The sequence below is a fragment of the Microtus oregoni genome, unplaced genomic scaffold (genome assembly GCF_018167655.1).
Source record: "Microtus oregoni isolate MIOR12 unplaced genomic scaffold, Mior012 000036F_ref0000092, whole genome shotgun sequence".
Classification (NCBI taxonomy): domain Eukaryota; kingdom Metazoa; phylum Chordata; class Mammalia; order Rodentia; family Cricetidae; genus Microtus; species Microtus oregoni.
This window is the reverse complement of record NW_024543095.1, coordinates 18,488,040-18,620,292: the sequence shown is the minus strand read 5'-3', so window position 1 is coordinate 18,620,292 and position 132,253 is coordinate 18,488,040. Positions and strand designations below refer to the sequence as shown.

The 132,253-nt window shown below is 44.8% G+C and overlaps 2 protein-coding genes and 1 non-coding gene across 4 annotated transcripts; all 3 read right to left on the bottom strand.

Annotated features, from left to right (window-relative positions):
* Window positions 1–25,299: 25,299 nt before the first annotated feature.
* Msh2 (mutS homolog 2) lies at window positions 25,300–82,224 on the bottom strand. The gene is made up of 16 exons (XM_041631085.1): window positions 81,947–82,224; window positions 77,313–77,467; window positions 74,570–74,848; window positions 72,251–72,397; window positions 66,935–67,084; window positions 65,827–65,960; window positions 61,538–61,737; window positions 51,992–52,101; window positions 40,389–40,512; window positions 39,224–39,374; window positions 37,956–38,053; window positions 34,006–34,251; window positions 32,686–32,890; window positions 31,027–31,274; window positions 29,570–29,745; window positions 25,300–25,692 (listed from the first exon to the last, which is right to left on the bottom strand). The coding sequence occupies exons 1-16, from the start codon at window positions 82,155–82,157 to the stop codon at window positions 25,525–25,527; spliced, it is 2,802 nt and encodes a 933-aa protein (XP_041487019.1). The 5' UTR covers window positions 82,158–82,224; the 3' UTR covers window positions 25,300–25,524.
* Window positions 48,139–48,245, bottom strand: LOC121433110. The gene has a single exon (XR_005972274.1). It is a non-coding gene; the product is annotated as a U6 spliceosomal RNA (small nuclear RNA).
* A 6,075-nt stretch (window positions 82,225–88,299) lies between the features above and the next one.
* On the bottom strand, window positions 88,300–103,942 carry Epcam (epithelial cell adhesion molecule). 2 transcript variants are annotated; one of them, XM_041631249.1, is made up of 9 exons: window positions 103,755–103,940; window positions 100,113–100,220; window positions 99,387–99,627; window positions 97,477–97,542; window positions 96,331–96,394; window positions 94,818–94,919; window positions 93,067–93,270; window positions 89,015–89,059; window positions 88,300–88,739 (listed from the first exon to the last, which is right to left on the bottom strand). In XM_041631249.1, exons 1-9 carry the CDS (start codon window positions 103,828–103,830, stop codon window positions 88,698–88,700), a joined length of 948 nt encoding a protein of 315 aa, XP_041487183.1. In that variant the 5' UTR covers window positions 103,831–103,940; the 3' UTR covers window positions 88,300–88,697. The 2 variants fall into 2 exon arrangements, with proteins under 2 accessions (XP_041487183.1, XP_041487184.1); XM_041631250.1 differs by lacking the exon at window positions 100,113–100,220 and having other exon boundaries at window positions 103,755–103,942.
* Between the last annotated feature and the right edge of the window lie 28,311 nt (window positions 103,943–132,253).

Below are 132,253 nucleotides of genomic sequence, written 5' to 3'. Positions count from 1 at the left end.
TGAGCTTTTCAATACTCTGCCTTCATTTCCCACTGTTGAATTCCTACACAGTCTTCAGTCAATGCTTTCTCTATTGGGTGTGCTCAGAATCCCCTGCAGAGGAAACTGATCTCTCTGTCTCTTTTATTTTCCCTTGCTCTCTCATTCTTGGCTCGTGTCACTACAGGCTGCAGTGTTGGAGCAGAAGGACAATTTTTTCTGCTGAATTTTGAGTTTTGCAACTTGTAAGCCATGTCTCACTTAATGCCATTTCCCCCAGAGTAGGTAAATGCACAGGGAAGTTTACTCAACGGTTGAAATAGGAAGAAATAGAAACTGTAACATCTAAAAGCTCTAACATTTGTCTGACTTACAGGACTGGCTTCAAGGTGAGGCAGTTCTTAGAAATTAGAATAACTTTGGGCTGGAGAGATGACTCAGAGGTTAAGAGCACTGGCAGTTCTTCCAGAGGACCCCAGTTCAGTTCCCAGCACCCATATGGCAGCTCACAGTTGCCTATAACTCCAGTTCTAGAGGATACAACACATTCACAAAGACACACATGCAGGCAAAACACCATTGCACATAAAAGAAAAAATTTAAAACGAAATTAGAATAACTTACCACAGAGATCATGGTCTTTTCTATATTACTCCACTAATTATTGTTTTACTGTTTTAAGTCAAAGGCTAAATTTTATAAAAGTCACAAAAAAAAGTTTAAAAATGAGAATCTGTATGCTTCCTACAACTAAACTCACAGAGTCTTTCAGATATAACCTGGGTTTTTCCATGTTGCCATTTTGCATGTTTGTTCAGCCAATACACATCTAGTACCTACATGATATGGTCCTAGCATTCAATATACTGGATATTAAAAGAAAGCAAAATTAGGACCAGATGAGATTATTAAGGACTTGTGAACAGAAACGATTCTTGGAAGAGGAATCTGCCAGTCACAGATGTATGAATAAGAGAAGAAAAGAAAGCTCTTTCCAAGATTGGATGTAATCAACTCACTGAGCAAGAATAAGCAAATAACTATAACGTAAGTTAGTGAAGAGCAGAAATGACAAAGTGGGCAACCTATGCAGAAGACACAGCCAGGAAGAAGAAAAAAAAAACATTGTAATAAGCTAATGACTATTTCTTCTCAGGGGAATCAGAAGAAAAGTGCTTAGACCACAGAAAATCCAAAACTGGAGGTGTGGGAACACAACATCCAGTCCCATAAAAGCCACTGAAATGCTTTATAGCCAGAGTTTGTACTGGCAGCACAGCTCCAGGAAGCCGTGTTTTAAAATGACTGCGGCTTTTTTTCTGCCACTATTGCTGAAACAGGAAATCTCTCTACAGCACGTCCTAGCAAACAGCAAAAAGCTATGTTAAACTCTGTTTTTGTGTGTTTAAAATTAAGCTCTCTCAGGTTTTACATGGATCCAGTTTACCATGTTGGAGCACCACTCTGTAGTTGGTAGCTGTGGGCTGCTTCCTGCCTCCCAGCTCCCAGGCACTGGCTAGCTTTACCCAAAATAATTACACAGAAACTGTATTCTTTTAAATACTGCCTGGCCCATTGTCTGTAGCTTCTTATTGGCTAATTCTCACATCTTGCTTTAACCCATATTTAGTAATCTGTGTAGCACCGCGCAGTGGTGGCTTACCAGGAAAGATATTAACCTGCGTCCATCTTGGAGAGGAGAGCTATAGCATCTGCCTCACTTCCCTTCTTCCCAGCATTCTGTTCTGTCTACTCCACCCACCTATGTTCTGACCTATCAGGCCAAGCAGTTTTCTTTATTAATTAACCAATGAAAGCAACAGATAGATAGAAGACCCACCTACATCACTTTCTACTATTGCACACCTCATTTTCTGACAATAAAAGATGGGAGAATCCAGTCCTTCTTGGTTTGTAAAAATGGGTCCTATTTACACATGTAAAATTTTAAGGGGGTATTTTAAATAGCTACAAAATATAGTGAGTAGAATGTAAATATGGGTGACAGCAGACCATCAATGTGAGTGACAGCAGTCCATCAATGTGAGTGACAGCAGGCCATCAATGTGAGTGACAGCAGACCATCAATGTGAGTGACAGCAGACCATCAATGTGAGTGACAGCAGGCCATCAATGTGAGTGACAGCAGTCCATCAATGTGAGTGACAGCAGACCATCAATGTGAGTGACAGCAGGCCATCAATGTGAGTGACAGCAGGCCATCAATGTGAGTGACAGCAGATTGGACATCAATGTGAGTGACAGCAGGTTGGACATCAATGTGAGTGACAGCAGGCCATCAATGTGAGTGACAGCAGACCATCAATGTGAGTGACAGCAGGCCATCAATGTGAGTGACAGCAGATCATCAATGTGAGTGACAGCAGGCCATCAATGTGAGTGAGAGTAGACCACCAATGTGAGTGACAGCAGGCTAAGATTGTGAGTGACAGCAGGCCATCAATGTGAGTGACAGCAGGCCATCAGTGTGAGTGACAGCAGGCTATCAATGTGAGTGACAGCAGGCCATCAATGTGAGTGACAGCAGATCTTTTCTTCAGTAACAGCAGAGAATAGTAGGGGGAAGAGATCAGTCTTGCTCCACAGACTTCAATTTTCTGTGTAGAACTAGAATATACCTTAGTTTTAATTATTAGTTTTTAATTATCAAGAATGCTTAATTAGTAGGCTACATTTTCACATAATGACATTTTTTTTAAATACTCTATTATCCTTAAAAATTTCAGACATCTATTTTTTATGTTATGAGTTCCTCCCAGATCTATCTCATCTTCCTATCCCCCTAAAATTGTGTCCTCTTTTTTACAAAAATGACCCATCATATTCAGTTTGTACTGTCCTGTAATAGGAGTGGCGGGCTGCATGCTGCCACCCAGCTAGCTTTACACCTGAAATAATTACATGGAAACTGTATTCTTTTAAACACTGCTTGGCCCATTAGATCTAGCCTCTTACTGGCTAACTCTCACATCTTGATTAACCCATTTCTATTAATGAGTGTAGCACCACGAGGTGGTGGCTTACCAGGAAGGATCTTAACCTACATCCATCTTGGAGAGGAGAGCTATGGCATCTGCCTGAATCTGCTTCTTTCTCCCAGCATTCTGTTCTGTCTACTCCGCCTACCTAATTTTCTGTCCTATCAAAGGGCCAAGGCAGTTTCTTTATTAACCAATGAGAGTAACACATAGACAGATGACCCTCCTCCATCATTTCCCCTTTTTCTGTTTAAACAAAAAAGAAAGGCTTTAACTTTAACATAGTAAAATTACATATAACAAAACAGTTATCAAGCAAGAATTACAGTTACAATATTTATATCTATTTTATCTTTAATCATAACTAAGGAAATATAACTATTAATTCTTTAATTCCATCAAAGACTCCAGAAGTATATAATATTACCTAAGTAAACAAGAAATAAGCAACTTCTAAACTCTAGAAATGACAGAGACATCTCACTGCCTGGACAGTCACCCAAAGTTCTTTTGTACCATTGGGGCATTCATCTTCAGCCTACAGGCCCATAGTATCCAGCAGACATTTCCATGAAGCAGGAAATTCCAAAGACAGTTCAGTCACTATCTGTTGTGTCCTGCAGAATGTCTCACAGACTCTTTCATGAATCAGGAACCCCAAAAGATCATCTCACCTTTAAGCAAGTTCAGCAGTCCTCTCTTTGCGGGTTCTCTCTGTCCAGTTTATGCAACAGTCCAGGCAAGAGCAGTTTCTTGCCCAAATGGCTATCCAACTCCATAAGCAGCCTCTTCGATGCCCATCTTCCTCATGAAGTAGATTAGTGCTGCCAGGAGCAGGCATGTCTCATTGTCATGAAAAGCCCTAAGTTGTTAAAACATTAAATGCCATATTCTATAGTCTTTGATGGATATGAAGAATGTCTATCTAACTGAAATATATCTCTACATATCTAGAAAATCTAACTAACATAACTACAAGATTGACTATTATCAATGATTATCCATTAGCAACCTATATTAATTATATATTACATCTTTAAAAGAACTACACAGTCACAATACCTTACTCAATATCAGAAATACATATACATATAACAAAATTGACCTTAAAATTCATACCAATGCAAATGATTCATACCTATATCATATCCCCCTTTAAATGTAAAAGAACATTTATAAACAATATTTGGGAATATGGACGCAGTTTTTTCTCTCCAAACTGCTTCGTGCTGAATGGGGGTGCTGTTAATCAGATCTTTCATGGTGTAACCTGTGTGCCAGGTTCATCTCAATTGGCAGTTGAGTGAAGTAATTTTTTGAGGGTGTTCACAGCAACCTTTCAGAAGGGCGTGGTCTATCATACCATATTGGGATAAAAGCAACCCACAGGGTCTCATCCTCTGTGAAAACAAAAGAAGAAACTCTTTTCCAAAGCATCATGTTCTTAGATCCAAATTCTGAAGTCATACCCTTATGATATCCATTCTGGTTTAGCTTGACAGCCCATATAATGAAATGTCTCTCTGTACTTACTCCTTTACAGTCAAAAACTTTAAAGAAAACACAATAATACACAGAATCCAGGCTATCTGAGAATTGTCCATTTTTACGTGGCTTATTTTTCTTTATTCTTTTAATCTATAACTAACTGTACTCTGTCTCTTTAAAGACTTTACCCCTTTTTAAAGGCATTAACTTTATTCTCTATATCCTTTTTCTTTTCTCTCCCAAGCCTACGTACATTCATCTAACACTGTGACCCATTTACAGGTCTTTTATGTCTGAATCTGTCCTATTGTGAATCTGTAATTTTTTACTGTCCAGGAACATTTCTTAAAATGCTAAGTAGTTCTTAAAAAGTTAAGTTGCACCATGTAGAGGTAATATGGTACTGCCTGTGTCCTGCCCAGTCTAAACCTTAACTGCACTGTTATTATGGTAATTATGTTAGATTCTGCCTGAAATCAGCACACTTCAGCATCGGAAGTGAGCAGCTCCTGCCTCAGAGCCATTTGGTGCCCCTGAGCCGCGCACAGTTCCAGGCACACAGCAGTTCACATTGTCATCAAGCAAGCCATAGCACTTTACTCCAAATTCTCCATTCAAAAGCTCTGTTTCCTGCAGGAGAAAGACAGAGATTGTCATGGCAGCATGGCCCAGGAAATGGCATTTTAAAACTGCAGCTTTTTTCCTGTTGCTGTTGCTGAGTCAGGGAAATTTCTCTACAGCACGCCCTAGCAAACAGCACAAAGCTGTGTTAAACTCTGGAGGGTTTTTTTTGTATTTAAAATTAAGCTATCTCAGGTTTTTAAGTGGATTTAATTGGCCACATTGGGCACCACTCTGTAGAAGGGAGCGGCAGGCTGCGTTCCACCTGGCTCCCACACAGCTACCTTTGCACCCGAAATAACAACACAAAAAGTGTATTCTTTTAAACACTGCTTGGCCCATTAGCTCTAGCCTCTTACTGGCTAACTCTCACATCTTGATTAACCCATTTCTATTAATGTGTGTAGTACTAGGAGGTGGTAGCTTACCGAGAAGATCTTAACCTGCATCCATCTCAGAGAGGGGAGGCATGGCAACTCACTCACTGCCTTGTTTCTCCCAGCATTCTGATCTGTCTACTCCACCCACCCATGTTCTGACCTATCAGGCGAAGCAGTTTCTTTATTAATTAACCAATGAAAGCAACACATAGAAAGAAGACTCACCTACATCATTTCACCAAAGGGAACTTACCTGGTTGTTCACTGGCTTATTTTTCAGTCCAGGCTTGCTCAGGAGCCTCTCAATCTGTAAATGGTTGAAGTTGGAGACGCCCAGGGCTTTCACAAGCCCCTGGTCCACCAGTTCCTCCATGACCTATTACAGGAAGGAATGCAGTTTAGATGGCTGCAGAAGGATACAGGGATGCTGGCTCAGCTTTACAATGATACAGGATGCTGATAAATTTGCAATGAATCCACCATTACAAGTTTAACTAAAGCACGAAAAGCAAATCTCAGTCCAGACCGTGGTGCCCTCTGGCTGTTTCAAGCCCCATTACCCAAGCTCAAATAATGTGAAATGAGAAATACGTGAAGGTTTTGCACTCTTTCTGCTCTCTATTCATCCAAACCTGGGTCATCCACCAAGGAGGCTCTAGTCTGTGGAATGGCATCACTTCTGCGGGATGTATTTTAATATTGGTTGTTTTCTGCTATTGAGGATTATTAAACCTAGGGCCTCTCGTATACGAAATAGACACTCTACCACTGAGCTTTATTATGGCCCATTTTTAAAACTTGTGATTGAAGGGACCCTGACCAGCTGGAGCGTCACCAGTGCTCTGGCAAGCCCTGCCTTTCCCCCCTTTATCTCTCTCTTGCTAAAAGTCATTAGATTACAATCCTGAAGCTAGCCATCAAGGTCTGTCTCCCTTATTTGGCCACTTCCTCCTCCTGAGGCTGACTACCAAGGTCCGGCTATCAAAGATTGAAGTCCAGCAATCAAAAGTACCCTTTGGCTAATTAGCATGCCCAATTAAAATTAAACACTTCATCCTAACATTGGGTTTCTCCTTGTGCCTTTATAAACTGCCATTTTCCTGTATGCCATATCTGTCTCCTCTCTATGCAGAGCAGTCCTTGTGTGTGCATGCACATCTGTCTCCTCTATGTGCAGAGCAGTCCTTGTGTGTGCACACACATCTGTCTCCTCTCTATGCAGAGGCAGTCCTTGTGTGTGCACGCACACATGTGCATCCTTCCTCCCTCTCCTAACAACATCCCTGCCCCTTTCTCTTATTCCCTTCCCCTTTTCCCTCAACCTCTAGTTCCTGTCTTTTTCTCTTATTTTCTACCCTTTGTCCCTCTGGAGAAAAATAAATCTCCTTTGTGCTGAGAATTTGGTCTGAGAACCTGGTTTTGGGGGTCCTGAGCCAACACTTCTCCTTTTAGGGATAATATCTCTACCCAAACTAGCCTTGACCTTTGGCTAACTCATTTTATGTCAACGTAACACAAGCTAGCGTTATTTGAGAAAATGAACTTAATTTAAAAATTACCTCCATAAGATTTGCTTATGGATAAGTCTTTGGGGCATTTTCTTAACTAGTAATTGATGTGGGAGGGCCCAACCTATTGTTGGTGTTGTGAGACCTGGGCAGGTAGTCCTAGGGCGCATAAGAAGGCAGGTTGAACAAGCCAGTAAGAGCGTGACTCCGTGGCCTGTGCTTCAGTTCCTGCCTCCAGGTTCCTGCCCTGACTTCCCTCCGCAGTAGAATACGAGATGTAAATGCTCATCATGCTTTCATCCTGACAACAGAAACCATAAGCTAACTTACTCTGCAGTCCAGCCAGGATTTGAACTTGTGGTCCTTCTGCCTCTGTTTCCAGCTTGGCTAGGGTTATAGTCCTGAATCATCAGGACCAGCTGTGATTCTAGGGTCTAAGATCTTTCTTCCTTTACAACCACAGGTTGGCATGTAGTGGGGAAGGCCATTCAGATATCCTGGCCCTGGTAGGAGAACCTGGCCTAGAACTGAAGTGGGCCTGAAATTGGTCCCATTGACTGCTTGTCCTGCAAACATCCTTCAACCTCAAAGACCTAGGGTTTATTTTATTTTTTATTTATTTATTTATTTATATTTTTTGCCTGTAAAGAGCTTGTAGCAACCACAAATCAAACACACATTTATATTTGTTTATTGTACATTTCTTTTGGGAGTTTCTGGAATGTAAAAAAAACGTAGAATATACTTTCTACTTGGGAGTCTTCTTTTTTTTCCCAGAAGCTTAGTATGTAGACCAGGTTGGCTTTGAATTTATAGAATTCTACCTCCTGAGTCCTGGGCTTAAAGGAGTGTGCCACCACACCCAGCCAGCTTGAGATTCTAGCAGTTTAACTAAAGTTCTAGGGGGCCCCTCAGTGAGCCAGCTGTGCCTTAGTGCTGAGGCTACCTCAGCTTCATTGACAGTTGACACAGCCTCAAGAATCAAAGATGAAAGGAAAGAATCCACTGGGTCCCAGAGGAGACATTAGAAGTAGAGTTCAAACTGGGCATAGAAAAATGCCATGAGGAAAGGCAGTAAACTCCTGAACAGATTGTGAAGAAGGAGGAGCAAGGGCTTAGAGGTAGGGAAGAGCAGGGTGTGTTCAGCTGACACTGTCTACTGTTTCTCAATCGTGGCTGCATCTCTGAAGGCTATAAAAAAACAGGTGTCTAGACTCCACTCCCAGGACTTCTTACTGACTTCCTTTGGAATGCAGCATGGATATAAGGATGTTCAAAATGCCCTCTGCCGATTTTAATGTACCAGGATGAGAAGCACTAGGGTGAGTAAGGAGTGAAGAAGACTTTACTTGGCAAGACAGTTTAACATTGATGAGATCTGAAGGTCCCAGCATCTTCCCAGTGGGGAGGAAACCAAGTGCTTCTCTGTGACCTGGGTCGGATTTGCTATGGGTGTATGATCTATCTGTCCTTCCTTACACTCGATTCTCTTCCCCTATTATAGATTGTGGCCGATGAACTTTCTATTGGATTAGTTGTGGATCCATAAAACTACCCCATCCAGACATATTCCATTCTGCCAAGATCAAATCAGAGCAGTATGATATCTTTTTATGTCTGTAAAGCTTTTATTTAGGAATCATTGTTGGATTTATTCATGAGACAGCAAATCAGCCCCAGTATGAGATACTGCAGCAGAATTGTCATCTTAATATGACATCATTTAAGAGCTATGGTGAAAATGTTATGGAACAAACTTCAGACACACTAGTGTTCACATCACATAGTAAAATATTATGAAGCCTCTAATTAGTACCCTCAACTCACTGCTAAACGAACAACGAAACCAGGCTGTCTGTGAGTCTTGGTACACACACTGCAGCATCGCTGATTCTGTGTACATAAGTCCTGTTGTTTGTGAAGCATCAATCAAGTGGGATCATACTATAGAGCCTCCTTATGGTTGTAGTTTTGGGGGTTAATATTTTTCCTTTCACATCTAATGCCAGAAGCCTCATCCAGTCTTAAAGACCCACGTTGTATCTGTTTCTGTTTGGTTAAACCAGGCCTCGCGCTTGCTCTACAAGTATTCTGCCAGAGCTAAATCTCCAACCTCCAGTTTCTCATCCTTCCAAATTCCTTGTAACAAATCTTCTGCTACTAGTGGGCAAATTTAATTATTCATTTGTCGAGGATAATTCCTTTAAATGCATTTCCAGGTTTCCTGGGGAAGATGAAATAAATGAACAAACATCTATTCACACCAGATGGAGTACCAACAGCAAGCAGACCAAAGAAGAATTCTACCCAAGTCTAGTTCTTGAAACAGTGAGTTTAACTGGGCTAACTTAGGAGTGACCATACCCACAAAGAAAGGACATGCCTCATCAGTGTGTGAGTGTCCTGTGAAGGTAATCACAGCCTCTGTTACTTCAAAACCAATAGCGGCAGGCCATGCCCCCAGGACAGCATTCTTCAGCACCAGGGTTTCCAAAGGCTGCCCTGCTTTTCTGCTTTCACCTTCATTTGTCACATGGGTTTTGTGCTCTCCATTTTCTTACCAAGACCAGCTAAAGCTCAAAGTGGCTTTGGGACAAACCATGGAAAAGTACCATCTCATCAATTCCATTCTCTCCAGAAAAGGCAAGTTTCCTAGAGGCGGAAACGCAGTGCCATTCGGGACAGCCTGACAAACAATACGCTAATTCTTGGAGTCTGTCTTTTCTAATCATTTATGACTTGTTCTGTCCCACCTTTTAGCATTTATTTGCAAGAGGATAGTGGTTGTGCCGGCTAGTTCTATGTCAACTTGGTACAAGCTACAGTCATCAAAGAGGAGGGAACCTCAGTTGAAAAAAGGCCTCCATAAGATCAGGCTGTAGGCAAACCTGTAGGGTATTTTCTTAATTAGTGATTGGTAGGGGAGGATCCATCCCACTGTGGGTGGTGCCATTCCTGGTGGTTCTGATCTCTATAAGAAAACAGACTGAGCAAGCCATGAGGAGTAAGCCAGTAAGCAGTATGTTTCCATGGCTTTTGTATCAGGTCCTGACTCCAGGTTCCTGCCCTGTTTGAGTTCTTGTCTTGACTTCTTTTGCTGATGAACAGTGATGTGGAAGTATAAAATGAATGCACCCCTTTCTTCCCCATATTAATGTTTCATTGCAGCAATAATAACCCTAACTCATACAGTGGTGAAAGTTATTAGAGACAAACAATCAAACTTTAATTCATTTTTGCATGATTATGCAAGTCAAGGCCTCAACTGGTCTAAAAATCATGACACTTGTGTTCTCTGGTGTCCATGTGTATTGCTGCCAAGCAGGACACTCAAAGCCTCGGTAGCTGCTGAGTCACACAGATCTGCATCAAGTCCAGACTGTGTCACGTGTTTTCTATGTGACCTGATGACTTACAAGTCTTCTAAGTGAGGATTTTATATTCCATACATGGAGAAGCTAATGACCAATGGGCTCGTTGGTTAAATTTCTATATTTTAGCTATTTTAATCCTTGCCACACCCTAACAATATGCATTATTATTATATATTGTGTTTTTTCAATGATGAGGACAGTGAGGCTTATGGGAGTTAATTTTTTACTCCAAGTTGCCCAATTATTATGAGGCCCCAGGGCATCCCTCTGTTTCCAGGATGGCGTGTTTATATAAAATTGTGATGCAATTTGTGTTTCCTGCCTCACTTAGATCTCAGTGTAAATAGGGTCAAAGGGAATCCTAATCCATCTGGTGGTGAGTAAGATGTACTGAGAGAATTGGAGAATTCAGTGATAAGATCCCATACCAGGCACATGGCCTGTATGCCAGGGTGGAGTCAATGGGTATCTGACAAACTTATCTCTTTGAGTACATTTTAAAGAAACCAGAACCTGCCTCCCAAGCATCCAAGAATGTGTATTTACTGGTGATAATATCGCCTTGTTTTCATCTGTGGGGAAAAACTCCTTCCTAGACTGTAATGCAAAACAACAGACCCATTGGAATCTGCTCAGAGGCAACCATTCCTGTGGAGAGAGGTCTCAGGATAGGGCAGTCAGAACACCCCACACCTGCACAGCATCTCTTCAAGCTATGGAGAACACACATCAAAAGAGCCTCGGGGCCATCTCTGCTTAGTCTACCACAATAGGTAGATCTTCTATTTCTGATACTGCTGGCTTGGCTTTACAATCTGCTGTTCGTATACTGCAGAAGCCATCATTATCACCGTGAAAATTAACCCAGCATACCAAGGCCCATATAAACTTGGAGGAAATGTTAACTTCAAGGCAATTAGGCAAACATCCAATAGGAAGGGCATAGCAGCGGCCAGCATCTATGGTCAAACCTGCCGAAATATTAGATTTGGAGTGGCACGTCACCATCACTGTAGCTGGTCTTGAGGAGAAAGGGCTAAGAATTCCATTTCCTCCAGGCTCTTGCGAGCAGGCAGGAGGAGGCCCCCAGCACTGGTTTTCCAGGGTAGGTTGACTGCCTCCCAGCATCAGCTGGTTGACAATGCATGAGCAAGCACTTGGGCAAGCAGGAATGTTGAGCCTGAATACTATTCCAGACTCTTCTATGAGGTTCCCTAGGAGAGGACTGCTGGACGTGGAGTCGATGGGAAGGTGACAGGCCCTGTCTGACGAGGATATGCCTGAAATTGGGGTTTGAGAAGCTTTATGGTGGAGCTAGGTGCCCAGGCACCGGAAGCTGGCCTGCTAGCCAGTCCAAGGCCCATCACTTGGGCCAGCATTTTTTCTGGCAACAATCACTCTACCAGGGCAGACCCATGCTTCAGTATTTCCGGCCAGAGAAGAGGAAAGTGAGAGCACTGGGGACAACTTTGTGCCTGTGACAGGAGGAAGGACATCTTTGTGTGGCCTGCCTCCTATGTTCTAAAATGTGGGTAGGACCAGAAGTGGTGGCACCTGCCTTAAATCCCAGAATTTGAAGGCAGAGGCAGCCAGATCCCTGCAGTTTCCAGGTCGGCCTGGTCTATCTACACAGTGAGTTCCAAGACAACAGAGTTATATAAGGAGTCCCTGCCTAAAACAGAAAAGGTCCAAGATGTGGAAGCGTTGGATGGACTTCCTGAAGTTGTCTTGTCCACGAGGTGACTTCCAAACGTGTAAGGGATGCATCGTGATCAAATCCATCCCCAGCTCCTCACTTCCACTCCCTGCAGGCACTTCCAGCCTGCCCCTCCCTACATCATGCCTTTTCTGTTTGTTTGCTTGTAACCCACTGAGTCCAACGGGTGCTGCCTGACTCTCTGGCTTGGTCTTGTGCCGATCACTATAACTGCTGTGCATTTTCGAGGCAGTGGCCATGTCGTGTCCAGGAAGCAGCATTTCACAGCCCTCTTCCTGTCCTCTAGTTCTTAAGTCTTTCTGCCCCCCTCATCCAGAATGTTTCCTGAGCCTTAGCAGAAGTTGGGGATATTGTGGAGGCCAAAGGACAACCTTTGGAAGTCCTACTTCTCCTTCTACCATGTGGGTGTCAGGAATAGAACTCGGGTTGTCGGGCTTGGCAATAAAAGCCTTTATCCACGGAGCCATCAGGTCTCTTGAATCCTTATTATGTCTGGGTTTGAAGATAGGCAGCTCAGTGGACGAGCACATATTTAGCACATGTAAAGCCCTTCCTTTGGACCTTAGCCTGTGTTGCATGCCTGTCTACATATGCACAAACACTCAAACAAGAAGCACTCACTTGCACTTATGCATGCACACATGCACACACACAAATAGCATGCTGGGGAAGCACACAGTGGAAAGCCCCTTCCCAATGCTGCCTCCTTCTTCATTGTCCCCGAGGGGGCCACTTCCAACCTTCTCCTCACAGCCCTCTAGCTTTTCATCTCTAGTTTTCAGTAGCGTGCATATGTGGCTGTTTTCCAATTTTAGACATTCTCTTACAAAGAGTAGCAGATTTGCATGCTCACACCCTTCCCCCAGTCCAGTGTAGTTGTTATCCTAACACTTGCTGATATTTACATTTGTGTGAGCAAATGAATAGAACTCACAGCAGACACGTGCGGAGTACGCTACCGTGGTCCAGGCTCACCACAAACCAGATGCCATTGTTATAAAGGAAACAATGGAGGCACAGAAAGAAAAAGTCTCCGGTGGCTTCACTCCCAGCCAACAATAGAGCTGGTTCACGGAAGTGGATGTGGTGACCAGCGGCTTGGAGGCGGGAGGGAGGAAAGAGCTGGGGGAGGTTGACAGAGTTGATAGGCCAGAGCTTACTGCGCCCCTCAACAGCACGGGGACTGGACGTAGCAATTGTGGGCCGCATCTCTCAGAAGCAATTGTATCTCAAAAAGCTGGAAGAAATGATTTTGAGTGGTTTCATCACAGAGAAAGGATAAGTACTTGGAATTTAGTTCGGAGGAGGAATGCTTTCCTGGGTCTGATGACCAGAAAAATTTTATGGGTACCCATGTTTAATATCATTTACAATAACCCACACATACATGCATGAAAAGATCACCTTCTGCTCTAACATATCCTTTATATGTTTTATTATTATTTAGGGTTCAGGTTTCCTTTTAGTGTGTGTATGTGTGTGTGTGTGTGTGTGTGTGTGTGTGTGAATGTGTGTGTGTGAATGTGTGTGTGTGTGTGAATGTGTGTGTGTGTGAATGTGTGTGTGTGTGTGTGTGTGTACACATACACACGAAAATGAGACGAATACTTGCTGGAGTCTGTTCTCTTTCACCATGTGGTTCTCAGGTATCAAACTAAGGACAGAAGGTCCATTTTCTTGGCTAATGGGCTTTTATTTTGTTTTATTTTATGAAGCTGGGGAATGAACTAAAAATCTCATGTAAGGCTGTATTCCAGAACCTATACTTCAACCCTAATGTATTAATCAGGCTGCTCTAGAATCACAGACCTTATGAAATGAATATGTATGTACATACATATGGAATTTATTGGAATGACTTACAAGCTGCAGTCCAACTAATCCAACAATAGCTAGCTGTGAACAGAAAGCCCAAGAACCTAGTAGTTGCTCAGTTCCATGAGGCTGGGTGTCTCAGCTGGTCTTCAGCAGATGCTGGAATCCCAAAGGAATGGGCTCTAATGCCAGTGAAGGGATGGGTGTGCTAGCAAGGCGAGGGCAGCAAGTAAGGAGCAACACTTTCCTCCATGTCCTTCCATAGGCTGCGAGCAGAAGGTGTGGCCAAGATTAAAGGTGTGTCTTCCCACCTCAAGATCCGAATCAGAGTTGTGTCTTGCTACTTCAAAGGTTCAGACTAGGAGTGGATTCATCCATCTCAAACCAGGCAGAATATCTCTCCCAGATGTGCCCTCCAATTCTGAATTGTAGTTTATTCTAGATGTAAGCAAGCTGACAACCAAGAACAGCCATCACACCTGGCTAGTGTTGTTTTACATTTCTGAACTGCTGTTAGGTTTGGGCACTTACTCACTCAGCCCTGAAAGAATGGCATTTGTGAACCCTAATCATCTAGTCTTAAGTTACAGAAGAGGGAAGAAAACCAAGGGGGTGGGGACAAGTTTAAAAGTCACCCAGACAAGCAGGGACTGCAGACCAAGGCAGTCTTCAGAACAGGTTCCACTACTGATCTCTTTAGTGCTGCTGTGCCCTGGCTCATGTGGCTCAGATATCAGTTGCACATATTCAAAGCAGAATAATTATAAGAAGGCCAGGGCAACTCCCTCCAGGCTGGTTGAAGCTTTCTTAAGCTTGAGGAAGATCATACATGGCCTCCCAAGATTTGAGGACACCCCTTGTCTCGCTCCAAACACTGCTAACATTTGTATTTTTGCTATAATGATCTGTCCTGTCCCTTTAAGAGACAAACCATGCCCACTTCCTTTCTCCCCCCCTTTACCAAGGCAAGCTGATCTTCAGCTTTCAGTCTGAGTCCCTTCCTTTCTCTCTCTCTCTCTCTCTCTCTCTCTCTCTCTCTCTCTCTCTCCTCTTCTCCCTTCTCTCCTTCCTGTCCATAACCCACTAAATAAATATCCAACTTCACTCTGCATGATGTGCCTATCTATCTCAGTCTCTCACCTGCCACATGGCTTCCTGCCTGGGACACAGCTGCCTTCATGGCCTGCCATGGTCTTGAGACCCACTGCCTGCCACCACTCAGGGACCTGCAACATTTTACTTAAACCATTACACTCTCTATCATTGTCCATGCTTCTGGCTTTGAGGTTTCAAATTGCTGCCAATTCCCAGTTAGTTCTTTCTGCCTCATGCATGTGTGGTGATACTTTGTTTATGCTATGCAAATAAAGCTTGCCTGAAGATTAGAGTGCAAAGCTAAGTCACTAGTTAGCCATAGAGGCCAAGCAGTGGTGTGGCGCACACCTTTAATCCCAGCACTTCAGAGACAAAAGCAGACAGATCTCTGTGAGTTCAAAGCCATCCTGGGCTATACAAGATTGAATCTGTCTAAAAGAGAAACAGAGCTCACGCAAAGGTAATTCCATCACTTGGGATCACATGCCTTTAATCCCAGCACTAGGGAGGCAGAGACAGGGTTGATATGGCTGGGCTGAGAGGAATATAAGGCAGAAGGAGACAGAGCTCAGGGCAGTCTAAAGATTCATAGAGACTAACACACTCTGCGGTTTCATAGAGAGATTTTGTCTGAGGATTTGTAGGGACAGGACTACCCCTATGGTCTGAGCACTGGTAGAGGTAAGAACTCTAGTAGCTGGCTGCTTTGCTTCTCTGATCCTTTATCTTTCACCCCCTAATAGCCGACTCTGAGTTTTTATTATTCAAATCAATTGGATTTTATTCTACAAGCATGTGGATTGAGATGTGAGCTCTCAATATCATGCCTGCCTGCTGCCATGGTGGTCACAAACTCTAACCCTCTGGGACCGAGATCCCCAAATTAAATATTTTCACATATAAGGTGTTTTGGTCATGATGTCTTGTCACAACAATGGAAAAGTAACTAAGACTGAAGTTGGTATCAGGAATTGGGCTATTGCTGTGATAGACCTGGCAGAGATATTTTTTTGGAGGGACGTGGACAACTTTGGGACTTAGGACTAGAGAAGCGATTGAGAGGAAGCGAAACCCAACAGGCCATTCTAATAGGAATTTGAAAGGCAGCAGTGCTGAGAACAGTCTGGACTATGGAGGCCTGGCTCAAGAGGTCTCAGAGGGAAACAATGTCTGGTCATGTGATGTTTTAGCAAAGAGTGTGGCTACTTTCTGCCCTTGTCCTAAGAATCTGCCTGAGGCTAAATTAAAAAGGTTTGGAATAATTTTGTTGGCGGAGGAGATTTCAAGACAGCCTAATAATCCGTGGTCACGCTTATGCGGGTCTATAATGGAAATGAGCAAGTGGGGCAAAAAGAAATAAAGTGTGCAGTTTGAGGAGCACCGGGAAATTTAATGTTGAGAGGCCTGCCATGAAATAGAATAATGGAAATGTTGCCCCAGGGCAAGACCCCACCCATAAGCATCAAAGTCCTAAAAAGAAAATGCCTAAGGAAATGATGGAAAACCTATGCAAATGTGACTCAAGGAGACGCCAGGCTCCATCCCAACCAGGCAGCCAAATTTGGCAACATGAGCCATGAGGTCCTAGCTTTAGAGTCATATAGGATGCACAAGTAAAGGGGGCTGTGGAATCGTCCTCTATGGCTAAGGGGAGTCACTAAGGCCAGGCATGTGGCAAGAGAGTCCCTACATGGAGGCTCTGAGAGATCATTTCGCTAAAGTAGCACAAATAATAAAAACCCAGAGACAGATATTGGGGTTCAGCATGAAGATCAGAGAAGCAAAGCAGCCAAGTCACTAGAGTTCTAACCTCTGTGAAATCTTCAGACTGAAAAGGAGCGAGTTCCTGATTCATCCCACCTTATATTCCTCCCTAGTGCTGGGATTAAAGATGTGCACCACCACCACCTCCTGGCTTCTATGGCTAACTGGTGTGGCTGCTGGAATTAAAGGTGTGTGTCACCACTGCCGGCGTGTATGGCTGACTAGTGTGGCTGCTTTGCATTCTGATCTTCAGGCAAACTTTATTTATTAAAATACAAATGAAATATCACTACACATGAATCTGTGAAAGTGAAGCCTGAGTTGCGCTGGACACCCCTGCTAGGTTTGGTGCTTGCTTCAGTCCAGTATTTCTTTACCATGCCTCTATTCCTCCTGCTTGGAATGGTAACATGTATTCTGTGCCACTGCATGTTAGAAGTATGTAACTTGCTTCTTGGATTTGACAGAGGGTTACAATTAAGAGATTGCCTTGGGTCTCAGAAGAGACTTTAGACTTCTTAAACTGTGTTAAGACTGTGGAAGACGAGGCTGGAGAGATGGCTCAGAGGTTAAGAGCATTGTCTGCTCTTCCAAAGGTTCTGAGTTCAATTCCTAGCAACCACATGGTGGCTCACAACCATCTGTAATGGGGTCTGGTGCCCTCTTCTGGCATGCAGGCATAAACACAGAATACTGCATGCATAATAAATAAATAAACATTTTTTAAAAAGACTGTGGAAGACTAGGGAGTTTTGAAATTGGACTAGATGTATATTGTATTATGATATAGCCACAAGCCTATGGGGACCAGGGGATTGAATGTGCTGGTTTGAATGAGAATGGCCCACATAGGCACAGAAGTGTTTGGGAAGGATTAGAAGGTGTGGCCTTGTTGGAGGAAGTGTGTCATTCAAAATTCCACACCATTCACACCTAGCTAGCTCTTTCTGCCTCATGCGTGTAGATCAAGATGTGAGCTCTCAGCTGAGTATGGTGGTGCAAACCTTTAATTCTAGCACTCAAGAGGCAGAGGCAGGTGGATCTCTGAGTATGAGGCCAGGCTAGTCTACATAGTTGAGTCCTAGAACTACATACTAAGACTCTGTCTAAAAAAAAAAAATGTACTCTCAGCTACTGCTCAGCACCATGCCCGCCTGCCTGCTGCCAAGCTTCCCATCATGATAGTCATGAACTCTGATCCTCAGGAACTGTGAGTCCCCAAATTAAGCATTTTATTTTATAAGTTGCCTTGGTCATGGTGTCTTGTCATGACAATAGTAACTAAGACTATTGCTTAAGGAGTCTTTAGAGGAACCCCCTATACAGCTAGAGTCCTTCTCAGACCCTCAGGAAGTATTTACTATGAACAGTTTCTACAAATTGTGAATCCATGTTATGACATTAAGGACTCAGCATGGAGAGTCATTTTCTTGATAAATATGACTGAGCTAGACAATGTTCTGCAATAAAACATCCCAGTATGCTTGATAATAAATATTAAAACCTAAACCTAACCATTATGTAAAAAATAGAGGCTGGCCGTATTGCTCAGTTGTAGAGTTCTTGCCCAGCACACATAAAATGTGCAGTCCCCAACACCACATAAGCTGGGCATGGTGGCATCACCCTATAACCCCATTGCTTGGAAGGTAGAGGCAGAAAAAAGTTCAAGGTCATCCTTGTTTAGGTGGAAGCCCTACTGACATTCATATATACCTAAAAGCTTTGGGATGTTTGGACCCTCCAGCTCAGAACCCCATACCAGACCCTGTAAGCAGAGACGGTGCCTTCATTTTCTGGCCACCCAGATCTGAATAATAACACAGAAACTATATTTCTACATAGATATCTCTTATATCTTAAGCCGGGCGGTGGTGGCGCACGCCTTTAATCCCAGCACTCGGGAGGCAGAGGCAGGCGGATCTCTGTGAGTTCGAGACCAGCCTGGTCTACAAGAGCTAGTTCCAGGACAGGCTCCAAAACCGCAGAGAAACCCTGTCTCGAAAAACCAAAAAAAAAAAAAATTAACCCATTTCTATTATTCTCTGTGCTTTACTGGTTCTGGGTCTTTCTCCTTCTGCAGCTACATGGTGTCTCTCTGGCTCCATTTTCTTTTCTCCTCTATCTCTGCTATATTCTGCCCTGCCATAGGCCAAAGGAGCTTCTTTATTAACCAATGGTAATAAAACATATTTACAGCATCCCACATCAAGACCCCACCCTCAGCACCCCAAGCAGCATCTCCCATGGAGCTGCCCTCCTCAAACTCTACCCCTGAGAAAACCTGCCAAAAGTCAGTCCCTCCTTGGGGCTACTCAAGACCACACCTAGAGGCTTTATAAGATGCCATATTTGCCATGTGATTCCTCCTGCACTCCTGAGGGTCACCGAGGAGTGCTTTGCTCTGTTCGTTAAGCCTGGGTGCATTAGTTTGGTTTAATCGGCTTGTTACATTAGTGGCAGTGGAAACAGGGAATTCAAAACCTATCAATCCTCAGTTACACACCAAGTTTGAGGCTAGCCTGAGCTACATGAAGCTCTAGGTCAATATTAATGAATGAATAAAAGGGTCCTGGCGGTATATTTTAAACCTGAAGGGCCGTGACTTAACTGAAAAGTTAAACTGTCTTAAATTTAATTATTCTCAGTTGGGCTATAGATACACCTCCATCCAAGATAATTTGTAAATTTTATTAGGGCTGCATTTACCAGTAGATTCTGGACAATCAAATCTGTTACTGTGATCCTCTTTAGAATCAGAACTATTTACAGATAGTTTTTTTTCCTTCTGAATTTAACCACTTAAGGGAATTTTTGTCTTTCTTTCTTTCTTTCTTTTCTTTCTTTCTTTGCATCATCAAGATGAATCAAGGACTAGAACATAGTGTCCTGGTAACCGAGTCTAGACAATGAGAGAGTTGGGTAGGGAAAGGCATGCTTCACACCTATAATCCCAGAACTAGGGAAACTGAAGCAGAAGGGGTCTCAAGTTAGAGGCCAGTCTGGGCTCAAGAAAATAAGTTAGGACCGTCCATATGAAGCTAGGCAACATTCCACCACCATCATAAGGCTCTCTCTCCCTCTCCTGACTGTCCCACATGGCTGTTTATGTGCAGAGGGGCACTTCAGGCTGGTCAAACCACATCCTAAAGTAAAACCGTGCTGACTGGAATCTGATCATGTTCTGAACATTGTCGTAAACCATAGGGATGAAAGGAAATGCTGTGGCCAGTGCAAGGCAGGGCTACTTCCCTCCTGAGCAAACAGGAAGATGGACTCGCCACAGTGGCTGTGTAAAAGGAACTACCACCTCTACATTCTTTATGGGCTGTGCATGATGAGAGGCTTTCGGAGGGTGTCTCTGTAGCTTTGGAGCCTGTCCTGAAACTCGCTCTGTAGACCAGGCTGGCCTTGAACCCACAGAGATCCGCCTGCCTCTGCCTTCCGAGTGGTGGGATTAAAAGCGTGTGCCAGCACCGCCCGGCTAGTTTTAGTCTTTTGAGACAGTCTCATCATGTAGCTCTGGCTGACCTCTGTGAGGGCCCACAGGTGTGTGAGTGAGCCTGTTCCATCTTGACTAGAGGAGAGTTTGGGCTTATTTTTGCTCTCTCAAAGTTGTTGACAGCAGGTGTGGCCACAAAGGAGAGGTTCTGACCTGGGGTGTGATTAATTGGTATTTTGGGTGTTAGAGACCGATCCATCCACCTGGACCAAAGGTCGGAGAATCCAAGTCTATTCCTTTCATCATGTTAACGAAGCATGTTGCCTCCCCGCCTCTTCCTCTTTTGGAGTGAAGTATGGAGCGTGTGGAAAATAAACAAGGCGGATTCAGTAGTCATTGTCCCTCTTGACGTTGTTCTGTGTTTCTGTCTCTTATTTCTCTTATATCTCTGTTCCTTTTGCTTAATAATTCTAATCCACATGCTCCTACCCTGGAGCACGTGAGTTTTGTCAAAGCTGGTCTTCAACAGGCCTCAAACTTCCTGTATAAGCACAGGTTGGCCTCAAACTTCCTATATAAACCCAGTCTGGCCTCAATCTTCCTATATAAACCAGGCTAGCCTAATCTTCCTATATAAATCCAGGCTGACCTCAATCTTCCTATATAATCCAGGCTAGCCTAATCTTCCTATATAAATTAAGGCTGGCCTCAATCTTCCTATATAATCCAGGCTAGCCTAATCTTCCTATACAAGTCCAGACTGGCCTCAAACTCAGGGTCCTTCTCAATACTGGGATCACAGGTGGTGACAGCCTAGGTATACGTTCTAAAGCGGAGCAATAGAAGCTCTGTCGGACACAGAGAAGGGGCATCGGGTAGGAGCTGCTCTTTCAGGCTGGGCTGCACGCCAGCTTCACGCTAAGGCTCTGCCATTCTGGGCATTTCCGTTCTCTTGCCTGACCACACACACCCCCTCCCTTAACCCAAACATACAGAATCTGTGTGAAAAGTCTCTTTACTCATTTGTTCTCCACAGCTAATTAACAATGTTTATTTCAGACCAGGGACAGGCTTTTCCTGACTATTCTGCACACCATTTTAATCAACAGAATGTAACTAACAAGCTTCCAGATCCATTCAATACTGAATCAGCAGCTCCTACCATATGCTAAGGGTAAAAACACACTTCCCCAAAAGAGCTAAATGCAGAAAGACCAAGGATAGAAGATGTATTTAATACTCAAGAAGTATCACAGGATGTGCTTAGTATGTGGAACACGGAGACTTGGAGGGGAACAAGTTATTCTTTAAATATACCTACCCTTGTCACCCCGCCAGCTAAGTTGGTACAGCTGGCAACTTAATGTATCTAAATACACACACACACACACACACACACACACACACCACCTTCCACAATCCATTTCATTATATTTAATCCCCCAAAAAAATTTTTTTGAGGAAAAGTATAATCAATTACAAAATTACATAAATTACATCTTAGATGGATTTGGTGGGGCATTTGAGACAGGGTTTCTCTGTGTAGCCGTGGTGGTCCTGGAACTCGCTTTGTAGACCAAGCTGGCCTCAAAGTCAGAGATCCACCTGCCTCTGCCTCCTAAACGCTGGGATTAAAGGAGTGTGCCACCACCACCCAGCTCTTAGGAAGGAATTTTACTGTGTTTTCTCTGAGACATGGTTATATGCTAACAGATTTCCAGCTAACTAACATTGGGTTTGTAATCTTAGACATTAATAAATTTGCTTTCTTCTGGTTAATATTTCAGCTGTGTGGGGGTAACTCACTAAATTACAGCTAAAGATGTATATGAATTACCTTTTTAAAATACAGATTTACTTTTATGATTCTTTTTAATTGTGCATGTGTGCGTTATCTGTGAGAGTATGCAGATATGAGTGCAGTACCCTAGGAGGCCAGAGGCCTGGGAACTCCTAGAACTGGAATTACTGGCAGTGGTGAGCCTCCATGTGGGTGCGGGGAGTCGAACTCAGATCCTCTGGAAGAGCAGCCAGCACTCTTAATCACTGAGCCATCTCTCCAGCGCAATGCAGTCTTTGACAGGTGAGAACTCGGGTTGTTTTAGGTCCCAAAAGGAAGGGACCTCTAAGCAAAGGCCAGGTTGTTTTGTTAGCATGTGTAGGAGTCCAGCCCCAGTCCCTGGCATCCTAATCATTTTTCAAAAATATCTTAAAACTAAAAACGAAGCTTCTTTTAGATAAATGGAAGGAGCCTGGCTGTTAGAGCTTGACAGACTAAATGTTTTCTTGGACTCAGTACCAGCTCCTCCGTCTCTTGTAGTCCTAACAACTAAAACCATCATAGCTGATTTCCATTTTCAACATGCTTCCGTACAGCAATCTAAAAACACCCTTTCGCAGCCATCCAAGGGATGAAAATATTTCAGCTCAGTTTAAAAATTGCTTTTCGAATTATGTAAAAATTTCTGGCTGAGCCAGGCATGGTGGCGCATGCCTTTAATCCCAGCATTCAAGAGGTGGATGGATCTCTATGAGTTCAAGGACAGCCAGGGTTACTGTAGTGAGACTGTTGTAAAAACCAAACAAAACAAGCCCTACATTTGGTCATGGCGTAATACTCGGGAGGTTGAGGCAGGGAGATCTAGAGTTCCAGGCCAGCCTGGAAGCTCCCGTCTCAAAATACAAGCCATACACGTATTTTGTCCAAGTTGGCCTTCTTCCCGAGCTTTTGGTATTCAAAAAAGGAAAAGCCAGTATCCGTCAACGATGAAGAAAAAGAGCACAGTAAACTATTTTAAAGGTTAGGCTTCATTTTCAATTTATCTTCACACTAAAGTTTACATGTCTGAAACAAAACTGCACGACTGAACAGTGATGAAAAAAGACCTGCGAAGTCACACTTGAGGGAACGCTCTCTCCAGACGCCCTGGGGAAAGGCCCACTCTGCCAGCGTGGCTCTCGGGGCTCACTTGACCGTTTGTTTCTTTCGTCGTACCCTGCAGTGGGCACCCTTCCGCACTTCCCTCAGGCATTCGACACTGGTCTAGAGAGGATGGTGCAATGGTTAGAAGCATTTGCTCTTCCAGAGGACCCAGTTCCCACCCACGCAGTGGTTCCTGTCTAGAGCTTGAGTCAGAGGCTCCAACACCCTTGTCAGGACTCCGTGAGCACCAGGCATGAAGTGATACAGACATCCATGCAGTACAAACACCACACACACAAAATAAACAAATGATAATGAATACATTGCATTTAAGTCAGGGCAAGTACTCTTTCCTGTTTCAAGGTCTGTGGTTGCTCCTTTGTGGGCTGTAGCTAATCACCCTCTTTCAGGTAGCACATTCTAATGTCTCCCGGGAACAGGACGTTTTAGAGAGAAAGCTGGGGCATGATTTGCATTTTACAAAGCTTATGCCCATCAACAGTGCCCCCTCATATCCTGACCAACAGTGGGCACTGCCACTTGGAACTAGTCATGTCTGGAGGAGGATGCAGGAGTTAACTTGGCATGGAATTGTGTCTGGTAATTATAACACTGAGGGAGGGAGTCTGATCTCGTAGCTCTGGCCTCACTATGTAGGACGGGCTGTGAACTCAGATCCACTTGCCTGTCCCCATGTGCCACCATGACCAGCTGAAAATCTTTCTATGTTTACAGCCATCTACTTACCTTGTCTTTTGGGCGAAGTGACCTTTATTCATAGTGCTCAGATACCATGATTACCCATTTCATGTCTACAACCCAGTGGTTCCAGTGTGTTCACAAGTGTGTACACCCAGGCCTAAACTTGCACCTCACAAATGCTGAGCCCAAACCTCAGCCCCAGACCACTGCTTATCAAGTTATTTCTGGCAGGTGACTCAATGAACAAACAGGCCAAGTGTGAACCCGTGACTGGCTTCGCACTCGGCATTTTTAGGACTCGCCCAATCTTATCCATGTATCACTGTTTCTCTTAACACAGAGTAACATCAAATAGCCAGACCACATTTTATTGACACACTCACCCACTGCCAGGACACTGGGACGGCTTCCACTTTTGGTTACAATGAGAAATGAAAATCTTGATGCTTCTGTGCCAATTTTTGTTGTGATGTTTTTCTTTCTCTTAGACACCCAGGACAGGAACCAGCTTTTTACTGCTTGGGGGACCTACCAGACTAGAGCTTTTCCACTCCCACAGGTGTACAAGAGTTCCGTCTCCCCATGCCCTTGCCAATACTCACCTGACTCTAACCATCCCAACTCATAGTCAAGTGGGTCATGTTTTTATTTTTCAATTAAGAATTTTTAATAATACAATCTTGTCTCATTTTATATAGCTATCCCCTTCCCACTCCCTCCCCTCCTCCCGCTTCCTCCACCTTCCCCCCTCCCCACCTACCTACCCATCCTACTCCTCAGAAAGGGTAAGGATTCCCATAGGAGTCAACGAAGTCTGACCCTTCACTTTGAGGCAGGACCAAGGCCCTCCTCCCATATCTAGGCTGAGCAAGGTGTCCCTTCAAAGAGATTGTGCTCCAAGACGCCAGTTCAAGGACTAGGGGATAAATCCTGGTCCCACTGCCAGTGGCCCCACAGACTGTCCAGACGATTTGGGTGGTTTTTACTCTATGTCTCAGCTCTGTCCCTTCTCACTGGCTTATCATCCATTATCATTTCTCGGGAAAGACAGTTATGCAGGTCTCTTGCCTATTTTGTTGTCAATCAGTTATATAGGGATTTTCTGAGGCAGGGTTTCATTATGCAGACCAGGCTAGCCTCCAATTCTAGAGAGCCTTCTGCCCCTCCCCCTCCCACATACTGGAATTAAAGGTGTGGCACCACCATGCTAGGCTTAAAATTATTATTATTATTTTTTTTCAAGACAAGGTTTCTCTGTGTAGCCCTGGCTGTCCTGGGACTCGCTGTGTAGACCAGGCTGGCTCAAACTCCCAGAGTGCTGGGATTAAAGGTGTGCACCACCACAGCCTGGCTTAATTTTTTTTTAATTATTATGTATGTGTGCAGATATTCGTGGCCTTTTTTTGAGATGTTTTTGTACAAAGCCTATAGGTAGTATCAGTGGAGTAAATGTATACAAGTCATATTGCAAAGAAACACAAGGCACCACCAATTCTACAAACTATATGACTTTATTTATAAAATTCGCCATATTGCTTAAAGTTGCCCATGCCCTTTAGACCCAGTTACAGATCTCAACTTGAGAATATTTTAAGACGTTTTCAGGTAAAGTATCATTAAAAACTTGGGTACACCGCTCTCCCAGTCCCGAGGGTGAGCACGGCAGAGCAACACACGGCGAGCTCATCCTTGCCCTCTCCATGCCACTGGCGCTTTCTCATGTGACCTTTATCCGTGAAATGATTTCATTCACGAAGCTATTATTCTTTGCAACCACCTCGGCTTTCAGCTGCTTCAGCTTCAGCATGATGCTCTCCTCCGACATGTCAGTAAAGGGCACTTGCTTCACCTTGGACAGGAACTCCACAATAATCTTCTCACCTTGCTGAAAAACACCCATGTCCCGCCATCATTAAAACGTCTGTTTAAAGTCGCTTTCAGGGGCTGGAGAGATGGCTCAGAGGTTAAGAGCACTGACTGCTCTTCCAGAGGTCCTGAGTTCAATTCCCAGCAACCACATGGTGGCTTACAGCCATCTATAATGAGACCTGGTGCCCCCTTCTGGCTTGCAGGCACACGTGGAAGGAATGCTATACACATAATATAATAAATAAATAAATAAATATTTAAAAATAAATAAATAGGGGCTGGAGAGATGGCTCAGAGGTTAAGAGCATTGCCTGCTCTTCCAAAGGTCCTGAGTTCAATTCCCAGCAACCACATGGTGGCTCACAACCATCTGTAATGGGGTCTGGTGCCCTCTTCTGGCCTGCAGGCATACACACAGACAGAATATTGTATACATAACAAATAAATAAATATTTAAAAATAAATAAATAAATAAATAAAGTCGCTTTCAGCAGCAATGAACTTTCTTCTTATTCATGTGTCTGTATGACATATGTCCATGAGTGCCCTTAGAGACCAGAAGATGGTGTTGGGTTATAGATCATGACCCATGTGAGTGCTGCGAACCGAACTGGGGCCTCTGGAAAAGCAGCCAGCCCTCTTCCTCCAGCCAGCCAGAACAATGAACTCTTTAACTTTGATCTAAATGAGCTACTCAATGTTTAGCAAACATTTTTATCATATTAAGTGGGCAAGCAATTCTTAGACTCACAAAACCCTTGGCTGCTATGAATGTCTCCAGAGCAAGTCATTAGTAAGACATTTCTACTTTTTGATTTTTGTTTTGTTTTTTGTTTTTCAAAACAGGGTTTCTCTGTGTAGCCCTGGAAGTCCTGGAACTTGCTGTGAAGACCAGGCTGGCCTTGACCTCGCAAAGATTCGCCCACCTCTGCCTCCTGAATGCTGGGATTAAAGGCCTAGTGATATTTATATTTTATTCTCAGATGATAAGGAATTGAGATTTAGTAGTTCTTCAAGTCCTCTGCTTTAACTGACATGGAATTTAATCTCAGGGAAAAAGAATTTAAGGATTCTAAGGCACACTTTAGTATAAACCTGAAATTCTCTCTTCCACGCACACGTGCACACATGTGTGTACACAGGATGTTTCCATTTCTATTTACTGCTTGGTGTTGGACAAAGGACGTGGTTGTTACTTAGAGGGCAAGCTCCTTGAGTCACACTCTCCATCTCTAAAACACGGCTATTACCAACTTCAGACATCTGCCCTGAGGAGCCACGTGACTGACAGCAGGTCTGAAGGCAGGCGAGGCACTGTGTCATTTACTGGGGTGGCACACAGTGGCCTTTATCAGACAGGCACCAGCAGGCATCGATAGGTAAGCGGCAGAGGTCTAACTAGTAAGAAAGAAACACTTTTCCACTAAAAATCACGTAGACAGAGCTGGCAAGATGACACAGAGGGCAAAGGCAAGCCTGGCCACCTGAGTTTTTAGATCTCTGGGACTTACGTGGTAGAAGCTGAGAGCCAACCCTGTCAGCTGTCCCCTGACCTGCACATGTGCACCAGGGCACACACAATCTCTCTCTGTCCTCCTACCACCGCCCACCCCCCGCCCCAGGGGAATTCAAACTCCTGCACGTACTTTCTAAAACACAAAGACAAACCCTATACTAACAGCAGTAAGAATGTTGTCTCCTTTAGCTTTAAAACTTTTCAAAGCATATCTTATTAACAGAGGTACATGGTTTCGGTTTTCTTGGAAACCAGGAATTACACGGAGCAGACTGCCTGGTTCCAACCACCAGAATCTCTGAGTTTGATACATCAAGGAGAAGGAGGATTCAAAACCACTCCATGCTCAGGGTGGCAGCTTTCCACATCTAAAATTATGAGCAAGTTATGGCTGTCCTTTTTGTTATAGCAACCATCTACCCCTAAAAAAATGCGCTGGGTAAAACTAAAGACACGCCAAGTCAGACATCTGCGGCAGCACTGCGTGAGCATCTGAATCTGACCACCAACTCAGAAGGCTCAACCAAGAGCCACTCTGGGAACAAACATTCTGCCCACAAACGGCTCCTCAATAAGTCGGAGACACAGCCACTTCTCTTACTTGCTTAAATATATTCTAAACGAAATGAAGGGCAGGAACGGTTTCTGTTGTTTTACTTATTCAGTTTAGCTGGACATCTATGGCTGTAAAACTTAATCTAGACTAACATATATTTAAATTCTTTATATTCCTTATTTCTACAATCAAATCTAGTACTTTAAATGATACTGGGGAGCGGGGTGACAGGGGCTGGGGGAGCAGTGTGTAGTGACAGGGGCTGGGGGAGCAGTGTGGGGTGACAGGGGCTGGGGGCAGTGTGGGGTGACAAGAGCTGGGGAGGCAGTGTGGGGTGACAGGGGCTGGGGGAGCAGTGTGGGGTGACAGGGGCTGGGGGAGCAGTATGGGGTGACAGGGGCTGGGGGAGCAGTGTGGGGTGACGGGCTGGGGGAGCAGTGTGGGGGGACAGGGGCTGGGAGCAGTGTGGGGTGACAAGAGCTGGGGAGGCAGTGTGGGGTGACAGGGGCTGGGGGAGCAGTGTGGGGTGACAGGGGCTGGGGGAGCAGTGTGGGGTGACAGGGGCTGGGGGAGCAGTGTGGGGTGACGGGCTGGGGGAGCAGTGTGGGGTGACAGGGGCTGGGGGAGCAGTGTGGGGTGACGGGCTGGGGGAGCAGTGTGGGGGGACAGGGGCTGGGACAGTGTGGGGTGACGGGGGCTGGGGGCAGCGTGGGGTGACAGGAGCTGGGGGAGCAGTGTGCGGTGACAGGGGCTGGGGGCAGTGTGGGGTGACGGGCTGGGGGAGCAGTGTGGGGTGACGGGCTGGGGGAGCAGTGTGGGGTGATGGGCTGGGGGCAGTGTGCGGTGACAGGGGCTGGGGGAGCAGTGTGGGGTGACGGGCTGGGGGAGCAGTGTGGGGTGATGGGCTGGGGGCAGTGTGCGGTGACAGGGGCTGGGGCCAGTGTGGGGTGATAGGGGTTGGGGGAGCAGTGTGTGGTGACAGGGGCTGGGGGAGCAGTGTGGGATGACAGGGGCTGGGACAATGTGCGGTGACAGGGGCTGGGGGCAGCGTGGGGTGACAGGGGCTGGGGGCAGTGTGAGGTGACAGGGGCTGGGGGGGCAGTGTGGGGTGACAGGAGCTGGGGGGGCAGTGTGGGAGACAGGAGCTAGGGGGGGCAGTGTGGGAGACAGGGGCTGGGACAGTGTGCAGTGACGGGCTGGGGGCAGTGTGGGGTGACAGGGGCTGGGGGCAGTGTGGGGTGACAGGGGCTGGGGGAGCAGTATGGGGTGACAGGGGCTGGGGGCAGTGTGCGGTGACAGGGGCTGGGGGCAGTGTGGGGTGACAGGGGCTGGGGGCAGTGTGGGGTGACAGGGGCTGGGGGCAGTGTGCGGTGACAGGGGCTGGGGGAGCAGTGTGGGGTGACAGGGGCTGGGGGAAGTGCAGTGACAGGGGCTGGCTCCAGAGACTCCTTCTCCAGCTCCTGTACGTCCATCCATACAAAGGAAGATGGCACAGAAAATAAAGAGAAAAGCTGGGAGACAGATATGGTTGTTCGCATGTTTAATCCCAGCGCTCTGGAGGCAGAGGCAGGTGGATCTTTGTGAGTTCTGGGTCAGCCCAGTCTAAACGGGGAATTCCAGCTATATGGTGAGACCCTATGTCAAAAACCAAAACGACCCAAACAACAACCAACTTGGGATATTTTTGGTTATGCTGAGAAATGAGAGTCAGTTAAGATGGATCAAAGAGCAAGAACTGAAATCCCATTGGGGGAAAGCCCAGCTCACTGTGGTCCCGTTATCTACAACAGAAGCGCAATGACTAAAGCCCAGATGACCAACCTCTCTGTCCAGGCACCGTCTCTTGGCGGCTGGCTCCATCTCATCGCGTCCCTGTGAGGTTCCAATGTTCTGAAACTCCTCAAGCTCGAGAGCTTTCTGTCTGGCGCACTCTATTACATGCCGCGGGAAATCAGCAAGCTCAGCCACATGAATCCCAAAACTCTGATCACAGACACCTACAGGAAATCAGGGTGGGAAGATACAGCAGTTATGCTAATGGAGTGTCCTTTTTATTGTTCTGTTAGAAAATGTATTTCAGATTATTTTAAATGCAATAGCCAAGCGGTTCAGGACACTCTGAGGAAACTTTCAATGATGTGACTCACATCCTCACTCTCTGGCGCTGAGCGCACTCGACCTGAGGAACAGCAAGCTCGGAGGCTGTGCGGCTGCACTAAGGACAAGTGAGGCTACCACTACAAAGCTGAAGCGCCTCAATTATGCACCAACTGTTTGTTTGAAAAAACTAGGTCTACTTATTTATCTCACACACTACCTAAAGCCGGACTGCTCAGTTGGACGTAAACAAGATCTGCTAGCACACCCAAAACAAGGGTGAACTTACTTCTCTTTCTGAAGCCACTTCTGTAGTGCACAGCACACAGATAACAAAAGCAGAACCAGAGTTTCGTGCTGAATGCTACATCTACTACAAATACTGTCTTCTCTAACAAATATCAATAATGCAAACACAGTAACTCAAACTAATTCCTATTCAGCAAAAACAACAAAGAGGACATCAAGACTATGTGAGCAGTAACAAGAACAAAAACATGTTCATGGGAAGTCAAGTCAGACGTGTGAAAAACCTTATTGTGGTGACTAGTGAAATAACCATCCACTATGATAAAGAAGCCTCCTGGTAAGCACCATGGAGGGGGCCACACCCACCAGCTTTTCTAAACCTCTGCCACAACAGCAAAGTACCACAGAGCCACTACTAACACTGTCAGTGAATCTGACTCACCACGTTCAAATGAGCGTGTTTCCAGAACACAACCTTAAAAACATGAAGAGCCAGAGATGGCTCAGTGGTTAAAAACATGGACAGCCCCTCCAGAGGACATGAATTCAGTTCCCAGCACAAGTCCCAACTCCAGTCTCCTACCGGACTCTGCCTGTATTCATGTGCACTAACCCATACCACAGACAAGGCGCGCACACAGACACAGTTCAAAAGAACGTAGATCCTTTGAAAACAAACCATGTCAACAGTTTCCTCCACACACATACTTCAAAAAACAGCACCAACCTAAATCTGTAACTGGAATAAACCAAACCCTCTCCCCCTTTATCATTCTGATGCAGTAATGCAGATAATGTATACTACTCTTTTCTCTAGACACCCAGCAGTAAGTGTGTCCTTAAAAAACAACAATAACCATCGAGAATAAATAATGTGACAGACAGATACCACTTTAGGCAGTAAGTTCCCGCCTCGAGTGGCGCGTGCCCACCTTTTTTAACTTGGTAAAGCATAGTTAAGGTTTCTTCACTCGTTAGTGCAGTGACGTGCAAATTGTTCACGGTTGGTATCTGGCTGGCTAAAGCAGTAAGTTCATGAAAATGGGTTGCAAACATGCAAAAGGCACCAATCTTCGTTGCAATGTACTCCGATATAGCCCACGCTAATCCAAACCCATCGTAAGTCGATGTTCCTCTTCCCAGCTCATCAATGATTATTAAGGAATCTTTGGTTGCTGATCTGAAACGCACAATTACAGGACATAAAATGTAGTTTGAAGCCTGGTGTGGTGGCGCACGTCTTTAATCCCAGACTTTGAAGGCAGAGACAGGCAGATCCCTGTGAGTTCAAGGCCAGTTTGGTCTACAGAGTTCCAGGACAGTCAGAGCTGCTGCACAGAGAAATCCTGTCTCAAAAAGCCACACACACACACACACACACACACACACACACACACACTGTAGCTCAGGGATTATCACAGAAGAGGGACGACAAAGAGATCTTGGGAGTCTGCAGCAGAATATTATTTGTTGAACACAGGAGACAGCACACAGGAATCCACATCAGGGGGTTTGATATGTGTGTTATCTCTCCCCACACCCTCTCTCTCGGTTTTTTGAGACAGGGTATCCTTTGTAGTGCTGGCTATCCTATAATTCACTATATAGACCAGGCTGGCCTGAAACTGCTTCCCAAGTGCTGGGATTAAAGGTGTGCACCACCACTCCCTGCGTTTACCTCTTTTTCTGTCAACTGCTATCTCATTTTCTTTTTTAAAGTTGTAGATACAGGTGTATTGATCAATTACTAAACCACTCATTTGTGTTAAACTGCAACCTCAAAAAGTAGGAAACACAGCAAGCAAAACCATGACTGTAAAAACCATCAGGGAAGAAGTATTTTCACCATCAGAATGTTAAAGGTTGGGCTGGAGAGGTGGCTCGGTGAGAGCGCTGACCGCTCTTTCCAGACGACCTGGGTTCAGTTCCCACCACCACATGGCAGCTCACATGTCTGTAACTCCAGTTCCAGGAGACCGGACACCCATGGCAAAACAACATGCACATAGAAGAACTTTAAAGAAGAGAAAGGATTTGAATAGAGGACAAGAAGGTTCTAGGTGTTGTGGACAGTGGAGGTGAAAGCAGAGGCGACCACTAGGAACAGGAAGAACTTAGTATTTATTTTAGGTGGTGTATCTGTATGTGCTTGAGTATATTATGTGCCCCACGGGCACACAGGAACACATGCTGGCCAGAGGCTTCAGAGGTATTACCTCTGCAACCAGAGTTACAGACAGCTGGAAACCACCATGTGGGTGCTGGGAACCAAACCAGCTCCTTTGCAAAAGCAGTAAGCACTCCTAACTGGTGAGCCGTCTCTGGTCCAAGAACTTTGTTTTTAAAAGATAACAAGCTGCTTCCCCTGTTCTGTTTTTGGACACTTGCTACAGAGCCCCAGCTGGACGAGTCACTCCTTGTCTCCAGATCAGCCGGGACAGCAGGCGCCCCAGCTCCAGCCACCCTTTTAAGATCATATAAAGTACATACAGCTCACAGGCAAACAATCGCCAAACAAAGAAAGCCTATCTCGTTTACAGACGAATCCATAAATGTAGTTCACACAGAATGGGGCCGCGCGTCACACATACCTGAGGATAGAGGCCGTCTCCAGCATTTCAGCCATGAACGTGGAGACACCTTTTAGCTGACTGTCACCAGCCCCAACTCGAGCCAGGATGCAATCCAAAATGGACACCTCTGCTGACTCGCATGGCACAAAACACCCGATTTGGGCCATGAGTACAATCACCCCTGTCTGACGAATGTATGTGGATTTACCGCCCATGTTGGGACCTATAAAATATATCAAAAAGCAAGACTTTTGATTTCTTTCACTAACAAGACACTGGTAGTTCAAAACTATAACTGAAGGTTGTTTAAGTCACAATGATACCCAAAGCAGACACAAAAGCCATCAAGAACACATGCACAAAGTCGCTGTCCACAGCCTCCAAACGCTTCTACCGTTTCTACCAACAAGCCTACACTGAGCCTTTTAACAGGAGAGAGCTCGTGAGATATATAGATAGCTAACCTGGAGTCTGACTGCAGCAAATCTGCATGTATCAACCCGGCTAAAGACACCGGCAGACTAATTTAATGATGTCAAGAGTAGACCCAACCGATAGTCAATAGTATCAGTCATTAATAAGTGGGCTAGTAATGAATAATCAGCCTGGGCTGATTATCCTCATATCACTTAAACGCCATGCTACACAAACCTTCTTTTGGCAAATGTGTGGTTTCCTTGTTTGGGTTAGGTTACACAATTTAAATACCCACTTAGGGAGGCAATAGAATGCAGTCATCACGTGCCCAGTACCTGTGGCACTCTAACCTCCCTACTGCTTTCTAGACTCCGGATCTAGTTACTCTCTCTCCAGACAGCTCAGCTCCATTCTAGATGGAGCTACCACAAGCTTTTCCAGCAAACAGGTCCAATCTTCCACACACTGACTCTGGTGAGCTTTGTGGGTGAAACAACCTTTCTTTTAAATGCTCCGAACAACTGAAACAATATTGTCTCCTAAACTTTAGTCACCCCAAAGTTTTCCTTCTAATCAGGATCTGAAAGCATTACCAACCCGAGAATGCATTCTTTCTCTAACGTCAGAAACAGAGACTTCTTTCATCATTTATAACACATTAGTTCCATTCCAGGGCTTTAAAGAAGTGTTAACTCTTCACACAAAGCCCAAAATATAGGTTTTTGGTTTGTGACTTTTCCCCCCTCCTTAAAGAAATTTTACCAGCAGGGTATTGGTGACTCACGCCTTTAATCCCAGAACTCAGGAGGCAGAGGAAAGTGGATTTCTGTGAGTTCGAAGCCATAGAACTGTGTTCCTGGACAGCCAGGTTACACAAAGAAACCTTTCCTTGAAAGGCAAAAACAGTAACAAAAACCTTACCGGTGATGATGTGAAACATCTGGGCGCCCTTTTCAAAGTGCACATCGTTCGGGATAAATGCGACTTCATCTTGGACTTCAACACAAGCATGCCTGGAGGCTTTCAGAGTAATTCTTCCTTTTCCTTTCTCCAAGATGACGGGCCGGACGTAAGGAATGGGTGCTGCATTTGAGACGTGTGCGAAGCTGACCACGGCGTCTAACTGAGCTAGCACATCATTGAGCGTCTGCATCGGCTCTACGTAGCCTGTGAAAACACAAAGCAGGACATGTACACAGGACTATCAGACAGCAAAGATACACCTTAGAATCAAAGTTTAGCTCAAGACCATTTAAAAAAATTGACAAGTTTGCTATAATGAAATGAGCCTGAAACTTGGGGCTAGAAAATTGGCTCAGCAGTGAAGACCACCGGCTGCTCTTCCAGAGGACCCAGGTTCAATTCCCAGTACCCACATGGCAGCTCACAACTGCCTGCAACTCCAGTTCCAGGGAACCCAACACCTTCACATGCAGGCGAAACACCAATGCACATGAAATAAATAAATAAATCTTTTCTTAAAAAAAAAAAAGTCTGAAACTCACTGTGGTGTTAAATGTTTTTCTAGCCTTACGTTCCCCTAAATGCTGGGGAACTTAGGAAAGCCACAATGACAGAGTTAGGATCACAAGAAATGTGCCAGCCACTGTAAGAATATTAGCTGAGTTCCAATTGTTCAACTGGTACACGCAGAGGATTTCTCCATAATTTGACCCGACAGCCAATAGCACACATTTAAGTTCCCACTCTGCCATAGCACCAGAACTAAAAGCCATCACGACAACTCCTTAACACGGGCTAGAAAAAAGACGTGAAGACAGCAATGGCCAAAATTTCAGAATGGATTCTAAATGCTAATGGAGCGGAGTGCCTGACAGAGCAAATCCACCTGTCTCATGACCTATCATGTGATTCAATCCACCTGTCTCATGACCTATCATGTGATTCACTCCACATGTCTCATGACCTATCATGTGATTCACTCCACATGTCTCATGACCTATCATGTGATTCAATCCACATGTCTCATGACCTATCATGTGATTACCAATGAGAGTGCTTCTGGAGAGTCCAGGAAAAAGTTCAACTTTAAGAATACATAAGATTTGGGCTGGAGAGATGGCTCAGAGGGAAAGAGCATTGCCTGCTCTTCCAAAGGCCCTGAGTTCAATTCCCAGCAACCACATGGTGGCTCACAACCATCTGTAATGAGGTCTGGTGCCCTCTTCAGGCATACACACAGAAAGAATATTGTATACATAATAAATAAATAAAAATATTAAAAAAAAAGAATACATAAGATTTTCTGTTTAAATGGCTAGAGATTTGCTTCAAAATTTTGGTTTTCTTACATATGCTCTTGCTGTAGTAGGCCAGGCTGGCTGGCTTTGAACTCGGAGACCTGCCTGCTTCTGTCTCCCGAGTTATGAAGTTAAGAGTGTGTGCCAACTGGTCTGTAGTGGCACAAACCTTTAATCCCGGTAATCGGAAGGCAGAGGCAGGGGAATCTCTGCAAGTTCAAGGGCAACCTAGTCTACAGAGCGAGTTTCAGGACAGTCAGGGCTGTTAAACAAAGAAATCCTGTCTTGGAAAAACAAAAAAACAAAAAAAGACCATTACCACCATGCCCCAACATTACATTTTTCATTATCTTGTTCTACATAAAAGTAATGTTTTGGTGATAATTAACTTAAAAATGGCCAAATAAAATAATCATCTCGTATTATAAAATTACACTCCTGTTTTGCTGTTTGGAAGGAAAAGCAAGGAAATGAAAGTGTCACACTGTATTATCAGAAAGCAGTAAGAACCTCTAGAAATTAATTAACCATTAATGTAGAACTTACTAAAATATACTTAATCTGAAATGGTAGGGAAAAAAGCCGGGGCTTTGTGCGTGTTAGACGAGCTGCTCAGTATAGCTGTGCCACACTCCCACACCTTCTTAGTGTTTTAAACTTGTTAAGATTTCAACCACACTGGGGCTGGGGAGGTGACTTTGTGGTTGAGAACAACGGCCACTCCGGCAGAGGACCTGAGCTCGGTGCCCAGCACTCACACTGGGTAGCACCTGCATGCATGGGTTGAACGGGGCTGTAATCTCAACACTTGGGAGGCGAGAGGGTGATGAACTACTCAAGGCTAGCCTGCAATGTATAAACTATCTCAAACTTTAAACTATCTTAAAAAACTATCTTAAAACAAAATAAAATAAAATTTTTATAATTAAAAAATAGGCATTAATTATTGTGTGAGCATGCATGTGCACACATGCTCCGCTGCACAAATTTGGACACCAGGGGACAACTTCTGGCTTTCCTCCCACCGTGTGGGGCCTAGGGGTCAAACCCAGGTCCCACAGCCTAAAGCAAGCACCTTGATCCTCTAGGCCATTCCACAAGCCCTATAATTTTTGTAAAAGCATCTTTTCTCGACTTTGAGGCTAGCCTGGGTCAAAAACTGAACCCATAGAAAGGGACAGGAAAGGAGTTTCTGTGTCCACCGCATTTTAAAGAAGGCACATTAGTTCAGGCTGATGGCGAATGATGCGAAGCCCCAGATTCAGAGACTAAAACCAGACCTTTACCAGCCGGGGGAAGAACAGCTTCTGTTTTGTTTTGGAGGAAGACTCACGGTTGAAATAAACAGTATCTATAGTGCTCTTCAAAATGCAAATTAGATTCAAGAACACAAATCAACTTAATTACTGTGCTTCAGTTACCTGATATCATCAGTTAAGAATATAATCTTCATAAACCACCCCATTCATTTCTGCACCAATACATACAGCATATTAAAATAAACCTTAAGTTGTTTCTTTTGCTTTATTATGAACACTCAAAAAGTAAAACAACTTAGAGAATTAAACATGTATACAGTCTTTCAAGATTCATCATTCCTAAATAATGCAGTACACAGCCCTCAGAAAACACATCCTCCTGTTTTTCCATCCTGCCGTAAGTGAGCTCTAGACTACGATGGTGTCACAGCATCTTACAGTAGTGTTCCCACTGCCCAGCTATTCTCAACTGCCCCTCTGGGCCTTTGACTTAGTTGGACTGCCCTTTCAGGTCTCCCTTAATCTTGAACAGAGCCTTTTTATGTCGCCTTCAGACTAACACACATCACTGCCCACCAAACACTAAACACAGACTCATGCCATTCCCAGGCTGGTAACACATAGTGAGTCACATTGCCCCTTCAAATAAAAAATACCACCCCCAATGGCATAATAGGACTATGAAAATCTATGAAGCAGCAAGCACATAGAATTCCCAACAGCTGGTCTTGTTTAACCTGTATTCACTTTTCAGTGATATTCATTTCCATACCCTACGGTGTGAACCTACAGATAGATTTAACACAAACATTGAATAGTGGCTCACACCTTCAATCTCAGCATTCGAAAGGACACTTCAGCTAAGGAGTGAAGAGACGAGCTGTGACAGGCGCTACCGTGAGAGCCAGCGAGACGGCCGAGCAGAGAATGCCTGACCATCTGATCACTGTAGTTCAATCCCTGGATCCACAAAGCAGAAAAGAGAACCAACTCTTGCAAGTTGTCCTCTGGCCTCCACAAGCACACATGCATCCACAATACAGATTAAATAAATATAACAATAAAAAATTAAAACAGAAGGGGCTGGAGAGATGGCTCAGAGGTTAAGAGCATTGCCTGCTCTTCCAAAGGTCCTGAGTTCAATTCCCAGCAACCACATGGTGGCTCACAACCATCTGTAAAGAGGTCTGGCACCCTCTTCTGGCCTTCAGGCATACACACAGAATATTGTATACATAATAAATAAATAAATATTTAAAAAAAAAATTAAAACAGAAGCAAAACTATCTTCAAATGTCCTGATGCTTTTCTATTAAACAAGAAAAAGCATTCAATGCTCTATTAAATTTACCTGAAGAAATATTGACGATTTCTTTAACAATGGCATTCTGGGCCTCCTCATATTCGCCTTTATTTTTAGCATATTCTTCATTTAAAGAAGACAGCTCACTGCAAATCAAAACATGGCACTATTAAAAATATCAAAATGTTTGACATAAGTAATGTGCATTATGCAAAATATATTCATATTTGTCTTATGAAGCACCTGAACAATGAAAATTAAAAATGGAAATACAAGTAGAAAAATGGGCATCTAAGGGTGTTGGGATGCACACCTTTAATCTCAGCACTCAAAGTGCACGGACAGGAGATCTCTGTGAGTTTCAGGCCAGCTTGGTCTACACAGTAAGCTCCTTCCTGAACAGGCTACACAAAAAAACCCTGTCTTGAATATCCAATAAAAATTTTTTTTAAAAAAATAAAAGCAAAAAGCAAGAAACGTTTTACCTATGAATAAGTCTATCCAAAACTTCCTAAGATCAGTTAAAAGAAAAAAAATTAAGGTTTTTTTTCAGCAGCAAACATAAAATAGCTATAATACATAGTGAATAGCCCCAGTAATACAGTTAAATATCTCCCTTCACTAATGTATACATTCAGCTGAAATACCAGGATTTTTTTCTTTCTACTTGGTAAATGATACTGAGACTTTCCTAGAAAAATAGACAGATGAGGGGCCAGAGAATGGCTCAGCATTTAAGAGGGCTTGCTGTTTTACTAGGACCAGAGTTAACTCTTGGCACCTACATTAGGCAGCTCACAGCCACCTACCACCCCAGCTCCAGAGGATCCAAGGCCTCTGGATCCTTAGATACATGCCCATTTGCAATCACACATACCTAAATATAACTTAAAAAACAGATATAAACTTTAAAAAAAAAAGACAAAAATAAAGCAGAACAAGAGGAACTAGCTCAAAGAACACAGAAACATTAATTAATTATTCACCCTATCTGGATTTTTTAGAAGACAATGAGACAGCTGGGGAGAACAGTCTTTCTGGTTTTGTTGCCTTGGGTGGGATCTCATTCTGAATGAGATCACTCGAACTCACTGCGATCCCCCAGCCGTTGTGGAACTGGGACTCCAGACACAAGCATGCCTCCCAGCTAACAGAGCTGAATATATGATAAGCTTCTTGGAAAAAAAGCAAAGCTTGACTCTTAGTTCTTGTTTAAAAAACAGTGAGCAATAAAAGTAAAAACTCTTTGTCGAAGGCATTCAATTTTATGAGAACCCATCAACTACCAGAAGCTTGAGAGAGCATCGTTCTCGGACCTGTTGGTGAACTTGACCCCATTCTTCTGAATATCCACGGTGCTGAAGTTCTTATTGTTGCGAAGGACTTTTTCTTCCTTGCAGGTTACACGAAAATAATATCCAAACTGTGCGCTGGAATCCAACTTAATCTGTTTGCCAGGGTCCAATCCTTTATGATCAGAAAGAACAATTAGGTCATCAATACATACTCTTTCCAGTGTAGATGGTCAAAATCACTGCATCTGAAGGCAACACACTCACGACAGGGCAACATACCGCAAATTATCATCTCACTGGGAAAGATGCGAGTCCCACTTCCCTGGGAAACCATGCAAAATATTCCTATGGAATTCTAATCTCTTACGAATGCTGGCCTCTAACATGAAAGAAGATGCTCTTTATATGGATAAACCCGCCCAAGGGGGCAGAGGACCAGTCGTGGGCAGCACACAGCTCCAGATGTTGGCTGCCGATGGAAATGGTTATGGTACAGTCCGTGCTTAAGGAGTTTCGCACAGGGCTCTTTTTCACACTGACTTGTTTTCACGTGCGTGTGTGTGGAACTGTGTCACACAGTTCATGTGCTAAGGTCAGTGGACAAACTATGGAAGTCAGGTTTTCTTTCCATCATGTGGGTCCCAGGACAGCCACCAGGCTGCTTGGTGGTTTAGTGCCTTTAACCACTAAGCTACCATCCTAGGCCAGGCTTCTCTAACCAAAGAATGTCTGAAAATTGGGGTAGAACTGAAAGTGGCCAAATGCGATTTCTAAACAAAACTGCGACTGGACAGTGAAAGTCTAGAACCAGGCTTTATTCTTGTTAAGCAGAGCAAATTTCACAAAGCAAGCAAACATTATGTATTGTAAGATTTGTGAAATTTTCTATCGTGGCCTCTGCTCACAATTTTACTCAAAGTGATTATTAAACCACACTAAAAACCAAAAATACTATACAGAAATTTGTTGGCTGAAGAACAGCAACTGAATTTAATAGCAACAACGATGAACAGATCTCATCTGCAGAGAAAGGACAGCAGACAGCCGTGTGTAAGTAAAAGTAAGGTCACTAACAGCATTAATGTTCCAATGTCCAACAGTCACCAGCTGCCATCAGCAAGGGCTCTCGGGGTGACAACGCCAAAGACTCAGGCACCAGTGTGAACACTTTAAGAATCATTCTTACCAAGCCCCCGGGCTGCGCTTATTAATGTGGACTGCATCTTCTTCTCCAGGCCGTCCATCACTTCCCTTAGTTCACTCAGGTTAGGATCAAATGAGGGCTTTACAAGAAACTCATGGTTTTCCACCTACAAACAGAACAAGGAGTCACCAAGTCATACAAACAAATGGATGAGGACAGATTTTAGGAGGTATGTCATTTCTTCCACCTACTTAAAGGTGCGACTGGCCACCCCTGAGTCACTCAGACAACACTGAGAACCTTCTACTCATTAACATTTTAATAGCCTAAGAGTTCTAGAAACACAGGAATTACCCATATGAATAGCTACATAACAAGATGACACACATCCAATGCTCCCCTTACTACTAAAGGATGCTCAATTTCAGAACCATAGTCAAGTTGCAGCTTTTCCCAAACCAAAGATCTGAAGAATCTCAACTAACAGTTCTAACTCAGCACAGCACCCCATTCCCAATCACCCACAACAACCACGCTTAGAAAACCGTACCTAGTGAGTGCCGGCGAGATGGTTCGGTGGGTAAACGAACTGCTACAAGTTACAGGCCAAGGCTGGAGACCTGAGCTCCACTCCTGGATTCCACTCAAAAGCTGACCTCTGATCAGCACATTGGTGCTGCCCTCCCACAGATGAATACTCTCTCCCCGCTCCCCACAACCTTTAGAACTGCCAGGTGTGGTGGCGCTGGTCTTTATTCCTAACACTCAGAAGGCAGAGACAGGAAGATCTCTGTGAGTTCAAAGCCAGCTTGGTCTACACAGTGAGCTCCAGGCCAGACAAAGTTTCATAGTGAGACTCATCTCAAAAAATTAAAAACCTAAAAACCGGTTTTCTTCACATTGAAGTTCCGCTGAGGCACTAGAGGGATGACTCAGTTATAAGAACACATCTGAGTCCCCAGTCCCCGCGTGTGTGCCTATAACCTGAGGGCAGGGCCAGAAGCAACCCTGGAGCTCATCAACATATACCACACCATACACACCAAACCAGGAAGAAGATACGGTGCAGCTGGGCATGGCAGTGCACACATGTGATGGAGGGCAGTCTGGTTAAACGAGACTCCGGCTCAAAACAAGTCCCAAAAGTTCATCCAGATTTCATTATTTAAAAACACATTTTTTGGGGTAGGGAGAGAGTGAATGCTGGGTCAAACCCAGTCACGGCATTCTTAAATACCGTTGCTGTAAGCTGGCTCCTACATTACGTCTTTGGAGACTGAGTCTCACTGTGGAGCTCTGCCTGCCTCTGCTCCAGAGGACTGGGATGATAGGTGTGCACCACCATGCCTGGCATTTGCACCTATTATTAACTAACAAGAAACTGTAATGAAAAATGACTATCATTTATAAGAGCAAAGACCTACATGAAACTGTCAAATCTTTATTGTGAGAGACCTATATAAAGGCAATTTGTTTGAAGATTAAGTAGAACTGGTTTCAAGTGATGGGCCCCATGGAAACGGGCACTTAAATCAGATGCTGAGAGCTCGTCAACCCTAATGACTGTTCTTTTTTAAAAAACAAATGACTAAGATTTCAACAAATAAAATTACAAAGGAACATTTTAAAAAGCAGTCTATCTGCACCAGGAATTAAAATTATTAAATAGACGATTATACATAAAAGCTTAATAGGAGAGTGAGTCAATTTTCTAAAACAAGATGACAAAAACATATTCACTAAATAAGACTGAAACAAATTGCTCCTAATTATTATCCACTTAATCAGAGCACATCTGCACATTCCTAAAGTGAACTACATAAGAAATAAAAACCAAATTACAGAAAGCTAGCAGAAAATGGATAAAACATTTAAAACAAAATGTTTCAACTATATAAAATACTAAAAGCTAAAATTCTGAATATTTTTAAAGATGAAAGATATACTATACTTTTACTAAAAATATAAAAACATGAAGAATAAGATTCCTTTTTGTCAAGGCAGTTCTTTGCATATCATGCATTAAGGTCATTAAATGAACATGCATAAGTACCTAAAATGAGCAGCAAAGCAAGGGAGAGGGACGCTGTAATGGGGTGTGAGTGTTTAAACTCCCGCTGCGCAGCATTCCGCCACAGCTTTTTTCCCCCATCTCCTGCCCTCCCCCCCTCCCCCAAGAACAAGAAACAGCAGCAGACACTAGCAAGGCTTCACTGAAACCACACTCTGGTGAGTGTGGGCACTGGAAGACTGTTTGCAAAAGGGGAAGGACAGGTGGTGCGCACACTTTAATTTTAATCCCAGCACTCAGGAGACAGAAGCAGGCAGATCACTGAGTTTGAGGCCAACCTGGTCTACATACAGAGCAAGTTCTAGGGCAGCCAGGGCTACAAGGAGAAATTGTGATGGAGCAGCTCAGAAAGGGTATTGGGGGATACTGGGACGTATGGGACAGGGTCTCAGAAATAGGTGGGTATGGAGTCGGTGAATGACAGACACAAGACTCAAAGGAATTGCATCTGAATGCATCTTTTTTAGGCATGAGAGTTATCTGTTGTAAAAGGAGCGGCAGGCCGCTTCCAGCAGTCCAGCTCCCAGATGCCTGGCTAGCTAGCTTATACCCCGAAATAACAACACACAAAATGAATTCATTTAAACACTGCCTGGCCCATTAGCTCTAGCCTCTTACTGGCTAACTCTCACATCCTGATTAACCCATTTCTATTAATGTGTATCGCCACTTGACTGTGGCTTACCGGCACGAGTCTAATCACTGTCCGTCTTGGGTAGGAGAAGCATGGTGACTCCCTGACTCTATTTTCTTTCTCCCCGAATTCTGTTCTGTCTACTCTACCCACCTAAAGGCTGGCCTATCAAAAGGCCAAGGCAGTTTCTTTATTAACCAATGAAAGTAACACATAGACAGATGACCCTCCTACACCACTTATCCTTTTATTTTTTTTGGTTTTTCGAGACAGGGTTTCTCTGTAGCTTTGGTGCCCATCCTGGAACTAGTTCCTGTAGACCAGGCTGGCCTCGAACTCCCAGAGATCCGCCTGCCTCTGCCTCCCAAGTGCTGGGATTAAAGGCGTGCGCCACCACCGCCCAGCATACCACTTATCCTTTTTAATAAAAAAAAAAAAATTGTGTAACTGCATGTATATTTTTTATGTGATACAGATTATTTTTAGAAACATTATATCAGATACATGAGAATAGAATTTCATCAGACAGATGTCCCCAGTGTGAGTCTGTGGTTGGTCATGCTAGACATGGCTTGGCATTAGTTTTGATATAAATCTTTATTTAGGTTATGAGTTTATGGCATTTTGAGCCGCAGGCAAGCAGTCGATAGTGTATGTGTATATATATATATATTTGTAATCTATGTAGAAGAACTTTTTTTCCCCATATTTTTAACTCCTTTTTAAACTTTCCCCAAAACCAATCTCAAGACATTATAGGCATCATCTCTCTCTCAAATCACAAAACAAAACAAAACAAAACATACAGTTCTGAAAGCTGCTGGGAAACTGGAGAGATGGTTGGGCAGCTAATTGCTCTTGAAGAGGACCCAAGTTCAGTTTCCATCTAATTTGTGAGTTTGAGGCCAGCCTGGTCTAAAGAGTGAGTTCCAGGACAGACAGAGATACACAGAGAAACCCTGTCTCGGGGGTGGGGAGAGAACAGGAAAGTTAGCCCTTCACCAAATCATTAGAGAACTCAACACAACATAGATTTTGCTGAAATCAAATTACCAATATTGAAAGACTAGAAAGACTCTATAGAGGATGCATATCAAAAGATGAAGGAATTATAAAACTAATAAATATAAAAGATGTTAAGTATCTTACAATGCTTTTAAGTTTTATATATTTTAATGTTTTGTATATATGAGTGATTTGCTTGCTTGTATGTCTGTGTATACCACGGGTACCTGGTGACCGTGGAAACCTGAAGAGGGTATGGAATCCCCTGGGACTGGAGTTACAGGTAGTTGTAAACTGCCATTCCATGTGGGGGCTGAAATCAAATCTGGGTCCTCTGCTGATGGAGGAAGGTCATTGGTTAATTAATAAAGAAACTGCTTGACCTGATAGGTTAGAACATAGGTGGGTGGAGTAAACAGAACAGAATGCTGGGAGGAAGAGGAAGTGAGCTAAGACACCATGCCGCTCCTCTCCAGGGCAGATGCAGTGAAGCTCCAACCCAGGATGGACGTAGGCTAGAATCTTCCTGGTAAGCACACCTCGTGGTGCTACACACATTAATAGAAATGGGCCAAGCAGTGTTTATATGAATACAGTTTCTGTGTTGTTATTTCGGGTATAAAGCTAGCCGGTGGCCAGGAGCTGGGCAGCGGAACACAGCCCGCAGCTCCCCACTACACTCTGCAAAAGCATGTACCCTTAACTGCTGAGCCAATGCTAAATGCTAACTTTAAAAGCTCCACTACCCCACAAGTATTAGATAAAAGATTATAAGCATTCTTTTCCAAATAAATGAACAGTTGGAGAATATTCCAGTCTAACTGCGGTCAAGGGAAGATTCTCCAACACACTATCGGAGGTTATTTCAAAATCTACTTCATGCCAGGGGGCACGAGCCTTTAATCCCAGCAGTCTGGAGACAAAGGCAGGTAAATCTCTGTGCATTTAAGGCTAGTCTGGTCTTCTATACATAGCCAGTTCCGGGGCAGCCAGGGTGTCTTAAAATACAGTCCAGTGGTGGTGCATGCCTTTAATCCTAGAACTTGAGAGGCAGAGGGAGGTGGATCTCAGTGAGTTCGAGAACAGCCTGGTATACAAAGTTAGTTCCAGGGCAGCCAGGACTACAGAGAAACCCTTTCTCAAGAAAACCAAAATAGTAATAGGAAGTCCTGACTACTAACTAGGTTCCCATCAATTTGACACAAGCTAGAGTCCTCTACGAGGAAACCTCAACTGAGGAAAGCCTCTATAAGATCCAGCTGTAGGGAATTAGTGATTGATGTGGGAGGGCCAGGCCCACTGTGGTGGCCAGGTGGTCCTGGGTTCTATAAAAAGATGGGCTGGGCAAGTCATAGCAAGCAAGCCAGTAAGCAGCCCCCCTCCATGGCATCAGCTCCTGCCTCCCTCCAAGATGCTGCCCTACTTGAGTTCCTGTCCTGCCTTCCTTTGATGACGAAGCTCCCCAAGCTGCTTTGGTCATGGTGTTTCATACAGTGATAGCAACCCTGACTAATAATCAACAATGAGGAGAGTGAAGGCAGAACCCCCTCCACCAATAATGGGGTCTGGATAACAACTGCCTACAATTTATGCCGGCAAACAAAACCATGTTAGCTGCTGGCTTTTTTACTGCCCCTGCTTCTATTGTGGTTGAAATGATCTTTTTTAGTAAAACATATAACTGAGATCAAAAATAATCTTTCCTAGCTTCCCTCAGAACCAGGTGTGGGGTTCTGAATCAATCCAGGCCAAGAGAATGTGAGAAAAAGCCATGAATACCATTTCCAAAATAAACGGCACATTGACGGGCTGGAAAGACCGTGAGCCCCCTTGCATCTGAAGATGGACACAAGCTCAAAGGTGGTGGGGCCGCAAGACAGGAGCCAGGTCCTGCCACAGGAGTGCAGTCTGCCCCACTGGGCGGTGCTGGCACCCTAGACTACCATCATCATCAAATAGGAGCCAGGTCCTGCCACAGGAGTGCAGTCTGCCCCACCGGGCGGTGCTGGCACCCTAGACTACCATCATCATCAAATAGGAGCCAGGTCCTGCCACAGGAGTGCAGTCTGCCCCACCGGGCGGCGCTGGCACTATCATCATGGAACTGAAGCCCTAATCTTAGCACTGCACCACCACACTAATCTTAGCACTGCACCACCACACCGCCACTGTTGAAGGCGCCCCTACTCACGGCTGCACTGTTATTTTCAGTCACAGCTAAATCTTCACCCGAATAAATCTGGACGCCCAGGCTGAGAGGAAAGCTTGAAAGCTTCTCTGGGGATGGGCGTGGTGGTACGTGCCTTTAGTCACTCTCAGGAGTACAGGTGGGCAACTCGGGGCGGGTGACTTCCAGGAAATCAGGGAAGATATATACAATTCATACAAAATCCAGCTAAATACAAATTTACCATCTATACTCGTGAAATGCATGAAGAAAAAGCCAACAGGACAACCATGTACACACATATGCACACACACACACACACACACACACACACACACGCGAACACACACGTACAGAGATTCAACAGGAAACAGTGTACGGCCTAAGATCCAAGACCCAAGGGAAGGCTACAGGCACCACTGCGGGGAGAGCGCATCACACAGAGCATCTACAATGCACTTCCCCAGCACCAAACACACACTTTAAGGGAGACTAAATAGTAAGACATTTAGGGCAACAGTAAGAAAGCAGCTACTACTGGAGATGGTAGGAAGCTAAACCGAATTGAAACACTAACTGCTGGACTACACACGTCACTGGCAAGGGCAGGGACAGTCCACCCTGTTCCAGTGGAAGTCCAGAAATGAGGAGGAACAGTGTTCAACACATGACAGCTGTGTGGCTTAGTTTCTCACCTTGACACAAGCGTGCGTCATCTGTGGGAACCGTGATGAGAAAAGGCCCCTCAGGATTGGCCTGTAGGTGAGCCTGGTTTAGTCTGGAGCACCCACATCGGATAAGGCACAGCCACCTACTTCTAACTTCATTTCTAGGGGATGGAAAGCCCTCTTCTGGCCTCCTCAAGCACCTGCACGCACATGTCACATAAAATTCAGACACATATGTACACCTAAATTAAGTAAATACATGAATTTTTAAAGTAAGATTTGTACACCCCCCCCCAAAAAAGGTGGGTATTGGTGGAACACACCTTTAATCCGAGCCCTCAGGTGGCAGAGGCAGGTGGATCTCTGTAAATTCAAGGCCAGCCTGGTCTACAAGAGCTAGTTCCAGGACAGGCACCAAAGCTACAGAGAAACCCTATCTCAAAAAATCAAAATAATAATAATAATTGTACAAACTGTCCTCTAATTTCTACATGCATACTATGGCATGCTTTTTGTGCGCGTGTGTGCGTGTGCGTGTGTGTGTGTGTGTGTGTGAGAGAGAGAGAGAGAGAGAGAGAGAGAGAGAGAGAAATAAACCTCTGGGTGTACAGAAATAACATCTGGAACAAAACCTAACATCAGTAAGACAAATCACAGCACAGTATACTTAAGGCAACTAAGGGAGAACTACAAACCTGGGACCATGCACCTAAAGGAACCTTAAATGTCAGGAATGAAAAGCAGATTTTCAAGCAAATAAGAAAGCCTGACTAGCAGGCTCTAAGAAACAAACCGATGGGTCTGTAACACCAGCTCCCAGCCTCAAAGTCAGAAATCCCAATCAACGCAAAAGTGAGTAAGACCGGGGCTGCGTACACCGGTAACCCACACTGTGGGCTAAAGCAGCAGCCTCAAATCAGCCTGAGCTGCCTTGTGGGACTGTTCCAGGGAGACAACGGGCAAGGAAGAACCAACAATTTGATGCAAATTCAAAGATTAGGGAAAGCACAAAATATGTCAATAGGCCAAAATGCTACCGAAGGGGCGCGGTGGGGCTACAGTCCCATCTCAGTGGTGGGGTTTGTCTAGTGTGTATTTGTTTACACAGGACCCTGGACGCAGCAGCCAGCACTGGCAAACAAAAGAGCATGCTAACTCCAGAAACAATATCTAGGCAGAAGCTTTGTAACTTAAACCCTGAAGACTCACAAAGGCGGGGAAATCCTTTGGGTTTTGTTTCCAAGCTTATAAATATGTAACGCTTCATGAATTTGCACACCGTCCTTGCACAGGGGCCACTCTAATCTTCTCTGTATCGTTCCAATTTTAGCATATGTGTTGTGAAAGTGACCATATAGGGGAAATTCTTTATCATGCCATAGACCAAGCTACTATCTTTTCTACTAGACAACATCAAATCCAAGACAAAAATTATCACTCAAGATGCCATACCTAAATAATGATGAAAGTTCAACTGGTAAGAAACTCACATTAGCCGGGCCGTGGTGATCCACACCTTTAATCCCAGCACTTGGGAGGCAGAGGGAGGCAGATCTCTGTGAGTTCGAGGCCAGCCTGGTCTACAAGAGCTAGCTCCAGGACAGGCTCCAATCTTGAAACCCCCCCCCCCCAAAAAAAAGGAAAGAAAAAGAAAAAGAAACCCACATTACTTTCCCCAAAGCTAGAAAACAAGCTCGATCTCGAGTGGGTGAAGAACGTTTGAAAACGGGTACAGATCAAGCAGATCAACATTCTTCTAAATAAATGATAATGGAAATAAACCAAATCGAGTAAATCATTCCTTCTTAAACCTGTGGAATGCATTCATTTAAAAAGAAACATTGAAGGGAAGTAAAATGTTAAACACTTAATAAACCTCCAGACACGCCATGCCCGCTCCCCCACCACACAAATAAAAGGGGACTGGCTAAGAGTACTCGCTGTCTTCCAGAGTTTCCAGTAACCACAGCAGGTGGCTCACAACCACCTGTAACTCTAGCTCCAAGGGATCCATGTCCTCTTCTGACTTTCCTGGACACCTGCACACAATACACTCAAAGTAAAAACAACAAGAGGGTGCAAAATTGGTAATGTTTGAAAATAATGAAAGAGAAAGACAACTCAGAAGAATTTTTTTTTTTAAGTCTTAAGTTCTCCAAACAGCTGAACTCCAGGGAGAGGGAAATGCTGGGGGAGACATGAACATTTAATCAGAGAAGATATCTTCAACAAGTACAGCAGCATCTTTAAAAATAATCTCTGGGGGGGGGGGGTGCTGGAGAGATGGCTCAGTGGTTAAGAGCATTGCCTGCTCTTCCAAAGGTCCTGAGTTCAATTCCCGGCAACCACATGGTGGCTCACAACCATCTGTAAAGAGGTCTGGTGCCCTCTTCTGGCCTGCAGGCATACACACAGACAGAATATTGTATACATAATAAATAAATAAAATAAATATTTAAAAATAAAAATAATCTCTGGGGTCGGGAAGATAGCTCAGAAATCAAGGTGCTTGTTGCTGAGCCTGACACCCTGAGTTTGAGTTGCAGGACACATATGAAAACTAATTCCTTCAAATTGTCCTCTGATCTCTACACCTGCACGCACACACAATATATAGAATGTATAATTAGCTAAATAATAAGGTCAAGCCAGTAAACATTCCAGCACGGATACAAGGGGTGCATGAAGCTCCCCAATAAATGAAGCACTACCGACAATCACAGCTACTCAGAGGAAAGGGAAAGCCATTTGTCTTCTGGTGTGGCCTTTGGTAGGTCGCCACTGGATGGCGCCACACTCGCGAGCATGCAGGCAGGACTAACTAGATAGCAGAAGACATGGGGTGGAGAGCCAGGGCAAGTGGAAAGACTTGGATTAGATTATGTTTAAGATAAATAGTATACATGGTCAAAACTGTCAAAAAAAAAATCTTAAGAATTGATATAATTCACTAAAATACCAATAAAGGAAAAGTGTTTAGTTCTGTGAAAAATCAATGCCTTCTTGAAATCTTGGCTTAGGATAATTTTGATCTACATTTATTTCAAAAGTAGGGAAAAAAAGAGGACTTATGGAAAGCAGCCACAGAAACACTTAGAAAGCTGGCGGGGAGGAGCACACAGCACACTGAGTAAATGAAGGCTCCTTCATCGCATGAACTCCTGGGAGCACAGCAGGAAAACGGTGAAGCTTTCAAAGACTAGATAGGGAAGTTGAAGAGTCCCGAGAGGATTTCTCAAAGTGGTAATTTAATGTAATTTAAATGCCTAAAATCATCACAAATATCTGTGTTAACGGTGAAGGCTTGAATTTGCCTTATAACCTGGGATAAGGTTAGAGGCATTGGACATGGACACAGTAAGTTCCCGAGTGCAAACGGTGACCGGGCACAGCAGTCCTCCGCCCGTCTGGAGGAAGCCAACACTGTAAGCAACTGTGCTTAGCTCAGGCAATCATCACCATTACTCCACACAACCGCTGCTTCAAACAGCCCCATCATGGTGCGTAGCAGGGCTCGGGACGCTGGCTCACCAAAAAAGGAAACTGGCTTTGATTAAATTAAAATCACAGAGTTCAAGAATCCAGGGTCTCACTGGATCTAGCAATTCTAATTAAAATCTATCCTATCTTAGCCTTTTAAAACTATAATTGCTACTTTACTCTTTCTAGAATATGCCCTCACACCTGCATACACACATAAATACAAATAACAAACATAACCTAATACGACCAAAGTAAATCAACATCATAGAGCAAATTATTAACTCAAATAAGTCTACAAGTACTAAGAACCATAGACTAACAATTTAGCCAACCAAATTATTACCTGCATTACCTGAATATCAATAATTTGAGTACAAATTTCTTGCATGGTCAATTAACTGGAAATTTAGCTTAGGTCTTTGGGGGCGGGGGTTCTGTAGCTTTGGAGCCTATTCTGGAACTCATTCTGTAGATCAGGCTGGCCTTGAACTCACAGAGATCCACCTGCCTCTGCCTCCCCAGGGCTGGGATTAAAGACGTGAGCCAGCACTGCCCAGGTTTTTTTATTTTGTGAGGTTTTTGTTTTTAAGCTTAGAAAATTTTCAAGATGGACAGTGCGTTGCATGCCTGTACTCCCAGCACTTAAAATGGAAGGCCAGGAGAACTGCCTTGAGTTGGAGACCAGCCTTGGCCAGAGGGAACATAAGATTCTATCTCCAAACACCCAAAGAAGGGCTGGAGAGATGATCAGTGATTAAGAGCACCTGACACTCTTGCAGAGGATCCAGGCTCGGTTCCCAGCAACTCACAATCATCCACCTCTAGTCCAGGCAATCAGATGGTCTCTCTGGCTTCTGTGGGGGCCAGAACATATAGTGTAGACATGCATGCTGGCAAACACACACACACATAAGAAGCCTAAAAAAAAAAACCACTTATGCACATTTTAAGCACAAATCAACCTCACCTCCCAAAAACAACTTCTCTACAGGAAAAACAGAAACGTTTTCGTTTACCCCTAACTTCTACTTTTTGAGACAATCTTACATTATAGTCCACACTGCGCCTAAACTCAAACACCATGGCCAACTTCTCCAGCAACTAAAATCCCTTCTATCTTAGAATTTAAATACAATTCACTGAACATTCGGGGTCACTTCTTTCAGTGGTGCACCCTTTAATCCTGCACTCTGAGCCGAGGCAGGGGACACTGAGTCACCCCCGTGCCTGCCCACACACACCCGACTCCTGCACCAGTACACACACACACACACACACACACGCAACAACCACTGCCGCAGCCTTTCTCTTCACTGAAGTGATTACTGGACTGGGCTGGATGGAGCACAGGGATAAGACACTTGCCCGCCACATTCAAGGCCTTGGGTTTGAGCCCCAGGACCGCCTATCGAATCCATTTCTTCCTTGTCTAACATTTAAATTTACATCGACTGGCTTCCAAAGGTGCCACACTTAAAAGCAAAAAAAAAAAAAAAAAAAAAAAAAACCCTCAAGAGAAATTAGACATTTTTTTCTCATTTGCTCTTTTTAGCTTTGTTTATGCTTATTTTCTTTTCCAAAAATATTTTGCTGTGGGATTAAATGTAAACTGCATACCTGATCCATATCCAAAGTTGTTTCTATCATTTCTTGAAATTTTGAAAAATCAGAGCGAAGATCAGTAAGAGGAGTCATAAAAACTGCCGACAACAATGCCTGGTGTCTTCCTAAAACAAAGAAAAACAAAAATAAAGACAAGAGCCCACAACAAAACTAAAATAATGAACACCATTTGAACCACAAAGCACAAACTGTGCAGGTCTCCAAACGTCATTCTGCTTTTATGTTTTAATCAAGATGAACACTGCATTCATTCTACAGACGCGAAAATACTGCGCAGCGCCCACGCCTCCTACGAATGCACCCTTCCTGCGTGTCTGTCGTCTCCTTCATAAGTGATGCAGAAACATTAATTACGACTAAATGAACACTGTTTCTTGCAGATCTAATAAGACAAAGTCAAAGCCATTAAAATAGGACCTCTAATTTCCATTTCTAATTTCCTTTAACAACACGGTGTTCCAGTTAACAGGGGCTAAATCAAGTCAAGCATTTAAACTGAACTTGGATGTGTAAGAGTCACGCTGGAGAATTAAGAGAGGAAGGGAACAGGATCAACAGAGCTGGATGCCAGCCCCAAGCTTTCTGCCCTTTGGCTTTCTCATCTGCAACTTGGTGTCCCAAGCCTTCTTTCCCTATTGGTACAATGACGACCAGCCAGAGGACAGGTATGTGAACAGCACCAGGCAGTGCTCCGCACTGAACAGTCACTGTACACGACCACTAGGAATAGGTTGGTGTGGAGTAATCCTTCTGTACACGGTGTAAATATGTCACTATGATTGGTATAATAAACAAGCTGACTGGCCAATAGCTGGACAGGATAACAGCTGAACACTTTAGCGGGAAAGCCAAACTCAGAAGGATAGGATGAAGAAGGGCGGATCAGAAAGGACGCCAGCCATACGGAAAATGAGGTAACAAGCCATGAACAACATGGCAAAGCACAGGTAAGAAATGTGGGTTAATCTAAGTGTAAGAGCTAGTAACAAGCCTGAGCTATCGGTCGAGCATTTATAAATAGCACTAAGCCTCTGTGTCAGCTATCTGGGAGCAGGCGGCCAGGGCAGGAAAACCCTATCTACAATTACTACTTGGTTTGTTTATTTGTTTTTGGTTTTTCGAGACAGGGTTTCTCTGTGGTTTTGGAGCCATACAATTACTACTTGGGACACAAAGATTTTTTTCCTCCTCATCGCCAATAAATTCTTACAGGAATTCTGCAAGTGATCCCTGGCACACTGAATTTATTACCGAAGTAATAAATTTCAATTTCAGTAGCTCTTGAATGAGAATTATGAAAAGCTATCATGGAGTCATGTTTCATTATTAATCACAACAGCCTCTGACACACTGAGAAAATAGTACATACGTGTGAAACATTTAGACAGACTGTAAACAACACTTTGCCTACATAGTGTCTGTTGTGTTACAATGCCTGGCTCTTTATCCCCTGGGCTTAGAAACGACTGGCAAAAGGATGAATGTAAAAGGATGAATGGCAGCCAAGCAAAACAGTGATTTTCTCCCCTACTTCATTCATGTCTTCAATGGGATACAGCAGTGTGACCCTGCAACCCAGCACTTTAGACCGAGGTGGGAGAATCACAGGCTTTGAGGATGCCCAGACTACACTAAAAGTACAAAAACTACTCCCATCAAGAAGGAACCTTAGCAACAAAGATCTCGGGCATTAGTTTAATGTCCACTTTGCTTTCTGCTATGTTAAGATGTGCAGACGAAGGGTACAAAAGGTCTGCCAATGCCTAAAAGAAAAGAAAGCCTAGCAACGAACACATGGGCGGAATTCTGACCCTTAATGCAAATGTGTAATTTACTGAAACTGGACTCTAGAAAAAGCAAACACCCTGCCATCGGGTAGGGTGGCATGTGCCTTTAATCTCAATACTCAGGAGGCAGAGGCAGGTAAATCACTGTGAATTCAAGGCCAACCCAGTCTACAGAATGAGTTCCAGGCCAGCCACCAGGGCTGTTACAAAGAGAAACCATATCTTAAAAAAAAAACAATAACAAAACAAAAAAAGAAAAAAAAAAGAATCTGTTTATTTGGGGGGGGGGGTTGTTTTTTAAAGTAAGTGCCTTTTGTTTTTATCTTAAGGAAAGAGAACCACGCTAGATTCCTACCATTCTTGGTCAGTGTCTGGTAACTAACCACTTCCCTTAGTTCACTCCTTACACACATCTAACCCTGTCAGCCTTAAATGCTTCCCTGGCCAATACAGTAGTTCCCAGCCTCTCACGTCTTAGAAGCTGGCTGTTTCATCATCCAAGTTCGATGTCAGAAAGTAATCTCTTTTGCTCACTCTGTCCTGACTGCTCTGAATTCATGGCATTCCTCCCTCCTGCCTCAGTTTATCAAGCTGGGATTACAGCTGTCAGGCACTACATATAACAATAGCAATTCCTTTCTTCAAAGTTTAAAACTTTTAAGTATATGGGTTTTCTATGTGGTACCCCAGGAAGCCAGAAGAGGGCGTCAGATGCCCTGGAACTGGATTTACAGATGGCTATGAGCCACCAAGTAGGTGCTGGGAATCAAACCTGGGACCTCTAAGAGGAGCAGCCAGTGCTCCTAAGTGCTGAGCTGTCTCTCCAGTCCTGATAGAGAAGCCAGACAGTTAAGTGCATGCCTCTAATCCCAGCACTTAGAAGGCAGAGGCAGTGGATCTCTGTGAGTTCAAGGCCAGCCTGGTCTACTGAACTAGTTCCAGGACAGCTAGGGCTGTTGAAACCCACCGCACCCTCCCCCCACCAAAAAAAAAAATAAATAAAAATAAAAATCATAGATGCCTTTGACTGCACCTAGCATTTCCCTAGTTTTCTTTATCATATTTTACTATGCATTTGAAAGTCTCACTTATTTATTTCCTTATTATCTCTTCTACCCTTCCATTCTCAAGGACTCTCCACAAGAGAAAGGACCACAGCTGTCACTGTTACTCAGTCTTGTGGTACCATAAGCACAAAGCAGACAGTTGGTAGTCACCTGCTAAGAGGGTACAAGCACAGGAAACATGAAATAATCAAGCACTGGCCATTAACTTTGGCACTTACAGTTACCAAATAAGGATTGTGGATTTCAGAGATCATGCTGGGAACTGTAAGCTTCCTAAATGAATTGAAGTGTGAAGTGTCAGGGTGGAGAGAGGAACTGAAGATACCCATGCTTGCAGACTGGCAGAACATTGTGAAATGGTGCATTAAGCAACCTAAAGAGGGCGCTGGAGAGATGGCTCAGAGGTTGGGAGCACTGGCTGCTCTTCCGGAGGTCCTGAGTTCAATTCCCAGCAACCACATGGTGGCTCACAACCATCTGTAATGAGATCTGGCACTGTATCCTGGAAAGTGTATATATAAATAATTAAAAAAAAAAAAAAAGCAACCTAAAGAGGGGCTGGAGAGATGGTTCAGTGGTTAAGAGCATTGCCTGCTCTTCCAAAGGTCCTGAGTTCAATTCCCAGCAACCACATGGTGGCTCACAACCATCTGTAATGGGGTCTGGTGCCCTCTTCTGGCCTGCAGATATGCACACTGACAGAATATTGTATACATAATAAATAAAATTAAAAAAAAAAAGCAACCTAAAGATTCAATGCATCCCCATCAAAATTGCAACAGCAGGGGGCTGGTGAGATGGGTCAATGGTTAGGAACACTGGTTGTTCTTCTAGAGGATCAGGGTCCGAGCCCCAGCACCCACTGTCTGTGATTCCAGTTCCAAGGGATCTGACCACCTGTTTCTAACCTCAGTGAGCACCAGTCACGAACACGGCACATATACAGACACATGTATGTGTAAGCAAAACACAAACAAAATGAGACTTTTTAAGATAGTTGTAATAGCTTAAACAAAATCGAGGCTAAATTGGGCATGAAATAATCTGTACACCTAGCTGGTGAGCTGTTTAGCCTGCTGGAAATTTGTTCCTTTAGATTATACCCTGCATTTCTGAGATGACTGTGAGGGTGACCTAGTTTAGCACATCACTCTGCTGACAGAACTGGTCTGTTTGGACAGGTGCTGTGCTGGTTTGAATGTGACTGGCCCCATAACCACATAGGGAGAAGCACTATTAGAAGCTGTGGCTTTGGTGGAGTGGGTGTGGCCTTGTGGAGGAAGTGTGTCACTGTGGAGGCGGGCTTGGAGGCTTCCTATGCTCAGGATACTGCCAAGTGTCTCAGTCCACTTCCTGTTGCCTATGATCAAGATGTAGCCAGTACCACATCTACCTGTAAGTAATCATGCTCCCCACCATGATGATAATGGATTAAACCTCTGAACTGTAAGGGAGTCAACCCCAATTGAACACTCCCCTTTATAAGAGTTGCTGTGGTCACGGTCTCTTCACAGAAACAGGACAATAACGAAGACAGGTGTCATTCCTTCCCTAACGCTCCATGGGACCCCAACTAAAGCTATGCAGCCACCTTCCCCAAGAGCGAGGTGCTCTTTTGTCAAGGGTGTTGAGCAGCTGTATCACCCTGCTAGAACCTCCAAATAAATCAGCAAGTGCCTATTTCTCACAGAGAAAACTTTAATCCCACAAATCTACTTTCCATACCGTTGCTGCCCCCTGCTGTCTGGGAATAGACATTACTTTCAAGGCTTTTTTTCTAGCCTGACAGTTGAGCCTAGAATTAATCAAAACTGAAATCACAAGATGACAAGTTATATGTAATTTCTAGAAATAATATATGCTAATATATTTTAAAATCATAACTTTGCTCTAAAAATATTACACTTGTTTTATTCTTTTATTACAAATTAGTCTGTTTGGTTTTCTCTGTGAAACTAAGAAACTGTGCTCAACTTTTCAAAACTAACGGGGATAGAATTACCCACAGAACAAGAAACCAGGAGCACAACAGAACAAGACAGCAGCAGAGAGTCTACCAGCTGAGGCTGCATCTGCTTGCCAGACTTAGCAGCAAACATCTAACTCAGCAAATGCCAGCCTGGTCCCGTGTTCTAGGACAGAATTACGCACATGGGTGAAGAAAAGATGAAAACCAGTGCAGGCTTTCAGAAACTCAAACAGGAAGAGAAAGAGAGACTGGTATCAAAAAGACACAGACTTTGTATTGATTTAGCTTCGGTTTTGTTTATCTTTTGAGACAGAATCTCTCTACATAGTATTGACCGTCTTAGAACTCACTCTGTACACCAGGCTGGCCTAAAACTCAGATCCACCTGCCTCCGCCTCCCAAGGGCTGGAACTAAAAGTGTGCGCCACACGCCCAGCCTTAGGATCTGTTTTTGAAAACAGGGCAAATGTAGCCAGGCAGGGGTGGTACAGGCATTTAATACCAGCACTCAGGAAGCAGAGGAAAATGGATCTCTGAGTTCGAGGTCAGCCTGGTCTACAGCTTGATTTCCAAAAGGGCCAGGGATACGTAGAGAAACCCTGTCTCAGAATAAAAAAAAAGAAAGAAAAAGAAAAGAAGATAACAGCAAATGGGAAAATTTTAAAGTGCTAGTTCACACAGAGAGACGGACAGCAGCCTTTTATCTCAGCACTCAGGAGGCAGAGGCAGGGCATCTCTGCGAGTCTGAGGTCAGCCTGGTCTACACAGCAAGTGCCAACCCAGCCAGGGTACATGAGACCCTGTCTCAAAAAGACCAAAACAAATAAACTAGGTAACTGAATGGTTTAAAAAGTATGGGCTGAGTTGTCAGAAAACAAAAGGATATTTGTTTACTTTATAACGTGAGAAACACATAAAAAAAAAAGAGTCCAAAATAGCTGACTTTATTGTTTAGAGAGCCTATCTCCATAGTCATATTGCATCCCTAATGCCTGTCAATCACCTTATATTGTTTGATGATCTAGTTGATTTTGATTTTTTGAGACGGAATTTCTCTGTGGCTTGGAGCTTGTCCCGGAACTCGCTCTGTAGACCAGGCTAGCCTCGAACTCAGAGATCCACCTGCCTCTGCCTCTGCCTCCAGAGTGCTGGGATTAAAGGCTTGCGCCATTACTGCCTGGTCCCTTACTGCCTGGTCCCAAGAACTATTTTAAGTTTCTAAAAGTAAGATAAAAAAATTTAATGTGTATTTTGTCATCATGAATCTGAATTTAAATCTATCTGGAAAAGAACCAAATCTTTCCATAATACTAAAGATCTACTTCATAATACTGGGACTCAAACCCAGTCAGGCACACAAACCCTCCACTACTGAGCCCCCGAGGGGTTTGTTTTAATAGTTCTCAGAGCTGTTGATGTTTGGTTGAAACTTAAAATGCTTTACATATTAGAGATTTAATAACACTCTAGAAACTGAAATTGATGCTGAAGCAACTTACATTCATTTCAAGGTAAAAGCTACAGGTAAGGACTCTTGTTCTATTTAATTCATGGGAGTTAAGCTCAAATGCTAGCACCCAAATAAAGAGTAAGGCATGCCTGCGCCTGCCTATGACCTCACTGAGCAGTAGCGCAGGTCCCCAGAGCTCACCTCACGGGCCAGTCAACCCCATTAGAAAGGCAAGTATCTGACTCAGAGAGAAACCCTGTTCCCAGGCAGGAAGACAGAGAGCACAGAAAACACCTGACATGTTGCTCTGGCCACATGTATGCATGGGTGCATACACTGTGTTTACATCCATAAACCACACAACGCGAACACACACACACTTGTCAAGTCAGTTGACTTTACTCACTAATATTCTATTTGTTTACGTTAGTAACTTTTTTTTGAGACAGGGTGCTGTGCAATCTACGCTGACCTTGAACTCACATTAAGGGCTCCAGCAGGTCCTGGCCTGTGGACAGGCCTTATCCTTCCCCCTCCCCTTTCCCTTGCTAAACCCTTAGATATATCCCTAAAGCTAGTCACCAAGGTCTATCCCCTTATTTGGCCCCTTTCTTATGCCTGACTCATTCCTAAGATGGATCACCAAAGTTCACCAATCAAAGATCCCCATTTGACTACCCTAGTTTAAATCCCCCATCAAGACTTATCAGCCCATCTCAGCTCATTCCACTCTTTCCCTTTTTTTTTTTTTTTTTTTTTTTTTTGATTTTTCGAGACAGGGTTTCTCTGTGGCTTTGGAGCCTGTCCTGGAACTAGCTCTGTAGACCAGGCTGGTCTCGAACTCACAGAGATCCACCTGCCTCTGCCTCCCGAGTGCTGGGATTAAAGGCATGTGCCACCACGGCCCGGCCACTCTTTCCCTCTTAAAATTAACACTTGCAAAGCTATTTGCTGGATTCTGACTCAGTCACCTTGTCTCTCTGCCTTGCTTAAAAAGGATCTCTTTATATTTGGGTGTAGTCCGGGCCTAACCCAGGGTCCAATGAGGAGAACCCCGAAGTACGCGGGTCCCTTCACTCACTAATAGTCAAGAATCACACAAAATTCCTGGTCTTCCTGATTCTACTTCTCGGGGACTGGCTAATAAGCTTACGCCACCATATCTAGCTAAGAACTTCACTCTAACCTCAACTGTGAGAATACTGAGACCCTTTGTCCTGTAACGGGATATGCACTGGGAGTTAATTCTACCAAGTCTTAAATCAGCCTGTTGGCTTGCTGTTGAGATAGGGTTTTGCTGAATGGCCAGGCTGGTCTCAAACCCAAGTTAGTCCTCCAACCTAGCATTCGGAGGAACTAGGAACACAGGTTCTGGCAGAGCCCAATTTGTCTGCTCCTTTTGTTAAGGCTCAAGTGTGCTTGTTAAAGCCTAACTATAATAAACACACAAACGTAAACATACAAAGTGGTAGAATTTCAGAGTAGCCCTGTTGTGGCGTTTAGTTATCAAACAGGAAAATGCTCCCTGGACAATAAATAAATGTTTGTTTGGCTTTGAGACAAGAACTCTAGCCCAGACTAGGCTCAAACTCTCAGCAGCTGAAGGTGGCCTTCGCTTACTTCTGGGAGTGTGCCTCCACACCTCTCCTTCCGCACTGCTGAGGACTGAGCCCAAGGTTTTGTGCAAGCTAGGCAAGCACTCTACAATTGAGCCACATCCCTTTGCCCCCAGAAAACATCTTAACAGTCCGCATAGGACTCCACCTTGTGCTCTGTGGCTCCAAAGAGCAAGATATACACCCTGATAGCTCGCGTTCCTGCTGGGCTGTTCCCTTCTCCTATAGCCAGCTACAACTGTACACACTGTCCTATGAGTCCAGCAACGGCACTATCTAACCGTCTGCTACCATGAGACTAACCCATTAGTAATAATAAACCCAGTAACATAACATTGCTCTTTAACTGGGTCAAAGTACTAGAAACTGTGTGTGTTAGGCAAGTGCTTGACCACTGAACCACATCCCAGGCTATATTTTACCTCCTTTTCTTGGAGATAGGGTCTTCTTCTGTGGCTAGTCCAGGCTGGTCTCAAACTCAGAAATCCACCTGCCTCTTGAGTGCTGGATCTAAAGGCTTGCACACCATGCCTGGCCTACTTTCTGCTTATTTAGGTGGTTGTTTTTTACGAGACAGGGTCTCGCTGGACAACCCCGGCTGGCCAGGTTGCTATGTAGAACAGGTTTGCCTCAAACTTACAGAGATGTGCCTGCCTCCTCTTCCCGAGTCCTGGACTGTCTGTTTGTTTAGCTGCAGGAATCTCACTGAAATGCCCTGGCTGATTTTGAACTTACTCTGTAACCTAGGTAGGTGTTGGAGTTGCTATTTATTCTCCTGCCTAAGCTACACAGTAGCTGCGATACAGGACTGAGCCACCAGTCTTGGTGAACATTCATTTCAAAAAGGCCAGTGTCAGGCCGGGCGGTGGTGGCGCACGCCTTTAATCCCAGCACTTGGGAGGCAGAGGCAGGTGGATGTCTGTGAGTTCGAGACCAGCCTGGTCTACAAGAGCTAGTTCCAGGACAGGCTCCAAAACCACAGAGAAACCCTGTCTCGAAAAACCAAAAAAAAAAAAAAAAAAAAAAAAAAGGCCAGTGTCATGTCTAACCCCCCAGTATTGCAATATACACACACAGAATGCTAACTAGCAGACATTTCAAATTATCTCAAGACTTCCGGCTTCTGCCATAACGTACAGCTCAATGCAAACCTATGAGAAGCTCATCATCAGAGGGGGCACTAGACCTGCCTTTCATAAAGAACAGTACATCTGCCCAGCATGCGAGAGTGAAGTAAAACAGGGTTGAGGAAAAGAAAAAAATCTAAAAAATAAATAAATAAATAAAACAAGAGTTGTGGCTAGAGAGATAGCTCAGCGGTTAAGAGCACTGACTGCTCTTCCAGAGGACCTGGGTTCAATTCCCAGCATCCACATGGCAGCTCACAACCGTCTGTATCCAGTTCCAGAGGACCTGGGTTCAATTCCCAGCATCCACACGGCAGCTCACAACCGTCTGTGTCCAGTTCCAGAGGACCTGGGTTCAATTCCCAGCATCCACATGGCAGCTCACAACCGTCTGTGTCCAGTTCCAGAGGACCTGACACCCTCACACAGACACACATGCAGGTGAAACACCAATGCACATAAAGTAAAATAAATAATTAAAAAAAAAAAAAAGCAAGAGCTAAGAAAAGCAAAGTTGTCATTACCTTGGTATTTCTTCAGAGCCTGTAGGACACTGGGGAGCTGGTTCACACCCTGATATATTCGGTAACAGTCTTGTAAGTTTGCTGCTTGTCTCTGAAATTTCTTGGCAAGTCGGTTAAGATCTGGAAATCGACGAAGTAAATCCTCCTGTAAGGTCTGCCTCAGTTCTGAATCTTCTACAAAAGCTTCCACTAAATTTAATCTGGAAAAAAAAAAATATTAGAGTAAAAAGTAAGACGGCTCAATAGGTAGGCACTTGCCACCAAGCTTGAGTTCCTGAGTTCAAACACCAGGGAATCCGCATGGTGGAGGGAACTGATGCCCAAGTTGTTCTCTGACTTCCAGGAGTATGCCAAACACACACACATACACACACACACACACACACACACACGCACACTCATTAAAAAAAAACCACACATATATATGCATTTTAAATATATATAAAGATATATAATAGATAGATAAATAGATAGAGCGAGCCATGGGGTTGGAGAGAGATGGTTCAGTGGTTACCAGAAGTTAAGAGCACTGGCTATTGTTCCAGAGGACTTGGGTTCAATTCCCAGCACCCACATGGCAGCTCATAACTATCTGTAACTCCAGTTCTGGGGGACCTGACACCCTCACATAAAGTTAAAATAATTTTAAAAAGAGAGAGAGAGAGAAAGAAAAGAAAACAAAGAGAGCGCCTTTAATCCCAGCACTCGGGAGGCAGAGGCAGGCGGATCTCTGTGAGTTCGAGACCAGACCAGCCTGGTCTACAGAGCTAGTTCCAGGACAGGCTCCAAAGCCACCACAGAGAAACCCTGTCTCGAAAAACCAAAAAAAAAAAAAAGAAAAAAAGAAAGAAAGAAAAAAGAAAAAGAAAACAAAGAAAGAAAGAAAGGGAGGGAGGGAGGCTCAAGGCAAAAATCAGCACACTAGCACTACATATGGGTCTCACTGTGGCTAACTTAAAAAAGGAAAAAAGAAAAGAAGTAGCTTTGAAAAATGAAGAAAGCTGGGTGGTGTGACACACGCCTTTAATCCCAGCACTGTGGAGGTAGAGCCAGGTAGATCTCTGTGAGTTCAAGGCCATCCTGGTCTAAGTGTGAGTTCCAGGACAGCCAGGGCTACACACACACACACACACACACACACACACACACACACACCAAAAAAACAAAAAAAAAAAAAACAAAAACAACAACAAAAACCCTGTGGGGGTGGGGGAACAGACAGGAGAGGAGAGAAAAACAGTGAGAGAGAATGGGGTGGGGAAGAAGAAGAGAAGAGGAGGGAGAATGTCTACAAAACTAACCTAAGAGAAGCACGGTAAGCCATCTCAAAATGCCTAGAAGGTAAAGGCTATCCCTGCCTAACAAAGTGAGTTACATGACACCTGCCTCAAAGCAAAACCAGCGCACTAGCACACAGCAATTGCAAAGCTCCTTCCGTCTGGCCCAGGATGAATTGCTGGTTTCAGAAGCTGTTCAGTAAACCACTTCAGAAGTAATTACAGTGTCAGTTTACATTTCTAGATAACAGTAAAAAGGGAGAGACTTCTGTCTCCTTGACAATGTCACTTTAAAAATCACAAATTTAGACATATCAAAGCTACCACTGGCATTAACAGAGTATAGCTATCAGTCATACTGAATTCAATCTCTCAGCTGCACAAAATTTAGATATTATATTAGATCACAATTTAATGGGAATGCACAATAAATTTTTAGGGTCAGTTAATCCCTAAGATTCCAACAGAACTCTTTGGAAATTAATCATAAAACATGTTTTTTTTAAAATTATTACACTTATCTGTGTGTGTGTACTTATACATGTACAGCACACACGGAGGTAAAAGGACAAAGTTCAAGAGTCAGCTTTCTCCCTTGGATGAACCAGGTCACCAGGCTTGGGAGCAACCACCTGAGCCTTTCACCAACTCAACATATGGTTTCCTGGAATCTGGAGAAATGACAGAACGGCCAAGAGCCCTGGCTACTCTTCCAGAGAAAGCAGCTTTGATTCCTAGTACCCAAGTACCAGCTCACTAATACGGAATTCCCCTCTGTATGCTGTGAATACCACTGGTTAACAAAGAAGCTGTTTTGGGCCTGTGATAGGATAGAGCAGAACTAGGTAGGGAAAACTAAACTGAATGCTGGGAGAAAGGAGGTGGAATCAAAGAGAAGCCATGTAGCCCAGCCAGAGACAGACAATGTATAGAACCTTGCCGGTAAGGCACAGCCAATGGTGATACACAGATTAATGGAAATGTAACATGGAAGAGTTAGCCAATAAGAAACCAAAGCTAATGGGCCAAGCAGTGATTTAATTAATAGAGTTTCTGTGTGGTTATTTTGGGAGTCCAACTGCGTATAACCTGTTTCAGGATCCAACACCCCTCTTCTGATGGCCTCAGGAGCTCACACATACATGATGTGCATACACTCAGATAGAACCTGGATCAGTGACAGGGTCCCACAGAGGAACATCAGTGATAAAAAAAAAATAGGAAAAAATTAGGAAAGTAGGGACCAGGAGGTCTTGCATAAGCTGATGGTTTATGTCAAATAAGCTTATTAAGAAGTAGCGTCATCACCAGGCGGTAGGTGACCCATGCTTTAAACACAGCACTAGGGAGGCAAGAGGCAGGCAGATCTCTGTAAGTTTGAGATCAGCCTGGTCTACATAGTTCCAGGACAGTCAGGGTTACACAGAGAAACCCTGCCTGTCTTAAAAAAAAAAAACAAAAAAAAAAAAAAAAAACAAGGTTGGTTGTGATAGGGCATACCTTTGATGTCAGCTCTCTGTGGAGACAGAGGTAAGATAATCTCTAAGGAGTTCAAGGCCAGCCTGGTCTACATATCCAGTTCCAGTCCAGCTAGGCCTACATAATGTCTCAAAAATCAACAGTATTCTATCATTTCTTTTAAACTAGTAAAGGCTAGAGAGTTAGATCAACAGTTAAAAGCACTTGGCTGCTCTTAAAGAAAACCCAGGTGGATTCCCAGCACCCACATGGCAGCTCAAAACCATCTGTAACTCCAGTCCCAGAGGATCTGATGCCTCTTCTGACCTCCACAGGCACCAGGCACACGTGTGGTACACAGACAAAACATTCATACCCATAAACTAGATAAATCTAAACACAGCAAGTCTGTGGCAGTGGAAGGCTCATCCAGAAGAAAAGACCTGAAGTCAATTTTCAGGGTGAAGAGAGCAGGCCAAAGTACCTTGGCCTAAGTACTATCGTTTTGACTTCAGATTCTATTCTATCTATAGGGTGAAATCAAGTTCAAGTTCCCAAGCTGTAGGAGAGCTGATCAACCTCCTCCCCAGACCATAGAAACAGTCCTTAGTTTTTCAGAAACATCAGGCTGTTCCTAACAACAGAAGGCTGGTCAGACCAAAAGGATTGCACTGTGTGTCAGCTGACAACAATGGGAAACACAAGGAAAGTCCCCAGTTGTTAACGTCTGACCACTGTTTGTGACCTTTGTGCTCATAAACCCCACCTCTGCACCTGCTTGGGGCTGCTGGGAGAAACAAGGCTCCGGAGTCCTTGTCCTGCTGCCCTGCTCCATCAGTGACCACTCCGGAGCCTTAAGTGGTATCTCATCTTCCTCGAAGAAAGGTTGGCTGGGCTAGGGATAGAGCTCAGTACAACACCCTGGATTGAGTTTCCAGTTCAGCTTCCACCCCCAGCACCACCTACACCAGTGCCTGGGAGATGAGGGCCAGGATGGCTGGGATGACGACCCTCACTGAGAAACCTAACTGTATCTGAGTTAGAACCCTGGAATCTACATTAAGGTGGAAGGAGAATGGACTCTACAGATGTATGTTCCACACCCTGTAAGCACCCCTCAAACACACACACACACACACTACATATAATTAAAATGTTTTTAAAGGTTAAAATTCATCCTCAACTAAATATGAGTTCAAGGTCAGTTCAGGACCCACAACACAACAAAACAAGAAATACACTGAGTGGGGGCTGGAGAGATAGCTCAGCGGTTAAGAACATTGCCTGTTCTTCCAAAGGTCCTGAGTTCAATTCCAAGCAACCACATGGTGGCTCTCAACCATCTGTAATGAGATCTGGTTCCCTCTTCTGGCCTGTAGGCATACATGCAGACAGAATACTGAGAATATTGTATACATAATAAGTAAATAAATCATTTTAAAAAAAAAAAGAAATACACTGAGTGCAAACTGTCTATCAGAATGCGTGGCATTATCATACAGGGTCAACAGTGAATTGCACAAAGGCAGGAGAAGCGCACACTAAATGCTATACCTCTCTTCTATTCTGTTCTTGTCCATGAGAGGCTGTTTAATCCACTGGTTAACCAATCTTTGCCCTTGAGCAGTTTTGCATTTATTCAGTAATGCAGCCAGAGACTGAGAGCCAGTGGTATCTTCAACAGAACCCTAGTAACACACGAAAAGAAAAAACCATCAGCAAAGACTTTATCTTGCCATGAAACAGAACTGGAATAGTGAGCACTGCTCTCCAAATATAAACTAGGAACTGCCCACAATAGTTCCTCTAAGGCGAAACCTGTGCATCTGCATTTGCAGACACACATTTCACCCTCAGCTGACTCACAGTGACTACAGTGTCTAAACGGACTCAGAACAGGACTGTAAGGCCCTGTGTTAACACAGAGTCACCCGAACAACCAGGACAGTCTACACATATTGTCTGAATAATTACAAACAACTTAAGGGGGCTGGAGAGATGGTTCAGAGGTCAAAAGCACTGGCCACTCTTCCAGAGGTCCTGAGTTCAATTCCCAGCACCAACATGGTGCTCATAACTATCTGTAATGAGATCTGGTGCCCTCTTCTGGCCTGCAGGCAGGCATACCTGCAGAACACTATATATAATAAATAAATATTTTTTTAAAAAACTATCTAGTTTGGGGGCTGGAGAGATGGCTCAGAGGTTAAGAGCATTGCCTGCTCTTCCAAAGGTCCTGAGTTCAATTCCCAGCAACCACATGGTGGCTCACAACCATCTGTAATGGGGTCTGGTGCCCTCTTCTGGCCTGCAGGCATATACACAGACAGAATATTGTACACATAATAAATAAATATTTTTTAAAAAAACTATCTAGTTTAACTATAATAATGCTACAGAATACAAATTCCTTACATAGATCATTATTTGTGAAAGGGAACTTTTTTAAAAAATTACTCAGTTTCTTGTTTTTTTTCTTCCCTAAGACAAGATTTTTCTGTGTATCTCTGGCTGTGCTGGAACTCGCTATGTAGACCAGGCTGGCCTCAAATTCACAGAATTCACAACCTGCCTCTGCCTCCCGAGTGCTGGGATTAAAGACCTGTGCCACCACCGCCCAGCTAAATTATTCAATATTTTTAACCCATGTTGTCTTTTTTACCTGGAAAAGATTGAGGGCTCTAACTGCTGCCATGTCCAATTTCATGTATTGGTTGAAGTCAAAAGTAGTCAGTTCAAACTGTCCAAAATTTGAATCATCTGACAAGAGTTCTAAAAACTTGATTACTGCAGATAATGATGAAACTGCAACCTAAAAATAAATATTAAATGAAAGATTCTTCCATCACCAAGATTAGAGACTAGGAAGGCAAAACCAAAGCCAAGTAAGACTAACTGGGCATGGAGGCATGTGCCTGGAATTCTAGTACTCGAAAGACCAACAGAGGAAAACCAAGAGTTTGGGGCCAGTCTGGAATACATCGAGAATTTGGGGCAAATCTAGAATACAAAGAGAAACTTTGTCTCTCATGCTGGTGAGACGGCTCCACGGGTCTCATGGTCACAGCTTGATCCCTAAACCCACAGCAGAAAGAGGACTCCTGAGGTTGTCCTCTGAGCTTCACATACATGCTGGGCACCCTAAGGACCACACACTCATATTCATACCCAATAATTAATATTTACATGTATGTGCACGTTTAAAGTGAAACTTGCCAGGTAATATGGTACAGCCTTTATTTCCAGCAGTTGAAAGGCAATGGCAGGGGGATCTGTGAGTTCGAAGCCAGCCTAGACTACACTGTGAGTTCCAGGCCAGGCAAAGATACACAGTGATACTGTGTCTCGGAAAGGTAGGAAAACCCAGTCTCTTGGAATGGGGAACCAGAGGGAAGATGGTTTACATCTTCAATGGACAAGTGTTAGGAATCCGTCCCCAGAGAGACTGTTTCATAACAGATCTTCTAGGGAATAGCAGAATTTGCTGTTCTTTTTCTTTTTTCCTTTATTTCCCCCGCAAATCTCTGCTTCAGCAAGATGTAAAAAAGAAGAGGCTACGGGAGCCCCTCTGACTCCAGGTCTGATGGAAGAGGGCCACCAAGAATCACATAGAATAAGCTGCACCAGGCGTCGTCATGGCCCCTGCTCAGCTCCAACAGCTGGTGAACGAGGAAGGTAACGTATGTCTGAGACGCAGACAACTAGGCATGCACCAGTGCAGAAGACAACCACCGAGAAGTGGAGAACAGCTCAAGCTGGAGAAGATGAAGGTGTCTATCTAAACAAGGACTGCTGCGTCCTTCCGCACAAATGATGAGGTCATGCTGGGAATTCCCGCTGGAGGAGCTGAACTGGCTAGCATGCAATTCTATAAACATACAAGTGTGTCCCCTTACCTTCTTTGTATAGTTTACTGAATTAATATAGCTTCATTAAGTAAATATTTTCAGGTTGCAAAACTTAAATTTTTTAATCTTTATATAATTTAACACCAATTCTCTGGTCTGGAAGAAATAAAGGCATGTATTCAGTCCTGTTAATGTCGCCTTTTTGCTGCTTCTTTGTTCTTTTTCCACGACAGTGTTTCTCTGCGTAGCCCCTGCTGTCCTAGGACTCAATCTGTGGCTCAGGCTAGCTTCCAACTCAAGAGACAGCTACTGCCGGGCGGTGGTGGCGCACGCCTTTAATCCCAGCACTCGGGAGGCAGAGGCAGGCGGATCTCTGTGAGTTCGAGACCAGCCTGGTCTACAAGAGCTAGTTCCAGGACAGGCTCCAAAACCACGGAGAAACCCTGTCTCGAAAAACCAAAAAAAAAAAAAAGAGAGAGACAGCTACCTATGCCCCCCAGCCTAAAATGGGCCTAAAGGATGAGCCACCACCGCCATTGGGCTGCCTTTCTACACTTCTAAAATACTGCTCCTAGTTATTTTACACTCATTTATAAATAAGCCACACCATTGTTTATTTTAGTATTTTTAGTATACATAGAAGTAGAAACCCTATCTCTAAAATCAAAATAGGGGAAGAAAGATATAAAAATATAGCCCTATAAATCATTTATATAAACAAATAAAGGCAAACTAATCTATGCTGTCAGAAGTCAGAACCAGGATAGACCGCTAATGCAGATGAAGATAGTAAGGAAGTCTTAACGGGAAGTATAAGAGAATCTTAATGATACTGAGTCATAGATCCTAGTTAGTAACAAGCTGTAAGAATTTCAGTTACAAATTATCATATGGGCCTTGTAATGTGCAAGACTATACAAAAATAAAGAACTAAACAAGTTTAAATTATTTATATTCTATGTTACTGGTACACAATAAAAAATTAAAACAGTAGTAAGTTGAAGACATCAAATCATGCCAAACAGTGGTTCAAACTGCCCTTGAAGGCTAGCGAGCTGTTTCACTGGTAAGCGATTCCACTTGGAGCACAAGGCTGCTGAACTGAGGTCTCTGTGGACTATAAGAAAGTTGCCTTCCGACCTCCACACTCATGCAACCACACACAAATAATACATAAACTATATCCGACAAGCCAGACATGGTGGCCCCTACTCACAAACCCACGACTCAGGCTATGAAGACAAGATCAAAGTTCAAAGTCCACCTTGTCTATATCACCAATTCAAGGCCAGCCTGTATGAAACCCTGTCTCAAAACACTGATGCATTTTATATACTGATAATGGCCTGTGTCAAACTAATTAACAAACAAGGCTGTCCAAAGAAACTTCCCTATGTCACCAGGAAGCACACATCAATAGTCTTTGTTTTCGTTATGAGACAGAGGGACACTATGTAGCCCAGGCTTGTTATGATCAGTAACTTTCCTGCCTCAGCTTCCTAAGCACTAGGACCTAGTCAAAAGAAATTAACAAAAAACTAACTAGATAAATAAATAGATACATGAGTGAATAAACGAATAAATAAAAATAAAAGAGGAAAATATTGACGGGGCAAGGCGGTGGTGGTACATGCCTTTAATCCCAGCCTAGACGAAGGCAGATTTCTGTGAATCTGAAGCCAGTCTGGTCTACAGAGTGAGTGCAGGACAGCCAAGGCTACACAGAGAAACCCTGTTTCAAAAAACAACAAACAAAATATATATAAACTGACAAGCAGGGGGCGTATACCTTTAGTTCCAGCACTCAGGAGGAAGATAAATATGAGTGTTCCAGGCCAACCTGGTCTACAAAGTGTGTTCCTGGCACTTTGTAGGAAGGGTTATATAGCAAGCACTGGTGAAAGAAAGAAAGAAAGAAAGAAAGAAAGAAAGAAAGGGGGGGCTGGAGAGATGGCTCAGAGGTTAAGAGCATTGCCTGCTCTTCCAAAGGTCCTGAGTTCAATTCCCAGCAACCACATGGTGGCTCACAACCATCTGTAATGGGGTCTGGTGCCCTCTTCTGGCCTGCAGGCATACACACAGACAGAATATTGTATACATAATAAATAAATAAATAAATATTTAAAAAAAAAAAAGAAAGAAAGAAAGAAAGGAAGGAAGGAAGGAAGGAAGGAAGAGGGGGAGGGAGAGGGAGAGAAAGAAAACTCCAAAATCCCAACAAGTTTCTCATTCTCAGCAAGGAAGACTGTTTTCTAACCCTTGAGATTTTCACTCATCCTTGTTTTTTTCTTTTTTTGCCTTTTTGAGGCAGTTTCTTATAGCTAACGAGGGCCTCCAACTCAACTCAGTCTATATTTGAGACTGCCTCCATCTCCTGACCACAACTAACACATGATGGCTCACAACCATTTATAATGAGATCTGGTGCCCTCTTCTGGCCTGCAAGTATTCAAGCAGACAGAACACTGTATATATAACAAAATAAATCTTTAAGAAGAAAAAAAAGTAAACAGCCAGGCGGTGGTGGCACACACTTTTAGTCCTGTCCCAGCACTCGGGAGGCAGGCAGATCACTAAGCTTGACACCAGTGTGGTCTAGGAGGACAGCCAGGGATACACAGAGAAACCCTGTCTCAACAAAAAAGGGGGCTGGAGAAACGGCTCGGCGGTTAAGAGCATTGCTGGCTCTTTCAAAGGTCCTGAGTTCAATTCCCGACAACCACATGGTGGCTCACAACCATCTGTAATGAGGTCCGGTGCCCTCTTCTGGCCTGCAGGCATATACTGTATACATAATAAATAAATACTTAAACAACAACAAAAAAGTAAAAAAATAAAATAAAATAATCCACCAAAACAACAAAGAAAAAACACTTCCAACAACAATCCTTCAATGCAGACATATTTATCCTCATTTGACAGAACACTAAACTGTCTCTTAAAAAGACCGAGGGATTTATGAAGGACCCCCAGAACTGGTGCACAGCACAGCTGAGACACACGATACTAGGCTCCGTCTCCCACTCAAGTGACAGTAATCAGCTTCTTAACAATTTCCCTTCTCTCTCTGGAAACACGGTCTCAGATCACCTGACCTGCCTCAAATCTGCTACAAACTTCTGACCCACCTTCAAGTTGCTGGGATCACAGGCTTCCATAGCAGGCTCACATGCACATGCAATGGTAGACTCCTTCCATATAGAAACTCCACAGAGATGAGCCATGTATGACCACAGGGGGCTGGAGAGATGCTCAGCAGGAAGAGCCTGTGCTGCTCTTCCAGAGGACCCAGGTTCAGTTCCCAGCACCCACATTAGATGGTACACATCCACTGGAACTCCATGTCTATCATCCAAGGGCAGCACAACACCCCCACACAGACAAAAATTAAAAAATAAATCCTTAAATATAAGATTATCAGGTTATGCTAAAAAAATTTCCTGGCCATTTTCTTGTGTTTCCCCACAAACTTTATTGTCCATAAATAAAGAGCATCACCGACGTGCCGTTTGGATGGGTGTGACAAGCGTGGGCCACCAAGACGGCTCAGCAGCAGAAGCAGTCACTGCCAAACCCGGCAGGCCCACCTGCACGCTGCTGTGTGCACGAGAACATACACGAGCCCGCGTGCTGCAGGATGTGTGGTCACACCATGAACCCCGAGACTGTGGTGTGGCTCAGCCTTAACACACACCTTTAATCCAAGAGCTTTCTGCTTGAATACTGCAACCAGTGATGGAATAAAATCAACCATAGGTCAAGACGCAGAGCAAGCACCAGTTGACAGGAAGTGAACACAGAATTATCAAGAAAAAGAAACACAAAAGAGTAAAGTGGAGTTATGAGGTCTTGTTGAGACTGCCTAGGAGAAGGCAGGAGGCTTCTGGGACGCTGGCTGAGGAGGAAGGTCAGCGGGGTGCTTTCTCTGCCTCTCTGAGCTAGCGGGATTTCACCCAGCATCTGGCTCCCAGGCCTTTATTGGTAAAATTGAACCACTGAGAATCTGTTAAAAACAACACATGCAACCACACATGTAATAAATAAAGGCAATTTTTTAAAGTGACTGAATTAGTCTTTTAAAATGTTACTGTTATGATTTACAAATACCTTCACGCTTACAACCCACATACCTGATTCTCCATCTCTGGTAAGACAGCGCTATTTATCTGCTCTCCTTTCTTGCCTTTTAATAACCGGTTGAGATCCTGGCATATGTCTTTAGAGGAAAAGTCGGCTCTCTTTCTTTCTGTGATCAGAATCCCTCCTCTCTGAATAACCTGTTTATGGAAAACACTTCAAATCACTGAGCAAATCAATGAGCAAAGAAAAATCAATGAGCAAAGGGAAATTATAACATCACCAAATAGGAAGTAACAACTATGAACCTACCAAGTTTTGTTCACTGTACAAGTCCCTATGAACATCTTTTAAATCTATGAACAAACTCTGGAGGCAGAGGTAGATGCCTGTCTAGTCTTCACAAAGAGTTCCAGGTTAGCCAGAGCTACAAAGAAAGAAAGAAAAGCAAAAAAAAAAAAAAAAAAAAAAAAAAAACCTACGAATTATTAATTCAGCTTTAAAGTTATAAGAAAAACTTTCAAAAAAGTTCCTTGCTTGTTATGGTGATGCACACCTTTAATTCTAGCAATTAAAAGGCTGAAGCAGGATAGCAAATGGGACGACAACCCAAGTAACAGATTGAGACCCTTTTTGAGAGATGCTAGGGATAAGTTCAGTACTAGAGAACTTGCCTGGTAGGCTGGAAACCTTACCAATGCCCAGGATTTGCAAGGGCAGTGGATGTTATCAGGTCAGCAAGGCAGTACACGCCTACAGCCCTTGGGAGGGAGGCCAGGCTGAACTATACAGTTAGTAGATAGAACATCCCCTTAAAAAAAATATCTACCAGGGTTGGGGATATAGCTCAGTGGTTAAGAGCCCTGCGTGCTCTCCCACAGGAACAAGGTTTAATTTCCAGCACCCACATGGTGGTTCAGAACCTCCTGTAGCTCCAGTTCCAAGAATCCAAAGCCTTCTTCTAACATCCATGAGCATCAGGCGTTCATGTGCTGCATATGCACGTGTTCAGGTAAAGCACCTATAAATTTTCAGCTGGGCATGGTGGTGCAGCTTTAATCCCTGTACTTACGAGGCAGAAGCAGCTAGATCTCTGTGAGTTTGAGGCCAGTCTGATCTACACAGCAAGTTCCAGGACAGCCAGGACTACGTTGCTAGGTCACCAGGGAGGGCACTATTAGGAGGACTGGCCTTGTTGGAAGAGGTGTATCACTGGAAGTGGGTTTTGGGGTTTCAAATGCGCAAGCCACTCCCAGTGTCTCTCTTCCTACTGCCTCTATAGCTACCTCTCCCGTGCCATGCCTGCTGGGTGCCGTCATGCTTCCCACCATGAGGACAAGGGACTAAACTTCTGATGTTTTCCTTTGTAAGAGTTACCACGGTCATGGGGTCTCTTCACAGCAACAGAAACCCTAAGACACTGTCTCAAAAAAAACAAAACTAAACAAAAAAAAAATCTAACTTTTTTTAAGTTCAATGTTAGGTTTGGCTATACAAGACACTATCCTAAGCAAATCTAAATAGTAAAAAACTACATACACACCTACACATACACACACACAAATGACACAAACAAAACTTTGATAAAGATTAAAAAAAAAAAAAATCAGAAGCCATATGTGGTAGCTTTTACCTGTAATCCCAGAACCCGGATACTGAGGCAGGTGGCTGAGTTCTAGGATAACCTGGACTATCATGTTAAGACCATGACTCAAAAAGACTTTAAAAATTGGGACTGGAAAGATGGCTCAAAGGTTATGAGCACTAGCTGCTCTTCCAGAGGTTTTGAGTTCAATTCCCAGCAACCACAAGCCAGCTCACAACCATCTATAATGAGATCTGATGCCCTCTTTTGGCCTGCAGGCGTACATAGACAGAACACTGTATATATGATAAATAAATCTTTAAAAAATTGTTTAAATAAAACTCTAGGTCTGGGTTGATACAGCTCAGTGCTACAGTAAGTACCTGCTTAGCATGTTCCTGGCCAAGATTCCCAGAAGTATGCAAAATAAATATATCTTAAAAAACTATATGCTCTTTATAAACCACGCTAAATACAGTAATAGTTACTGTAATAATTATTTTCTTAAAGTGAAGACAGAAAGGGAGAGGGGAAAGAGATCTAAGGCAGAGCAAGTCTTATCCAAACACTGGCCCTGAAGACATTAAGGATTCCAAGTTTCTCTCAAAGCTAAATATCAAATGTGGTTCTGCAAAATTAAAATTTGCAGTTTCTTGCCCCACAAATGAACCTCATCAGCTGGAATCACAGCTCAGTAGCGGAGCACTTACCCAGTATTCTAGAGATCCTGGCTTCAGTTATATGGGGTAAGGGATATTAAAGATTTTCCTAGACTGGATTCCCTTACCTGCCTCAGATTCCCCATGTCGCCGGCAGTCTCTCCTCCAGGTAAAACACATTCCTTTGGTCCAATCTGAATCAGAAGGGCCTCAAGGTTGGAGAACTGGTCATTATCAGGGAACTCACACAGTCCCAGCTTCCTCTGGATGGAATCGACATACCCAACTCCGACCTGTCTCTGACCATCGACTGTGGACATTTTAACACCCACGACGCCAATGGACGATGACATGTCATTGTTACCAAAAAGAATGTCTTCAAACTGAGAAAGATTGCCAGGAGAAGCCTAAGAAAAATCAAAGCAATTTTTAAGAAATTTTGAACATATTTAAATTTTTTGCTAGTGAATAAAATATCTAAACTTGATGAATTTTGTTCTCTTAAAAAAAAAAAAACAAGCTTGTCGGGGCTGGAGAGATGGCTCAGCAGTTAAGAGCACTGGCTGCTCTTCCAGAGGTCCTGAGTTGAATTCCCAGCAACCATATGGTGGCCTATAACCATCTATAATGGGATCTGGTGCCTTCTTCTGGCCTGCGGGTAGGCATACAGGCAAAATACTATATACATAATAAATACACAAATAAATAAATAACATAAAAAACATGCTTGTCTGTATATCTTCAATTTCTTTGTGTGCGTGCATACTCACATGTGTATGTATGTGTTTTTTTTTAATTTTTAATTTTATTTTATTGGTGTTTTGCCTGTATGTATGTCTGTGTGAGGGTGTTGGATCTTGGAGTTAGAGACAGTTGTGAGCTGCCAGGTAGGTGCTGGGAATTGAATCAGGGTCCCCTGGAAGAGCAGTCAGTGCTCTTAACCACTGAGCCATTTCTCCAGCCCCCGCATGTATGTGGTTTTTCGAGGAAGTTTCTCTGGGTAACAGCCCTGGCTGTGCTGAAACTCACTTTGCAGACCAGGCTGGCTTCCAACTCCTAGAGATCCACCTGCCTCTGCCACCTGAGTGCTGGGATTAAAGGCCACCATGCCCAGCTGAAGTTACCATTTTCGATGGGCTTCCCTTGAAGCTTAGCCTGGCCTGAGAATAATGAACTGTCCTACCTTGAACACACAACACCATGCCTGGCTCCAAGTTGCTTTTGTAACTTAGACAAATCTAAAAACCATTCTGCCAAGGCCAAGTGTTGGTGGCCCAAGCCTTTAAACCCAGCACTCAGGAGACAGGGGCAGGTTAATTTCTGAGTTCAAGGGCCAGCCTTGGCTGTTACACAGAGAAACCCTGTCTTGAAAAAACAAAAGAAAACAACAACAACAACAAAATTAAAAAAATTATTTTGTTAAAAGTGATTTTCAAACTTCCCAGCACATGAGAGTCTAAGGCAACAGGATGACAGAGCTCAATACAAGGCCAGCCTGGGCTATAGAAAGAGGCTATCTCAAATAAATAAATAAATAAATAAATAAACAAACAAATAGTAAATCTGAAAAAAATCAAAACAAACAAACAAAAAAAAAACATTCCAGGCTTATTTGAATCTACACCTTTAATGAGAAATATATATATATATAAAGACACAAATATAGTATTTATAAAAGAAAGATTAGGCCAGGCGGTAGCGGTGGTGCACGCCTTTAATTCCAGCACTCGGGAGGCAGAGGCAGGCAGATCTCAGTGAGTTCGAGGCCAGCCTGGTCTACTGTTCCAGGACAGGCTCCAAAACTAGAGAAACCTTGTCTTGAGAAAAAAAAAAAAGAAAGGTTAGGGACAATGAAAACAGTCTGACACACTTCAGAAATAGTAAAATCTAAGCCAAACGGGGAAGAGCATGCCCATAACCACGTCAGCACAGAGGAAACTGAGACAGGACAACCAGAAGTTTGGCAATAAACTGCCTTTCTAAGAAAATAAAAAAGTGGCAACCTTTAATGCCTGAACACGGGAGGGTGAGTTAGGCACTTTTCAAGAATCACCATGGACCAACCCTAGGCGACCCTGAGCTACACAGTGAGGCCTTGACTCCAAAAGAAAAAAAAACAAAACTGGAGGCTGGAAAGAAAGAAGTCTCATGGGAGGTCAAGAGCACTGGCTGTTCAGAGTGTCTAACTCAGACAGCCCGCGATTCTAACTCCAGCCCCAAGGGTCCAGCGCCCTCTTCTAGACTCCTGGCAACAAGCACAAAATTAAGTAAAACCAATCCTTTATTTAATAATATTTATGTTCAATTTATTATCCACAGTTATGTTTTATTTTAGGAACAGTGAGAGACAAGGATCAGCGTTCAGAGACATTTTTTTTCAGAGACATTTTATAAGGACTACTGAACTTCTAAATTATGATTAAACTAAAAACCAACACTAAGCCAGGAATGGTGGCGCACACCCTAGATCCCAGCACTCAGGAGGCAGAGGCAGGTGGATCTCTGTGAGTCTGAGGCCAGCCTGGTCTACAGAGCAAGTTCCAGGACAGGCAGGGTTACACAGAGAAACTGTCTCAAAAAAAAACAAAAACCCACGCCGGGCGGTGGTGGCGCACGCCTTTAATCCCAGCACTCGGGAGGCAGAGGCAGGCGGATCTCTGTGAGTTCGAGGCCAGCCTGGTCTAGATGAGCTAGTTCCAGGACAGGAACCAAAAAGCTACAGAGAAACCCTGTCTCGAAAATCAAAAAAAAAAAAACCCCACTATACCAAAATTTCTCAAAGCATTTTGTTTTCATAGCCTAGTTAATATAGTAACACATGCACTGGATTTTTTATTTTCTAAAACAAACATTGAAAAGAAATATAATTACCTTAAATGCCAAATACCAATCGTTCTCCTTGGAGGCCTTACTTCCAGCTTTATTCTTATAAACTTCAACTCTATACTGACGAACCAGAAGAAGATCTTTTACAAAAGACTCAAAATTCATTTTACTAAGCACAACACTCTGCAGTGTCTTTGCCCCTAAAACAGACAATAAATAAATACAATTAAATGTTAAAGGTGAGACACTGAGGTAGCACACGTTCGAGCGCTCCACAATGAACTGTTAAATGAACAAACACACACTACAAGCCGGGCACTAGCTACCTGAAGTCTGAGGCTGAGGGATTCCTTCAGATCAGGAGGGCAGCCTGGACTAAATAGCCAAAAACTATCTCAAAACAAATAAACACTGAGTTATCTGTAGATAACTCAGTGAGCTAAAGGCACTTGCCACCAAGGCGATCTTTTAATCCCTGGTACCCTCGGTGGAAGGAAGACCCAATTCCTGCACACCTACTGCACTGTTTAAACCCATACACAGCACACAAAATAAATAAACGAATAAAAATAAATTTATGAAGGACTTTGGAGTTCTTTAAAATGAAATTGCTAGGGCTAGAGAGATGACTCAGCGTTAAGAGCACTGGCTGCTCTTCCAAAGGTCCTGAGTTCAATTCCCAGCAACCACATGGTGGCTCACAACCATCTGTAATGAGACCTGGCGCCGCCCTCTTCTGGACTGCAGGCAAACACGCAGACAAAACACTATGCACAATAAATAAATCTTTAGAACAAAATGAAATTGCTCAGGGCTGGGGTTTATGGCTCAGCATTAAAGCATTTTCCCAACACGGGTGACTCCTGGGTTAGATTCTCAGCAACACAAAACAAAACCCAGTCACTGTTCACAGAACTCAGGAGCGAAGGGTTCCCTTTTGCCCCTTCGCACAGCAGTTACGGGTTACAGACTACACCTTCACTCTATACTGAAATGTAAATTTCTGTACTTCCCTTTTACATAACCACAGTCCACACACTGTTCCGCATCACTAAGTTTAATATGTGTGGAGCCTGGTCCAACAATACATAACTGACTTTTATGTACTGGTAGATATACATAGTGATTTCCAATCTTTTCAGCATCTTGAAATACTTCATAAGAACTCTGGAAATGCTTCAGGCTCCCAATGGGTTAAATGTGATAAACTTTTATCAAATAAAATAGGATAAAAGTTCTAAAATCCAATTTTATTACATTTATTATTATAATAAACTGCCAGGCTACACACATCTTTTGGTTATGAGTAATCTATTTTCCTACAATCAACACAGAATTCTCAGAGGGCTGGGTGTGACATATACCATTAATCTCAGCACTCAAAGCAAAATCAGGCAAGACCTCTGTGAGTGCAAAGCCAACTTGGTCTATATAGTTCCAGATCCAGGCCGGGCTACACAGTGAAGACTCGGTCTCAAAATAACAGGCAGAGGCAGGCGGATCTCTGTAAGTTCAAGACCAGCCTGGTCTACAGAGCTAGTTCCAGGACAGGCTCCAAAACCACAGAGAATCCCTGTCTCGAAAAACCAAAAAAAAAAAAAATTGCCAGGCGGTGGTGGCATACGCCTTTAATCCCAGCACTCGGAGGCAGAGACAGGCGAATCTCTATGAGTTCAAGGCCAGAGCTACAGAGCTAGTTCCAGGACAGGCTCCAAAGCTACACAGAGAAACCCTGTCTCAAAAAGCCAAAATTAATTAATTAATTAATTAATCAATCAATCAAAAAATTTAAATTATCAGCTTTCAATTTAGACAATAAAATGCAAAGTGTAACTTGGCAAAAATATTACAAGAAACAAATGGTTGGTTTAATTCTGGAACGGCTGAGAAATCAATCCACAAACATGTGCCAGAACTTGATCAGGGCTCTTTTTGTTTCTTGTTTTTTCCAGACAGGGTTTCTCTGTAACAGTCCGGGCTGTCCTGGAACTCGCTCTGTACAGCAAGATCCACGTACCTCTGCCTCCTAGGTGCTGTGATTAAAGGTTTGTGCCACACTGCCCAGTGTGGTCAGGGCTCCTGAAACCCTGCAATGAAGGCTCATCGCTTCAGGAAGCTCTCTCTCCAGATGTACAAGCCCCTCTGTTCTTTTTTATAGTTAATGTTTTGTTGTTTTGAGACAGGGTTTCTTTTGTCGTCCTGGCTACACAGACCAGGCTGGCCTTGATCTCGTAGAGATCCACCTGCTCCCATGCCTGGACTGAAAGTGTGTGCTACCTCACCCAGCTTCTGCTTTTATGCCTAACTACGTGCACAGCAATTGGCATCTACCAGTCACTAGCTAGAACCCAGAGAATTGTTTCTTCGTCTTTTCGCAAGAGCTGAACTCGGTTAAGTGCGTTGATTTCTAATGACTGGGAGTGAAGAGGTAAATGGGGTGACCCTCTCTTCTAATCCTAGCATCACAGAGATACACAGACTTCCCAGGCAAGGTGCTGCACACCAGGACGCTAGGACAGCAGGCTGAAGACAGAGACCATCCCGCGCTATGCTAGAAACCATGTATCAAAAAACGCTAGCTGGCTGTCCACTGAAGACGCCATTTCTCTAGAAGGTGAAATATATGTGACACACTGACTTGTAGTGCACACCCCTGACCTGCGGTGCACACCCGCTGACCAGTGGTGCACACCCGCTGACCAGCGGTGCACACCCGCTGACCTGCGGTGCACACCCCTGACCTGCGGTGTACACCCGCTGACCTGCGGTACACACCCCTGACCTGCGGTGCACACCTGCTGGCCAGCATCTGAAGGGCTTGTCTGTGTGTATTCTGTTCTTGAAGAGCCAACCTCTATAGGGAACAGGGTTGATTTTTCTGCCGTAAACAAAGGAGCGGAATTGAAAACTACCCATGCTCTACACAGAAGGAATACACTCAAATTCGTACAAGATTCTCCTAACAATAATTTGAAACCCATACTTGCATTCAATTGTGCCAGGAAGTTCGATAAAGAAGAAATGGGTTAAACCGGGTATTGTGATGATGCACATTTGGAATTCCAGCATTTGAACTTGCGAGGGCTGGAGACCACAGGGTTTTATACTAATGGATCATCACACAATGACAATTAGGCAGGTAAAATGTCAATAAATAAATGCCAGATACAGGCTCCAGAGGAATATGAAAAACCAGCAGAAACCTATCTGAGCCCATGGGATAGGACCCAGAACACTGCAAAAAAGCTGACTTACTTTTCTGCTGCACTGCTGGGAAGAATGGGTACACATGCAAACGAAAGTAAAAGTTCCAGAAGCATGCACAGTTGAGTGTGGTGGTGAATGCCTTTAGTCCCAGTGCTCCGGGAAGCAGAGGCAGTGTGAAGGTCACAGACAACCTGAGAAACCAACTGGGTTCCAGGCCAGCCAAGACTAAATAGCGAGACCGCGTCTCACAAAAGCCAAAATGAAGCAAATTCCCATGAACAAAGAGCTAAATAAAACGTGGGAAATCCACACAATTATTTAGCCACTAAAAGGAATGAAATACTGACAACACAGAAGAGCCTTGGGGGAAAAAAAAAAAGACAAAATATAACTTCATTTCCATGTTACATCCCAGAATAAACATATTTAGACAGAATAAACTAGCCGCAAGGGCTAGGAAGACTGTGGCAGAAACTAATGGACACAAGATTGCCTGTGCGTGGGGGAGGACGTGTGTCACTCTTTAACTCAAGGTAAGGAACAGCTGTCTAAAAAAACAAATACAACCGGGTGTGGTGACTCCAGACTACACACCCAGCAACTGGCCAGGTAGAAGTAGAAGGCTATCTTTTGTCTGTCAAGTCGTTTGCAAGTGACGGCTTAAGAATTAGAACTCACAATTCCAAAGTGTCCTAGAACGCTCTTTCATTACAACTGAAAGAAAAAGCAATGGGGGGCGGGGGTAGATAGATTATCTACCTAGCCTGCAAATGAGGTCTGCAACTTTTTTAGAGACAGACGGATGCTAGGGGGCAGAGCCAGGTGAAAGAAAACAATGAGCGACGTTGCTTTCCAACAGGCCCAACAGCACACAGCAAACGGTGGTAGTGTGGGGGAGCTGCAACTGAAATCGGGGCAGTTCAGCTCCAAGACAGATCCCCGCCCCGCCCCGGTACTGACCACTTAGCAATACAACCCTTCAGCAATGGTCCTTCGCAAGGTCTCAAGCGGGACGGTAAAAAAAAAAAAAAAAATAGTAAGTTATGTTGGCAAAATGAGGGTAATGAAAAGTAATCTCCCAAGGAGCCCACCACTCCTCCCTCCTAGGCCGCTGACTGTGGTAAAACATTAAAAGCTAAGCAAGGAGGGACACGACTTTAATCCTATCAACTCTGGAGGCTGAAACACGAGGAGTCGGGAGTTCGAGGGCAGCCTGGACCAGGCGGTGTTTTGATCATGTGCTCGACCGGGCCTAGCCAAGTTTGCAACCCGCTATGGGAGGATGGGCTGGAACAACACAGGTAAACGCGAGGCCCCGGGAGCCACCTCGCGCGCGCTGGGGGAGCAGCGCCGCTGTTGTCCCGCCGGTTGCAGGATGCGCGCAGGTTTCCGGCCCCAGGTCTCGGCGCTGCAAAGGTGCCCGCCGCGCTCCCGCCCCGAGCCGGTGAGTCGCCGCCGCTACCCTCCCTCACCTGCCGGACCCATGTACTTGATCACGCCCTGGGTCTTGAACACCTCGCGGGCCGCCAGCAGCGCGTCCTCGCCGTGCGCCGTGTAGAAGTCGCCGCGGTCGAAGAGGCGCACCGTGGTGCTCGGCTTCTCCGGCATGCCCTCGAAATAGCGCACGAAGCCCACCTCCGCCGCGCCCTCCAACTGCAGCGTCTCCTTTGGCTGCACCGCCATTTCCGAGCCCCTGCACACAACTCCAGCCGAGACTGTGCGACCCTGCGCCCGCTAGGTCGATTCCCGCCTCCCCTCCCACGCCGCAAGGCCACGGCGGACACCCCACCCCCGGTGAAATTCGTCCAATCAACATGCAGCACTGGGCCAGGTAGGTGGGACTCTACCGCGGTAGCCAATCATAAGCGAACGAGGCCTCAGCTTCCCGCGTTCTCTCGGGCTCTAGCTCCTGCGCATGCTCGCTAGACGGGGACTTGCAGCCCCGCAGACGGGCGTCCTTAAATGTCTTCCTGCGGCTGTGCTTTCAAGTCTGCACAGCAGGTGCCCGGGTGGGTGGGGCACTTGCGTGGTCGGAAACGAGGTAGGGAAACACAAAGAACTTGTAAACAAAGAACAGCTACTCTTTCTCCTCAACCCATTCTTTTTTTTTTTTTTTTTTTTTTTTTTTTGGTTTTTCGAGACAGAGTTTCTCTGTGGTTTTTGAGCCTGTCCTGGAACTAGCTCTTGTAGACCAGGCTGGTCTCGAACTCACAGAGATCCGCCTGCCTCTGCCTCCCGAGTGCTGGGATTAAAGGCGTGCGCCACCACCGCCTGGCTCAACACATTCTTGAATGTATAACAAGACACAGTACTTTTCCTTTTTCCGCAAACTGCCTACCTTAAGATTTCAGGGTGACCAGGCAGTAGTGGCACACGGCTTTAATCTCAGCACCCAGGATCCAGAGGCAGGTAGATTTTTATGAGTTCGAGACCAGCCTGTTCTAAAGAGCCAGTTCAAAAACAGCTAGAGCTGTTGTTACACAAACACCATCTCGGGGATAAATAAATAATATTTCAGGGTTATCCTCCACAACCTCCCACTAACTCAGTTTCTCACTTCATACGTCCGTTGACTAATTGATTCAAAAAGACACTTTGGAAGCCAGGTGAGGTGGCACAAACCCTTAAATCCCAGAACTCAGGAAGCAGAGGCAGGCGGATCTCTGAGTTTGAAGCTAGCCTGATCTAACAAATACGAACGGGTTCCAGGTCAGCCAGAGCTACGCAGAAAAACCCTGACTTGAGAACAAACAACAACAACAACAAAATGACACTTTTGGGCACTGGAGAGATGGCTGAGCAGTTTCTCAACCTCACAGTGCTCTTACAGTTGCCTCCCAGAGTTCAGTCCCCAGCACGCATGCAGCTCACTCCAGATTCTCACGGGGAGGGGGTGTTACATAAGCAATAATTTTTAAATTTTTCTAATTTAAAGGAAAAATTCTACTTTGGAAACAAGTGTAGTGACCGATGCCAGAAAGCCCAGCTCTGAAGAGGTGGGAGTAGGAGGAACTAAAATGCAAAATGAGAACCTTAACTCAGTATCATCTGTGGCTACACAGTCTGAGCTCCGTGAGACTGTAAATTATTATCGCATAGAGGGGGAAACCCTGCAGTGTTATAAATCTTCTACAGGGCTAATTAGCCGACTAAGATGTAAGTGATTGCAGAGGGCTGAACTGTTGCAGGTCCAGCCTAATCATCCTGGACTAATTTTGGTTCCCTAGAGAACTGTTTAATGCCCACCTCTGTGTTTACAGCCTTATGACTGTCAGGTAAAGTCTTTGTAAAATGTGCAGACCCCTTAGTTTCTACTGACTCAAGACTAAAAGTGTCATCCGAGAAGATCTAAGGCCTGTAAGAGCACCACCCCCCGCCACCCCCTGCTGTAACTTGCCTATTTGATGGGTTTTTTTTTTTTTTTTTTTTTTTTTTTTGGTTTTTCAAGACAGGGTTTCTCTGTGGTTTTGGAGCCTGTCCTGGAACTAGCTCTTGTAGACCAGGCTGGTCTCGAACTCACAGAGATCCGCTTGCCTCTGCCTCCGAGTGCTGGGATTAAAGGCGTGCGCCACCACCGCCCGGCTGCCTATTTGATGTTTAACCAATACATTGGAAAAATGTTTGATTTATAACTTTCTTTGTTCTGTTACTGTCAAACTTCCTGAGGGCCATTGAAACAGCTCTGGGTAAAGTTTCTTGCACCAAGCCTGACAACCTGAATTCCATCCCTAGACCTGGTATGGGGTACCCACCAGAGAAGACTGCTTGACATTGGTTTAAGCCAATAGAAAGTCTTTATTAGCTAACTGTTGACCACACTGGGTGTTCAGGATCCCAGTGTAGCTGAGCCTTTCTCAGGGTGAGCTTTTAAGCACAAAAACCGTGTCCTGGCTTGACATGCTTCAGTTAACAAGAGCAGTTAGGTTAGGAAGAGGTGGAACTACAGAAGTCAAAAAGCAAGGTTAGTACATTTACAGATTTTCCCAGAACTCCAGACTTGGATGGATTAGGTCTTTGTTTTCGTTTTTGCAGGTGGTATGGTCTACCTGCTGAACTCTATGGCCTGACTCCTTACAAGGATGACCTCAAGCTCGGTGTATAGCTGAGAATGATGGTAGAGTTTTGATCCTTCTGCCTCCACCATCCTAGCAGTGGGATTACAGGCATGAGCCACCGCGCCTGGCCCTTTCCCAGTGTGTTTCTGACAGACGGCTGAATTTAGGCACTACTAGGCCCCATATACATTGGAAAACACAGAAGCGAAGATGATCTAACTGCAGACTCCCTCCCCAGCCACATTTCCTGGAGCTTGACAATAAGCTTCCCTCTTTCCCCAACCCCCATCCGAGGCCGTGAGCTTAGCTTCCCCTGCAACTTGACACGCTCTAGAGCTGTCCTCTCCTGGCCTTTCTTATGGAAGCTTCTGGTCATCCATGAATCCTCAGTCCAAATGCCTTCACAGGAAGGCCTACTCCGTTTCCCTACAAGTAATTAGTCTTCTAGTCTTCTTTCCTTCTTTTTTCTTTTTTTAAAAAAATTTTTTAGGACAGGGTTTCTCTGTGTAGCTTTGCAGCCTGTCATGGAGCTTGCTCTGTAGATCAGGCTGGCCTCGAACTCACAGAGTCTGCCTGTCCCTGCCTCCCATGTATTGAGATTAAAGTTGCTGTTTGTTCAGGGACTTATTACCATTTCTGATAGATGCTAGTAGGTATAAAATGAAGAACGTTGGCTAGCCTCAGACTCAATATATAGGTATAGCCTAAGCTAACCTTGAATCCCAGCCTGTAGGGCGCATGGGTCTACCCCTGCTCCCGGGGTTCATCTTGAGGACAGTTTTTGGCCAGCCAGCTAAACATCCTGTTTGTTCCAGTGTTCCCTCTGCCTCACCTGGTGGTTAGCTATAGGGCCATTGTTTACTCCACCTTGGGTGTGGCAATTTCCCACCTGCCTGGGGGGAATTCCATTGTGCAGCAGCTAGGTATATAAGGCTTTTCCTAAACTTGAATGAAAGGCATTCAGCTGAACCCAAGAACGGAGAACCCAAGAATGGAGCAGGAGAAAACTCTCAAACCACCTTCTCAAACAGCTGGGGGCTGGGAGGTTACAGATGCGGGTTAAGAGCACCCTAAATGTGCAGCACTCTAGAGGCTGAGGCAGGGGTGTTAGTTCGAGGACAGTCTGGGCTACTCGGAAAGAAAAACCAACCAGCGGGCTGGAGAGATGGCTCAGAGGTTAAGAGCATTGCCTGCTCTTCCAAAGGTCCTGAGTTCAATTCCCAGCAACCACATGGTGGCTCACAGCCATCTGTAATGAGGTCTGGTGCCCTCTTCTGGCCAGCAGGCATACATGCAGACAAAATATTGTATACATAATAAATAAATAAATATTTACCAAAAGAAAAAGGAAAAAAAAAGAAAAACCAACCAGCCAAGAGCAAATGGCCCACAGCTGTGGTCCTGTTGCTCGGGAAGCAAAGACAGGAAAATTGCTTCAAGTCCAAGGCCATTGAGGTCTGCGCAGGGAGACCTTACCTAGAAATTAAGTAAAAATATGGGGAGAAAAATTAGAGGCAAAGGATAGGCTAATGGAGGGAAAGAATATTCATGTGTTTTCCGGGAATGAGAGATTTTTCCTGAAATTGAACACCACCTCTTTTTCACAGTGTTTACACAAGGCAAGAGAAAGAATAATATAGTGAATGCAGAGGGATCAATGAAGACAGATTAGAGGAACATGTATTTGTGATGGAGAACGACAGTCTAGTGACTTTAAAAAATGTAGGTTATAGAGAATTTGGGGCTTGCTTCTTGTTGACACAACCAACAGATCCTTGCTTTTGTTTTGTGCTAGTGTTTGGTTTTTGAGGGGAGGTCTCACTAGGTGGTCCTGGAGTTTACCGTGTATACCAAAGGGGCTGTAACTTCACAGGGATCATCTTGTTCTATATCACAAATGCTACCTGTCTACGTCACCAGGCCCCGCTTGCCATTAAATAGTTGAGAGGAAACAGGCCAGATATAGCTCAGAGGTGGTGCGCCTGACTAACCCATGCAAGACCTGAGTCCAATCCCAGAAGTGAAGACAGAAGGAAGTGAATCCCTGAAAGGCTAGTTCTGTGAAATGGTTTGGAACGTAGTATGAAGGTTAAGAAATGGAGATTGTTGACCTGCTATCTAGGTTTAGATGGCAGGTAACTAAGGCAATGGATAGAATCCTCCAGCAGGAGAAACAAATCCTGGAAATGTTAGTATTCAGAGTGGTAAGAGCAGAAAATAGCCGGGAGACACCAAAGATAGATAACATATATATATATATATATGTACAGACAACATTCTGGGTGGGAAATGCGGCAGATATCACCACGGGAGGCCTTGCAGAGGATGTACTGGCCATGCATAAAGACACGTTGACCTTAGCCGTAGCTTTGGAATAGAAAGCAATGGGTTAAATAATGTAAAAAGAAAATAAAATTATGACCTGGCAATGCTGAAGCATGCATGGGCAGCCCGTATATGGCGGTTCTATTGAACTTGTTCTTATTGGGTTTCATGGTCTAAGTTGATGAGGACAGCTGATCAGGTCTCTTCCTCAAGAGAGCGCCAGATCTTGTTACAGACAGTTGTGAGCCAGCATGTGGTTGCTGGGAATTAACTCAGAAAGAGCCATATTGTTAAATAATGTACCAATTCCAAATTCGCCCTTTTGGCCAGGTTTGTGCAAGTAAACATGGAGCTATGTCAACAGAGGGCACTAGAGAGGCTCAGCAAGGGAAAAAGGGTTGTTCCTTGTTCAGACAGATGCCCTGCTGCAGGTCCATCATCCAGCTCCTACCGGTGTGTGGCTTCTCTAGCTCTCACAGCCAGCAGCTTCTCCAATACACCTGCTAGTGCAATTTTATAGAATGCCATTTAATTAATTAACTAATTATTATTATTTTAGAAAGGGTCGATGGAGAAAGGTAGCTCTCTCGCGGCCGGGCTGGCCTCACACTTTCAGGGATCCATGTGTCTGTTTCCCAGAGCTGGCATCAAAGCAGGACCATGCCTGAAGGCTGCCGGTGGCTTTCAAAGTGGGACACTTCCTGTAGCTTTCTCCCAGTACCATGGCTCTGTGGCTGTTGCTGAACCGCTGCAGTCGTGTTCCAAAAAGCTTTGCTTATGTTTTCTATCATTTTCACATGCTAAGTAGCAGTATTCTGATCTTTTTTCTCCGAAGCACTGAAAAGCACGAGTCTTAGTCACTTTCCCATTGCTATAACAAAAAAACCCAACAAAACATCTTACACAAGGAAAGGTCCACTTTGGCTCAAGTCCATCACGGTGATGGTAACCAGAGTGGTCAGCAGTGATTACTGCTGCAGCCTGGCTCATTTTCTGTGTGCACACATTCAAGAGCAGATCGAACCCAGGGCCTCTTGCATGCTAAGCATCTACCATCACTGAACCCGATACCGCAGCTCTCGGAATGTTACTGATGGTCAGGGTCTTACTGTGTAGCCTGGAACTCTGTATGTCTGTATAGCCTGAGCTGGCCTCAAAACCACAATCATGCCTTAGTCTCCCAAGTGTTGAGATTTAGGCATGAGCCACAACACATCATCAGATTCATGTTTTGATTTTTATTTCTTTCAGATAGGGTCTCAGATAGCCAAGGCCAGTCAGTCCCTAACTGGATATGTAGCGAAGGATACCCCGCAAACCCTAATCCTCTAGGATCTACCTCCCAAGAGCAAGAATTAGAGGTTTGTGCCACTTGGCACAGAGAATTTTAACTTTTATTATCTAATATATGCATATGCTAGGAAGTTTGACTCAAAACTTAGAACTCAGTTTTAAAATGTTTTATTTCATTAAAAAAAAGTTTATTATGTACAAGACTCGGGTATATAGAAAGGCAGCTTAAATCAGAAAATGAGACTGGTCATCATATTCTCCCGTGGAATGTCTGTGACACGCACTCTCGATATTAAGCATAAATTATTTTAACTATGCAGGCTAAGTTCTGAGCTCCACACTGGCCTGCATATATAAGACATCTGTCTAATTTCAAGATTGATAATGCCAATGTCAAGCTGCTTGTATTTATGAGTATAAATTTCACTATTAAACAAAGACGTGGTGTTAACTAACAGGACAGTAACCCTTGAAAGGTCTTCATCTTGTCCCACGACTGCGATCTTTTGCCAGTTCTCCTTCTGGTAGCTCCATTCTCGGAGCAGAGCAGTTAGGCATTGAGTTCTCTATGGATCTCACCCATCTCCTTTATCTGCAACAGAAAGGGAGGAGCATGCAAGCACATGTAAGTAACTTCCAATTCTCCATTCAGAAAAGTTCTGCTTGTCACCCCGCTCCCTCAAGGGTTTCCCTCTGTAGACCTAGACCAGGCTGGCCTCGAACTCAGATATCCACTTGCCTCTGCCTCCCAAGTACTAGGATTAAAAGTGTGTGTGGGACACCACCGTCCATTTTTTTTTTTAAGTATTAAGAAGAGGTGGTAGCTACTGCAAGACAGACATTCAGCATATCCCGTTCTCCGCTTACCTCAGCCTTCTCATACTTTGCTGATTTCTTCCTCGTAGTAATGATCTGAAAGAAAAACATTTAGTGCTTTAGAAACTACTACTCAGACAAAAGTGGCCAAAATGAACTTCTGTGCTTTGAACCCATGTAAACACATGTGTACAAGTTTGGGGCAGAGTGTCTAAAAACTGATCATACAGAACCAATTCTTTTTTTGTTGTTGTTGTTTTTTTGTTTTTGTTTTTCGAGACAGGGTTTCTCTGTGGCTTTGGAGCCTGTCCTGGAACTAGCTCTGTAGACCAGGCTGGTCTCGAACTCACAGAGATCCGCCTGCCTTTGCCTCCTGAGTGCTGGGATTAAAGGCGTACGCCACCATCGCCCGGCTCAGAACCAATTCTTTGAAGAGCTATATCAATACCATAAGTATCCTTCTGGAGCAAAAGCTTTTAACTGAGCACAGATAAAATGTCTCATGTATGCATTTACCTAACCATTCTCCAGATAATGAGCTCAGGTTGCTTCTAGATTGTTAAAGATAACATAATATATAACCCTGAATGTGCTTCTTGGTTTTTGGTTGGCTGCTTAGTTCTTCTGAAACAGGGTCTCATTATGTAGCCCTGGCTGGCCTACAACTCACTATGGAGACCAGGATGACCTCAAACTCTGATGCCTCCTCGAGCGAGCGCTGAGATTGAAAGTGTGTGCTACCACGCTCAGTGAAGCTTCTTTATTGAACTTCTACTTTGGTTTCCATTTCTGTCTGTTCTGTGTGTTTATTTGCCAACTGAGTTCCTCTTCTTTAAACTATCCCTACCTATTACCAATTTTTAATGAAAGGGAGGAGGTTGTTGTTTTAAGACAAGGCTCTAAAACATAACCTAGAACCTTGACTTCTTAATTCTCCTGCCTCAGCCCCCTTGCTGGAATAGGTATATGCCACCATGTCTAGCTTTGTTGCATTTATTTCCATTCTGTGTGTGGAGGCGGAAGAACAACCCTCAGGAGTCAGTTCTCATTGGCCACCTTGTGATATCAGGATTAAACTGTCCCCAGGCCTGAGCACGAACGCTCTACCACGGCCAGCCCGGTTGCCATTTTTGTAGGTTTCCTCATCAACTTGTAAGAATTCTTTACTTGTTAAGCATATATCCATTTTATTTTATGTGTCATAAATATTTTCCTGGCTTATTTCTATTTTTGTTGTGGATTTTTCGAGACAGGGTTTCTTGTGTAGCTCTGACTGTCCTGGAGCTCAGAGATCCACCTGCCTCGGTCTCCAGAGTGCCTCCATGTGTGCCACCATGGCCAGCGACTTCTACTTTTTTACTTTTCAATATCTTTACCATGAAAATGTGATTTTTTTTTTCCTTTTGGTAGATGCCTAAACCAACTTCACTCTCAAATCCTCCTACCTCAGCCTCCTGAGGATCAGGACTTTAGGCATGTGCCACTAAGCCCAGCCCAAGATGTTAAAATATTTAACATTCCTACAGTCCCAGGAAAGTGGGATGGTCAACCAAACCTAGGAATTCAACGCCAACCTAGATTCCCAGCATTAATCTGGGCCTCCATATGCACTCACACACCAGGGCATGGGCATTTGCACAAAATGTCACACCACACATGTGAACACATACACCCAAGCATACCACACACATACATATAAAAAAATAACATAAATAAGCAAACACATAAATAAAGGTATTTCTCCCCTTGGAACCCTTTTTGTTAAATCTGTTTGCACTGCTAGAAAACAAACAAACCCTGAAATAAAAATACACAAAGAAAAAGCTAGGTGTGTTATGACTCACACCTGAAATTCCAGCTCTTGGAAGGCTGAGGCTTAAGATTAGAGTTTGAGGCTGACCAGGGCTAGCTAGAGTTTGAAAAAGAAAAGGCGGATGCGAGGTTTGAATGAGGACGGCTCCTAGAGGCTCATGCTTGAATGTGTGGTCCAAAGTTGGTGGAGCTGGCTGGCTGGGAAGGATTAGGTGTGTCCACACCATCTCTCTGCCTTGTGATTGTGGAGCAGACGTAAGTTCTCAGCTATGCCTGCCTGTTTGCCTGCCTGCCTGCAGCCACGCTCCCCACCATGATGGTCTCTGGAACTCTGAGCAGGAGCACCCAATATACTCTTCATTTTGTGAGTTGCCTTGGTCGTGTGTTTTGTCCCGTCGATAGAAAAGAAAAAAAAGACAGCTGGAGGTGCTGAGATAGCTCAGTGGTAAAGCACTTGCCTACCATATGAGGCCCTAAAATCTAATTCTCAAATAAGTATTAGTATATCCTTTTATGGATTTTAAGTTTCTTGCATTACATGGTTTCTTTTACTGCAAAATATCAACATTCCTTCTACTACTTTAATGTTATCTTTTCCATTCTATCCGGTAATTCATCTGGAATTCACGTTTGAAAAGAAGTGCATTGCCCAACTCTTTTCATGTTCCCATGCCCTCACATGCCTGTCCATACATGTGGGTAACATAGGCAGCCCCCAGAGGGTAAAAGAGAAATTCAATGTTTCTTTTTATCAGATGGGAACAAGTGTGGTAACAACACTGAACTAAAATCAAAATGTCATTCACCTTCAAATCTTGCTTTTTCTTAAAAAAAAAAAAAAAACCGATTTATTTATTTATTTATTATGTATGCAGTCTTCTGCCTGCATGTATGCCTGCAGGCTAGAAGAGGGAGCCAGATCTCATTGCGAATGACTGTGAGTCACTGCAAACTCAGGACGACCTCTCATAGTCAGTGAGTGCTCTTAAGCACGGAGTCATCTCTCCAGCCCCTCTTTTTCTTTATCTGGGGGCAGTGGAGCTTCAAGACAGGGGTTCTCTGTGTAACACACCTGGCTGTCCTGAAACTTATTTGTAGACCAGGCTAGCCTCAAACTCAAGAGATCCACCTGCCTCTGCCTCCCAAGTGCTGGAATTAAAGGTGTGCTCTACCACTGCCCAGCGGCAGTAGAGATTTTTAAGATAAGATCTTGCTGTGCAACTGTGGCTAGCCTTAATGCTCTCCCCAACCTGGGATTTTTACTTATTTTATTCTACGTACTTGTGTGCATGATACCTAGTACCTTTAGTACCTGGCACCTACAAAAGCCAGAAGGCATCAGTCAGATTCTTTGAAACTGAGTTACAGATGGTTGTGAACTTGGGTTCTGGGAACTAAATCCAGGTCGTCTTCAAGAACAAGTGTTCTTAACCACTGATCCATCATCTCTCCAGGCCCTGGCCTTAAAGTCTTGGTCCTCCTGCCTCAGCTTCTCAAGGACTTGCAACACACAACTATGTCATCATACCCCACTCAGATTGATTTCTGAATTCTGATATTGATGAGAACACCTGATGCCAAGCACCCTTAAAGCCCTGGGATAAAGCTCCTTCTTTGGACCCCTAATACTCCTGCTTTCACCTCCCAATGCTGGGATTATGGCCACGTACCCAGTGCAGATTTGCTATTTATTTAGAATCACTGCTACATGTACTACTCTTGATTTTTGTGTTGTTTTGGGGTAAGGCATAGCTCAGTGATATAGTGATAGCCCGGAATACTTGCAGCCTGAGCTCAGTGCTCCAGCACTACCAAAACCAAAAACAAGTGTTGTGTTGACCGGCTCTGAACATTTGGGCGTTCTCTACTGTGTTCTGGCAGGAGCGCCCAATTCCTTGCAGAGGACTCAAGGCTACCCGCTGCTTGAAGGCCCTGGAACCAGGCCATGAGGTGGTTTATTCTTATGAGTAACCCTTTCTGACTATAGAAACTGGCTATTGTGTAAAAAGAACCAGAGATGCAGTACAGTCCTTCACTAACATTTTCAAACGTCGATAGTTTTTTTTTCTTTTTTGGTTTTCCGAGACAGGGTTTCTCTGTTCTGCCTGTCCTAGAACTCACTCTATAGACCAGGCTGTAGATCTCTGTAGATCACAGAGATCCGCCTGTCTCTCCTCCCTGGTGCTGGGATTAAAGGCGTGAACGGCGCTGCCCAGGAAACATGGCTGTAGTTCTTGGCGCTCACCCGTAAGAACAACCCTTCAGCGAGCCCTGACTGGTTCTGTACTCACCAGCACAACTACCCCCGCGATGATTGCTAAAGCCACCACCACAATGACAGCGATGATGCCGGCCGTGAGACCCTGCATTGAGAACTCGGGGGCCTTTTCATCAACATAGTAAATCTGGGTCTGGCCAGGGTCCAGATCAAGCTGTTCTCCATTGACTCTCAGGTCCATTTTCTTAGAAGATTGGAACAAGGATTCCCCTTTCACCTGCAACAGAGGAAACGATGGAAAACGTTTACAAGAAGCAGCTGTGGGCACCGATGATCGCATGCCAGTTACGTGCCAGAGGAAAACCGCTAAGAAGCTTTCCAGTTTTGAGGAGATCCCGGAGCCAGTGAGATGTTGAAGCACTTATTTCTTTATTGCAGGAGTGTCATACACTGAAGTGGAAACGAAGCCTGGTCCCACCCATAGCAACAACATTCCTTCTTCTGTGGCTTCACCTCCCAGGCCCACGCATTCTAAAGTAAACCTCAAAGAAACATCTGACTGTAATGACTCCCACTACGGTATTATGTCCTTCATTTGTAACCCTAAGTCTTGGGAGGCTGAAGCAGGAGGCCTACCCTCTACCATGAATTCTAGGTCAACCGGGCTGCTGTAAGATTCTGTCTCACACACACTATAAGGAACAATAAGAAAACCCACAATAAATAAAAACATAAGCTTATAAATAGTTGGCCTTGACCTTAGTCCTTCTGCCTCAACCTCCAGAGTGCTAGGATCCTACGTGCCAGGATATAGAGTGCACTGTCACCTCTGGCTTTTACATCAATGTTTTTAAACCGGAGACTGACATCTTCCTTATCACTGCTGCTCCTAACAAACCACTCAGATGCCACTCTCCCAGACTGGACTCCCCAGTCCCCAGGAGACTCCCTGGCTCCTGAGTCGGCCTGCTCCCCATGCCATGCCATCCAGGGTAGATCTCGACTCTTCTATTTTACATTTGCTTTAGGTTTATTTTTATTCTTAATTTAGTTTCAGTTGACAGCTGTCTGATGTGCTTGCTGGGGATCAAACGCTGGTCCTCTGGAGAGCAGTGCGTGCTCTTAACTGCTAAGCCATCTCTCCAGCCCCACCTAACACCAAACGTTTCTACAAAGCGGCTTCCGGAATCATGCACTGTCCCTCCTAACACCCCTACCTCATAGCCCAGTCACAGCCCCATGATTGCATGGCCCCTCGCCTTGCAAAGCTCATTTCTGGAAAGCAAATTTCACATCACCTCCTTTCACGAATGGCTACTTCTCTTTATTCTTTAATAGGGCCCAGTACTTAGGACACGGAAGCAGGAGGATCAAGAGTCCAAAGCCAGCTACACAGAGCTCAGCAGCCTGGACTGTATGAGAGCCTGTCTCAAAAAGGAACAAACACCAGACATGGTGTGTATGTCTTTAACCCCAGCACTCGGGAGGCAGAGGCCAGCAGATCTCTGTGACTACAAGGATAGCCTAGTCTATATATACCTTTAGTTTCAGGACACCCAGGGCTATAGAGAGAGGCCTGTCTCAAAACAAACAAACAGGGGCTGGAGAGATGGCTCAGCGATTAAGAGCACTGGCTGCTCTTCCAGAGATCCTGAGTTCAATTCCCAGCAACCACATGGTGTGACTCACAACCATCTGTAAAGAGATCTGGTGCCCTCTTCTGGCCTGCAGGCACACATGCAGACAGAACACTGTATATATAATAAAAAAATAATAAATATTAAAAAACAGCAACAATCAGTCATAAACATAGTTTATACTTACATCTTTTTCAAAATAGTAAGCCACATCAGCTATGTCCACATCATCTTGAGTTTTCTGAGAAGAGTTTTGCATCAGATCGATAGTGATAACATTATTCTCATACTGGGAGGAGTAAAAAATATAAATTAATATAATTAAAATATATGAAAATTTTGGTCAACAGTCAGAATATTTAGAATTTGATCTTCTATAATCTATTCCCACAGGAGCTCTTTTCATTGGTGAATAATTAAATGTATCACTGGAAATTTTAAAAAAATCTTTGAGAGGTGTTCCAATCTATCTTAAGAGACTAAAATAGCAATACAAACAATTTTTAAAAAAAAAAAACATTTATTTACTATGTATACAATATTCTATCTGTGTGTATGCCTGCAGGCCAAAAGAGGGCACCAGACCTCATTACAGATGGTTGTGAGCATGTGGTTGCTGGGAATTGAACTCAGGACGTTTGGAAGAACAGGCAATACTCTCAATCTCTGAGCCATCTCTCCAGCCCACAAACATTTTTTTTAAGAGTTAAGAAAAGGGCTAACAGGGTAGGGTGGTTTGCTGTCATTGTCAACTAGAACAAACATTGAGGCACTTGAGAAGACCATCTCAATGAGGGACTGTCTAGATCGGGTTGACTGTAGGCTAGTCTGTGGGGATTATCTTCATTATGTCAACTGAGGTGGTGTAGCCCACACTGACCGTGGGCTGCATCATGGCATGGGCTGCAGCCTGGACTGAATGAAAAGAAAGGGAAAGAGGTGGTCAAGGCGTGTATGTATTCATTCTCTCTGCTCTTGACTGTGGACAGGGCTGGCTGCTTACGTTCCTCCTGCACTGACTTCCCCGCTGAAATAAACTCTTTGGGGGCTGGAGACATGGCTCAGCAGCTAACAGCACTTGTTGTTCTTCCTAGCTACTAACCATCTGTATAACACCACCTCCTTTTCTGAACTCCTGGGACACTGGGCAAACACATGGCGCACGTGGTACACATACATACACACATACAGGCACAACATGCACACATGTAAAATAAACCTTTTCTCCCTAACTTGCTTTGTTCAGGACATTTTATCAGAGGAACAGGAAAGCAAGACACTGGGTAAGGACAGTCCATGGCAGTATGTGCTGAGGCAGTCAGTCACAGAGAGGCCCTACAGGATAAGGACAGTATACGTCAGGCATAGTTGAGACAGTACAGGTTCTCAGGGGCAGTTGAGGCTTTCAAAGTCTATGGAAGGAAGGCAACTTGGGTTCCATATTAAGTGCCCAGGATTTAAACTGTTGCTAAAATCCACTTAGCTACCACTGAAAATCACTGGCTGTCTCAGGGGGTGGTGCACGCCTTCAACAGCACTCAGAGGCACAGGCAGGAGGATCTCTGATTTCCAGGATAGCAAAAGGCTGTTGGGAGGGGGGGTATGGGGGGATCAGTGGCTGCTGTTTATACCCATACCTACCAACTTGCTGCTAAAGCTAACTTATTAACCAAGAAACAAAACCAACCAAACAAACTTACCAGAATATTTTTGATAAATGTTGGATGCAGTTTGTATCGAGATGAGAACGTATCCTGAAGTGCACTGCAAATAATTTAAAAGTTTCTTTGGGGAAAAGAAATTGTAACACATAATAGAACCTCTACTTTTTAGGCAGATAGACAAGAACTGTAAAGGGAGACTCTGCTTTGGTTTCCTGGCCGCCCATACCCGAATAATCACACATTAATTCCAACACTGTTTGGCCAATAGTTCATACATATTTCTAACTAGCTCTTACACCTTAAATTAACCCATGTCTACTCTTTTGTATTTTACCACAAGACTCGCAGTTTGTTACCTCTTGCTTCTTGGGCAGCTACAAGGTGTCTCCCTGACTCTGCCTACTCTCTATACATCTCTGTTCAGTTTTCTCTCCTGGCTTTACTCTGCTAAGCCATTGGCCCAAATAGCTTTATTCCTCAACAATATTAGCAACACATATACAGAAGGACATCCCACATCAAAGGACTGTTATTATTATTATTTTTTTTTTTAAGAGATGATCTCACTGTGTATCCCTGGCTGACCTGGAACTTGCTATATAGACCAGGCTGGCTTTAAACTCAGAGACCTGATTGTCCCTGCCTCTGGGATGAAAGGTGTGCAACAGTGGCTAGGCTGTATAATTTTATTTTATTTTATTTTATTTTATTTATTTATTTATTTATTTATTATGTATACAATATCCTGTCTGTGTGTATGCCTGCAGGCCAGCAGAGGGCACCAGACCCCATTACAGATGGTTGTGAGCCATCATGTGGTTGCTGGGAATTGAACTTAGGACCTTTGGAAGAGCAGTCAGTGCTCTTAACCCCTGAGCCATCTCTCCAGCCCCTAGGCTGTATAATTTTAATATCATTTTCCAACTATCATAGTGGTAAGTGGTTTGCGCCAGCACCAGCCGTTGCTAGAGCTGCTTGCTGAGTGTCAGTCTGAACTTCACAATGGAGAAATCTGGCAGACACGGCTTGTAAAGGAACAAAGGACATCATGATTTCCTGATATGAGTACTGAGAAAGACACAATGTCACTTACGTGGTTTTCTGTCAAGGGGCATCATATGCACCATGTATGTAATTACCATCCAGGTGCATAAATACACTCGCATATATGTAAGTACTTACGTCTTCAGACTCTGAAGGTTATAAGGGTTTTCTCTTTCTTTGTGTTTTAGTTCAATGATGATCCAGCTGTAAGACAAAATGGTTGACAGTCTTTTATGCTGTTTTCCAAAGAGGCAAATATTTAAATACCAAAATAGAATTAAAGCTAACAGAACAAATAAAGTGTGGTAAATATACTTCACACACTCTTTACAGAAAACACACCCAGAAGGAACCACCCTTTCTTTTCTTTTCTTTTCTTTTGTGGGGGGCAGGGGCGAGGGAAGGCTGGTTTCAAGATACGGTTTCTTTCTCTGTAGCTTTGAGGCCTGTCCTGGAACTCGCTCTGTGGACCAGGCTGGCCTCGAGCTCACAGAGATCTGCCTGCCTCTGCCTCACAAATGGGGGGATTAAAGGTGTGTGCCGCCACCATCCAGCAAGTAACACCTTTTCTAATACTGACCTGCTGGTGACAATGACTAGACGTGAGGTCAACTGAAGTCAAGGCTAAGCTGGCCATGCTGGCTCTGTTCCAGAGAAAAGACAAAACGGATGGGCATGGTGGTGCCAGCTGGCACTGTGGAGGCAGAGGCAAGAGATGACTCAGATTCGAGGCAAGCCAAGATTCTAACATGAAACCATATCAGAAAGAGATGAAGGCGGATGGTGGGGGAGGGGGAGGAGAGAAAGAGAGAGCACAGAAACAGACAGAGAGAAACAATTGACCACACGGTTCCAGAAGTCGGAAGAAACAAAGTGCAGACTTTGGGCCTGCTGCCTTTCCAGTTGCTTGTCCCTTCCAGTAATCTTTTTTGCTTAAGCAAGCTTGAGTGGGTTTCGTTTGTTTTCATTGGCCTCTCTCCTATCCCCTCACCATGCCAGGGGTTGACCTCCAGCTTTTCTACCACTTCTGTCTCCGGCCCAAACAGCTCATTTTTAAAACACAATAAATGAGTAAATACAGTTTAAGTCATTTATATTCACTTAACACTAATCCAACTTCAAAATGCGGGACAGAGGTTGAATGGCAAACGGCATCAGTACGTTACCATCTCTGTAAAACCTAGACCACCTATCTACAGAGGGAATGCATAAACCTAGAGCCACCTATCTACAGAGGGAATTCATAAACCTAGACCACCTATCTACAGAGGGAATTCATAAACCTAGACCACCTATCTACAGAGGGAATTCATAAACCTAGACCACCTATCTACAGAGGGAATTCATAAACCTAGACCACCTACCTACAGAGGGAATTCATAAACCTAGACCACCTATCTACAGAGGGAATGCATAAACCTAGACCACCTGTCTACAGAGGGAATTCATAAACCTAGACCACCTATCTACAGAGGGAATTCATAAACCGGTTCTGGAAACAACGTCAGACTGAAGATAGCTGCCGTTTCATGTGCATTAGGGAAAACCTTAAAGTCACATCACTCCAAAGATTATTTCATGCGTTCTCCCATTTTCTCACACTTAATTACTGCCCAAGATAAGCTTCAGGCACCAGGTGATTTCCACAAAATAACACGGTTGGTCTAGCGCCAATAAAATTAGCACAATTGGATTAGGGCCAATAAAACTCAACTCAAAAGTGGTGGCACCAGTTTTATGAGGAATGGGACAGGATGGTCACACTTATCACTTGATACCCTTTCCCCCTTTCTTGTTATGTTTTAGAGAGAATCTCAGCTCACCCAGATTAGCCTCAAACTCACTGTGTAGACAAGGCTAGCCCTGAACTCTTCATCCTCCTACCCCCACCTCCAGAGCGCAGGGCTTACAGGTGTTTGTGACCATGCCAGCTTTTCCTAGCTTTTTTTTTAAAATTCCAAACCACACAATCTTATTTCATATGCAAACCTAGATTTAAGTAAGCAAATGTGAACAGCATGAAAACAGCAACAAGAAGAAACACTCACTAGGTCCTCACTTGCTCGGAACATGTTATTTCCGTGTCTTTGTCGGTTCTCCGGACCCCTGCAGTGTTCACGCACCAGCACGTGGAGGTGCCGTTGCACTGCTTGGCTTTAAAAAGCCCATGCTCGTCACAGTCGGGATCATAGATGCCGTCGTTGTTCTGGATCGCCCCCTCAGGTTTCAGCCTCCTCCCAGACTTGCTGTGAGTCATTTCTGCCTTCATCACCAAACATTTGGATGCCACTGAAAAGAAAACATAACATCGAACTGAAAAGTAACTACGATTTCGCATGTACATGGGGAAAATGTTTTAATTTAATGTCATAATCCCAGGCCAAAGATTATTTCATAATCCCTTCCACTTTCCCACACTCAAATTTACTTGCTGGAAATAAGAACCTTGAGTCGGATAATTTCTACAAAATAACACAGCTGGATTAGAGCCAGTAAAACTCAACTCAAGGGCTGGAGAGAAAGCTTAGCGGTGAAAAGCACTGACTGCTCTTCTAGAGGTCCTGAGTTCAATTCCCAGCAAACACATGGTGGCTCAACCACCTGTAATGAAACCTGGTGCCCTCTTCTGGCCTGCAGGGACATATGCAGGCAGAACACTGTATACATAATAAATAAATGTTTAAAAACAAAACAAAACAAAAAACTTTAAGGTGCCTCAATTTAGAAAGTATTATCAAGATTAAATGTCCAGGCAATAAGAATCTTTTACTCACATGTGGAGCACAGGACAGTATTCGATGTGCCAAGGGACTTACACTGGCATTCCCCACTTTCATTCAAAACGCAGCCTGTCCCCAGCTTGTAGTTGTCACAGACACATTCTAGAAAATGTAAAAATTTAGTTTAAAATGTAGCTACAACCCTCAACTCGTTCAGTCAATCAATCATGCCTCTAGGAAGTGGGTCTGGGCCAGGTGTGAGCACACCTTCAGTTCAGCACTCGGGAGGCAGAGGCAGGAGGATCTCTGAGTTTGAGGCCAACCTGGTCTACAGAACAAGTTTCAGGACAGCCAGGGCTACACAGAGAAACCCCATCTCCAAACAAACAAGCAAACGGACAAGAGGAGGAGGAAGAGGCTGGCCTGGGGCTGGTGAGGAGATGGCTCTCTGTTAACAGTGCCTGCCACCAAGCCCGACCTCTAAGCCCACATGGTGGAGACAACAGTTAAACTCTTAGTGCTTGCGTGTCTATGCTCCCCAGTCTGTGCCGCTAGAACGTCTAACCTGTGTATTCCCACTTCCACTTTTTTTGTATGTTGGGTTTTTTGGGGGGAGCAACATGAATTAAGATTTATTAAGGGGGGGGGCTGAGAGATGGCTCAGTGGTTAAGAGCATTGCCTGCTCTTCCAAAGGTCCTGAGTTCAATTCCCGGCAACCACATGGTGGCTTACAACCATCTGTAATGAGGTCTGGTGCCCTCTTCTGGTCTGCAGGCATACACACAGACAGAACATTGTATACATAACAAATAAATAAATATTTAAAAAAAAAAGAAAAAAGATTTATTAAGGGGGGGCTTGCACACCTTTAGTTCCAGTACTTGGGAGGCAGTACAGAGGCAGGCAGATCTCTTTGAGTTCGAGGTCAGCCTGTTCTACAGAGCGAATTCCAGGGCAGCCTGGGATACACAGAGAAAGCCTGTCTTGAGAAACAAACAAACAAACAAAAATATATTAAGGAAATATGACCAAGAACTCCCCAGACTGGGAGGAGCCCCAAGGGAGGAATAATTTGGGGTGGTGCTGAGAATAAAGCCCAGGGCCCCACTCATGCTAACTTAACCCCTCCCAATGAGCTACACCCTTGGCCTGTATTTCATTTTTGTTGAGATAGCCCAGGTCAAACCTCCTTTAAAGGTTTAAAGATTCTCTCCATTAAATGTATTACAATTATTAACTTATTTGGAGCAGGGGCACCCTGTGGTGTATTACAGAGGTCAAAGGATAAACTTTCTAAGAACTCTAGAGTTCTGGGAATCAAACTCTGGTCTGCAGGCTGATCCACGCACCTTCATTCACTGTCCCCAAACTATAGTACCCTCGGACTCCTGAGTGCTAGGAAGAGAGGTTACTACCCATGGACAAGTTTGTTGCTGCTGGATTACTTTTTATTTTTTAATTATTTTATTTCTGAGGCAGAGTCTTGCTTAGGAAACCCAGGCTAGGCTCAAGTTCACAAGCGTCCTGCTTCAGCCTCCTAAGGACTGGGATCACATCACACCCATGTACCACTACAGCTGGTCATTTGTTCCTGACTATGCAGTCCTGGCTGGCCTTCTTCAACCCTTGCTAGGCTTGCCTTTACCACTGGCCCAGCCATAAACAAAGCTTTAAATACAGCACTCTAAAGATCTTATCAGCTTTGCTTTTGCAATCCAAGGCTTTCGTTTTTTTTAAAGCTAACGTTTACCTATTTGCTTTGTGCATTTAGCTATATATTTTGTGTGTGCACACATACACACACACACACTTGCCACAGTTCAATGTGGAAGTCAGGCTGACGTGGGGAACCCATTCTCCCCTTCTACCTGTGGGTCCTGGGGATTTAACTCAGGAGTAACTTTACTCACTGAGTCATTTTAATGGCTCTGTCGTTTAAAAAAAATTTTTTTTTCCTTCCTTCTCTCAGCAATACCCTCCCGTTCTGAAAGAGTCTAATTCTACCGCCCAGGCTCACTACTGCCCTCTGGCCTCAGCTTCCCAAGTGCTGGGTTTAGGACTGAAGCTTCCTTTCCTTTTTTTTTGTTTTTTTTTGTTTTGTTTTGTTTTTTCGAGACAGGATTTCTCTGTGGTTTTGGAGCCTGTCCTGGAACTAGCTCTTGTAAACCAGGCTGGTCTCAAACTCACAGAGATCCGCCTGCCTCTGCCTCCCAAGTGCTGGGATTAAAGGCGTGCGCCACCACCGCCCGGCTTCCTTTCCTTACACCCGGGTCATTCCTTTAACTTTTCAGTTCCAAGTCTGAGATCTATGGACCCTCCCCTCTTATTTCTCCTTTACCCAGTTTTCTTAAGGAAAGCCTGCCTTGGGGCCCAATAGGTTTCTATTCAATCTTTTTCTTTATTAAACAGGGTCTCCTATAGCCCAGGCTAGACCCCATCACCTTGCCAGGCTAAAGATGACCTTGAACTTGCTGAAGCTCCTGCTCCCCCTTCTCAAGTGCTAGGGGTTACAGGTACACACACACCTGGCTTGTGGGGTGTTAGGGATCAAGCCCAGGGTCTGCCAAGCCAGTACTCTACAGTCCAGTCCTCAATCTTCAATTTAGTCCCAGATTGAAGTTAGAAAAATATAAATTGATCAAACTGTGTTACTTAAAGTGTAATTAGTGAATATAGGCCACCTCTGTTGGTAGAGAACGAAATCCTTTTCAGGAAACAAAGCTAAACTATATTTAATTTAAAAACTAGGAAGAAACCAAAGGAAGAATTCTTTCCAGCGCGCTTTGTTCAATTGTCTCCGTTTCCAGACACCATTTTAGAAATAAATCATAAGTCACGGTCAGCTCTATAGTAAGAACAACTAGGATCAAACGCCATGTCCTTCTCTCTACAGATCGTCCACTCACAGTTTAAGTACAGTTCATAAGGAGTAAAGAAAGCGAGGGCAACGCGGAAGCTCAGGAGATAAAGGCCCATGACCAACTGAATTTGGGTCCTAGGACCGACGTGGTGGAAGGAACTGGCTCCCAAGTTGTCTGACTCCATGCGCGCATACACACACACATACACACACACACACACACACACAAATAAAAGACAAAAGGAAGTGGAAAACTTCCTTTATGAATGCCGGATCACGATATAAATCTACTTGTATTCCGAAACCACGAATATGCACAATTTTTAACGAGGGAATTCTTAAGAGTGGAAAGATTTTGGATTTTTAAAAAGATCCTTACAGTTTATATCTATCCTTCCTACAATAAACATTAGTCATGGTTCTTAGAAAAGGAAAAACACACCTCCGGCAGGTAAGTCCCAGCAGGCCCGCCTCCGACGCGCAGGTGCATAGCGGCCTCTGGGGAGCTACCTGTCCCCTCCCGGGGCCCACATCCGGGGACCGCCGCAGGTACGGGAGGAAGGAGGGAGAACCGGATGGGTCGCAGCGACAAAGGCCCGCGCTTTGGGACCTGGAACCCCAAGTTGGAGCCGCTGGACCCCGGGCCACCGGTGGCCGCTCCGTCACCCTGACCCCAGGTCCCATGTCCCCCACCTGGTATCCCGCAGCTCTGCCTCCTCCGAGCGTAGGTCCGGCCCGCGCCGTCGGGTCTCGGGGCCACCCGGAGGTCCCCTCCCCATCCCCGGCCCGACAGGACCCCCAACACCTCCGCTGCAGGTCCCCGCCTCACAATTACCTTGCTGAGCCGCGGCCAGCGTCGCCGTGACCACCGCGAGCAGGAGCCCGAAGGCTCGGGCCTGGGGGGGCGCCATGCTGCGCGCGGAGCGGCGGGGACTCGCGGGGGCTGCGGCACGGAGCGGCTCCGGGGACGGACAGACCGCGCTGCGCAGCGGCCGAGGGACTGAGCGCTCTGGGCGCGCGGCGGGGCGGGGAGCCACCTACGGCCTTGCTGCCCCCGGGCCCCACCCCGCGGTGAGTCACCCGCCCCACTCCCCGCCCCACTCCCCGCCCCCCTCCCCAGGTGTGAGCCTCCCCGGCGCTGCAGTGTGGGACGCGAGGCGGGGACGAGCCTGGGTACCCTGGAAGGACCGGATGTCGCGGACGGGATGTTGACGAGACTGGACGTGAAGCCGAAAGAGATAGCCAGTCCAACCGAGAGCTTCCCGGACCGAAAGACAATAAATAACGAACACCGCCTTGTCCTTGTGCTACGCCTGGAAGTTTACTTTCCAGGACTTATTCAGACTCTTTCAAAGTTTATGTTATGTGTACGAGTGTTTTGTCCACATGTATGCTCACCACGTGCTTGCCTGGTGCCCGCGGAAGTCAGATGAGGGCTCAGAATCTCCAGGAACTGGAGTTAAGGATGGCTGCGAGCCACCTTGGGAGTACCTGGAGTAGAACGGGGTCATCTGTTAAAAGTGCTCTTAACCGCCTAGCCATCTCTCCAGCCCGACACGTTCTTGAAACCAAAGTGCTTCAGTTTTTATTATTATACATTTAAAATTATTTCTTTTATGGTTTGAAATTATGGTAGGATTACGTCATTTCCCCCTTCTTGTCCCTCCCTCGAGCCCTACCATGTAACCCTCCTTGCTCTTTTTCAGAGTCATGGTCTCCTATACATATGAAAAAGAACAGTGCTGATAAAACCTTTTTTTTTTTCGAAAATTTAGGGGACAGTTTATTTAATTGGAACTGAAGTCAAAAACATTTTAAGACTCCTTTTTACAGTCTTAAAATAATTGTGATGACCTGATGAGTTTATTAACTATTGAAGTGCTAATATGTGAACTGAAGATGTGTCTCAGTTGGGAGAGTGAATGCCTAGAATCTTGCACAAGACCCGAGTTTGCTACTCGGTGCCCATATAATGGCTCACAGTCATCTGTAGCCTCTCTCCAGGGGACTGGCTGCCCTTTTCTGACCTCTGCTTGGCACTGCACGCAGTTACCCTCAGGCAAGCACATAGGCATACCAAAATACATAACTTTTAAAACACGAATATATTTGTGGGATTTCATACCCAAATATAGTCCTAAAATCATTCTCAAAATTCAAATTTCTTTTCTAATAAAGTAGAACTGGAAATGTGTAGATTTACTAACTTTTTGTGTGTGTATGAGTGATTTTCCTGCAAGGATCTATGTGCATCACCTGTGTGCCCGGTGCCCACAGAGGTCAGAGACACATCAGAGATCCTCTGGAACTGGAGTTACAGACGGCTGTGAAACTGAGTGCAACCATCTCTCTCAGCCACCGAGACATCTCAGCCCCACCCCGCCCCGCCTCATTTTTTTGAGATAGGGTCTCTTTGTGGCCAGCCCTGGCTGTCCTTTAGCAACTCCAAGCTATCCTCCTTCCTCGGCCGGCAATCCGTTTGCCTCTGCTAGGAGTAAAGGCCGTTGTTTTCATGACAGGAGTATATATAGTCCCGAGGCAGCTTACTAAGCGGCTAAGGATAACCTCAGCTTTTGGTGCTCCTGCATCCACTTCTCAAGTGCTGGGAGCACAGGTGTACACCATCCTTAGCCTCCTGTGAGCTATCTCTTCCAGAATGAGAATGCCTTGGGGGCAGGCAGGATGGCTCAGTGGATTAAAAACTTGCTGCTAGGGGTCTTGATCGGCTTCATTTTTCTCTGTCAATTAAAGATTTTAAAGGCAGAAAATATCTCGAGAGAGACAGGAAGCACCAGGGGAAGATCTCAGACACCACAGGGAAGAGGAGAGAGAGAGAGAGAGAGAGAGAGAGAGAGAGAGAGAGAGATAGAGATAGAGAGAGAGAGAGAGAGAACAGAGAGAGAAAGGGCATCGAGGGGAACTGGAAAGCCCAAAGTCCTACTTCTCCTCCGGGGCTGGGTTGTAAGGGTCTTTGGGGGAGGTCCCCTAATTTGGGGTTGGTCAGTTTGAACAAAGACGGTGAGGTTGATAGGCTCACAACTTTGGGGCAAACTGTCCAGATCCCTGTCTAGAACTCGTCAAACCGGTCTGCCAGCAGGGGGGCCTACTGGCGGGAAGAAAAGGAGGCCAGGCCTTGGCTGGCTGCCTGGCTTTTGTCTCAGATCAGGAAAGTGAGGAAAAAGCCGGAAGTTTGCCATCTTCATCCTCTATTTGTGGCCCCTCCCTAAATGTCTGTGTTTCAAAGATCTTCTAACTCCTAGTTCCTCACTGAGACCTGATGACCTAAATTCAGGCCCTGAGACCACCAAGTAGGACACAGACAATCCCTTTGATCCATGTACTGAAAAGTTTCTGTACCCCGATAAGCCTCTCCACCGACGCAACAATCCAAATCAGGGGCTGGAGAGATGGCTCAGAGGTTAAGAGCATTGCCTGCTCTTCCAAAGGACCTGAGTTCAATTCCCAGCAACCACATGGTGGCTCACAACCATCTGTAATGGGGTCTGGTGCCCTCTTCTGGCTTGCAGGCATACACACAGACAGAATATTGTATACATAATAAATAATTAAATATTTTTAAAAAAAACAATCCAAATCAGATCAAATCAAACCGAATTAGAAAGAGCCCAGGTTTAATGGATACAACACTCCGGGATGATTTGACAATCCTCCAGAGAGGAGTCAAAAACGGAAGACCTGTCTGTTTTTTGGAGTACAGTTTAAATACACTGTGGGCGTGGTCTTGAGCATCTCTGCGGGAGGGTTCATCATTTGGCGGGCTTTCTGAGATGCAACAGCGTTTGCAGAGAGATGGGGAGGAGGCTTGGGGTGGAGCTTCCAGGAGAACATTCCAGACTCTGGGTATATGAATACTTGGGGTTGGGGTGAAGCTTCACCAGTACAGTGGTTCTCCCCACTAAAATGGGGAGGAAAAAAAAAGGTTTTACGGAAAGTATTAGACTAGATATCTCTACATAGAGCACAGATAAAATTTTGTATGCAATATTCTTTATAGCATTTCAAGGAGAATTTCAACTCACAACTCAGAAGAAGCTGAACACATTCCTAGCCCTCTGGGGATGAGCATCACTTAGGAAGGTACTGGTCTAGCGTGCTTGAAGCTCTGCATTTGAAACCCTGGGTTTGGCCTCCAGCATTTCACAGCCTGGGCTTGGTGGCACAGGTCTGCAATCTCTGCACTGGGAAAAGTCAGAAGGTCATCCTAGTTATGCTGTTGGAGCCCAGCCTGGGCTATCTGAGACTCCAAAGAGAAAACAAAACTGGGCATGATGGCACAGGTCTTTAATCCCAGCACCCAGGAGGCAGAGGCCGGTGAGTCTCTGAATTTGTGGCCAGCCTGATCTACACATTAAGCTCCAGGACAACCTGGACTACCCGGGGGGACCCTGTCTCAAAAACAAACAAGGAAAAGGCAGAGACATCCACCTCCCGTGAAGGGTGATGTGGTGAGTCCTCCACTTTGCCACTGATGTATGAGAAAGGATTGAATGGGTGACAGCTTGCTTTTTGTTATTGCTGTTTGTTTTGTGAAACAATATCTTACTTTTTTTTTACTATTTTATTTATTTTTATTTTATGTGTATGGGTGTTTTTCCTGCATGCATGTCTGTACACCACATGTATGCAATGCCCACAAAGGCCAAAAGAGAGCATCAGATCCTCTGGAACTAGAGTTACAGACAATTGTGGGTGCTGGGAACTGAACCTGGGTCTTCTGTGCTCTTAAGCGCTGAGCCATCTCCCCAGCCCCAAGGAAGTGTCTTATGTATGGGGACTGCACTCAAATTCACTATGTAGCCCTCCTCCCCTTCCTCCCGGGTACTGGGATACAAGCATGTGTCACAGTGCCTTGCATGATTCCCTTTCTACTAAAGTATTTAGCAGCAGAGGAAACAGTGTGGGGATGAGGAGGGATGAAGTTGTTTCCATAACCAGAAGTGATACAGACAGACAACTGAAAGTTTTCATTTCTCATTGTTGACATCTTACAAAACCATGCAGCTTTATCAAAACTAAGACGTTAGCGTTGGTGCAGTATTACTTACTAAACTATAGATTTTATTTAGACTTCCGCAACTTTTTTTTTTAACTATTTTTTCCCCCTATCCCCACATTAAAGTAACAATAAAGGCCTTTTTAGGGGAACTTCTGGTCAAGAGAATCAGTGATCTGGGTAGAGACCTACCGTTCCAATTGTGCTGGGCCAATTGCCTGGCCAAGAGATCACCTTTAGGAAGGGGGGGTTCACCTTAAGTATGGCTAAATAGAGAGGTGGAATATTTAGTCCTTTGATGAGATAATGTATTTTACTTCCCAGAATTCCCTTTCCCTAGTCCAGTCCTTACTAGCCAAGTCGCCATGAGGTTCTGCTGGGTCAATGGTGTAATTTTTTCTTTTTCTCTTTCTGTTGCTGGTCTGAGCCCAAGTATGCTTTTCATGAGACCTGGGACTTCCTTATTTTCCACACCTTGTGCTGCCAACTTCCATGCAGCTGACCCCTGTCCTGGCCTTTTCCATTTCTCTCCTCCAACTCCTCCACGGAAAGCTGCCAAGATTTATAGCTTGCCTGCCCTGGGGTATTTTTTCTTTTAAACTCTAATAAAAGTGTCCTTGAGCTTCTGCTTGAATTCACTTCCCAAGTACTGGCATTAAAGATGTGAGCCACTACCACCTGGCTCCATTTCTCTTTGAGACTGAATGGATTTTGTGTAGCGCAGGGTGGTGTTGAACTAATAGAGATATGTCTGATTTTTTCTCCCGAGTGCCACCACTGCCTGGCCTCTAGTGTCTTAGCTCTGCACTCTGATCTTCAGGCAAACTTTATTTGTTAGAACACAAACAAAATATCACTGCACCTGACCTCGGTAATTTTGGGGGAGTTGGTTCGTTGGTTTGGGTTTGGATTTTTTTCAAAACAGTGTTTCTTTGACTGTCCTGAAACTCACTTTGTAGACCAGGCTAGCCTTGAACTCACAGAAATCTGCCTGCCCTACCTCTGGAGTGCTGGGATTAAAGGCATTCGTTTAGTTTTGTTTTAATGAGGGGTCTCACTGTACCAGGTTGAACTCAACTCCTGGCAACCTTCCTACCTCAGCCTCCTAATTGTTGGCATTAGAAGCATGAACCACCTTGCCTCCTACTGTGACTCGGGACTGCTAGAGAGGGAACCCAGGGCTTGGCACATGCTAGGCAAGCTCTTTACATGCATCATGTATTAGCGTGTATATCACCGTAATCTCCTCCAGTCCATGGATGTCTAGCTCTCGGTCTTTTTCCATCCCTTCCTGAGCTTTCGTTTTTGAACAGTGCTGTGTAGTTGGCGACTGCTCGCTCGTTTCCCAACTGCTCAGACCCGAATAATCACACGGAAACTATATTAATTACAGCACTGCTTGGCCTATTAGCTCAGGCTTCTTATTAACTAACTTTTATATCCTAAATTAACCCATTCCTATTAATCTGTGTATTAGCATGAGGCTGTAGCTTACTGGTAAGGGTCTGGCATCTGTCTCCTTCAGCAGCTACATGGCATCTCTCTGACTCTGCCTACTCTCTCTATATGTCTCTTCCAGCCTGGCTATATTCTGCCCTGCTATAGGCCAAAGTAGCTTCTTTATTAATCAATGGTAATAAAACATATTCATAGCATAGAGGGGGGAATCCCACATGGGTGCTGGTCAGGTGTTTGAAATACTATTTCTCAACTAGGGTCTATCTCATGTTTTCTCATGAGTGGATTGATGTAATAATGGATCATAATATTTTCTTTGTAATCTAACAAATAAAACTAGCCTGAAGATCAGAATGGAGAGCTAAGCCACTAGGTAGCCATAGAGGCCAGGTAGTGGTGGCAAACACCTTTAATCTCAGCACTTGGGAGAAAAAGGCAGATGGATCTTTGTGAGTTTAAGACCACCCTGGGCTACATGAGGTTCAATCTGTATAAAGAGAAACAGAGTTTACACAAAAGTGATCCGAGCACTTGGGATCCCACGCCTTTAATCCCAGCTCTAGGGAGGTGGAGACAGGAGGGAAATGGCTGAAGGAGAAAGGAGTATAAGATGGAGGAGACAGGAGCTCAGATGCAGTCTGAGCATACAGTCTGAGAATTCAGTCTGAGCATACAGTCTGAGAATTCCGTCTGAGCATACTGTCTGAGAATTCAGTCTGAGCATACAGTCTGAGCACACAGTCTGAGCACACAGTCTGAGCATACAGTCTTAACACACAGTCTGAGAATTCAGTCTGAGCATACAGTCTGAGAATTCAGTCTGAGCACACAGTCTGAGAATACAGTCTGAGAATTCAGTCTGAGCATACAGTCTGAGCATACAGTCTGAGAATTCAGTCTGAGTACACAGTCTGAGTACACAGTCTGAGCACACAGTCTGAGCATACAGTCTGAGTACACAGTCTGAGCATACAGTCTGAGCACACAGCCTGAGCACACAGTCTGAGCATACAGTCTGAGAATTCAGCCTGAGCATACAGTCTGAGCATACAGTCTTAACACACAGTCTGAGCATACAGTCTGAGCATACAGTCTTAACACACAGTCTGAGCACACAGTCCGAGCATACAGTCTGAGGTTTTGTAGAGACAGCAGCAATCTGAGACCTCTTAGAGACAGGGTGCCCCTTCGGCATGAGCATTGGTAGAGGTGACAAGCAGGCATTCTTCTGTAGCTGGGAATGGTGACACAATTATAATCCACATTTAGGAGACTGAGGCAGGAGGATTGTGAGTTCAAGGCCAGTTTAGGATCCATGGCTAGAGCATATCTCAAAAAGGAGGAAGAAGAGACAGAGGAGCATGGGGAAGAAAAAGCAAGCCTCTGGATTGTGGTGCCTGTGGTGTCAGAGCAACATGCAGTAGGCTTGGCAAGGGTGGTGGTGACAGATCTGGAGTTACCAAGGCCTCAGAGGGAGTCTGGGAGAGGAACAGAAAGGACTTTTATAGGTTTAGAGGAAGAAACAGATTAAGTATGCAGAACTGGTATTGGATAACTAGAAGACCCTTCAGGGAATAGCTAGAGCAAGAGGGAATATGGCACCGTGGGACTAGCATGGAGGGTTGTTGGAGGGGGATGGGAAATCTGCTTCAACTGGGGGAATTTTGAAGGTTGGAATCTCTGCTGCAGAATACTGGGATGGTGGCTTCTACCTACGGAGAGTCAGGCGAGCTTGCTGAGAGCATCTGGTACTGGGAAGGCAGCTGGTGATGGCTCACCTTAGTGAGCTAGAAAGGTTGAGTCATGCGTGATCATTAAGAATGATTAGAGCTGGGCGTGGTTGCGCACACCTTTAATCCCAGCATTCACTCAGAAGGCCGAGGCAGGATCTCTATGAGTTCAAGATCAGCCTGGTCTACATAGAGTTCTAGGACAGCCAGAGCTACATAATGAGACCCTGTCTCAAACAAACAAACAAAAAAAAAAAATCAAACAAATAAAAAGGGAATGATTTTTTGAAACTAGATGTGGCAGAGCAAGCACTTCAGGAGGCAGAGACAGGGGAACCGCTGTGAGTTTTGGGCCAGCCTGGGCTATATAGTAAGATCCTGTTTCAAAATAACAAAACAAAGAATTATCTACTTGGTGTAAAATTTAACTCTTCAACACTGTAAAAAGGATTTGCTGTCAGCCTGGCAGATCGAGGCTGAGTGAGAAGGATGGAGTCTGAGGCTTCTCTGAGCTACATAATAAGACTGTTATAAAAAAAAAAAAAGTGGAGAACGGGTGCGGGGACAGAAAGGGAGAGGCTGCATAACCAGCTAAGGGCCCTTGCTCTTCCAGAGGACCCAACTTCCTAAGGCCCACATGGTGGATCGCAACCATGCCTAACTCTGGGCCTAGGAGACCTGACAACCTTTTCCCACCTCTGTGGGCACCAAGTCACACAGTCGGTTCCAGAGAGTGCTCTGACTTAGACAGAAGGAAATGAGAGTGCAGAACAGAACTGGACCTTCACCTTTGGCTTATCAGGATTGGAGAGGGTGGGTCTTTATGAAGGGTCATTTACAGCGCGTGCCCTGAGGGAACCTGACACTCTTCAGACAGGGTAGTTTTCATGTTTAATGGCATCGCTGCCATGCATTTACAGGGAACTACAAGGAAGTTGCCCCTCTCAGTAGCCACATAGCAGCAAAGAACTATGCCTCTATGGTTTCTCATGAAGCTGGTTGAGAGCTAATGCATTGCCTGTTTGCAAGCCATAATAAGGAGACAAGAAATAAAACGCATGGTTAGATGACTGTCCTTCCTAGAATAATCTGCCCCGATTCTTGAGCTGTCCCTATAAACCAAGATGTTTGTTAAGCATCAACATTACAGGGCTGGAGAGATGGCTCAGTGGTTAAGAGCACAGGCTGTTCTCCCAGAGGATGCGGGTTCAATTCCCAAGCCCACATGGCAGCTCCCAACTGTCTGTAACTCCTCACACAAACATACATGTAAGCAAAATACCAATGCACATAAAACAAAAGTAAATAAGTTAAGAAAAAGTATAAACATCACAAGCTGAGTTTGCAGTGTTCCTCAGGAGGCCAGAGTTGTATGTCATAGTCCAGATAACCACATACAAACATCACTCTTTCAGAATATGTGCACTTGGCATGTCCCTGGGAGTCTGCCTGTCTGTCACTACCCTGGCTCCTGATGGGTAGTCCTTAGGACAAGGAAAGAATAGAGAGTATTAGAGAGAGAAGAGGAGAAAGACACCAAGAGTGCAGGTGTATTTGTTAGAAGAAAGGTACTTCTGGGAGTCTGGAGAGAAGCCTTGTTTGATTTCTGAGAGGGTCTTACTCTAAAGAGTTCAGCCTGGCTAGGGACTAGCTATACAGGCCAGGTTGGTCTCAACCTTGAAGTGACCCTACCAGGTTCTACGTTCCTTCCCCATACTGCCATGTATCACCACACTATAAGTATGAACCACCAGGCCCTGCCAAAATTTTTTTTTTTTTTTTTTTTGGCAGTACTGACCTCTCTGTCTTACACCTCTTACCTCTGCTGCTTGAGTTCTGGGATTATAGATCTGTGCCTTTATTTGAAATGCTTCCATTTTAATGAGCAATTAGGCAGTTCTGTGGGGACTGGGGTTCAATAAGATGGTATTCTTGTCTTTAAACATTTCTCAAGGAGTTTGTTGCTTCAGTGGCCAGACCCCAGTGCACAAAACAGACAGAACTGGTATCAGTCAGGCCGCTATCTAGTTCTAGACCATTATAATTCTTCTTTTTACTAAATTTTTTTTATTTTTATTTTATGTGCATGGGTGTTTTGCGGGTCTGTAAGTCTGTGTACCATGAATGTATAGAAGAGAATGTTGGATCCCCTGGAACTGGAGTTACAGATGATTTGTAGGTGGGTGCTGGGAACTGAACCTGGGTCCTCTGGAAGAGCAGCCAGTGCTCTTAACTACTGAGCCATCTCTCCAATCCCAAATAATTATAATTCTTAGTGAGACATACTCCTTTCCTTTATTACAGATTTTCTCAAAGATTCTCATGCCCTTGGGAGCAATGAGATGACTTAGCAGGTGAAGGCCATTGCCACCAAGCTTGAGACATGAGTTCAATTTCTGGGACCCTTCTGGTAGAAGAGAGAACTGACCTCACAAGCTGCACTCTGACCTCTATAGGCACACACAATAGCACAGCCTCGCGCGCGCGCGCACACACACATACACCAATAATTAAAATAAATGTGCTAAAAGTTAATTAAAAGGAAAAAAAAGTTTTCCAGAGTGGGAGAGATGTTTTAGCAGTTGAGAGCATGCACTGTTCCTCCTGAGGACCTGTTACCCATGTGGCCACCCATGCTAAGCAGCTCTGACGTTGAGCACCCCACAATGGCCTGTAGCTCCAGTTCCAGGACACTGCATGAAAGTAAATAAATAAAATAAAAAGATCCCCTGACCCTGGATTTTCAGGGCCTCCTTGGCTACTGGTCAGAAATCTTTCTAAGCAACGGGTCCACTCAGAGGAGTGTTCCTAAATCGGGAGGAGAAAGTGTTAGGTATGTTCTCATAGCGTTCTCCTTCCCTCCCTATCTCGGTCTTCAGAATGTGAACACTTATCACTTATTCCCAATGACATAAGAAAACTGGTTTCAAAGCTATTTTATTTGGTATGGGAACAAGGCCTGGTCCTAGGTCTGTGGACTCTAAAGCTTATAGGCACAAGCCCATGTGACCTCGCTGCTGCCAATCCAGAAACCTGTGTCTTGGTAGTCAGCTGTTAGAGAGAGAGAGAGACATTTGTGTGTCTGATCCGCACCAGCCCCTAACCTACAGCAGAATCTATGAGCTTGTGGATCAGGGCTCAGCTTTCTCTAGAGCCTTTACTCTTCCTAACCACCCATCAATATCAGTCTCTCTGACCTCCTGGCTATAAAACAGTTGGACTTTGCTTACCTCTTATAAAAAAAAAGTCAGAATGAAAGCAATAAAGAATAATAAACCTTGTAACCATAGGAACCTTCCCTGTCTGCTTCCTGCTAAGTGTTGTGGGAGGACACAGGATTCTGCCTGGTGGCTGTCACCAGCTCACTCCCTTCCGTTGTTGCTGCTGACATTTTTTTTTTTTTTTTTTTTTTTTTTTTAGTTTTTTGAGACAGGGTTTCTCTGTAGCTTTGGAGCCTGTCCTGGCACTAGCTCTTGTAGACCAGGCTGGCCTCGAACTCCCAGAGATCCGCCTGCCTCTGCCTCCTGAGTGCTGGGATTATGCTGCTGACTTTTGCCTTCTCAGAAAAACACAAGGCCTGTTGTTAACATGGCGGCTCTCCTCATGGAACAGACAGACATGGGTGTGTCTGTGTATGGGCCCCAGCACTCAGCGGCCTTTTCAACCAGTTCCCACACGATTCTTCTTCTTCTTTCTTCAGACAAGCAATTGTGAATCACCTGACATAGATACTGGAAGTGGTCACCGTCCCTGAAGTGGGGTCAACTTTGTCTGACTCTTTCCCTGGACACAATCCTTGTCCTGAAATCCCTGATAGAAATTTGTCACAAAACCGGGCGGTGGTGGCACACGCCTTTAATCCCAGCACTCGGGAGGCAGAGGCAGGCGGATCTCTGTGAGTTCGAGGCCAGCCTGGTCTACAAGAGCTAGTTCCAGGACAGGAACCAAAAGCTACGGAGAAACCCTGTCTCGAAAAATCAAAAAAAAAAAAAAAAAAAAGAAATTTGTCACAAAATTAAGCTGGGCAGTGGTGGCACACGCCTTTAATACCAACACTCAGGAAGTTCGAGTTCTCTGTGAGTTCTCTGTGAGTTCGAGGCCAGCCTGGTCTACAGAGTGAGTTCCAAACCTATAGAGAAACCCTGTCTCAAAAAAACAAAACAAACAGACAAAAGCCCCCAAAATGTTTACACTTTTTATTGTGTGTGCATGCCTCTCTCTGTGTGTGCGCACACGCACTTGTACACACACCACAGCACAATCAGAGGGCATCTTGTGAGAGACAGTTCTGTCCCTCTACCGTGTGAGTTCCAGGAATCAAACTCAAGTCATCAGACTTGGCAGTAAGCACCCTAGCCGTTGAGCCAGCACTCTTCCCTCCTTCCCTCAAGAGGGTTTAAAAGAAATGATCACAAACTGAATGGAGTAGGATTACCTGTCTGTAATCCCAGATTGAAGAGATGACAGCAGGAGGCTGAGAAAGTCAAGGCCAGCCTGGAACACGATACGTGAGACAATGTCAAAAAGAAGAGAAAGAGCTATGTATCTATTAAGAACAATAATACGATGGCCCAACTCAGAGTTCTTTCAGAAGACACCAGTCTGTGAACCAATTCCCAGAGGAGCGTTCAGAGGAAGTTAATAACAGTTCTTTCAGAGCTCCAAAGTTCGGCTGACTACACATCACCTCTGAGCACCAAAGAGAATAATTATTATTTGAAAGTGTCCACAACCAGCCAATGAACAAACATTTCAGCTGGAAAAGTACTTTGGCTAATGATTAAACATCATCGTTACTGTTCTAAGTTTCTATTCATCTGTTTAGTAACTTTTAGCGATCTGTGCCTAAGAGCACAGCACTTCAGTAACTTGTGCAGTCATGGCCGGCGTGTGTGTGTTGACTAAGTTAATACTCTTGTCAACCCTATATTGATGTCTCAGTAGTCAAGGCTTGGAAAATGTTTGTAAATTAAATAAGCAGAACTTCTGATCGATCCCAGCAGGACTTTGTGACTGGTTGTTTGTCTTGATAAAGGGACCTTCATACTGCCGGAAAGAGATAGATAATTCATGTCATTGTGTTAGAAAACACGGATTGTATATTTACTGATTTATTTCTTTATTTTTGTGGTGTTGGAGATGGAACCCGGGGTGTGCGCATGCTAGGTGAGTGTTCTCACTGAGTGACACATACATCCCCCAGTGGGTTATTTTTATCTTATTTATTTTGGTTTCGCTATGGTGTCACTATGCAGTCCCAGTGGGGCTCCAACTCTCAGTCCTGCCTCAGCCTCCCAAATGTTGGGATTGCAGGTATGCTCCACCACCCACAGCAGGGTTACATTAAAAAGTCATTGATATCATGCTATGTCCTGATACTAACTCCACCTCAAATGACAAAATCATTTTCAAGAAAATCTAGACACGGACTAGGAACACAGCTCAGTGGTAAGAGCCTTGCCCAGCTTCTGCCAAACCCTAATGTCAATCTCCAGTACTGGAAAAGAGAGACAGAAAGTTATTTGCTTTCTGGATGAGAAATTTCTACTAAATATAAAAGTAATGCAAGGTCTGATAGGTGTAACTAACTGGGTATACAAAAAAGGAAATCTGTAAATTAAATATAATATAATATAAAATAGAACTGGAGAGATGGGTCAGAGATTAAGAGGGCTTGCTGCTCTTGCAGAAGAACGGATTTGGTTTCCCAGCACTTAGGTTGGATGGCTCACAACCGCCTGTAACTCCAGAGGGACCAATAGCCTTTTCTGGCTTCTGAAGGTATTCACAAATAAATGTGTGTATTTGTGAATCACACACAGGTGAACACACACACACACACACACACGCACGCACGCACAAATAAATAAACGTAAAAAAATCATTTAAAGGTTTGAGAAATGCACTCCCCAGAGGTAGTAGAGTGCGGCGGACTTCTCGACCAGCGAGAAAGAACAACCACCATGCCATGATTCTACTCAGATCACGCTTTACTGGAGAGCCCTTGATTGATGGGGAGCAGGAAGCGAGAGGGGCAGGAAACGAGGGGCAGGAAGGGAAGGGCAGGAAGCGAAGGGGGGAAGGGCACTGAGGCAGCTGCTTAAATAGGGAATTGGCACATGGGTCGCCCTGTGATTGGCTGCCACCAACAGCTGACATCAGACCGCATTGGGATAGGCTCAAGGATCCTCACCCACCGCGCATGCGGGAAGTGGGGGACATGCAGCTCTCAAAGGCATAGCCAAATATGGAGTTGTTTATTTCCAACAAGACAGGATGTCGGCGCCATCTTGTAATGGCGATCCTGTCCGGCTCACTACAGTAGAGTGTCCACTTAGTGTGCTAATGACCTTGGAATCCATCCCCAGAGGTAGTAGAGTGTCCACTTAGTGTGCTAATGACCTTGGGATCTATCCCCAGAGGTAGTAGAGTGTCCACTTAGTGTGCTAATGACCTTGGGACCCATCCCCAGAGGTAGTAGAGTGTCCACATAGTGTGCTAATGACCCTGGCATCCATCCCCAGAGGTAGTAGAGTGTCCACTTAGTGTGCTAATGACCCTGGGATCCATCCCCAGAGGTAGTAGAGTGTCCACTTAGTGTGCTAATGACCTTGGGATGCATCCCTAGAGGTAGTAGGGTGTCCACTTAGTGTGCTAATGACCTTGGGATCCATCCCCAGAGGCAGCAAAAATAATGCTAAAATAAAATTACCCAAGTTCTGATGTTTTATTATACAATAGCGTAATTATATATAATGAGAATGTGCTAATTTTAGGTTTATGTATTTTGCTTTATGTAATGCATGCTTTGCTGCCATGTATGTATGTACTTTACAAATCAGGTTGGATCCCCTCAGACTGGAATTACAAATGGTTGCAATCCAACATGCGGGCGCTGGGAACTGAGCCCAGGTCCTCTGCACAGCAACAAGGGCTTTAAACCACCGAGTCATCTCTCAAAAACCCCCAGTCCCCATTTTTTTTTAAAAAAAAAGATAGAGTCTAAACCTACTGTGCTGTTGGGGCTGACCTTGATTCCTCCTGCCTCCATGTTCCAAACTCTGGGCCACCAGTTCTCAAAAAGTCACACAAAGACTTATTGTTAATTTTGAAAGCTCAACTGATAGCTTAGTCTAGTTTTAACTAGCTCTTTTTTGTTTGTTTATTTATTTGTTTTGTTTTTGTTTTTTTTTTTTTTTTGGTTTTTCGAGACAGGGTTTCTCTGTAGCTTTGGTGCCTGTCCTGGAACTAGCTCTTGTAGACCAGGCTGGCCTCGAACTGTTTATTTGTTTTTTGAGACAGGGTTTCTCTGTAGCTTTGGAGCCTGTCCTGGAACTAGAGACCAGGCTGGCCTTGAACTGACAGAGATCCTCCTGCCTTTGCCTCCCGAGTGCTGGGATTAAAGGTGTGCACTCCACCACCAGGAGCTCTTATAATTTACATTAACCCATTTCTATTAATACACCTTCTGCCTTGTGGCTCTACTACCTCATCTCCATGGTGCCCATCCTGCTTGCTCTGTGTTCCTGACATCTCTACCTTCTTCCCAGCATTCTCTCTGACCCAGAAATCCTGCCTAGCTGTTAGCCATTCGGCTTTTTATTTATTTATTTATTTATTTATTTATTTTTATTTTTTTTTTTGGTTTTTTGAGACAGGGTTTCTCTGTGGTTTTGGAGCCTGTCCTGGAACTAGCTCTTGTAGACCAGGCTCGGCTTTTTATTAAGTGAGTCACAGCGACATATTTTCACACACTGTAAAGAAATATTCGGGGAACTGGAGGAAAGGCTTAGAGGTTAAGAACACTGGCTGCTCTTCTAGAGGTCCTGAGTTGAATTCCCAGCAACCACGTTTTGGCTCACAACCATCTGTAATGGGATCTGGTCTGACATACAGGCAGAACATTGTATATATAATAAATAATCTTTTTTTTTTAAAAAAAAGCAAAGATTTTAATTTTTGTTGTTTGTTTGTTTTGTTTTCAAGACAGGGCTTCTCTGTGTAGCTTTGAAGCCTGTTCTGGAACTTTCTCTGTAGACCAGGCTGGCCTCGAACTCACAGAGATCGGCCTGCCTCTGCCTCCCAAGTGCTGGGATTAAAGATGTGTGCCACCACTGCCCGGCAAAGGTGGCACTTTAACTTTAACCATGCGAAAACAGTTCCCAAACTCTGAATTGCTGGGTTTATAGATTCATTCTATATATTTTAAAAGCTAGAAAAAAAGATTTCTTTTTTATTTTTTATACATATGGGTATTTTCCTAGGGGTTCGTCGGTGCACCACTTGAGTACCTGACAGGAGAGGCCAGGTGAGGCCAGGTGAGGTATCAGATCCCTCAAACTGGAGCTACAGAAAGTTATGAGCCGCCATGTGGGTGATGGGACCTGAAGCAGTGTCCTCTGGAAGAGCAGTCAGTGTTCTTCTTAGCACTGACTCATCTCTCTAGCCCTTAGAAGAAAAGGTTTTAAATATGTTGTTGTTCTTTTGATTCTTTTGCCACAAAGAAATGCAAATATTTGAGGAGATAAATATGTTTACCCTGATTCAAATATTATACAATGTTTTCAAGTATCAGAATATCACACGAGGGCCAGTGAGGTGGCACAGCAGGCTCAGGCTCAGGCACAGCAGGCACAGGCACAGCAGGCTCAGGCACAGCAGGCTCAGGCTCAGGCACAGCAGGCACAGGCTCAGGCTCAGGCACAGCAGGCACAGCAGGCACAGCAGGCACAGCAGGCACAGCAGGCACAGCAGGCACAGCAGGCTCAGGCTCAGGCACAGCAGGCACAGGCACAGCAGGCTCAGGCACAGCAGGCTCAGGCACAGCAGGCACAGGCTCAGGCTCAGGCACAGCAGGCAACAGGCACAGGCACAGCAGACACAGGAGGCACAGCAGGCAACAGGCACAGGAGGCACAGGCACAGCAGACACAGGAGGCACAGCAGGCTCAGGCACAGCAAGCACAGCAGGCACAGCAAGCTCAGGCACAGCAGGCACAGCAAGCTCAGGCACAGCAGGCACAGCAGGCTCAGGCACAGCAGGCACAGCAGGCACAGCAGGCTCAGGCACAGCAGGCTCAGGCACAGCAGGCACAGGCACAGCAAAAGACCTTGTCTTAAACAAAACAAAACATAATTTTTGGGTTTATACATGCAGGGAAGTTGAGACAGGGTCTCTACACATCTTTGGTTGTCCTGGAACACACTGTGTAGACCAAGCTGGCCTTGAACTCACAGAGATCCTCCTGCCTCTGTCTCAGAGTGCTGGGATTAAAGGAATGCACCACTGTGCCAGGCGCAAAAGCTACATTTCTTGATCAAGCTTTTTGACTTATCTAAGTCATCTGTCTTTATTGTTTGTTTGCTCTTTAAGCAAGGTCTCGCTAGGTAACCGGGGCTGGCCTGTTTCCTTCGGCTCCACTGTTAATTACAGGTGTGATCCACCAGCCTTGGCCCAATCACTCCTAAGATCAACCATGGAGCTAGTCACAAGCAATTTACCACAGATCTCAAGTTAGAAACCAGACTCCACCATACAGCAATAGTCTGTCTCAAAAAAGAAAAAAAAACAAAAACAAACAAACAAAAACCAGAAGATAGGTAAACTCTATGACAAGTTCGGGAAATTGAAAGTGGCTAAACATGGCTAGATTATTACAGTGTACGAAGAAGGGAGATGTGGCCCAGGGTAAAGGGCAGATGATCAGGAGCTTGGCTGTTATCTCCTCATGACTCACCTGGGGAGAGATGGGTAGTCATTCAGATGTGTGGAGAAATTCCTTCGGTATTAATATGGAAGACTGACTTAGGGGAAGAGAAAGCTCACTGGACCTGAGCTAACACGGTGCAGAGATGGCCATGGAAACAGGGACCAGGTTTGAGAGTTGTTAGGAGCTTAGAGAGGAGATTTGGGACGACTCCCACTTCCCTGATCTGGTGACACTGTCAATTGTCCCACTCAGGAGGACAGGGAGTAAGGACTGGGAGGAGCCTGGCTTGGAGATAAGAGTGAGTCTGAGGCCCTTGAACTACACAGAGACATAGATGCTGGCACAATGAAAGACATTCTATCTGAGCCAGGCATGGCGGCCTGTGAGTTCGAGGCCAGCCTGGACAGGTGGATCTCTATGAGTTCCAGGACAGACTCCAAAAAAAAAATATCTTAAATATAACTAGATAGCTAGATACAGTAGAATAGATTTGTGGCTGATGTTTCAAACATGTATGTACCTTAAAAGAGAAGAAAGTTGATATCCTCTTCTAGGACCCATGAGCCCCCCACATGTAGAATACATTCCTTCAGACACACACTCATACACAGAAATAAAAGTAAATGTAGGGGGAAAAAAACCTTCCACAAATAAGCAGGCAAGATATGGTGGAAAAGCCTGTAGCCTCAGTCAGGTGGTGGCTCACACCTTCAATCCCAGCACTGGGCAGGCAGAGGCAGGTGGATCTCTGAGAATTTGAGGCCAGCCTGGTCTACAGAGTGAGTTCCAGGACAGTCAAGACTCTGCTACACGGAGAAAGAGAAACCCTGTCTCCGGTGGGAGGGGCGTGAGGGTGGGGGAGGAGTACTTCTTACCTGGGTGTGGCACATGCCAATAAATCGCAGTACTTTGGAGGCTGAGGCAAGAAGAGGAAGGAGTTACACAGTGAGTTAGAGGGCAGGATGAACTATTTAAGTCTTGTCTCAACAACAGAAACAGAAAACAGGAGCTGAAAAGATGGCTCATGGATTAAGAGTTCTTTGTTGTTGTTTTTTGTTTGTTTGTTTGGTTGGTTTTTCGAGACAAGGTTTCTCTGTAGCTTTTGGAGCCTGTCCTGGAACTAGCTCTTTTTTTTTTTTTTTTTTGTTTTGTTTTGTTTTGTTTTTTCGAGACAGGGTTTCTCTGTGGCTTTGGAGCCTGTCCTGGAACTAGTTCTGTAGACCAGGCTGGTCTCAAACTCACAGAGATCCGCCTGCTTCTGCCTCCTGAGTGCTGGGATTAGAGGCGTGTGCCACCATTGCCTGGCCTGGAACTAGCTCTTATAGACCAGGCTGGCCTCGAACTCATGGAGATTCACCTGTCTCTGCCTCCCAAGTGCTGGGATTAAAGGCACGTACCACCTGCCCGGCTCTTTGTTATTCTTGTAGAAGGCCTGTATTCAGTCCCCAGTTCCAAACGGAGGCTCACAAGCACCAGGAATTCAGTTTCAGAGGATCTAATGCCTATTGTGGCCTCCACAGGCACCAGGCGTTAGTGCAGTGTGTGCTTGCTCCACATGCACGTGCAAAACACTCATACACATAAAATTTAATAATCAATAAATCCCAAAGGAGCCCCTCCACAAGCCCCACAGATACAGTAAACAAAGAACAAAGCGAAACAACCCCACACAAAGCTCTGCTCTTGCCAGTTCAGCAGATACGATGAACAATGACAAACTGAAATGAGGGCTGGGAAGAGGCAGAAGCAGGGTTTGGACACCATAAAGGTGGAGCAGAGGGGACGATAGGGGAGTGATGGGTGCAAGACAAAGTCATATTTGGTCAGGTGTCTAGGACACCTCACTGGGCCCTACCCTACTCTTCCTCATGGGCAGAGCACCTCACGCTTGGCACGGTGACCAGAGGGGAATGTGCTGGCTCCCTTCCCACAGCAGTGGCTTCCTACCACTCCAACAGGGAAGCCCTACTTCTCAACACCCAGGATGTTAGCTTCTCTGGCCACACTGGACAAGGCAGGATTATCTTGGACCACATTAAATACACAAACACTGAGGAAAGCTGACTGGGGATGGTGGTGGTGTTAGTATGTAATTTGTATGATATCTGCTACTACAAGTAAGCAAAATTTCCTTACCTAATAATCATAATTATGGGGCTGGTGAGATGCTCAGAGGGCAGAGGTGCTCATTGTCAAGGCTGTCGTCCTGAGCTTGATTCCTGGAACCCATGTGGTGAAATGACAGAGCCGACTCCCACAGGATGTCCTCTGACCATGCGCAAGTGCACACATGCACACGCACACACATTAAATAAATCTCTCCTCCCCAAAAACTCTAATTATGCAGCCCCCTTATTCAATAACAGTCTTTTAAATTGTTTTAACCGATTCCCAAGTTCGTAATCACTCAGTACACCTGAGTAATGAAAGCTCACTGCTCGCTAGGCAGTGGTGGTGCAGGCCTTTAATCCCCGCGCTCGGGGCAGAGGCAGGCAGATCTCTGTGAGTTCAAGGCCAGCCTGGTCTACAAGAGCTAGTTCCAGGACAGGCTCCAAAGCTACAGAGAAAGCCTGTCTCGAAAAGCCAAAAACAAATTGTTTGGTTGGAAGTATCACCTCAGCCCCTAACATCCTTATAACCAACGAGTCTGGAATGTTTAGTGGAAAGTTCCATTTCAAGCCCTTTCCCCTGATGGTTGCCTCAGTCCAGACTCCACCTCTGAGAAAGCTTGCCAAATGATGACCCCTTCCCAGAGACGCTCAAGACCACTCCCACAGGGTATTTAAACTGCCCCCAGAGAACAAACACGTGGTTTTTCTGGTCTTCCTTCCTGTCTTCTCTGAGGTCTGGAATGCCACCTGGAAGCTCAAGTATCCATTAAACCCGGGATTCTTCTAATTTGGTTTGATTTGGTCTGATTTGGATTATTGCGTTGGCGGAGTGGTTTATTGAGATGTAAAAACTTTTCACAAACAAACAAACAGAAGTATAAGAAACACCAGCACAGGCCAGGCGGTGGTGGCGCACGCCTTTAATCCCAGCACTCGGGAGGCAGAGGCAGGCGGATCTCTGTGAGTTCGAGACCAGCCTGGTCTACAAGAGCTAGTTCCAGCCGGGCGGTGGTGGCGCACGCCTTTAATCCCAGCACTCGGGAGGCAGAGGCAGGCGGATCTCTGTGAGTTCGAGACCAGCCTGGTCTACAAGAGCTAGTTCCAGGACAGGCTCCAAAACCACAGAGAAACCCTGTCTCGAAAAACCAAAAAAAAAAAAAAAAAGAGCTAGTTCCAGGACAGGCTCCAAAACCACAGAGAAACCCTGTCTCGAAAACCAAAAAAAAAAAAAAAAAAAAAAAAAAAAAAAAAGAAACACCAGCACAAGACTAGGGAGGCACATGACATTGCATTTGGGATGCTAAGGTGTCTGTTGGGCACAGGGGTGCGTGCTGCTCTCAGGGAGTCCTGCAGCGCTCCTCACATTTCGGTTCTAATTTACCCTTGCTCTCATTTGGTGTTGCCAGAAAGCAACGATCTGACTTCTTCAACATTCAGACTCTGTGCAATGAAAATTGGCAGGTGAGCCTTTAGTCCCAGTACTCAGGAGGCAGAGACAGGTGGATCTCCATGAGTTCAAGGCCAGCCTGATCTACTAAGTGAGTTCCAGGACAGGCTCCAGAGAAACCCTGTCTCAAAAACCAAAAACCAAAAACCTAAACAAACAAAAACGTTAAATATGGCCAGGTGGTGGTGGCGTATGCCTTTAATTCCAATACTTGGGAGGCAGAGACAGGTGGATCTCAGTGAATTCAAGGCCAGCCTGGTCTATAAAGCTAGTTCCAGGACAGCTAGGGTTGTTACACAGAGAAAACCTGTCTCGAAAAACCAAAAATTAAAAATAGTTACAAAAATGGCCAGTGTCCTATAGAACAGTAGAAACATAGCTTCTATTTCCACCAGATGGTAATTATTTGTGTCTTGCTGAACATAGCAGCACATGCGAGTCTGCTCAAGCAGGCTGAAGTAGGGTTGGGAGCTGGAGTATGTCAGCATAGTAAATTCTCAGCTACAGAGTGAGGCCATCTTAAAACAAAACAAAACAAAACAAAACTTTTTTCATTGGATGACGACCTGCAAATTACCATGTAACTTGTAACTTCAGGTATCTGGGCTATAATCACAGGAAATAGCAAAGTCACAGTGGATTCTTTGTTCTAGATACCGAATAACCCTCGGTGAGCCTGTCCAACCAGGCCAACCAACACTGAGGAGGCATGCGGTCATTGGCTTCGTCTTCAGGTCTGGGGTTCTCTCCAGCACCGAGGCTGCCTGCAGGGAAGCGGATGGGCAGGGTAACGCTCTAGGGGTATAAGCCCAAGATGAGAAGGGAAGCCCGAGGAAGTTCGTGAAGTGAGGTAAAAAGGAGAAGTGGCCAGATGTGGTACAGGGAGGAAGGAAACAGGAGGAACAGGATTCTGTGTGGGAGAAGCTGAGGTATCTCAGCCCTGAATGTTTTAGCACGTGGGGCGCGGGGAAGCAACGGCCTGCTGGAGTTCCCACTTAAAGAGCTATGCATTGTCCACATGGCTGCGGGCTTCTGGCTTCTGCAATATTAGTGGAGAAGAGGGGCTATGGTGAGCAGAGATTGTCGAACTTGTCGGGACTGTGTAGAATCACAACATTGGGGGAATTCGTGGAAAGCAGCAGGTGTTGCTTCTGTTTAGCCTGGTCACTGTAGATCATCACACGGGCAGCCAGGAAAGACAGCCTGACTCATGGAAGCAAGGACCTACGGGAAGCCAGGAGGACTGATTCTAGGCCAGGCCTGACTCTGCTTCCCTCAGAGCCTGACGCTGTGGGTACCTTGTAGTAGATGCTGACCTCCTTTACCTGGTGGGTGTGTGGCCCAGACCTTGGAAACTCGAGGAATTCTGTTAGGAGGTAGAGGAGCTGTGGGCCTGGTGTTGCATATGGGCTAGCACCCTAGGAAGACTGCCTATGGGACTGGGTGATGGCGCACACCTTTTATCCCAGCACTCAGGAGGCAGAGGCAGGCGGAGCTCTGTGAGTTCGAGGCCAGCCTGGTCTACAAGGGCTAGTTCTAGTGCTACACAAGGAAACTCTGTCTAGAGTAGGTGTGGGTGTGATGGTGCATGGTTTTAATATCAACACTGGGGTGCCAAGGCCGGAGGACCTCTATGAGTCCAAAGCCAGGCTGGTTGCAAAGTGAGTGCCAGGACAGCCAGAGCTGCACAGTAAGATCCCATCGCAAAAGAAAACAACAATAAGGGGGAGGGAAATGGGAGGCGGTGGCGGGGAAGAGACAGAAATCTTAAATAAATAAATAAATAAATAAATAAAAGAAAACAACAATAAGCTGGGCAGTGGTGGTGCAAGCCTTTCTTTAATCCCAGCAGAGGCAGAGGCAGGTGGATCTCTGTGAGTTCAAGGCCAGCCCGGTCTCTAGTCCAGGACAGGCTCCAAAGCTACTGAGAAACTCTGCCTTGAAAAGCCAAGAGAAAGAAAGGAAGAAAGAAAGAAAGAGAGAGAGAAAGAAAGAAAAGAAATGACAAGGCAGATTAAACACAACACTGAATTGTAGAAATGAGTTTTTATTCCTTTCTGAAAAATTTAAATTCACAGTCTGCTCAACAGATTGTATTCATAAATTGCATCCATTTCGAAGTACAGAACTGTATTATGACAGCCACAGATATTCTAGATAATGGAAATCGTAGATGTGAAGTTAGAGGTAATAGAGGACACGGGTCTCAGTACGAAAGCAGGTCCTGATTCATTACTATTCACTCACCCCCTGCCTCTCTGTGCGGCTCTGTTGGGGGCGGGCCCTGATTCTCGTCCGGTTTTCAACTCTCATTATTCTGTTCGCATTTTCCTAAACAACATCAAATATCTTTCCCAAGGTTTCCGTTGGTGACAACCATTTGTCATAGGGCAACGTAGTTCTCCAAATATATAAATGTTGAAGACGGAGGCGGAGAGGAAGTTAGTCCAGACCGCTCCGGAGACGGGAGGCGACAGCCTGACGGATCGAAGGACACCCCAAAGGAGGCTCTGGTCGCGGGGCTTGGGCGGGCGGGGAAGCCCCCTCCTCTAAGAGGGCTGGTGGGCAGGTGCAGCGGCTCAGTTAGCCTTTTCTCAGCTCGAGTTAATTTTTAATATTCTTTGGGTAAGGTAAAACACGAAGACAACTCAGATAGGGTGACAACTTCCTTGCCAGGTCTAGTTTCCACAGCCCTCGCTCTTTGTTCCCAAGTCTCCTCCCTAGTCTTTGTCTGGGAGGAAGGCTCCGGGATGATCACGTGACACCTGGGTTGGGGGCGCGGCGGTTCCTGGGTGTTGGGGACCAGGATTTCCCCTTTGTTTTGGTTGCTAAAGTGGCTGCGTAATCGCAGCCCTGGAATTTTCTTCCCTCTATCTCCAGACACCAGTTTCTTAGCTCTCTGTGGCTTTAAGGTCAGTGAAAACTTTTTTCAAAAGCAGCGCTAAGCTACGAAGGTTTGACTCGGGAAAGCGATTTTTGTCCAGTTCTTTCTAAAGCTCGCACTCTTATAGTATCGGCCCCAGATGTTGAAAGAGCGCACACCGCTTAGTGTTGGTAGGAAAAGACTCAAGCCAGCGCTGGTAGCATCCCCTTCCTTCTGCATCGAACTCACTGAGATTCACCAGCCTCTGTCCCGAGTGCTGTGATTAAAGGCCTGTGCCACCATCTCCCTGCTGAAACAAAAGTTTGTTGTTTTTTTTTCCTGAGATGTTTGCCTCCGGTGAAATTACATGCCGACTGTCTCGGTAGGGCGGGTGGTGACAAGGCCCAGAGGGTTGAGGTAGTTGCTGCTGAATCTGACAGCTCAGTGTTAGATCCCTGGAAGACACATACACGGTGGAAGGTAAGAACTGGTTCCCGCACGATGTCCTGATGTCCTGTGACCTCCACACTGGTGATGTGGCACAGGCTCAGAGTGGACCACAGTTATGGGTTATTTTTTGTCTGGAAGAAGTAAGTGGCTGTAATATGTTGTTTCTAAAGTCGTGGGTCTGGGGATGAGGTAGGGAGGGTTGAGACCCTCTTCTGCATAGGCCGGAGGGAGGCTGAAACACTTGGTAAAATATTCAAAATATACATCTCAGACCCTGAACATGGCCGGTGAGGTCAGGCAGCCTAAGACTAAATTCTCCCCTACGTAGAACAACCTGAGAAAGACAGTGCAGGGCTGAAGAGATGGCACCGGTCATGCCAAGTAGTGTGTTGGTTATACATGCAGGCCAAAGCACTTCAAACAATGTTCTCTAAAGTAGGCTGTGTGAAGCCTCTTTTGCGTGTTATATTCCAGAGAAAACCATACAGTTAGCTTTTTTCCCGTGGCGTTCGGAGTGGGGTGTGGTGGTACAAAAACTAAAAAGCCCTATTAACCCCGGTGCTTCTGTCTATGTTAAAAACCTCTTCCAACTCTGCTTCATTGAATCCCAGCACCCCCCCCCCCCCCCGGAGTATAGCTTGGTGGCAGAGCACTTGCCTGGCCTGTGTGAGGGTGTGGGTTCATCCCCACCACTGCAGAAGTCAAATCAATCAATCATTTGGGGTTTGGTCGCATGGAGAGCAGTCTCTGTGCAGAGAATGGGAGGTGTGGTGGGTGGCAAGGCTGTATGAGAAAGGGGATGGAAAAATCTAGACTGGAGCTTGGAATAGCCAACGGCTGGCCCCCTAGTCTGATAGTGCAGTCCCAAGTTCACCATCAAATTGTTTTATTGCTTCTTCTTTTTTTCTTGAGGTCGGTTTTCACATAATCCAGGTTGGTCTGGAACTCAAACTACAGTTGATAACCGTGAACTCCTTCTCCTCTGCCCCACCAAGTGCTGGGATCTTAGGCCCACAACACCTGCCTGTTACTCTCATGTGCTCTTTGTAGACCTCCCATTCTCTTCTTCCACCTTCACATGGATGCGTTCCCAGGAGTAAACTCTGGGGACTTCTTTTTTTAAGATTTTATTTATTTATTTATTATGTATACAGTGTTCTGACTACAGGTAGACATGCAGGCTAGAAGAGGGCACCAGATCTCATTACAGATAATTGTGAGCCACCATGTGATTGCTGGGAATTGAACTCAGGACCTCTGGAAGAGCAGCCAGTGCTCCTAACCACCGAGTCAACTCTCCAGCCTGACTTTCTTTTCTTTTCTTTTTTTTTTTTTAACTTTATTTCATGCCGATGTCAGATTCTCTAGAACTGGAATTACAGACAGAAGAGCTGCCATGTGGGTGCTGGGAATTGAACTTGGGTCCTCTGGAGGAGCAGTCAGTGCTCTTAACCCCTGAGCCATCTCACCAGCCCCAGCCTGACTTTCTTTAGGAGAGTATTGTAGGATATTTTTAAGATTCTTGACTATCACCCACTACATCTTTTATTATTATTATTATTACTATTACTTTGGAGTTAGAGTCCCTGGAATTGGGGCTACAGACAGTTGTGAGCTGCATGTGGGTGCTAGGAATCAGACCCAGGTCCTCCGGAAGAGCAGCCAGTGTTCTTAACTACTGAGCCGTATTTCCAGTCCTATGCTTTTTTTAAAGTGTAAATTTATTTTTTGTTTGTTTATTTACTTATGTCTGTTTGTGGGTGTGTACACACATGCCATGGTGCGTGTAGAGGCCAGAGGACAGTGGGAGCCATTTCTTGCCCTCCACCATGTGGATTCAAGGGATTGAATTTAGATCACATCAGGCAGCGCAATACAGGCTTTGACCTTCTGAGCCATGCTGCCAGCCTTCTGGCTTATGTGTGGTGGGAAATGAAGGAGCACAACAAACTCCATTTTGAAAAAGAACTCCATTTTAGACAGGGAATAACTAGGGGGCGGAATGCGGTCCAGCAAAGTCATAAACATTCCCAGGAAACTGTGCTTGCCCTGGTCAAAGTGACCCACCAGGGTACTCAAACAACATCTGTTTATATCTGCTTGCTTCAAACGTCCTTGTAGGTACCTGATTAACCACATTTGCCCCTGCAGTTAGCACAGGGTTAGCAGATGTCTGGAGCATAGGACATAACCAGGGGGGCTATGCTATCCTTCTTAGATACTAATAGCCTATCAGGACTAACAACCGAGCTTTACCTCACCTTTAGACAATGGTGATATAGGATAAGTAATTTTGTATTTTGAGACTGTAACCTTGTGACTACTTTGTGTTTTTTGTTTTGTATAACCCCTTACAATAGTAGATGGGGTCCTTTTCCCTTCATCTGCTGTGTCAGACTGGGAGGCAGAGGACCCATGCTAGCCCGTACTTAATAAACGAAACCTTGCTTTTGCATTTGGAAGTGTGGCTCTGTGGTCAGGTTCTTGGGGATCCTTGGACTCAGGCACAATAGAAAATGTCTCCAAATGTCTCTCAATTGAGAAGTTCTTCCCCAGAGAAGTTTGCTCCAGGGATTTCTCCACACTGGGTAGTGGCGCTGATTGGCGTTGGTCTAGTGACCAGGACAAAATGAGGAAGTGATGTCAGTTTCTATGGAGTTTAGCCCTGTTTCCTTGTAGTTCTTGGAACTGGGAAGATGGGGTCTCCTTTGAGGCCCCAGGCCTCACTGAGTCTGCCTTATACTTGTTGTAGCCATGTTCCTTCTCCCGGGAAGAGTCAACAGGACCGTGCCCACCACAGCCAGCGCTCTTCCCCTGTACCACATTCTGGACACAAAAGTTCCCTGCGTGAGTCAACTCTACTCTCAAGATTTACAAGGCCTCCTCCTTGGGTCACTTCTCTTTACTGTGGGCCACGCCTCAGAAAGGCCCAAATGGGGCCAATAGGTGTGTTTTGTGTTTAGTGGTTGTCATTGATGCTTTTAGTGATGTAGGTACAGCTTAGATATGCTAGCAATATTTTGAAAGTGTTAGACAAAGGCCTTCCCCCAGCCACTTAACAAAATGTAGTTGAGGGCGCTGGAGAGATGATTCAACCATTAAGGGCACTGGCTGTTCTTCCAGAGGACCCAGATTCCATTTCCAGCACCCACATACTAGCTAACAGCCATCTGTGGTTCCAGTTCCAGGAAACCCCACATCCTCCTCTGGCCTCTGAGAATATTTCACATGTACTACACAGACTAAATACAGGCATTATACCAATATACATAAAATAAAAATAATTTTTTTTTCTTTTGAGACAGAGTTTCTCTGTGTAACAACCTGAAACTCGCTTTGTAGACTGCTGGCCTCAAACTCTCAGAGATCCACCAGCCCCTGCCTCCAGAGTGCTGGGATTAAAGGCCTGTGCCACCACGACCTCCCTAGGAGACAGCACAACTCACTGCCAGCCGAACACTCTTTGAACCCCTCGTCCCCACCACTCCTGGGTAGGTAGGTGTCTTCTCTGTTTGTCTCTCAATGACATGACACATAATGCTGCTCTCTCAGTCAAGGACTCTGGCCAGACATTGCTTAGTGAGATGTCTCCGCAGGGAAGTGACTGGAGGAGATGCTTTCCCCAGGTGGAATGAATCACCCTCCTGATTCTGAACCCTCACAGCCTGCTGTTCCCATCTTGGCTAATTTCTGACCGATTACACCTGGCACAGGTGAATCTCCATCGAAAGGGTTCCTCCCAGGTAGAGGGCAGCTGACTCATCTGGCTTCCCAGGAGAGCAAGGCTAGCCTCACACGGGGCTGGATCAATGCCTTTAAAATTCAGACCTTTGACTAAGTTACTGAGATCTGTGAGAAAGCCAGTACAGTCAGCTGTGTCCTCTGCTTTCTCCTTGGCCAGATCCTGAGCGGATCCATTCTGTCAACATGATGCCTGCCAGCCCCTCACTTCAGTGACCGTGACATTTCTTCAACCTGGTAAAGACTGGGAACATCTGGAAAAAGGAAGATTTTTAAAATATTTTATCTGTTTATTTTATATTTTTATAATGACAATTTCATTGACATTTTTATAGATATATAAAATTTTGATCATATTCTCCCTCCATGAAGCCCTCTTCCCACCCTCCAGTTGTAGCTGATCGCTTTCCTCCTAGCTAATCACTCTTTGATGTGTGTGTGTCCCAAAGCTCAATGAGTTTCATCAGGGTGACTCATAGGAGCATAGATGATGACAGTTTATTTATCTGAGCATGGTCACTTTACCCATGACCTCATCACTGAAGAAAATATCTCTCCCTCCCCCAGATCCTCAGGAGGAGTGGAGGTCTCAGCGCCCCTCCCTGCCCCGCCCTGCAGCAGGATGCCTGCGGGCTCTGTTTCCCGTTGGTCTGGAGCAAGTAACCAATCACAGGCTCTGAGTTGGAGAGTGGCCAGGTGACAGGGGAAGACAGAGTTCTACCATGCTCCACCTCGGGCTTCAGCTCCCCGATTCTTTCCCTTCACTCCTTCGTCCTGTTCCCTGAGCCTTGGAGGACTTCCTACTCGATAG

Coding starts and splice junctions, on each gene's coding strand:
- Msh2 (XM_041631085.1), bottom strand. CDS start 82,157: ATGGCGGTGCAGCCAAAGGAGACGCTGCAGTTGGAGGGCGCGGCGGAG. Junction 40,513..51,991: donor CAACTTTGGATATGGATCAG/GTATGCAGTTTA, acceptor TTCTGTTTGTAG/GTGGAAAACCATGAGTTTCT. Junction 38,054..39,223: donor GGGGTCAAGTTCACCAACAG/GTCCGAGAACGA, acceptor TTTGATTTGCAG/TGAGCTGTCTTCTTTAAATG.
- Epcam (XM_041631249.1), bottom strand. CDS start 103,830: ATGGCGCCCCCCCAGGCCCGAGCCTTCGGGCTCCTGCTCGCGGTGGTC. Junction 100,221..103,754: donor GCTGGCCGCGGCTCAGCAAG/GTAATTGTGAGG, acceptor TACATTTTCTAG/AATGTGTCTGTGACAACTAC. Junction 94,920..96,330: donor CATTTATCAAAAATATTCTG/GTAAGTTTGTTT, acceptor TACTCCTCCCAG/TATGAGAATAATGTTATCAC.